The sequence below is a fragment of the Ictidomys tridecemlineatus genome, chromosome 15 (assembly GCF_052094955.1).
Source record: "Ictidomys tridecemlineatus isolate mIctTri1 chromosome 15, mIctTri1.hap1, whole genome shotgun sequence".
In the NCBI taxonomy this organism is placed as follows: Eukaryota; Metazoa; Chordata; class Mammalia; order Rodentia; family Sciuridae; genus Ictidomys; species Ictidomys tridecemlineatus.
Window position 1 is genome coordinate 16908664 of NC_135491.1, and position 111832 is coordinate 17020495.

Here is a 111832-nt window from a genome sequence, read left to right on the forward strand (position 1 = left end):
ATAATCCCAGCAGCTCAGGAGGCTGAGGCATAAGGAACGTGAGTTCAAAGCCAGCCTCAGCAATAGCGAGGCACTAAGTAATTCAGTAAGACCCTGTCTCTAAGTGAAATACAAATGGGCTTGGGATGTGGCTCAGTGGTTGAGTGCCCCTGAGTTCAATCCCCATATCAAAAAAAAAAAATTATCAGTATTATTATTGAGTACACTAGAGGAGGGCTTATAAATTTATCAAAAGCATTTATAATCACTTGTTTAGATAATTAATTCTGCAAAATTGTCATAAGAAAGTCTTCATTCAAAAGGTTAGAAAGTCAGAATAGCCAGGCAGGGTAGCTCACCTTTGTAAATCAAAGGACTCCAAAGGCTGAGGCAGGAGGATGCAAATTCAAAGCCAGCCTGGGCAATTGAGCAAGGCCTTGTCTCAAAAAGGGCTGCAGGTGTAGCTACGTGGTAGAGTACTTACCTGGCATGTGCCATGCTCTGGGTTCAATCCTAGTACTGCAAAATAAATAAATTAATTTTTCAAAAATAGAAAAAAAGGATTTCATATAAAGGTTGTTTATTTAATAATGTAATAAGAGATTATTTACAAGGGTGATGTAGGAAAAATAATGACTAGGCAGGGGATGAAGTCTTTTAAAATACTAAAAATACTAAGTGTGGGGGCCCAGGGTTGTGGCTCGGTGGTAGAGCACTTGCCTAACATGCATGAGGCACTGGATTTGAGCCCCAGCACCACATAAAAATAAATAAATAAAAATACTAAGTGTGAATATTTTAATTATTTGATAATATATTTGAATCCAATCTCTCAAGAGATTGTATTTTTACAATATAAGTTGGTTCAAGAAGATGTGGAACGCCTGAATAATAAGTAATTCTAGTACTGATGGGGGCAGACAGATCGGAGGTTAAGGGAATAATTCTATAAAAATGGGCCCACTGTGCCGACCCCCACTTGTACATGTTCTTTTCCAAGAAGCAATTTACTTGTAGCCCTGCCTGGCTTAAAGGGACAGGATATGTCACCTTCCTCAGCAAACTACCTGTTACCTGCAGGAGAAATTCAGGCCTGAAATAATGTCAAGAGGAACCCAAGTTACCCTGAATTGAGGAGACTTTTGTGACTCTTTTCACAGACTATATCTGGAAACTCAGGGAGATAAGGATAATTCCTCCTAATCATAAAATCTGTTAAGAATTACAGTTAAGTATCCAATTAGAACCAGTCAGCATGAGCCAAGGTAACCTTGAATTGTCATGGCAGTCGGGACTTGAAAGTCTGATGTCATTCCTGCTGTCAGTCAAGAAGTCTAGAGGTGGACCTGGGCAGGACTCTGGAAACTTAGCTCTGAGATCCCTAATAAAACTGGACTACAGGTGAGGCACAGTGTCCCTCTCCTCTCTGAGAGGACCCTCTCTCTCTCTCTCTCTCTCTCTCTCTCTCTTTCTCTCTCTCTCTTGTGAATGTCCCCTCATCCTTTTCCTATCCTTTCAATAAACTCATGCCTGTTACTGATCCGGAAACCCAGGGAGATAAGGATAATTCCTCCTACTCATAAAATCTAAGAATTTATGGTTAAGAATCCAATTAGAACCAGTCAGCATGGGCCAAGGTGACCTAGAGTTGTGATGGCAGTGGGGAAAAAGTCTGCTCACAGTAACACATGTTCAAGGATAGTCCCAGCAGCTTAGCAAAATCCTCAGTAATTCAGTGAAACCCTGTCTCAAAATAAAAAATAGAAAAAGACTGGAGGATGTAGCTTAGTGGTAAAGTGTCCCTGGGTTCATTCCCTAAACAAAAAAATTCTTCAAGGAACAGATAATCCCTAAGGAAAACCTCCCAATTCATTTTCAAAGCTAAATAAAGTTCCAACTAAGTGGGGGAGGATAATGGAATATCCTACATGTTAGTAATTCCATTTTAATTCTAGAACTACATCTTAACCCAAAACCAAAACTTATAAACTGCCAAGAAAAAGAAACTGAAGATACCCTGTTGCCATAATACCCCCTCCTCCAAGGTCCCTAAATATAAAATTCTGTTATCACCCAGCCACCTGCAATTCTAGGTCAATTCAAGGTCAATTCTAGTTGCTGCACTCAACGCCATTTCCAGCTTGCTCTTGTTCCTTGTTTAAAAAAAAAGAAAAAAAGCTACAAAGACCCTATTCAATAACTCTGGCTGCTGCACCACTGTACTGGGCAGCTTGGCAGGCTTCTCCTGTCAATAAACTTTGCTTTCTGAAAGACTCTATCTTGAGAGATTTCTTAGAGCGTTCTATTCTAACGGGGGACAACTTCATATACTACAGTTCCCAAAAAGCAATTATAGATCACTGTCATTTGTGAAAATAAATAAAATTTCTGTTTATCTAATCCCATACTCTATTAAAAATAAGGAGCTAGAGCCTGGCATGGTGGTGCATCCTATAATCTCAGTGGCTCGGGAGGCTGAAGCAAGAGGATCATGAGTAAAAGCCACCCTCAGCAATTTAGCAAGGTCCTAAGCAACTCATCGAGAGCCTGTCTCTAAATAAAATATATAAAAGGGCTGGGATGTGGCTGAGTTCAATCCCCAGTACTGAGGAAAAAAAAATCTTAAATGGAATGTCAGGAACTTCACCTGTTCTGTGTTAATTATGTTTTCAGAATTTTGACATTACAACCATAAGAAAAAGATCCTTGATTTAACCCCAATGACATCTGGATCAACGTGTGTGAGTGAACCTTAGGAAGGTCAAGAAACTCATTCTTTTAGCTCTGGAGCTTGCCCAGCAGTATCTGAGGCAAAATTCCTATTGTACTTTCTTGTTTTTTTTTTGGAGGGGACTACTAGGGATCGAATCCAGGGACACTTAACCACTGAGCCACATCCCCAGCTCTTTTTATATTTTATTTTGAGACAGGGTCTTGCTAAATTGCTTAGCACCTCCTTGTTGCTGAGGCTGGCTTTGAACCCATGATCCTCTTGCCTCAGCTTCCTGAGCTGCTGGGATTATAGGAATGCACCACTTCACCCCACTGCACCTGGAGTGATTATTTTTTTTAACATTTTTTAACACAATGCCTTTATTTTATTTTTTTATGTGGTGCTGAGGATAGAACCAGGGTCCCGCCTGTGCTAGGCGAGTGCTCTACCGCTGAGCCACAATCCCAGCCCTTAGTGATCATTTGATAAATGGTAACTGAGTGGGAAAGGGGTAAAGATACCCCTTTCCCACTCAATTACCATTTATCACATCAAATGATCACCCCTTTCCCACTCAGTTACTTTATCAAATGATCACTAAGAGCAAATTCTTGTATATATGTCCAGAATTTAAAATTTCATAAGCAGACATACACATAACATGCTCTATAAAAGTTTTTATACCTTGGTAGCAAATTTCTATACATGATTACATTTACTAAAATATTAGTTTTGCTTGGATTTTTTTTGTTTTGATTTGGTTTAGTATTGAAGATTGAGCCCAGGGGGGTGCTTTACCACTGAGCTACAACCCCAGCCTTTTTCATTTTTTATTTTGAGACAGGGTCTCACTAAATTGCTGAGGCTGGACTAGAACTCACTAACATCCTCCTGCTTTAGCCTCCCAAATAGCTGGGATATAACCTATAGATATGTGCCACCATATCAATACATACATAGCTATTGCTTCATTCTCTCTCTCTCTCTCTCTCTCTCTCTCTCTCTCTCTCTCTCTCTCTCTCTCTCTCTCTCTCTTTTGAGGCGGGGGTCAGATGCAGTGCTGGGGATGGAACCCAGGGCCTTGCATATGCCAAGTGCACACTGTAACACTGAGCTACATCCCATGCCCCACTTCATTCCTTTATATCAACTGCTTATTATTCCTCTATATGTGTTTTATAATTTAATATTTTTATGTGTGTTTCTCTTCTAAACAATCTTTTTTTTAATATTTATTTTTTAGTTGTAGTTGGACACAATACCTTTATTTCACTTATTTATTTTTATGTGGTGCTGAGGATCAAACCCAGGGTCCCACACATTCGAGGCGAGTGCTCTACCACTGAGCCACAACCCCAGCCCCCAAACAATCTTATAGCAAACATTTTCCTTGCACATAAAGAATTCGTACTAGTGGTATATCTTTAAGATAAATTTCTAAGACCTGCTATCTGCCACAAAATGTTCTAAATTCACCTTGCTGACTTCCTGCTTCCCATTGACGTAACCATTTTCTAAGGAATCCTCTTTCCTTTGGTACTTTACCAAATGATATTTGAAAAAAACATGTTGGAAGAGATGCTTTATGCCCCTTGTTGGCTTTTTTTTTTGCTTGGTTTTGAATACATATATAAAATTTGCCTGGAGATTACATAAGAAACAGCATAGGTTTCTTGGTTCTCTGGAAAGAAACTCAAAGGTTCATGTGAGAAAGAAGTCTCTTTTTTTCTTTTATGAATTTTCAACCATGTGAATGTGTGATCCATTCATCAACTGAATGACTAAAAATTTACCAAACACACTGGTGCATGCCTGTAATCCCAGAGACTTGGGAAACAGGCAGGAGGATCACAAATTCAAGGCCAGCCTCAGCACTTAGACTCTGCCTCAAAATAAAAATAAATAAAATTAAAAGGACTGGGCATGTCACTCAGTGGTAAGGCACTCTGGGTTCAAGCGCCAGTGCCACAAACAGAAAATTTAAAGAATTCAAAAAGCAAGTCTTCAAAAGGATTAGAGTTATGGGAAGGTCCAGTGGGCCAGGAAGTTGTTCTACGCATACCACAAGATGGCAGCAGAGAGACACCAAAGCTAGGTTCTGAGCTCTGGAAGGCTGCGTGGGGTCAACAGGCAACTTTCTGCTGGCTTCCCTCCATGGTCTTGTGTGACTGTGGCAGATCTAAATCATCCCTAGATTCCTGACTTACAGAAACTGTGAGATAATAAATATTGTTTTGAGCTGCTACATTTAGGGTTAATTTGTTACTGGGTAAAAGATAACTAATGTACATCATAACATTGCATCAAAAAATTTTTGAAACCAGGTGTGGTGGTGCACACCTGTAATCCTAGCGGCTCAGGAGGCTATAAAGCAGGAGAATCGAGAGTTCAAAGCCAGCCTCAGCAAAAGTGAGGCGCTAAGCAACTCAGACCCTGTCTCCAAATAAAATACAAAATAGGGCTGGGAATGTGGCTTAGTGCTTTAAGCGCCCCTGGGTTCAATCCCATTATTTTTTTTAAATATGTATTTTTAAAATATAACGCAGTGGAGCATACCTGTAATTAGCAACTAGGGAGGTTGAGACAGGAAGATCTCAAGTTCAAACCAGCCTAAGCAATTTAGTGAGGCCCTAAGCAACTCAGTGAGATCCTGTATCAAAAAATAAAAAGTGTTGAATATGTCACTCAGTAGCTAAATACCTCTGGGTTCTATCCCTGGTACCAAAAAAATGAGCATAAAGTAAAACAAATGATTCTTTTAAAAAACAACAAAAATTGCAATATCACATATAAAAATTGAGGGTTATTGAATTTTTTCCAATATTCAGGCAGTTTAATTATTGACACATGCTGAAGTACTTGGGGAAGAATACTGTTATCTCTGATTTACTTTGAAATGCATCAAAAAAAGTAGAGATTAATGGGAAAAAAAACAGAGGCATTCATGGCTCGATATAATGATAAAACAAATTTAGCAAAATATTGTAGAGTCCAGGTGGTGAGTATGAGTGCTTATGATTCCTTTACCTTTTCTGTGTCTTTGAAATATTTCATAGTAAAATATTGAGGAAAAAAATCAATCATGGTTCACATTCCACTTGCCTGAAAAGCGTCATAATTTTATAAACCGTTCATATCAAGATTCAAATAAGATTCACATGTTGAGTTTAGCTGGAATACAGGTACTGTGTCCTTTAAACCATAGTATTTTGTGCCTTTTGGTTTTGGCAACTGAATCTATTATGACTATACTGCACTTGAGCCCATTTGTCCCAGAAGTTGGCAAAAACCATTCTTACATGAGACCTGTACAATGGTTGCGGCAGCACCTTGATTTGAGCTCCCTGACTTTATAAGGATGTGTTTTCTACTTTATTCCTCCAGGGCACCATCATAATAACAGCTTTCCTCCAAGTAGGTCAGTTTTTAGATGTTCTGAGAGTCAATCTGGAAGACCAGCCCAGAAGCAGGAAGGGCCCCACACCCAGGGCATTAAGCAGTTGCCATCTTGAGATTACTTATTTATTTGTTTATTTATTTATTTATTTACCTACCTACCAGTGATTGAACCCAGAGGCCTTAACCACTTAGTTATATCCCCAGCCCTTTTTCATATTTTATTTAGAGACAGGGTCTTGCTGAGTTGTTTAGGGCCTCGCTAAATTTCTGAGGCTGGCTTTGAACTCGTGATCCTCCTGCTTCAGTCTCCCGAGCCACTGGGGTTGCTATCTTGAAATTTTTTTTAAAAACATATATATATTTTTAGCTGTAGATGGCCACAATACTGTTATTTTATTTAGTTATTTTTATGTGGTGCCTCACACCTGCTTGTCAATCGCTCTACCACTGAGCTACAACCCCAGCCCCATCTTGAGGTTTTCATGTTATCTTTGCATTTGTGGGTTTTTTTAAAATATTTTTTTAGTTGTAGGTGGACACACCAACTTTATTTTTTATTTATTAATATGTGGTGCTGAGGATCGAACGAAGCACCTCACACGCACTAGGCTGGCACTCTACCGCTGAGCCACAACCCTAGTCCCACGAGTTTGTGTTTTGTAACTGAAGTCTGGTGGGACGATGGAGCATCGCCAGGGCCTGGGAGCCTGACCCTTGTGCAATCTCATCTCCCACCACCCTGAGATGGGTTCTTGGCTGCTATTCTTCTACCTCCTGAAGGCCTGGGTGTGGATGTGGAGAGGTTTGGTATTGAGCACATGCTCCATGGCCTCTCAGGGCGGGTGGTAACTTCCCCCTCCCTGGGTTGGTACATCATGACACAGTCTTGCCTAGTTAGATCCAAGTCCCCAGCTCTTCTCAGCACAGAGGTTCCAGTACCCAGGACAGCAAGTCCATGGGGAAAGGAGATCCCTGGTTTGACTTCCCCTCTGGCCAGGGCATAAGTTGGTCCAGTGCAGGTGTGGAGGTGTATAGACAGTTACAGTGCTGGTGAGGGTTAGTACTCACTCTGTGAATGTCCTTTGCCTTTGGATAGACTTAGTTAAATAGGTTGAGAGAGCTTGTGGAAGAAAGTTTACATTTTAGTTTTGTTTTTTCCCCCTGGTCTTGGGATTAAACCCAGGGTGCTCTACCATTGAGCCACAACCCCAGCCCTGTTTTGTATTTAATTAGAGACAGGGTCTCACTGAGTTGCTTAGTGCCTCACTTTTGCTGAGGCTGGTTTTGAATTTGCAATCCTCCTGTCTCAACCTCCCAAGCTGCTGGGATTACAGGTGTGCGCCATCATGCCAGGCCATCCCTAGTCCTTTTAATTTTTATTTTGAGACAGACTCATTAAGTTTCCTAGGCTGCCCTGAACTTGTGAGCCTCCTGCCTCAGCCTCTCCAATTGCTAGGATTAAAAGTAAATGCCACTGTACATGGCAAATTTTATTTTGTTTTAATTTTTTATGTCATTCATTTCTTTATTTTACATGTTTACCAGGGATTGATCCTGTGGGTATTTAATCACTGAGCTACATCCGTAGCCCTTTTTATTTTTTGAGTCAGGGTCTTATAAGTTGCTTAGGGCCTCATTAAATTGCTGAGGTTAGCCTCAAATTTGTGATCATCCTGCCTCATACTCCTGACTTGCTGGGATTTAGACATATTATAGGCATGTGCCACCACACCTGGAACCTGGCACATTTTATTTTATTTATGTATTCAATTTGCAGTGCTAGATATTGGATGCAGGGCCTCATGCATGCTAAGCAGGAGCTCTACCACTGAGCCATTTCCCAGCACATATTTTAATGGTTTTGTTTTTTAATTTTGGTACTGGAAATTTAACCCAGGGGTGCTTTACTTCTGAGCCACATTCCCAGTCCTTTATTTTTATTTTGAGACAGCATTTTGCTAAGTTTCTTAGGGCTTTGTTAAGTTGCTAAGGCTGGCCTTGAACTTGCAATCCACCTGTCTCAGCCTCCTGAGTAGTGAGGTTAAGGCATGTGCCACTATGCCTGGCATATTTTAATACTTTTTTATTTTATATTTATTTTTATCAGTTGTAGTTGGACACAATACCTTTTTGATTTATTTATTTTTATGTGGTACTGACTATCAAATCCAGAGCCTTGCACATGCTAGACGAGTGCTCTACCATTGAGCCACAAACTCAGCCCCATTTTAATATTTAAAGAAATTTTTTTATTTAATTGTTAATTGGCAGATACCTTTTATTTTATTTGTTTTATATGTGGTGCTTAGGATCGAACCCATGTCCTCCCACGTGCTAGGCATGCACTCTACTGCTGAGCCATAACCTCAGCCCCCCATTTTAATATTTTTAAAAATATTTTTTAGTCGTAATTGGACACACTACCTTTATTTTTATTTGTTTATTTTTATGTGGTGCTAAGAATTGAACCCAGCGCCTTGCACATGCTAGGCAAGCGCCCTACCGCTGAGCCACAACCTCAGCCCCGCCATTTTAATACTTTTAATAGCACTTTTCCCCTGCTATTTGAACGAGGGTCTCCATTTTGTATGGACTCCACCAAATGTGTAGTTGCTGTGGTTCAAATATGGCTTGTCCTCTCCAAAATTCATGTTGAAATTTGGTCGTTTTGGTGGTAGTGTAAAGATGATCTTTACACTTTGATCTTAAAGTGTAAAGATCATCTTAAAGTGATCTTTACACTTTAAGATCAAATCTTAAGTGTAAAGAGGGATTAATAGCCTGGTGTGGGAGTACACATGTTAATCCCAGCTTCTCAGGGGCTCAGGCAGTAGGATCACAAGTTCAAGGCCAGTTTAGGCAATTTAGTGAGACCCTGTTTCAAAATAAAAATAAAATTGAAAGGGCTGAGGATATAGCTCAGTGATAAAACACTTCTCTAGCATGCATAAATTCTTGGGTTTCATCTCCAGCACCACGAAAAAAAGAAAAAATGAATTTGAGCCAGGTTTGGCAGCGCACACCTATAATCCCAGTGGCTCAGGAGGCTGAGGCAGGACGATTGCAGTTCAAAGCCAGGCTCAGCAACAGTGAGACACTAAGCAACTCAGTGAGACCCTGTCTCTAAATAAAATACAAAATAGGCTAGGGATGTGGCTCAGTGACCGAGTGCTCCAGAGTTGAATTCTCAGTACCAAAAAAAAAAAAAAAGAAAGAAAGAAAAGAAAAAGAAAAAGGAATTAATGTCTTTGTCCCAGGAGTGGGTTAGTCATTTTGAGAAAGGATTGTTATAAAGCAAAGCTGCCCTTGTGCTTTCTCTTTCCTGTGTGCTCACCTCCTCTTCTACCCTTCTGCCACGTTATGACACAGCACAAGGCCTCATCGGAAGTCAAGCAGTTAGCTGGCACCATGTTCTTGGACTTCCCATCCTCTTGGTCCATGAGCCAAATAAAATTATGTTCTTTATAAATTACCTTGTTTTAGGTATTTTGTTACAACAACAAAAAATGGACTAAGTCACCAAACTTTAGATTTTGTCCTTCTTTTTTTTTTTAAAGAGAGAGTGAGAGAGGATTTTAATATTTATTTTTTAGTTATTGGCAGACACAACATCTTTGCTTGTATGTGGTGCTGAGAATCGAACCCGGGCCGCACATATGCCAGGCAAGCGCGCTACCGCTTGAGCCACATCCCCAGCCCAGATTTTGTCCTTCTTTTGGTACTAAGGATTGAACTCAGAGCACTTAACCACTGAACCACATCCCCAGCCCTTTTTTGTGTTTTATTTAGAGACAGGGTCTCACTGAGTTGCTTAGGACCTTGCTAAATTGCTTAAACTGGTTTTGAACTCAGGATCCTCCTGCCTTATCCTCCCAAGCTGCTGGGATTATAGGTAATGAGGGGGCCCCTCGCCACCTTGAGGGAGGGGGGATCCCCCTCTAGGGTGTATACCACCATGTTCTAGATAGATTTCTATTTTCTTCCCCAAATGTTGACGCTACAGGAGCAGATTATAAGGAACAGATGGGTGAGTGGGCCCATGCCCAGAAATATCTTCAAGATGGATAGAAGCTAAGAGAAGCACTGAGATCTTACTTATTTACTTAATATACTTATTTAGTACTGGAGATTGAACCCAGGGGCACTCTACCACTGAGCCACATCGCCAGTCCTTTTTATTTTGAGACTGAGTCTTGTCAAGTGATGTGCAATGTGAGTGAGTCATCTGCTTCCTTTACAGCTACACTCTCCTGAGGCAGGAGGAACACAAGTTCAAAGCCAGCCTCAACAATTTAGCAAGTCCCTAAGCAACTTAACCAGGCCCTGTCTCAAAATAAAAAATAAGAAGGTCTGGGGATTCTGGGCATGGTGGTGCATGACTGTAATCCCAGCAGCTCAGGAGGCTGAGGCAGGAGAATCATGAGTTCAAAGCCAGCCTCAGCAAAAGCAAGGTGCTAAGCAACTCAGTGAGTCCGTGTCTCTAGATAAAATACAAAATAGAGCTGGGGATGTGGCTCGGTGGTTGAGTGCCCCTGGGTTCAGTCCCTAGTAAACAACCCCCTAAAAAAGTGTGATCCGGGGGCTGAGGTTGTGGCTCAGTGGTAGAGTGCTCGCCTAGCTCCTGCGAGGCCCTGGGTTCGATCCCCAGCACCACATAAAAATAAATAAATAAATAAATAAAGATATTGTGTCCAACTAAAAATAAATATTAAAAAAGAAAAAGTGTGATCCTTCTGCTTCGGCCTCAGCCCCCTGAGTAGCTGGAATTATAGTTGTGCATCTCTCCACCCAGTTACGTCCTATCAAGTCAAAGAACATTTGGAGTATATTTCCTTTAACAAATATTTATCAAGTCCACCCATATGCCATGTGCTGTGGGCACAATGGAGTCTAAAGTCACCATATAGATAGGGCTATTCATAGCGTTCAGTGGTAAAGTGTGTGCTTAGCATGCTCAATCCCCAGCACCTAAATAAATAAACAACAAAATAAAGTCAACATATAGATACATAGAGCAACCACACTACCTTCCAGGGTGAAGAACTTAGTTCTTGGGGGTGGAGGCTAGGTAGGTGGAGGATGTCACTTGTCAGGGCCTATTTGTTCAGATTCTTGCCTCTGTGTATAGGCAGGACAACTCTGAAATGAGGATTATGGACCTACTTTCAGGCAAGATAAGTCAGAGATTTCTTTTATGACCAAGCTTCATACAGAAAGAGGCTGGGGTCAGGGTGGGGAGTAGGTCAGAGTGAACTTTCTGCTTCTGCAATTTTCTCAGGGTACCTTATTGTAGGGTATTCTGAACCATTTTCATTTAATAAGTTCTCTATACTGAAACCTAACACTGATCTTTAGACAAAGCCACAGTGAGGTGTTTCAGCCTGGGGAAAGGGCTGTGTTTGACATAATAAAAGATGATGTCCTAGTTTCCAAAATGGCTCCATTATAAGGTGTTTTCAAGGGAAATATTTGCTTTTTTATTGTTTATGGTACTGGGAACCCAGCCCTTTTATTTTGAGACAGAGTCTGGCTAAATTGCAGAGGCTGGCGTGGAACTGAAATAGGAATTTGAGAATAAAGGCAAAGATACTGAGTCTCAAAGGAAGTGCCCATGAACCACGAATTCCTGAAAACACCCAGGAATAATTGCATCTCCTAAGCAACATGCCCTTTGTCCCTGCCCTGTAAGGTGCGGGCAATACACAGTGCAGAATAAAAGTGGCCCAAAACTATGTAGCTCCACCTCTAGTCCAGCCCCTAGCAACCATCTCTATAAACATTAACGCCCCATATCAATAGTTGCTGTTACTCTAGAGATAGCCTGCATACTCCCTTGAATTTGTATCTATTTTCCTAAATAAACCTCTAAAGACTGGTGCTGCTGAAATTCTTTTCCAATACATATGCCATGACCCTGATGGTCCAGACAGAGTCAAGTTCCCTCTTATCTCTGGGAATTCTGTCAACCTTTCTCCGGAGACATGTCTTCTCCCATGAAAGAATTTGCCGTGCTCTTGCCTCACCCTCCTGAGACACTGGATTTACAGGTATGCACCACCACACTTGGCTCAGGAAAAGTTTTAACAACACGTTATTTTCACCTTAGGCATTGACTTTTAGAATCTACCCCCTCACACACAGGTGCCAGATGTGGTGGCCCACGCCTGTAATCCCAGCAATTTGGTAGGCTGAGGATCGCAAATTCCAGGCCAGATTCAGCAATTCAACAAGAACCTGTCTCAAAATAAAAAATAAAAAAGGGCTGGGAATGTGGCTCATTGGTTAAGTGCCTCTGGGTTCGAGCCCTTGTACAAAAAAAAAAAAAAAAAAAGTTAATAGTAACAATAAAGAGGAATTTGTCGCCTCCCTCCTGGAAAGGCTGGCACTCCAGTCCTTGGTATGTAAACAAACCACTCCAAGTTTGTGTACAAAACCTTAGAGATTCCTCCAAGATTTGGGACTTCATTGCTTTTTACATGAAGATATTGTTCCACACATCCTGGCACCTGTGGGTTAATCCTTGTCCAGCCTGTAACCATGGTCCTCTTGGTGAGATAAGGAAAGTTTTATTACTGAACATGGTGGCACATGTCAGTAATACCAGGAGGGAGGCCGAAGCAGTGACTTAGAGAGGCTAAGTGCAAGTTTGAGGCCAGCACTTGGCAATTTAGTGGAACCCTTAAGAATAAAATGGCTGGGGTAAAGCACCCCTGGGCTCAATCCCCAGTACTGGGGAAAAAATGTATTACCCTTTGGGTCACCTATGATCCAGAAGGTCATACATGGATCAATTCGTTTCTTCTGCAAACTCCCAGTGATCCTGTGACTCAGATGGTAGGAAACCTTTTGCCCTGAAGTACCCAGACTCCCACCACACACCCACCCTTCCAATTGCCAATTGTCTGCTCCTCTGCCTGCACTCTGTAGGGTAACATTTAAATATGAGATATGATATTGGCATTTGCTTTAAAATACATTGGTTAGTGTGGTACAGTGGCCACTTGGGAGACTGAGGCAGGAGGACCGCAAGTTCTAGGCCAGCCTTGGTAACTCAAAATAAAAAGAAGTAGGGATGTAGCTCCATGGGAGAGTGCACCTGGATTCAATCCTCAGTACAAAAAAGAAAAAAAAAATCCTTGATAAAACAAAAATCAAGTATAAACACATTTAGACACCCACCTGTAACCCCAGCTACTGGGGAGGCTGAGGCAGGAGGATCGGGACAGGCAGTTCAATTTAAGAAGACTCTGTCTTCTTAAAAACATAAAATATAAAAGGACTGGGGATATAGTTTGGTGGTAGAGAGCTTGACTGCTTGACTGGTATATGTGATCTCCTGGGTTCAATTACAAGTAAGAATTTTTTTTTTTTTTTTTTTTTTTGGAGGGGCAGGCAATGAGGCTGGGAGCATGTAGCTCAGTCAGTGGTGGAGCAGCTGCCCAGCCTTATGCACTAGACCCTGGACTCCAACGGAGGAGGAGGAGTGGGGGCGGGGAGGAAAGAAAAAGAAAGTGTGTGTGTGGGGGGGGGTAGGAATACATATACACACATATGCATACATACACACATATATACTTTACCGCTAAAAATAATGGCCATGGTTTTTTCTCTGCAATTACTGTGTAGGCTCAGTTATGCTCTCGTCTCTCATATGAGCTCAGTTACTGCTTTCAACAAACTCTGAGGAAGATCCCGACTTGCCCTCGTATTACGAATGAGGAAACTAAATCTCTGAGGTGCAGTCACTGCCCTTACTCGTTCTTCCGTAACCAAACCCGTAGGCAGAGATTGGGGGGCGGGGGAGGACTGCCCTGGCCCCGCAAACCACCCAAACGTGCATTCCCGGGCACGGCTTTCCTCTCCTGTTGGACCCACAGAAATCCCGAGAAAGCAGATGGGTGCTTCCTTCACGGCGCGGGCTGGGCTCCCTGCCCCCAGCGAAGCCCGGGCGGAGGTCACATCCTCAGCTGTCAAGAGCTGGGCGAAGCCAAGTCCCCAGCCAGCTGCCCTGCCGCGTACGCAGGGGGCGTGGCTTGGATTCCCCGGGAGGGGGAGGGCACCAGGGGGAGGACACCGTGTGTCCTTGGGCGGAGAGGGGAGGTGACTCCAGCCGAAGAGGAGGACGCAGAATGAGGGCCTTGCGGGTGAGGGCCCCCACGGACTGGGCAGGAGCCCCCAACCCAGAAGCCCTTGCCATAACCCGCGACTCCTTAAACATTCCAAGATCTGGGGTCTTGGGACGTGAGCCCCCTTCAGGGTTTGGGACCCTCCTCCAAAACCCAATCTTCTGAGACAGCCAGGACCTCTAACATGGCCCAGATCCCCGGATTTAAACCTCCTTCATTCAGGATTCCCTTTGCATCACTGAGACCCCTACCCCTACTTGGGACTTCTTAGGCAACCTAGAAACGCCCGAGGGACCTAGTCTTGATATTCCAGGGACCCGTTTTCCTCCCATGAATCTAGGAACCCTCACCCCTCAGGACTTGGATTGCCAGAACAGGAGACCCTTTTTATGTCCTCTTGCCTTCCAGGACCTTCCAGCCAGCCTTCTAACCTCAAGCCGTCCTCTCAAGGCACTAAGACTCTTCGTCCAGGCCTTTCTTGATAGGCCCCTCCTTCCCTGCCCTCACTGGCAGTTGAATCTTATTTTTAGGTCGCTTTAGGGATAGACTGGTCCCCAAGTACAGGCCTCACCAGCCTCATTTAGGGATGACCCTCCAGCTGCCTCCAACCCATCCACCTGCTGTACCCTCAGGTCTCCCAGGCGTTGATTCGCTCCTTCAGCTCAACCACCAGGCACCACTTTCAGAACCGAGTGCCCGAAAAACAGAAACTCTTCCAGGTAGGCGGGATGGGGAAGAGCCAGGGCTGCAGGCCTGGTCTCTGAGCAGGGCCTGGGGTTGAGGTGAGTGAGGCAGCCAGCATCCCTTCTCACTCCTCACTCCCACACTCAGGCGGACAATGACCTCCCAGTGCACTTGAAGGGCGGGGGAACGGACAACATCCTGTACCGACTGACTATGACGCTGACTCTGGGGGGTGAGTGCCGGGCTTGCTGGTCCTGAGCTACCTGTGGAAAAGGGGGCTGGTTCCTGTTGGCATTTGGGCGGGGCCTTTGCTAAGTGTCTAGGCTGGGGATTAGCAATCTGGGAAGGGGTTGAGTCCTCAGCTGGCCAGGTTTGGTGGATGGGACTGGAGTCAAGGCTGGCTACTTGGGAGTTGGGTTTGTCTCGGCAAGGGAGCTGGACTGGTGATGGGTCTGGGGCCCAGGGAGAAGCTGAGGACTAAGCCCCTTCTCTGGTCCTGATCAAGGCCTTCAGGGTGGGACTGATCAAGGCCTTCAGGGTGGGAGGTGGGGAGTGGGGTGGGGTTCCACCTGTTTGGAAAGGGAGCTGACATCTGAACTGGGGCTGGGATTCTGGATGGTATTGGGGAACCTGTAGGGGGGCTTAAAAGTGGGAGATGAGGTCTGGAGGGGAGATTAGGGTCTCACTCTGTATCCCCCACTCTCCCATCCCAGGCAGTGTCTACAGCTTGTACTGCCTTGGCTGGGCCTCCTTCCCCCACAAGAAGTGAGACCAAGAAGTTTGGAGGACCTAAGGGACTTGGATAAACATCAATAAATTGGCTTCTTGGGAACCCAACGCAGCTCTGGCCTCTTGTGTGTGTGTCCCTGCCCATCCTCCCACCAGCCAGGAATGTCTGCCCTGTGGACAGTCCATTACCCTGGCCCTTGATCCCCTATGCGGAACCAGGATGTTGCTGCTTCCCAGCCGTCTGCTGAAGGCTTCAGACAGCACACCTGGACTGCTTTTCGGGGTTTGGAGACCTGGAATGGTATCCAGGGGCTTTGTAACCCAGATGGCAGCCCCTCGCCCTACAGAGACCCACTGAGGGAGGAAGCCACTGAGCACAGCCCATGACATAGTAAGAGGCAGAGGGAAGTGATGACAGAGACTGGCTCAAAGAACAAAGCTGAAAGAGGAGCAAACATGACCCTGGGGGACAGAATCCAGAGGGCACTGACACCTCCTACAAGCTCAGGCTCTGGAAGGAGAAGCAGAGACTACTTGGGCTTTTGGGTCCCAGCCTCAGGCTCCATAGGGCCTGTGTGGGATTCTCTGCAAGAACCAGGCTCTGAGCGATATGCAGATCTTGAGGATAAGGCATGGAGATAGACAAAACCACCCTACCCCACCTATCCTACTCCCAAGACTTTCTCTTCCCCAGAGCCCAAGCCACCCCTGGACTCCCAGAACAGGAGGCAGATCGAATAGGGAGCAGCAACTGAGATACATTTATTTCCTCCTGGGCCTAGCAGGCTGTAAGCAGAGTACAGGCAAAGGCACTGGGGTGTGCAGGCCTGCAATGGCCTGGAGTTTATTTGGCTGCTTGGGTGGTAATTTGAATGAGTGTGCCAGGGTGTGTGGGAATTGGAGTGATCTTCTCAGAACTGAGACAGGGCCTTGGGGCATGGAAGCCACTTGAGTATTTGGCTTGGCACAGATATAGGAAAGAGGTAATGGAGAGTGTGTGAGATGGGTGTGGTAGGGGTGGGGCGACCCTTGGGCAGAACATACTAGAATGTCTTAGAGCTGGGGTAACACTCAGGGTATGGCATGTTGGGGCATGATGGGCCCTGGTTATTGCCTAAGAAACTGGGTTTCAAGGACTGGGTGAAGGAAAGGTCTGTGGGTAGCAGGACCTATGAAGAAGTGACTGCAAACAGGCTGGGCCTTGGGAGAAACCCAGGATCTGTGGTGGCTCCGATGGCGAGGCAGTGAGGGGACAGGTCTGGGATTGCCATTCAGGAATACATAGTCAGCTGTAGCCACTGGAGAGAGAAAGGCACAGAGTGAGGAGCAGGGAACCCCAGAATACCAGACCCTCTTCTCTGCCTACACTCAGGGATTGTCGGGAAAATAGGATGGGGGGGGGCAGAGTTCTGAGCTGGTATACAGGGGTGAGGGACAGAGTCTCTCTAAGTACCCACACCTAAGGAAGGGGGTTCTTACCTCCTGGATGTTCACCTGGATTTGTCCAGTGCCATCTCTGTCAAGAGATTTGAAGGCACCTGGAGGAGAAAGAAAGGATACTTTTATATGGGGGATGGGGAGATTAGGATAATGATATACTACTCAATGGGATGATAAAAAAGTCATAGCTGACTCATTTACTCTGTGCCAAACATTGTGCAAAGTGTTTCTCATATGTTAACTCATTGAATCCAATTCTGTGAGATAAGTGGTTAGTATTGGAGATTGAGCAGGGCCACTCTATCACTGAGCTACTTCCCGAATCCTTTCTTTTTTTTTTTAGGCAGGGACTCCCTATGTTGCCCATGCTGGCCTCCTTCTTGCAATCCTCCTTCTTTAGTCTCCCCAGTCACGTACCATCAAGCCCAGTGATTGTCATTTAAAAATGAAGTACAGAGAAGTGAAGTGACATGCTCTGTGTCACAAAATAAGAAAGGGAAGAGGGCTGGGGATGTGGCTCAAGTGGTAGCGCGCTCGCCTGGCATGCGTGCGGCCCGGGTTCGATCCTCAGCACCACATACCAACAAAGATGTTGTGTCCGCCGAGAACTAAAACATAAATATTAAAAAATTCTCTCTCTCTCTCTCTTAAAAGAAAAAGAAAAAAAGAAAAAGAAAGGAAAGAAATTGGGACTGGAACCCCAAGCCTCCCACTAACATCTATGCTCCATTCTCTCCAGTCTCCACCAACAGGATATTGGGGAGGCTCTGCAGACTCCAATTCCTACCCCAAAAAACTGGTGTGATCCCCACTGCTGAAACTGACTCTAGGTTCCTACCTACAGTTAAACTGATGCAAACAGGGGCCACATTGTCTCTTCCCCCACACACTCACATCACTCACAGTGTCACCAGGCAGGCATCTACACACATGGTGTCCTGGACACTGCACTCATCACAGTTACTACTTGGTCTTCTTGCTAGAAAATCCAAGGGCCATTTCTCTCTCTCTCTCTCTCTCTCTCTCTCTCTTTCTCTCTCGATAGTACTGAGGACTGAATCCAGGGGCTCTCTACCACTGAGATAAATTATACTTTCAGCCTTTTATATTTCATTTTGAGACAAGGCCTTGCTAAGTTGACCAGGATGGTGTCAACTTAAGATCTTCCTGCCTCAGCCTTCTGGTAGCTGGATTACAGGTGTGTACCACTGTGCCTGGTTTGGGCCTTCTCATGTGTAACTTGGGACATTATATGCCCTATTGTCCACTCCCTCTATCTTCTACTTTTTCTCTTTCAATCTTTTTTTTGGTACCAGGAATTCAACCCAGGGGCACTTAACCACTGAGCCACATCCCGAGCGAACCCTTTTATTTTATTTTTTGAAAAGGTCTTCACTAAGTTGCTTAGGGCTTGACTAAATTGCTGAGATTAGCTTTGAGTTCATGATCCTCCTGCCCTGGCCTCCCGCATCACTGGGATTGCAGGCATGCACCACTGCACCTAGCCTCTTTCAATTCTTAATGCACTGTCTACCCCGGGCTCTTGGGAGGCCAAAGCATCTTCCAAAAGCCAAACCCGAGCCTGTCTCTCTCCTGCCTAAAACTTGTTAAAGCTCTCCAATGCCACTGGTAGAGTCTGGGCACCCCTGGACTTGGTATTCACAGCCCTGCATGGCCTGACCGGCTGCCCATTGCTCATACCTCCTCTCACTCTATTCAGTTCAGATCTCAGACAGACCCAAGTTCAAATTCTGATTTTCCGACTTCCTAGCTGAGTGGCCGCAGTTACACAATTTTGCTTCCCTGAATCCTAGGTTCCTCCTCCATAAAATAAGGATAGTAGGGCTGGGGTTTTAGCTCAGTGGTAGAATACTTGCATAGCATATGTGAGGCACTGGGTTTGATCCTCAGCACCATATAAAAAATAAATAAATAAATAAATAAATAAAAGAATGATTTTCTTAAAAAAAAAATAAAGTCAATTAAACAACTAAAAATATTTACCAAAAAAAAAATAAGGATAATAATTTCTACTTCTCCAGGATGTCATAAGGATTCAATACATTAATGCTCATAAAAGGTTGGGTGTCATTGGGTGCAGTGGCACATAACTGTAATCCCAGTGGCTTGGGAGGCTGAGACAGGAGGATAGCGAGTTCAAAGTCAGCCTTAGCAAAAAACGAGGTGCTAAGCAACTCAGTGAGACCCTGTCTCTAAATAAAATCCAAAAAAAAAAAACAAAAACAGGGCTGGAGTTGTGGCTCAGTGGTCAAGTGCCCCTAAATTAAATCCCCAGTACCCGCCCTCCCCCCAAGAAAGGCTTGGTATAGCTCAGTGGTAAAGCATGTACTTAGCATGTGCAAGGTCCCAGGTTTGACTTCCAGCACCCAAAAAATAAAGAAAAAAAAGCAAGCCCTCATGACCTAGTCCCTACTTCCTACCGATCCTCCTATTCCCATGCCCCCCAACTTCCCATTCTTCAACATGCTTTGAACTACCAAAAAAGCACCCAAAGCACCATTTCCTCTTTCCCTTCAAAGCCTTTACACAGACTGTTTCCTTGGCTTGCAACACTGGTCCCTGCGCTCTCACTACATTCATTTTTCCTCATCCCTCCCTCATATGTGCCCTCCCCTCCAGGGCGGTCTCCCTGACCCCTGGGCTGTCTCAGGTACCTCCTCATTGTGAAAGGCACTCCCTGGGGCTTCCCCAAGCACAGTCAGATCACTCTCTCCCCTGAGCTTCCCCTCATAATCCTGATCACTCTGAAAAGGTGCCCCATCCCAGCAGTACCAGTCTCAACTGTCATGCTTGTGGCTTACTAGTGGAATATAAGCTCTGTAAGGACAGGAACTGGGGCTGTTTCCATCACTGCTCTGCCCTTAGCACTGCACAGCTCAAAGTCAGGCTTAGAGGCAACTTTGGAGAACAGACCTTAAACAAATCCCTGCCCGGGAAGAGAGCTGGAGTGTTACTCACGGAACATGGCATCCAGCCTGACCAAGCAGCTGATGAAGTTGTCAAAATCCATGTTTCCTTCCTCATCAGAGTAGCGCCGGATGATCATGTTGTAGAGATGATCATTCAGGCGGAATCCTGAAAATGGTTCAGTCTCTTAGGTGTGAAGGCCAAGTGGCCCAACCTACTCTAATTCCCAGGATTCAACTACCTCATCAATCCCACCCCCAACACCACCATGTCCCTGGCAGCCCTACCTGCTGCCTCAAAGGCCCCTGGGAGTTCAGAGCTGCAGATGGTCCCTGATCTGTCAAAGTCAAACTGTTTGTATATGGCCTGTAGAGATAGGACAGGGTCTGATTGAGCATCATGGGACATGGTGCTTCCATGGATTGGGGGTCTTGGGTGCTAGGAAATTTCAAAAGACTGCCACTCACCTGCCACTTTTTTATGTTGTTCCACAGATACTTAAATTCCTCGAAGCCCAGCTTGCCTGTGGTGTCACTCTGGCAAGAGGTTGTTAAGAACACCATGACAGCTGTACACGGATATGCATACTATATGCACTAGACACATGACAATATTATAAATTCAGGAACCTGGACTAAAATGCCAGCTCCCATTCAAAAATCCATCATGTCACATGGGGTGTGGTTTTATTTTTCATTTTATCTACATATCTTTCTCTTTTTCCTTTGGTGACTCTGTGTGTGTGTGTGTGTGTGTGTGTGTGTGTGTGTGTGCGCACGCACGCGCGCGCACATGCATGATACTAGGGATTAGACCCAAGGGCACTTTACCATTGAGCTATATTCCCAAGACACTCTTTTAACATAACTATGGGATATTATATATTATATTGTGCTTCTTCAAACCACAAATTCTTCACCTAAAAAGAATTATGTCCTCATTTATATATATGATGGACATCGTGCTATGGCATGTCAATGCCAAAACCATCAGTTTTCAGATTAGGGTCTGTGGGGGAACAGGTTGAAGATCAGAGGCCAGAGATCACAGCCACTCTATGCCCTCATGTATGGCAGGCAAACACTAGACCGAACACTGATGTATATCCCTAGCACTCTCTGCCCCATTTCCCCCCAGTACTAAGATCAAACCCAGGGCCTCATGCAAGCCAGGCAAATGCTCTACCATTGAGCCACATCCCCAGCCTTTTACATTTTATTTTGAGACAGGGTCTCCCTAAAATGCCCAGGCTAGCCTGAACTTGGGATCTCCTGCCTGTCTACCTCCTGAGTCATTGGGATTATAGGTGTGTGCCACTGTGCCTGGTTTATAAAATTTTAGATAGTACCTTGATTTAATATGTGTTAGGACATGTAAAAAACAGGCATGGTGGCGCATGCCTGTAATCCCAGAAACTCAGGAGGCTGAGGCACGAGGATCATGAGTTCAAGCCAACTTTAGCAATTTAGCGAGGCACTCAGTAACTTAGCAAGACCCTGTCTCAAAATATTAAAAAAGGGGTGGGGAAACAGCCCAGTGGTAAAATACCCCCGGGCTCAATCCCTAGAACCAAAAAACAGAAATAAGAAAACCCTAGTATCTTAAAATTTTAAGGAAATAAGGTTATAACAAGTATCTCTTAGGAATGTAGCTCAACTGTAGAGCACTTGCCAAGCATGTGTGAGGCCCTGGGTTCACTCCCCAGTCTCTCTCTCTCTCTCTCACACACACACACATACACACACACACACCCAAAAACTGAATGAGATATTAATATAAAGCCCTTAGCTTAGGGCCTGGCATTTAATAAATTCTCAAATAACAACAATGGTTAAGACTTATTAAGTTACTTAGTATATTGCAGATATTGTGGTAAGCTATTCAGGAACATCACTTTTCTCACTAAGTCCTCAAAACCCCAGCCCTACCTGGATTACTTCCAGAGAAGAAAATAGATTCAAAACTGAAAAGTCAGAGTCAGATCATAGTAACAGCTGATGTGTATAGACCACTTATGCTATACACTGTGCTGAATCAATCTCTTGCATATAACTCCAGTGGCAGTCATCATTTTCTTTTCTTCTTCTTCTTCTTTTTTTTTTTTTTTTGGTACTAGGGATTGAACCCAGAAGGGCTTTACCATTGAACTTTGTCCCCAATCCTTTATTTTGAGTCAGTGTCTCACTAAATTGCTGAAGCTGGCCTTAAATTTATAATCCTCCTGCCTCAGCCTCTGGTGTAGCTGGGTTTACAGATATGCACTACTGTGCCCATTTTGCAGGCAAGAAAACTAAGGCACAGAGAGGGTCAGGAACTTGCTAAGAAGTAGAGTTGGTATTGTTTCACCCTATGGAATATATGTATGATCATGATGTGAATTCATATTTCTATATTGCTCTACGTTCTAGGTGTGCCTGTACCCAAGATTAGTGACTGGCCCATGTGTGGTTACATATTTTTTTGTTGGTTTGTTTTTGTAGTGCTGGAGATTGAATCCAGGGACTCATGTATGGTAAGAAAGCACTGTACCACTGAGTTACATCACTAGCCCACATGCACTTCTGTGTATATGCCTTCATATACCACATGATATGTGGTATATGGCATGTGTTGTGAATTTCTGTACATGTAAGTGTTATCAGCTTGGATTCTCAAGCTCAAAAGTCCTGTGTCCAAATTCCTATTCTCTCATTTACTCTTCTTTATAACTTCAGACAAATGTTTGCTTCTCTTTGAGCCTCAGTTTCCTTACTTATAAAATGTAGTATAATAATTTTCCCAACCATCAGGGTGTCTGTGAGGTGCAGACAATTAACCTAAGTAAAGTGCCAGGTGATGTTATTTATTGCTACGTGTCTCTGGGGTATTTTCTGATATATGCAAGTTCATGTCACTGGGTATGAAAGCAGTCCCAAACATACTCTCAGAAAATTCCCCTTAAGCCAGGCCTGGTGATGCACACCTGTAATTTCAGCAACTCAGGAGGCTGAGGCAAGAGGATTATAAGTTCAAGGCCAGTCTCAGCAACTTAGTGAAGCTCAAAGCAGCTTAGCAAGACCCTGTCTCAAAAAATGCAAAAGGTTGGATGTAGCTCAGTGGTAAAGCATCCCTGGGTTCAAGAAAGAAAGAAAGAAAGGGTAGGGAGGAGAAGGAGAGAGAAAAAAAAAAAAAGGAAAGAAAGAGAAAAGAAATTCCCTCTTTATCCATGTCCTTCCCTAGTCTGAGCCCAAAAGGATACATCCATCACAGCCACCATGCTTCGACATGTGTCAATGCCAAAACCATCAGTTTTCAAATCAGGGTCTGTGGGGAACATGTTGAAGATCAGAGGCCACAGATCACAGCCACCCCAGCACCTAGGCCTCTAAACCTGCCCCATGCATTGACCCTGGACACTCACGGCGGGTCACGATCTTGTTGAGAATGTTCATGAGTTCCGTGGCACTGACCTCCATATCCTGAGGGCAGAAATTAGGGGCACGTCAGGGGAAGACTGAAAGGGGTCTGGATGGGTTATGAAGAAGAACAAGAACTTTGGGATTGTCGGTCAAATATATGTGTACAAGAATAGTCCAAGGAAAGACATAGAAGGATTAGGACAGAGCCAGGGTCCCCAGGTTACTTACATCTCCAGCCAGTTGGGCAAAGAGTTTCCGGAACTGCCGGACCTCCTCACTCTCGTTGGCCTCAATGTTGGAGTAATGGGTGCGCGGGGGCTGCAGAGGGAGAAGATCTCAGAGGAGATATGGGGAAGGGTACCTTGGCTCCCCATACCCAAGCACTGCTGGTGAGAAAGTGAGTGGGCCAGGCAGCCTAAAGATCAGAGGACAAGCGGTGGTTAGTGAACAGGAAGTATATGTGGCACGGCTGAAACCCATGGCTAGTTTGGGGACTTGGCAAGGGAGAGACTTAATGACAGAGAAATTTCATAAGAGGGGGAGGGGAGGCTTATTTATAGGAGCAGGGATGGAAAAAGCCCAGAAGAAGCGGGGTCTCTGGTTGTGGAGGGCCGCTTACCGGAGGCTCGGGGTTGTACTGTGCAGCCGCCTCGCTAAGAGGAGACAAGGAGGAGTTAGTACGGGGGGGCGGGGCCTCCAACGGGCAAAGCCCTCAGAATCTCCAGCGCCAACCCCCGAAATCCCAACCTCCCACCCGCCTTACCTGGTCCCTTCATCTTCATCTGTCCCTGTCTTCATCTATCCCAATCCACAGATCCCTAGTTCTGCCTCTCCTCTCACTCCATCAGGCCAGCCACATCCCACAGTCCCACCCCCCATGGTGGAATCCATTCCTGCCAAGGCACATCCATCCAATAGCAGATGTCAGAATCATCTTGGTCCCACTCAATTATCAACCTGAGATCCTGCCCACTTCATTCACAACAGCCCTTCAAAGACTCTTTTCACAAAGGCTCCGCCCCAGCTTCCCAGGGCTTAATCCTCCTCAGGTCCTATCTTCCCAGGACCCTTCTCCATCACTTCTGAATGTCTGTTTTCCCAGCATCCTAACCCAGATCCGTTAGGCTCTGTCGCTTTGAGGGTTCACTGCTTGTTGATGAAGGCTAATTAGGCATCAACAGACAACCTGCCCCACCCTGCCAGGGCATTTTTCTCTGTGAATGCAACCAGTTCTCTAACAGGCCCAGTTCCTTCTTGGCCATTTCCCCTATTCCATTAGATCCTGACCTCTCCTGGGCCCACTAACTCACCTAGGACAGCAGATTTTACCTATGTCAAGTACCACCCCTACTAAGTGTCATCTAGACTCATTGGTTTTCCTCCAGAACTTTAATTTCAAGATTAGCTAATAAAAGCTGCACTGTCCATTAAGTCCCCCCTCCCCCACCAGCAACAGACCGGCCCCCTTAGAGCCCACACGTATTGACCCGCATAAGGGGACTACACCCATGACAAGCCCCGCCCCCACAAGGTAACATCAGCCTCATTAGGGCCCTCTTCTTAAGGCCACCTTTCTGCCCAGGCCAGCCCCCCCCCCATTCAAGCGCCCCGACCACTCTCCACGTTTATCCCATTCTATTCGTGTTGGACCACGCCCCTCCAGACCCCGCCTCACCTGATAGCACTAATGACTCCGCCCAAGATGCGCATGGCAGTTCCACCGCCTCCACCTCCTCCTCCACCTCCTCCTCCGCCGCCGCCGCCCCCTGCGCCGCTGATCAGGCCTCCGAGCACATTCCCCAGGCCCCCACCTAGGCCCCCGCCTCCTCCTCCGCCGCCTCCGCCTTTCAAGAACGAGTTAACCAGGAACATGACTGCGACTGGCTCCTGAAAGGGAGAAGGGGGTCAGGTAGCTGCCTCGCCCCTGAGTCCTCCCTCTCCCACAAAAATACGCATTTCCGGCTGCAGTTCCTGGGAGAAGAATCTGAGGCCTCGGGGTGGAGGCCGATCCTACGGCGAGGGGTCTGGGCTTCTGATAGAGGGTGGTTTTCCTTTGGGTGGGGTAGGGAGGAAGAAGGCTCAGGTTTGAAGCCCCGGGTCTAAAAGGTACCTGTCGAGCTTGAGGGACTTTGGGTTGAGTGCGTGTATAGACATCGCTAAGGGGATGGGCACAGGTCTGCCGCGGGATCTCCAGATGGCGTCCCCTTGTGGTGGCAGTGGTGCCCGGTGTGTCTGGGCGCTCGAATCTGAGATCCAGAGCCCCGGAATTGAACCTGGGGGTCTTCGGCGAGTCGAGCTCGCGGATCGGGGACCCTTGGCCCGGAGGCCACCGGGGGCGAGGGTTTAGGAAATTCCGAAAGTGGCTTGGTGCAATTGGGTACTCTCGGCAACGGGACTACAAAGTCACCCTGGGTCTGAGGGTTCGAGTCCCAAGTCAGAGGCCCGGGATATCAAGATCTGCACTAGAACTGGGGGCATGGATCCTAGACCGTGGTTCTGGACGCCCCAAGGGAGAATTTAAGGGGCGCACCTCAAATCTATGGGCTTGTATTTTAGATCATGAGACCGAGAATGGGGAGGAGTCCGCTGGATAGGAAAATGAGGATAGATCAGGCCTAGGGGTTGGAATCCGAGATAATGGGTTCTCGGACCCCTGAAGCCGGGGCTTTAGGGTCTCGCTGGGTCTGGGGAGAGGGGCTGCTGGACTCAGGATTGCGGTATGCAGGGGGTGGGGGGTCTGGGCCCGGCGGTCACCGCCTCACTTACACGTCCGGCGGTCGGGTTGTCTGTGGTCTGCTACTCCCGGGCCTCCCGCTGCGTCCGGCTCCAGAGGGCGGGGCCCGTGACTCAGGCCGCAGCTTTCTCCGTAGACAGTGCAAGGCGCCAGGGCGTCATCCGCGCGGTCCTAGAGCCGGCATTGAAAAGTGCGCCTGCGCGCGGCGGCCTCGCCCCGGCGTAACGGGCTGCCCTGTTGTAGCTCAGCCCGGCAGGTTTCCGGTGCTGAGGTTCGAACCTCGCCCAGGCAGGTGCTGAGCCTTCTCACAGCTCAGCGTGAACGAACTGGAGCTCCAAGGTAACCTTCCCCGCGTCCTGTGAATTTTCGCCCCGAGACCTGACTTCAATCGTTCAGTCTGTTCCAAAAGAGACTCAACAAGTAGCCCTTATCCTGACTTTTTTGCGACAAACAGCACCTAGAGGCCCCCAGTTTTGTTTGGCTTACAAGCTGGGGACAGACACTTGCAACTGTGGCAAGGGCTAAGGCAGACTGGATTTTGCTGGCCCCTGCCGCATCCCAGATGTTGGTCACCCCGTGCCTTCTGCAGCCGAGTCTGTGGATCTCTCTCTCTTTTTTTTTTTTTTTTTTTAAGAGAGAGTGAGAGAGTGAGAGAGGAGAGAGAATTTTTAATATTTATTCTTTAGTTCTCGGCGGACACAACATCTTTGTTGGTATGTGGTGCTGAGGATCGAACCTGGGCCGCACACATGCCAGGCGAGCGCGCTACCGCCTGAGCCACATCCCCAGCCCATAGTCTGTGGATCTCTATTATTTTTTTTTCGTGGACGACACTAAAGTGTCACCTTCAGTCTAACAGTCTCTAAAGAAAGCCTCGGATACAGGAAGTCCTTTGGCCTTGGCCAGTTTTCTGAGTTCATATGTTCCAAGGACCCCTTTGAGACTACAGCTGATGCTTTTTTTTTTTTTTAAGCTGGGAATTGAAAGGGGGGGGCGCTCTACTACTGAGCTATATCCCCACCCACTCCTTTGTTTTATTTATTTATTTAATTTTTTTTGTACCGGAGATTGAACTGAGGTGCACTCCACCACTGAGCACATCCCCAGTCTTATTTTATATTTTATTTAGAGACAGAGTCTCGCTCAGTTGCTCAGCGCCTCGCCCTTTCTGAGACTAGCTTTGAACACAGGATCCTCCTGTCTCAGTTTCCAGAGCCGCTGGGATTACAGGTGTGTGCCACAGCTCCCAGCCCTTTTTACTTTTTATTTTGAGTAGGGTCTCGCTAGATTGCTTAGGGCCTCCGTATATTACAGAGGCTGGCTTTGAACTTGGATCCTCCTGCCTAAGCTTCCTGAGTTTCTGGGATTACTGGCATGGGAAAGTGCTACTGGCTGATATCCTCTTTAGAGGCCTTTTTGCCCTACAATTTGGACCTCCAATTTATGTGTGCCCAGTTATTTTTCTGGGTTCCTCAGCAGTCTATCTGGCACTTAGACTCTCTCCTGAAGGTTGGGTAGGTTTCAATTTGAATTTTGGCTCAACTCTATAATAACTGCAACCCAAAAACTGACTTGATGCCTCTGAACAATCAATTCATCTGTGAAATGGGAGCATGAGTTGCTACTTCCACCCTAGTAGGCCTCTATCAGAATTAAGTGATAAACATAGAAAATGACAGCTGTTAGCCTGTATGTGCCCATGTTCCTGTAACCTAGAGCCCAGTTGGACTCCAGCTGGTTGACTCTTGCTCATCCTTAAATAATACTGACAAAAACAAATAACTGGCCAGGTGCAGTGGTGCAAGCCTGTAATCCCAGTGGCTGAGGAGGCTGAAACAGGAGGATCACAACAAGTTCAAAGCCAGCCTCAGCAACAGTGAGATGCTGAGCAACTCAGTGAGACCCTGTCTCTAAATAATACAAAATAGTGCTGGGGATGTGACTCAGTGGCTGAGTGCCCCTCAATTCAATCCCTGATACCCCCCCAAAACAAACACAAAGAATTGATAAGCACTCTTCTAAGCACTTCATGAATATTAGCTTGTTTATCCTCATAGTAGTCCTATAGGATGGGTGCTATTTATTATCCCCATTTTACAGATAAGTATACTGAGGTTAAACCCAAATAGCTAGGCTCCATAGCCTGTATCTTTAACCACTACCTTTATGCAATGACTCTTCAATAATATAATTAATATAATAATAGTTCAAATAACAAGATCACAGAACACAGACTGCAGTTGCAGCTAATGCTTCCTGAGGGCTTGCTGGGGCTAGGCCAAGGCAACTGCTATGCAAGCTTTTTGTATGAGTCAAGATGTAACAGGAGAGAAAATGGAGGCTCTGACAGGCAGGGTCACAGAGGGTGGCAGGACCAGGTCTAAACCAGGGCTTGGTTGATGATAAATCTTTTGGTGATGACTAATCTGGATTTCCTTCTCACCACACCCCTCCCTGGCAGACAGAGCAGCTTTAGTCCTCTGTCTTGTCCTTAGGCTCTGTTACTTCTTACTGCCAGGCCTTTGCACTACTGTGCCCACTGCCTGGAGCCCTCCTTTTGTCTCTGTGCCCCTCCTTAAGACTAGATGAGGCTGTCAGTTTTATGATCTCAGAACTAATTGCACTTTCTTATAGCAGTCACTATCCAGGACAGTCACGTTCTCTAGTTCTGTCTTCCTGATTTTTTCCAATTTTTTTTTTTGGTGCATTATATTTGTATGTCTCCTTGATTTCTTAATCCTGGGCATCCCCAAGCCTTAGGTGTTGGTCTTCCTGTCTGTCCCACTCAAGCCATAAATTACTCTGTCTCGAGGCTGTCAACATCCAAATTTCCATCTTCAGCCCAAACACAGCCCCTGAACTCCAGACTCCTACATCCTGCATCCTGGGTCAGTGTAGGTTCTCAAGCTTCACACATCCTCAACTGAGCTCCTGACCTTTCTCCCAAACCCACTCTTCCCTAAATCAACAGTATCTCTTCCAGTTACTGAGGCCAAACATCACTGGGTCTCCTTCGACTTCTTTATACCCACTAATCTACATTCTGTCTCAGCCATTCTGCCTTTCCAAAACCCACAGAAGCACACCTGTCACACCTGTAATTCCAGTGGCTCAGGAAGTGAGACTGGAGGATCGAGAGTTCAAAGCCAACCTCAGCAAAGCGAGGCGCTAAGCAACTCAGTGATACCCTGTCTCTAAATAAAATACAAAATAGGGCTGGGGATGTAGCTTAGTGTAGAGTGCCCCTGAGTTCAATCCCTGGTGCCCCCCCCAAAAAAAAAAAACCTACTGAAGCATTAAATGGTGGAAGAACCAAGGTGTAGGGTCGGTAGAGATATGCACATTTATGTTTAGTCAGGCTTGAGGGCCAAAGTTATGCGGTAAATCTGGTTCTTCAGGTTCATTGGCATCCTCATGGCACCAGGGACCAGAGCTTTGGGGAACAGTTTCCCTTTGGCTTCTGTTCTAAGCATAATTGCCTGTAGTAAGCTAAGATAAAGAAATAAAAAAACTAGTTAGCAGGGCAATAACTAAGTCTCCTTCACATTTTTCGATTTTAGCTGGGCTGTAATCCCAACAGCTCAGGAGGCTGAGGCAGGAGGATAGCAAGCTCAAGCCAGTCTCAGCAATTTAGCAAGATCCTGTATTAAAATAAATTAAAAATGGTTTGGGGATGTGACTCAGTGGTTAAATGCCTGTAGGTTCAATCCCTGGTGAAAAAAAATACGTATAAAATCTTGTTGAGCTATTATGTTGCCTGAGATTTGATTTAAATAATGGGGTTAGGAGGAATAAACAAAATAAGATTGGCCATATGTTGACAATTACTGAAACTGGGTTATGGGTTTTGGAAAGACCCATTTTTGCTGGGCCAGGTGGTCCAAGTTTGTAATTCCAGCAACTCTCAAGCTGGGGTAGGAGGATCTCAAGTTAGTTTAAAGCCAGTCTCAACAATTTAGTGGGACCCTGTCTTCAAAATAAAAAAGGGCCGGACATGATGGCTTGGCCTATAATCCCAGAGAGGCTGAGATAGGAGGATCCCGAGTTCAAATCCAGCCTCAACAATGGCAAGACATTAAGCAACTCATTGAGACTCTGTCTGTAAAAAAATAAAAATAAAAAATAAAATAAAAAAATAGGGCTGGGGATGCAGCTCAGTGGTTGAGTGCTCCTGAGTTCAATCCTGGTGCCACACACACACAAAAGGGGCAGGGATGGGGATGTATGTAAAGTGGTTAAAGTGCCCCTGGGTTCAATCCCCAGTACCAAGATAAATATAACTTGTTCTAAAAAGTCTCCACTGTGAAGGAGAATCAAGAGGGAAATGGGGCCTGTGTGGAGGGCCCTGATTTCCCAGCCGCGACGCGACGTGGCCGATATGTCCATCCTCACCCAACCAACCAGATCTTTCTGACCTACGTGGTGGTAGTTCGCTTCAAGCGCTAAGGTAAGTGCTTTGAGATCGCCTGCTTCGAGAACAAGGTTTAGGCACAGCGGCATGGAAAAAGACCTTGGATGGAATTCTGCAAACCCACTGAGTGTTTGTAAATGTTTCTAAAGGTCAGGTTGCAAAGAAGGAAGATCTCATTAGTGCATTTGGAACATATGACCCAAACTGAAATCTGTAAGCAGATTTTGACTAACAGAGAGGTTCAGAGGCACACACAGCTGGAGCAGATGTTTAGGGATACTGTGGCAGCCATTGTGGCAGACAAATGTGTCAACCCAGAAACAAAGAAGCCATACACTGTTATCCTTGTTGAGAGAGGTATGAAGGACATCTAGTATTCAGTCAAACTCAGCAAGAGTACGGAATAACAGGCTTTGTAAGTGATAAAGTAGCTGAAGGGGGAAATGAAGATCAAATGTGTGGACAGGAGGCTTTGGTTCATTCCAGTGAATGAAAGGAAGAAGCTGAAGGAAAAGCTCAAGTCGTTGATCAAGGTTATAGAAAGCAAGACTAGAGCTAGCGGCTAGAAATTGTGTCTTATTGACCCAGGCTGCTTCTGAGAAATTGGTGAGCTAATAAAAAAGGAAAGAAATGGGAAAGGTTCTTTGGAAGTACTCAATTTGACATTTCTGTCTTGTGTTAATGTGTACATAAAAAGACTTCCTACATGAGGATAATGTGGGAATCATTTTGTTTTAATTTTAAATTGGTATTCTAAGCAAAAATGAAAACTCAAAAGTAGCAAGTCCAGGGGCTGGGGTTGTGGCTCAGGGGTAGAACGCTGGCCTAGCCGGCAAGGCTCTGGATTCCATCCTCAGCACCACATAAAAATAAATAAAGGTATTGTGTCCAACTACAACTAAAAAGTAAATATTTTTTTAAAAAGTACCAAGTCCAGAGGATCATTTTGCTGCTGTCTGCGGCCTTTATTACTTTCCAAAATGAAAGCTACTTGAGACAACTCTTAAGGCTAAAAAAATTACAATTTTGTACATTATATAAGTAAGATTATTTGGGGGGATGTATGACAAAAAGCAGTATTTACTGGAAAAGAAAACGTGTCTTATTTTTATGTCATACAACCTGAGCCCGTAGGGGTGGGTCAAGCTTGGATGATGACTTCCTGATTACCTGAAATAGGCATGTGGTGGCTGCAGGATTAAATGATTGTCACTGAACATGCTGCCGCAACTGGGATTGTTCTTGGTAAAATAAAATGTCATTCACTTCTGATTCTTAATATATTAATACAGCTAATATTATAAGTAATCATATAATAAAACTAGTATTTAAAAAAAAAAAGGAAATGGGATTTTTTTTTCCCTCTCTAAAACGGTTTCTCTTGCGCACTGACCAGCTTGAGGGTCGAGCAAAAGCCGGAGAAAGCTACTGAGATGCAAGAAAAGTAGGGGGACAGGAAAGCGGCCCAGCAAGCTCAAGGCCGCAAGTTGAGGTCATCTGCCGCCTTTCACTGCGGCCAGAAAGTCAGTTGTAGCGCCGCCTCCAGGACGTTGGTGCCTCCGTACTCAGCTCCACAGGGTTCCGTGGGCCCTCCGCGCCTGCGCCGTCCGGCACGCAGCCGAATCTCTCCACCCGCCACCCACCCCTAGCGTCTCTGAAAGTTGGGGGAGACTTCTCTTTCCGCTAGAAGAGGCTGAGATGTCGCATGGCTCTCTGGGAATGAAGTTCGCTCGCTAAACTGGAGTCCCGGCCCAGGCCCCCGGAAAGACTGCGGGCCCTACCATGTGCACGGCTCACGGGCAGCGGCTGCCCCCTCGTGGTGACTGAGCGTTTGGGGCTGAAGCTAAGGACACCCCCCCCTTGCAGGCACTTGGGAGGCAAGGGCCATCCTGGTAACCCGTGGGAATCCTTTCCAAAGTGGACCCATCAGGAGGGTGGGAAAGGTAAATGTGAAGAAACTGGGGCAGGCCGCTGTGAAGATGAAATCAGCACGTTTACTATGCACTATGATATGTTACCACGTTGCCATACATATAAGTACAGCTGATACTTCATCGTAAGCATTTACCTAGGGGCCAGGCACTTATACTTAGTTCTTACAACAGGGACCACCACAGGGACAAAGGGGCGGATAAACTCACAAGTTTAATTCATAATCTGTTATCTGCTGATATCTTCCCATACCCCTCCCCACTAAATCTGTGGTTCGTCCCTCCATACCCCACCTTTTGTGTATGTGTGTGTTAGTAGGGATTGAACCTAGGAGTTCTCTACCTCTAAGCTACATTCCAGCCCTTTTATTTTAGGACAGGGTCTTTTGCCCAGTCTGCGCCTACACTAAATCAAATCGACCAGTGAGTGAGTGCAGACCTCATTTTTCACATGGAAGAAATTCCTTTCAAAAATTATCATATTCCTGACTAGTGGAAAAATTATATTTATGGACTGGGGTAGTGGTTCAGTGGTAGAGCACTTGCCTAGCATGTGTGAGGCACTGGAGTTCGATTCTTAGCACCACATATAAATAAAGGTCTATCAACATCCAAAAAAGATTATACTTGTGACAGTGGAAAAATATGAGAAAAGGCTGGCCTCCTCCATTGTTTGGGCCTGGGGAGGCAGCCCGAACATTTTTCTCATCCCATTTAAAGCCTTGCCTGATTTCTTTTCTGTTGTCATTGTGTCAAAAGTTCCTGTCTCCTGTATCAAGTGCTATTATTGGTCATGCAGGAGGAATACATACATATTCATTCACTCACCTGGGGTTTGAACCTGGGTAGTTGGTGTCAGACTAAGGTGAACTCTTCCTCACTAAAGCTATTACCACCTCTCTTCAGCAACTCAGTTATCCCAGGTTTGTAAATGGCAGAAATCAACTCAAGGACTATTGTTAGCATGTGAATCCTTAAATTTAACTCAGCTACCAAACAAAAGCAGCTTTCACTATTACTTTATCACAGGGATCAGGTTTCTGATCAGCATGAATAACCAAAAGGATTACTACAGACCTAAAATGATCAATATTTTTATTGAAATGCATCCCCCCACACTACCTAGCAGATTTGGTGATTTTATTCCTCTTTGCTCCATGCCCACAACCTTATTAATATAGAATTTACTACAAAACAAAAATGGTCAGTAATTATCTGTTTTTTTAAACTACCAGGCAAAGGCTGTGTTCAAGGTGTGTTTCCAGCATCAGACCTAATATACTGGGGGGTCTCAAAACTGTGATTAAAAAAAATGTGGGGAAATTATGTTGATGTTCAGTCTTCCATCTGCACTGGGTTTATGCTCAGGGTTTATGAAATCAAGCAAGGTTCACTTTGCTCTCAAAGAGGGGAGGGTGGGCAAGCATGGGCAACTGTTGCAGGAGGAAGAGTTAGTGGATCTGGTGGAAGAAAATCCACAACTCCTTTCTGCTGCTTCCCCTTGAGGTTTTGGATCTAGTGACCCTAGACCATAGTTGAGGGATAAAGTCCATGGTCTTTTTTTTTTTTTTAGGTATTGGGGATTGAACTCAGGGCCTTGCACATGCTAGGCAAGCACTAAGCTATATACCCAGCCTTTTACTTTTTTAAAATTTTTTATATTTTTGGTACTGGTGATTGAACACTCAGCCACTGAGCCACATCCCCAGCCCTCTTTTGTATTTTATTTAGAGACAGGGTCTCACTGACTTGCTTAGTGCCTTGCTTTTGCTGAGGCTGGATTTGAACTCTCAATCATCCCTCAGCCTCCCAAGCCACTGGGATTACAGGCGTGCATCATTTAAAAAGCCTGTCCTTTTAAAAAAAATTTTTAATAAAAGTGAATGAAAGGAGGCTGCCTAGCACAGGAATATGTTCCAAGGCACACTTTTCATATGTGGGATCTGCTGGATTGATGAATGCTCATCGATATGAGAAGTTAAAATGTGTAGATCATTTCTAGGGCAGGTTTATTTTTTTTTTAAGAATATGGTAAAACTTCACACTGTCTTCTCCCATTTGCCAGCACAAAGTTGACAATTTTGAAAATCCCCAGAAATTGTGAAGCCATTGATAGGTCCTGGAAGTGTGGATAATGACATGGAAGTTACTAGCAATCACTGAGAACACCTGCATTGGACTGAGCACATAGAGGTTATTTGTTGTAGCATCCAGTGTCATGCCAATACTTTTTTGTGGTATTAGAGATGGAACTTGGGGCCTTGCACATGCTAGGCAAGTGTTTACTACTGAACTACACACCCCAGCCCTTATGCCTACACATTGATCACCATTCCCCCTCCTCTGTGGGCACCCTAATATCAGTAAATCGTAAGCATCAGGTCATTCTGTAAATTGAGTCTCTAATCTCTAATTATGATCCAAGCTTTCATAAGCATGTCTAGGTTTCCAATTTGGAAATTATCTGCATGATCCCATCCACTGTCAGTTTACCATGTTGAAAACTGGAAGGTGTTAAAGCACACCTTGGAAGATTGTCTAGATCTTCCACCTCAGTTTGGCAGATCTTCATGCTTGTGAACCTTACCTGGAGCTCAGAGGTATGATTTTGGGTGGTCAGTGCAGTTATGGGGAGCACATGATTCTCTTGCCCCCCTTACTTGTCTTGCCCACGTCCTGCACAGGCAACTGAATTGGGGTCCCTCTTGGTGCAGTGAGCTGGCTGTGAAATAAAAGCTAAGAAAGAGAAAATGGCAAAGAAACCACAGGACACAGGAAGTAACTTTAGAAAGCAGGGGTAGGACTGCTCTCCGATATTAGTGATCCAGCTTCCACACTGGACAGAGAGAGAGCTGGAGCCCGCACTTGCTTTACTTATGTGGGGGAACATCAAAGGTATTTGCCAAATAAGGTAGGAGATGGGCTGTCCAGATCCAATGCCCAATTATGGAGGAGCTAGGAGAGCTATCCTACTACTAGAACAGGGACAGAGATCTCACGCCTTGGGCAGTCTACACATGGGAAAACTGGGATCATTCTCAAGGAAGGACATAAGTCCCCCATGGCTTGGTACCGAGTAAAGGACCACTCAAGTAGCTTCATGGATGGCTTTTCACACTTCTGGCTTCATCATCTGGAGATGTACTCTGACACCCAGTTTTTAAAAAATATTTATTTTTTAGTTGTAGTTGGACACAATATCTTTATTTTATTTATTTTTATGTGGTGCTGAGGATTGAACCCAGGCTTCCCATGTGCTAGGCGAGTGCTCCACCACTGAGCCACAACCCCAGCCCCTGATACCCAATTTTAAAGTGAGTCTCAGATCCTCAGTGCTGATTCTTATTCTGCTGGACATACTAGCTGAACTTGCTTGTGGTGCTGGTTGAGAAGCTGGGGTTACCTTCTCCAATGCTTTGACAATTCCTTGACAGGAAAGGGTTCTAAGTCTTGGAGTCCTTTTCTAAAGTAACTTTGTTTTTTGTAGATGGATAACTTTATTGGTCTCTCTGTGTGGGTGCAAGTATAGATATGTATGTCTGTCTGTCCCTTGCAAGTATTTGATGTCAATCTCTTGAGTGTTTTCTGTGTGCATGTGTGTGGCTCCATAGTGTGTGTGGAAATTTGTATACACTGTTTTGCACGTGAACTCTGTTGTCTACTCGTAGTCTATAGGCTGTCCTGTGTTTGAGGAAGCGTCCAGGTATTTGGGGTGTCCTCTATCTTACTGTGACAGGCATCAGAGTAACAATCAGGCTTTATGTGAGATGTGAACAGCTTCTCAAGGATCCCCTCAGATTGCAGGCAGTTCAACTTTATTCTTTTTAACTGTAGTTGTCCCTGCTGCTGCTTTCCCTTTCTCCAGAAGTTATAATTAAGTAATTGCAATAAATAAGCAGCCTAATTAATAGTCATCCTATGAAGGATCCCTCCCAGAAACTAATGAAGGGTTATCACTGCACCTGCAGACACGTGCATAGTGCAATTCAGGCTCCCCAGAACACACTAATTGCACATGCATGTCACATGCCTACGGCCAGGATCTGTAATGCTATGAGGATAGGCTTCATGTCACTTCTAGTCTGTGGATTCTTTTCTTTAAAATATTAAGTGAACAGGTAAAGCTTCCACCCACAGGGACTGTGACAAGACTATTTGTTGGCCCTCATTGTCCTTTCTGTCTCCCTGTTTTGTTTTTTTTTGGGGGGGGGGGACCTTGGATTTAACTCTGGCACTTGACCACTGAGCCACATCCCCAGCCCTATTTTGTATTTTTATTTAGAGACAGGGTCTCATTGAGTTGATCAGTGTTTCCCTGTGGCTTTGAACTCCTGCCTTAGCCTCTCAAGGTGCTGGGATTACAGCTATGTACCACAGCACCCTCTCCCTGCTTTTTTAAAAATATCCTTTTAGTTGAACATAATACCTCTGTTTTATTTATTTGTTTTTATGTGATGCTGAAGATTGAGCTTGGGGCCTCTACTGCTAGGCGAGCACTCTACCACTGAGCCACAACCCCAGCCCTCCCTGCTTCTTTATACAGGAACTTTTGATAGCTGGCTAGAAACATGGATGCCCTGAACAAGGACTACACTTCCCAGACTCCTTTGCAGTGTCACATGTAGTAATGTAGAAAAATTCTGATCAATGAACTAGGGATAGTTTGTAGTTGTACATCTTCCTTAAAGGCAAAGATCTCCCCTCCCCTTCTATTCTTCCTCCTGGTTGGAGCAGATGAGGTAGGAATCATGAGTAGATGGGAGAGCAAGACACAAGGAGATGGAAACCAGCCCTGAAGTGGTGTAGGGAGATTAATATATAAACTCTTGATTTCATGAGACTTTTTTTTTTTCTGTGGGGGAGGGACAGGGGACTGAACCCAGGGGGCTCTACTGCTGAGCTACATCCCCACAACTTTTTTTTTTTTGTACAGGGGATTGAACTCAGGGGCACTTGACCACGAAGCCACAGACTCAGCCCTATTTTGTACTTTAACGTCAGGATCTCAGCGAGTTGCTTAGTGCCTCGATTTTGCTGAGGCTGGCTTTGAACTTGCTATCCTCCTGCCTCAGCCTCCTGAGCCTCTGGGATTATAGGTGTGGGCTGCACCCACCTCCCAGAACTTTTCATTTTTTATTTTGAGATAGGTTTTCACTAAGTTGCTTAGGGCCTTGCTAAATTCTGAGACTGGCTTTGAACTGCAATCTTCCTGCCATGTATGGCTGCATGAGACTTTATATGAAAAATAATTAAACTCTCATCCTGTTTAAGCTACTATTATTTGAAGACTCTGTTAAAATTGTAGAACATTATATTGAATAGCAAAGGACAAAGAGCAATCATTTCACAGGCCTTTAGCTATTACTTGAAGGATAAAGACTTGCTGGGTGCCAATGTGTGCCCGAAATCTGAGTGACCAGGGAGGCTGAGGCAGGAGGATCACAAGTTACAAGGCTAGCCTCAGCAATTTAGCAAGGCCCTAAGCAACTTAGTGAGAACCTGTGTCTCAGATAAAAAAATAAGGTCTGTGGATGTAGCTCAGTGGTAGAGCACTCCAGTAAAGAAATAAATAAATAAAGTCTCACCCTACTCAAACTCTGCTTTGCCTAGGTCCTTATTTAATCCTTATTTACCCAGCTTCTTCATGCCACTTCCACATACTTCCCAGGTTTCTGATGCATTTAATGTACAAATCTCTAAAATCAAAGGGAGGGAAAAAGGTGAATAAAATTAAAACGAGGTCAGGAGCAGAGGGCCAGGGGTACACATGTAGAGAAGGGCAATGAGTGGCTGAGACAGGAGCTGGAACAGGGAGATGCCCTTCCCTGGGTGTCACATCTCGTCCAACCCATAGTCTTCCTCTGGGAAATCCCCCACTGTCACAACCGATGGCTTGACGAAGGCTCCATACTTGGGCTGGCATTCGAAGTAGCGTTTCCCATTCACACTGCAGAACATGATGGGGAAGCAGTGGTCAAAGGATCCCATGTGGCTCCCACTCAAAATGCAGTATGACATTATAACAGGCTCACTCAGCAGCATGCATGGAATTACACATACATGTTCACATATGCATTCCCAGACACACATACACAGATGTCTCAATGGAACACTTGTTACCTGCCATCGTTTTTCCCTAATGGCTCATCATAGCGGACACCAATCCAGTAGCCAGGCTTGAAATCTGTGAGTCCTGCCCAGAAGAGAAATTCTGATGAAACCTCTGGACACATCTCACCTGGAATCTGTGCTTGCTCATCAAGGAAAGCCTGTCCTGATGAAAATCACTCCTTGCTACTTTGATTGCTTCCACCCAGGATCACCTTTATCTCCTGTCAGACCAAGATGGTAGCAGCTTTGCTGATCTCCTAGCTCCCACCCTGCCCCCTATTCACTTATCCAAGAGGTTTTGGGTTTTTTTTTTTTTGGTACCAGGATTGAACCCAGGGGTGCTTAACCACTGAGCCACATCCCCGGCTCCTTTTTTTAAAATTTCATTTAGAGACAGGGTTTTACTAAGTTCTTAGGGCCTCACTAAGTTGCTGAGGCTGGCTTTGAACTGGTGATCCTCTTGCTTCAGCCTCCCAAGCTGCTGGAATTACAAGTGTGCACCATGGTACCAGGCACGAAGAGGTCTTTGTAAAACCTAAGGGGGCTGGGTTTGGTGGTACACATCTTTGATCTCAGTGGCTCGAGAGGCTGAGGCAGAACTTCAAGTTCAAGGGGGGCCCCAGCAAGACTTTTTCTCAAAACAAACTAAAAAGGATTGGGGATGTGGCTCAGTAGCAGAGTGCCCTTAGTTCAATCTCCATTCCCCCAGACACACAAAACTTAAGATGGGATGGCACTGCCACAGCTCTGAGAGGCCTCAGAATAAACATTGACATTTGACCTTGGGTTGCTACGCTCCAGAACTCTTAAGAAATCAACTTCTGCTGTTTTAACCACTCTATGTGTGGTAGCTGGTTAGGGAAATCCTAGCAAATTATGCACAATCAACAACAAAAAACAACAGAACCCAATTAAAAATTGGGCAAAGGATCTGAGTAGACATTTCTTCAAAGAAAATACACTAATGGCCAAGAAGACATGAAATGATGCTCAACATTATTAGCTATCAAAAAGATACAAATCAAAAACATAATGTTCTACTTCACTCCCACTAGAATACCTAGAATAAAAATGACAGATAACAATTGTGTGGGTGAAGATGTGAAGAAATTGGAACCTTGCTGGTGGAAATGTAAAATGGTGCAGCTGCTTTGGGAAACAGGCTGGCAATTCCTCCAAAGGTTAAGCAAAGAATTACATGTGAGAAAAAAAAAAAAAAAAAAAGAATTACATGTGAGGCGAATTCTCCTCTTAGGTATAGAGAAATGAGAACATGTCCTTGCAAAAGCTTACTATATGAGAATGTTCATACAGCATTATTCATAATAGCCAAAGAGTGGAAATGACCCAAATGTCCATCAACTGATGAATGAACAAATAAAACATGGTATATCTATATAATGCAAAATACTGATACATGCACAATACGGAAGAACCTTGAAAACAATATGTGAATATAGCCAAGGACTGCATATTTAGGATTCCTTTCATAGGAAACAACCAGAATAGACAAATCTACAGAGACAGAATGTAGATAGGGCTGGGGAAGTAAGACTTCATAAATGGGGAAAGACTGATAATAGATTTAGGATATCCTGTGAGGGTAACAGAAATATTCTAAAATTGACAACTAGTGATGTGGCACAATTCTCTGAACATACTAAAAACTAGTGAACTATATACTTAATGAGCGAGTTGTACGATCCATGAATTTTATCTGCGCCTCTCACTTTTCCACCATCAACGCTGGGTTGTCACTGTCAGCTGGAATTGGAATTTCCTTGAATGCCAAGGCCCTGGCATCGCCAACCTCAGAACAAAGCATAAGGTCTCAGAGACTCAACTGAATGAATGAATGGTATCTTGGGATCCAGGAATCCTGTGAGCCACATACCTACATACATGACAGTGCCCCGGCGACTGGCCTGTCCAGGTGCCCGCACCTCACAGCGGCTGCCCACAGAAATGGTGCTGGCTTGGGCCTTCTCCTCTTCGAGGCGCTGGTTGGTCTCGGCTTCTTGCTGTGCTCGCTCCTCTTCACTGTATCGGCCTACCTTGCTGCGCTTCAGGAAGGAGCGAACTGTGTCTGTGGGCAGGGTGGGGGACAGGGTCAGACCTGATCTCTGGGGATGTCTCTGACCTCTTCAGATAACATCCAGCCAAAAGGGGCTAGAATATTCCATATTCACGGAGTATTTCTTCTAGGTGTCAGAGAGCTGTGCCCAAGCTCCATAAGTCTCCCACCATAGCTTTGATTTTTTTCCCGTGACTCCTGGGGTCTCCCTACAATCTAGAAACTAAAGGGATACAGCCAGCCTCCAGTCCTTCACATGACCCCATCTTTTTTTTTTTTTTTTGTACTGAGGAAGTAACCCATGGGCACTGCTTTACCACTGAGCCACATCCCAGCCTTTTTTATTTTTTGAGACAGGTTCTGACTAAGTTGCTGAGATTGTCCTCAAACTTGCAATCCTGACTCAGTCTCCCGGGTCACCGGGATTACAGGTGTGTGCCCTGTAACATGACCCCATCTTCTTACATATCCCTCCAGTCTTAGGTTCACCTTCAGCCAGTCGCTGCAAGCCCCCTTCCTTCCCACCACACATTCTGACCCATCAGCAGAAGCCTGAACTGATTGCCATTCTATCCTTTCCATAGCCCACTAGACTCTGTCCTTATACCCCATCTGCCCCACCCCATGCCTCCATCTGGCCCTGAATGCTCCCCACAAACCATTCTCCTGCATTCCCCAAAGGCCCCCTTCATCTTCCTAGGCCCTCATTTGCTTCCCCTCACATACTTAGGAGTCCCCATTCCTACCCCAAGCCCTGTTCACCTTAATCATGTACCCACAGTCCCATGCCCTCATATGTACCCACAATGAACCTCACCTCTTCCTCCATCTTCCCAAGCCCTCTGCCTGATTTCTGACCTCCCTGTGATGGTCCTCTCTTACCACAAATCCTCATCCATCCCATCCCATGTGTTCTGTACCTTGCCTCTGGTCATAGGCTTCTTGAGAGAGTTCAAATTTTTCCACTTTGGACACGTCCTCATACTCTCCAAGGCGGGCACCACTGTGGTCAATGACCTGTGGTGAGGAGAGGAAGGTCAGCAGGAATCAGTCTAGCCAGGAAGGCCTGGGATGCTAGGGTACAGCTGCATGCTAGAGCACTCTACACACTCAAGCCTTTCCTGATTTGAAAAATACACCTTCACCTTTATCTCAGCTATCTCCCCTCTCCTGAGCCCAGCAGAAGGGACAAAAGTAGATATCTACACTGGCCATCTCTCCTTTCTCCTCGCCATCCAAAACCCTGGAGGCAGGATCTGCCCCGAGATGTACCCTACACACTAGCACCCATATCACTGATAGCCCTGAAGTCAATGAATCTAACTGGCAGAGATCAGACCCAGCTCATAGCCCTCTAGGCAGTACATCTATCCTCTCTGGGACTCTGGGACCCTCGCAGGATGGCCCCCATCTCCAGAACACCTCTTCTTGAACTATTCCAAATGTTCTCCCACTCATTGCTTATGGAGCTCCTCCAAAGGTACCCAGGAGGTCCTGAGCTGGGCACTGAGAACATGGTATAAAAAGAGACAACCCATGCCCGTAGGCAGTGCTTATTCTGCTGTGCTGGGGGACCCAGCGGTAAACAAACAAATAGAGACATGGACTAAACACTACTTGATGGCCAGGGCGAAAGACAAAAATACAACAAAGAAGATAAGGAGCATGGGAAGGTGGCCAGGGCAGGCTTTCAAAAGGAGGGGATGTCTGAGCCAAAGCCTGAAGGATGAGAAGGAACAGCAGGTGTGAAAACCAGAAGCAGATACATCCTTGACCTTCTGGAGGAGGAGAAGTTGTTGTGGGTGCGGTGAAGGGAGCTAGTGGGAGAATGGGAAAGACAACAGATCACTGTAGACTTTGGATTTTACCTGCATTGTGGTGCAGAGATGGCTCTCATATGGATCAGAGGTTCAAAGGCTCTCTCTGCTGCAGACTGTTGGGGTAGGGATGGGAGCAATGAGGCCAGGGGAGGGGTTGGGATGTCCAGGAGGGAGGGGTGAAGGCTGAACCAGGGTGGGTGCAGTGGGAATAGGGGAAGAATTTAGATTAGGGATGATTTTGTAGGTGGAGCCAACATGGTTTGTGACAGATTGGGAGTGGGGAAAAGAGTGGGGAAAGAGAGGGATCAAGGACAATCCTAAAGTGTTTAGTCTGAACCACTAGGCTAACACGGCAAAATAAAAATGGTCCTTACCTCCGAGTCTGGGATCGCTAAGAATTTCTATTCCCTAGGTCATGAATTTTTTTAAAGTTTGAAAAACTGTCATTTTAAGCAGTGCATGTAGCTGATATTTACCAACAGAAAAGGAATTTTAGGAAAAAAACAAAATTCCCAGAGGTTCCAACCCTGGGACACTGTCCTTGAATAGCCTGGGATGTACCACATGGGTGTGAAGCCCTCTTGATTGAGGGTGCTGCTACCCATGACTGACCCCACTTGCATCCCTCAGCTGTAGCTGCCGGACCGCCCCAAGTCTCAGTTCTGTGGGCCCAGCAGAGTCCTGACTCACAACTGCTAGTCCTGCCCATCACTTCATCTGGACTCTTACAGTATCCCCCTCCTGGTGTCCCTGCCCCTCCTGTCCCCCAGTCTGTTCCTCACCTGCAGCCCAAGGAGCTCGTGAAAACCTGAGTCAGAGCAGAGCCCTTAGGCTGACTCCTTCCCAGTTCCCACTTTCTTCACTCACAGTCCAGCACCCACTGTGCTCCCTCCCACCTCAGGGTGTTTGCATGTGCTATGTCCTCCTGCCAGAGCACCTTTTCCCTTTTGGTTAACTCTCCCTTTTCTGTAGGTCTCTGATCAAAAACAGCACTCGCTCCAGGAATCCTCCCAGACCTCACTGATAGGTCAGATACCCCAGTATAGGGTCTCCCAGCTCCATGATCTCCTGCAAGGCCCTCAGTTAAAACTTACCTTTCATATTTGCTCCTGTGATCATTTGGCTAACATCTACCTCACACACTAGACACAGCTAAAACAGGGACCTCCTCAGATATGACTCACAGCTATACTCCTGGCACAATATAAATGTTCAATGAACGATTATTGAATAACAAAGGACAGAAAATAAAGAACCAGTACTCTGGGCACATGAACTTCTAGAGTCGTGCAGACAAAATGAAAAATTCTATCAGTATTTCATGCTTAAGAAAGTATATTTCATCCTGAAGTTGAGTTTTGTCCTCTGCAAAATGAGGATAATTATACCATCTTCTTGGTCTTTTTTTTTTTTTTTGTCTTTTTTTGGGGGGGTGTACTGGTAAAGCACTCCTGCTTTACCAGTTCTTATTTTTTATTTTGGGGGAGGGCCTTACTAAGTTTCCAAGGGTCTTGCTAAGTTGCTGAGGTTGGCCTTGAACTTGCAATCCTCCTGCCTCAGCCTACCAAGTTTCTGGGATATAGGTATGCATCCTGCACTTGACCTCTTGGTCTTATTTTGTAGAGTCAACTCATCATCCAACAGTGATTCACTGAGTATCCTCTGTGCCAGGCATTGTTCCAGATGCTGAGGACACAGCAGTGAAACAGAGTGATGAAAATTTCCACTCTCCTGGACACTCAAATCAGGGAGACACAAAATAAACCAGACCAATGAGAAAAATCCAGAGTATGTCAGAGAGTGATAAGAGCTATGAGCAAAAATTTAAAATATACTCAGATGCAATGACAATATATCTGTAATCCAAGTAAACTTGGAAGGCTGAGAGAGGAGGATTCCAAGTTCAAAGCCAGACAGTAAGCCCCTGTGTTGAAATAAACAAATAAAAAAATCTAAAAAACAGAACAAAAAGGGGGGAAGGGATGAAATTATAATTTTATATTTAGACACGTGAAGGTGTCACTTGAAATGTGACTTTTTTTTTTGGTACTGGGTTTTGAACCCAGGGGCACTTTACCACTGAGCTAACCCCTAGCCCCTTTTTATTTTTTAATTTTGAGACAGGGCCTCACTAAGTTGCTTAGGGACCTCACTAAATTGCTGAGGCTGTCTTCAAATTTGTGATCCTCCTGCTTCAGCAACCAGAGTTGCTGGGATTATAGGCACATGCCACTTTGCCCAGCAAAAGATGACATTTTAAGTAAACATAAGAAGAAAGGGGGAAGCCATGTGGACATATAGAGAATTATTCATGAAGAAAATATAATAAATATAATACAGCACATGCAAAGGCCCTAAAGTGGAGTTCACCTGGGATGTCTAAGGAACAATGTGCCAGGTAAAGACTGAGGTGGGAGAGGGGAATGCTAAGCAGAGAAAGAACAATGTAGGCACAAAGAGGTCCTCTGCATTCTACCTTCTCCCAACCTGTCTAGCCTCATTGCTCAGAGGCTCACCTCCTGCTCTAGAACTCTGTACACTTTTTTCCATCTACTTGGGGATGCCCCTTCTACCTCTTTGCTCATCCTTTAGGTCTCAGCTCAAATGTCCCTTCTTCCAGAAAGCTCTTTCTGAAACCTCCAGGTGGAGTCAAGTAACACTTCTGGGTACCCCCAGTTCCCTAAGCTTTTACTATCCTAGCACAGACTACTCTGGGTTGTCACTATCTATTGGTGTCTATCTGTGCTGGACTGGGGATGCCATGAGGGCAGGGCTTATATGGGTTATTACACAGGGCAAGCACAGCAAATATTTGTTGAGTAAATGAATTAATGAGGTATGAGATCCCAGCTGGGTGGCCTCACATGGATGCGGCAGCCGTCATCTACAGGATAGGAGCCCAGCAATGCATCCTCCTGATCCAACTTGCTGTAGAATTTGTCATCAACTCCATACAGCTCCAGTTCCATGCAGGAAGCAGGGCTGCCCACCACCAGCTCCAGTTTACACTGCGGGGATGAGGAGAAAGGGTATCAGTGACCCCATCATCTGCCCTGAGGCTCCACCTATTATTAGCAACCATCACCCTATCCCTGCTTCTCTAAAAGACCATCCAGGGCCTAGGAGGTTCTGAGGGGCCTTCCCGGCCCCACCTCTTCTACTCTAGCTCCTGCCTTCTAGAGCACCGGGTTTTTCTCTGGACTCGCCCCTACTCTCTGCAATCTCAGATTCTCTCTGGCCCCATCTGCGTAGGCCAGGTCTCCAGGCTCCGCAACCCCAGAAATCTCTAGCCCCGCCCCCTACATTCAGGCCCCTCCCCACCTTCGGGAAACCCCGCATTTTTTGCCCCACCCCTCTAGACCCCGCCCCCCAGTCACACCTTAAACTCAGCGATGGTGAGACTCCGACTGTACCGCTTCTCAGAGCGGAAACTGTTGAGGGAGCTGCTAATGAAAATGGTCACTGTGGGCGCCGATATTCCCGCCACCTCCATTTCGCCGCGCCTTGCAGTGGCCTGCAGCCCGATACAGCCGTCTCACACCGGCTCCGCCGCCGCTGCTTCTGGGATACCAGCCCCGCCCCCACTCCTGGACCAGACCAATCCACGGGCTCTCACTTTTAGGATCCACCAATCGCCGCCGTCCTTTCTCCACTGCCGGGAAAAGGACTCGCCCTCTTCTTAGACCCAGCCAATCCCGAGAGGTCTTTTATAGTTCACAATTCTTCCAATAGCCACACCGGAAACGGCCGGGTCGGGCCGAAGCTGAAGCTGGGAGGAAGAACTGGCAGGAGTTATCCCGGTTCGCGAAGGGTAAGCGTGGCGCGTGTGCACTGGCGTGGATCCAAACAGAGAGTAATGGCTTCTTCTATTTATGTCCAGCACCTAGGGGGTCACTTTGTGCATCATATTCCCGGATTTTGCACTATATCCATCCCATTCTGTAAAATGGGGAGGCGAAGTCCCGAAATTGGAAGCAATTACCATAAATATTTTTAAAAAATTAAATCAAGGGAAGCAATCAGCCAAACCTAAGCGTGGAGAGAGCCGAGCACAGGGCTACCGTCAGCTTATACACGTGCGCGGCTCCGGCCCTCTTTGGCGCCGCTGCTTGGCCTGACCCTTCCCGCGACCTGTAGCGCGGCGGAGCAAGTGCGGAAGGCTTGACAGGCAGTTCGTCGCTATGGAGCCAGATGGGACCTACGAACCAGGCTTCGTGGGCATTCGATTCTGCCAGGAATGGTGAGAAGGGAAGCAGGTGCGGAAGGGGAGCAAGGACTTGCTCAAGGGCTGACCTCTGACTTCCTCCTCCCTACAGTAACAACATGTTGTACCCCAAGGAAGACAAGGAGAACCGCATTCTGCTTTATGCGGTGAGTGCGAGCTTGCAGGCCTCCACGCTGGATCCCCTCGTGGCAGCGTGCTACTCTGTATAACACACACTTCCTATTCGCTCCCGAATGTATTGGCCTCACCTCCTATCACTTTCTTGTCCATCCGGCCCGTAGTCGTCCCCTCCGGGAATCTCCCTGCCCTCCCATTCCTATTCGTGACCCCTAGTCTCTGGTGACCCGCCACACTCGCCCTTTCACAGTGCCGGAATTGTGATTATCAGCAGGAAGCCGATAACAGCTGCATCTACGTCAACAAAATCACGCACGAAGTGGAGTGAGTGTCGTGACCAGGGGTTGGGGGCAAAGGTGTTGTCTTGGGAGTCCGGGACTTAGCTTATTTATTCACCTCCCCATTCCTGCAGCGAACTGACCCAGATCATTGCTGATGTGTCCCAGGACCCCACGTTACCACGGACCGAGGACCATCCATGCCAGAAGTGAGTTCGAAGCTAGCAAAGGGGCGGGAGCATGGCTTGTCCTACTGGGTGGTGGAGAGAGGTGGGAAAGGTGTATTAAACTGGGTGACTGGGCCTTCCCTTCAGGTGCGGCCACAAGGAGGCAGTGTTCTTCCAGTCACATAGTGCCCGAGCTGAAGTGAGTTGGTGGGGGGAAGTTTCCTGGGAACCTGGGGCCTGGTCTTTCCCTGTGGGTGGAGATATAAATATTGGGGTGATACTGCCCTTCCCTGAATCCTGGATTGGATCATTAACATTGGGAAAGTTTCCTTGGCTGTTCTTTTGGGATGAGGCCCTGCTGGGTGGAGGGTCCTATGCTGTGCTCTGGAGGCTCCAGACCCTTCTAACCAATTATCCTTTCTACCAGGATGCCATGCGCCTGTATTATGTATGTACTGCCCCACACTGTGGCCACCGCTGGACAGAGTGACCCCCCTCTCTCTTTCTCCTAATAAATGCCAGGTTTTATTTGTTTGTTTGTTTCCTGTGTTTATTTGCTTCATGGGTAGGATGCTGGTACAGTCTCAGGTGGCCCCATGTAGGGTGCAGTGCTGTGCATAGGCATCGGGCCTTGAACTGGTGAAGCCACAGTCCTCACACACATGCAGCTTCTCCCTGCGCTCACGGTAAGCATAGCTGGCCGGCTGCCCATGCACCTTGGCGAGGTGTGCTTCCAGGGAGCATCGCTGGGTAAATGCTTTACCACAAGCTCCACAACGGAATGGCCGGATTCCTGTGAAGAAGGGGTGCAGAGTTGGGCAGGGAAATGGCCTTCTGGCTAAAGGTTTGCCACCTTCCTCTCCAAAATTGAGCATTTCCTGCCCCTATCCCAAACTCATCAAACTTCTATTTATGACCCATTTGCTACCCACCACCCAGTACAAACATGGGCCAAATCCCTGTGACCACTGTCCCTCACTAGAAAATTCCTTCCCCTGGGGAAGATGGTGGGAGATGTTCCTTTGCACCCTGCAATTTGGGACCTGAGTTCTGTAGCCAGCATCCGTCTTGTCTCCACTAACATGGCATCACCTTATACCACTTGCTGGGGTCTGAGGTGCATCAAGTCTCAGGCCTCTTGTGTCCCTGCCCTATGTACATAGATACATCCAGGGCATCTGCCTTCATTCCATCACCATCCCACCTGGCCCAGAAGCCCCTCACAGTCCTTGCCACTACTCACCAGTGTGAGTCCTCATGTGGCGCTTGAGATCGAAGGCATCGTGAAAGCCTTTGCCACAGCAGCGGCACACATGGCGGCGAGCTGGACTGTGGCACTTGAGGTGTCGTGTCAGCATGCGCTGCAGTGGGAAGGCCTTGGGGCAGAGAGGGCAGCCAAGTGTCCCAGGGCTCCTGGGAGCAGAGGCCAGGGTTCCCTGCATGGGCTGCCAAGGAGATGCAGAAGTTAGCCCCTCCACCTGGACCCTGCCTATACCTGGCATAAAAATACTTACAAAGTACTCAGAATGTAGGATGAGGAAGGCTGGAGTCTGATCAGTGCAAACACATGCCATCTTCTTCCCAGGGCCTTTCCTAACCAAACCCCATCATGCTTGCCTTGCTTGACACTTCTCCATAGCAAGTATCATCCTCCAACATACTAACACATGTTTTTCTAGTTTTATTCTGTCCTCAGCACCAATCAGAAATAAAAATTGGGGCTGGGGATGTGGCTCAAGCGGTAGCGCGCTTGCCTGGCATGCGTGCGGCCTGGGTTCGATTCCCAGCACCACATACAAAACAAAGATGTTGTATCCGCCGATAACTAAAAAATAAATATTAAAATTAAAAAAAAAAAGAAATAAAAATTGATTACAGTGTGGATTTTTGTCTTACTACTGTTAAGTGCTTAGCACCTGGCTCAGAATAAATAGTGAACTAACCTTGATCACATTTGCATTCTGGCTAGTGCTTTCCTTCTCCCCTTGCATGCACAGCTGAAATACCCCTTCTGAGAGGGCCCAGTAACCCTTAGCCCCCATCCTGCTCTTATCACCTTGTTCCATGTTCTGGCATAAAAATTAATCACCATCCACTCGTTTGCTGGGATCCTTCTCTGCCCCACTGGACGTAGAGATATCTGGAGCACATCTGCGGCTGTCTACCCGAGGAATATGGGGCTTCATTGAGACCTAACTGAACTCATTCTAGGACAGGAATGGCATTCCCAGCAGGGAAAACAGGTCTTGAGGCTGAGGGGCATGTGTAAACAGGCCCAGGAGTAAGGGGCTATCAGCTTTCGGAAGGGGCAAAACAGCTGGGGCCTGAGGGTCAGCTGCAGACTCACCGCTGCCCAGGGGTCCCCAAGGCGGGAAGACTGATGTGCCGGTGGCCCGGCCAGGCTGCTGCAGTCTGAAGAGAGAAAGCTGGTGGTGATGCCTTGCCTCTTCCCCTGCCCCTTGTCCCCAGGCTCAGTGAGGGGCCCACCTGGAATATAGGCATCTCCTCGGAGCTGGTCAGGCAGGTGGCCCCAGTTAGGTGGTTGTGGACGCCGACTCCTGACCAGGAAGACACGAGGCATCACTTCAGGAATGGAGAGGTGGTTGCTCACAAGCAGAGTTTCCTCCTCCACCTGCTGTCAGACCTCAGCCCAGGACCACTATCCCAGGTGGGAAGGGAGGGATGTGGGGGAGGAACCTCTTTTTTATGCAAATTTTGAGACAAGTCCCGGGAGCAGACTTTGCTGGCTTTACTAATCTCGACCCTAGGCCTGTCATTCATCCCCCTTCTTTTAGACCAAGTTCCTGAGGGTACTCTGCAGCCTCTGGGGACAGACAAAACTCCCAGAGGGTCAAGCAAGGGGAAAAGAGCCTAGGCATCTCTAGGGGATGGTGAGAGGAGAGAAACATGGCTCCAGGACTGGCAGGAAGAAGGACTTGAGCATTGTTTGTCAGGCAAATCAGTCACCCCCGGACATCCAACAGCGTGCTTGGTTATTCAAATCACAGCAGCTGTCTGAGGAAGCAGGGGAAGGGGTGGCTGTGATTGTCCTGCTCTGGAGGGTGTAGGGAAGACAGCAGAGTCAATAGGTAAGGACAAAATAAAGGTCTAGGCTGTGCATCCTCAGGCAGGAAGAAGGCTCTACCTCTCTGATCTTCAGAGACCCAAAGCTGATATAGTCAGAAGCTCTATTCAGGTGTATCAGGCATTAAAACACCTTAAAAAAAAATATATATATATATAAATCATTTCCTGTGACTTCCCTTTCCCGCTGTCTGGAAACTAAAGGGGGTCACCTAATATAGCCAGGGGCTCACTTGTAAGGGTCCAGCGAAGCGTCAGAGAAAGAGACCACTCATGCAATTGGCAGAAGGGGATTTATTGAACCAGCATGCTGGGGCTCCGTGCCCACTCAAGAAAGGAAAGCAGCCCAGAGCCCCGGGCAGGGGTTGAGCAGTGCTTAAGTACACTTTTTGGGGAGAGCGTGGGCTTTGCATACATCAGTCTCTTTTAACAAATCACCATACACTGAGGGAAAATCAAACAATAATTTTTAGACTTGATTAGTACATTCATTGGCGGGAACAGGCTGGGCAGGGGTGATTGGTCACTTCTAAGCGGGGTACACATTCAAACTGATTGGTTTTGGGCCTTGAATGCCTACGTGCCAAGTTACACAGGATCCTAAGTTATTAAACAACCAGGGGACCAGGAGAAATATTTACTGGGCAGTTCAGGTATTGTCCTACAGAAATTTCAGGTTTTAGAGGTAGCAGAGGAATTTAACGATACCTGGTCCTTTACTTTTTTATTTTATTTATTTATTTATTTTTTTAATTGGTTGTTCACAACATACAAAGCTCTTGACATATCATATTTCATACATTAGATTGAAGTGGGTTATGAACTCCCAATTTTACCCCAAATGCAGATTGCAGAATCACTGGTCCTTTACTTTTTTTTTTTTTTTTTTTTTTTTTGAGAGAGAATTTTAACATTTATTTATTTTTTCTTAGTTCTCGGTGGACACAACATCTTTGTTGGTATGTGGTGCTGAGGATCGAACCCGGGCCGCACACATGCCAGGCGAGCGCGCTACCGCTTGAGCCACATCCCCAGCCCAGGTCCTTTACTTTTTAACTCAGGCCTTGCAGCTTAGAAACTTTACAATGCCCGGTCTTTTACACTTTAACTTTTACACTTTAACTTCAATTTCTTTTACTCTTACACCCTGTACCTTACCAGAAGTGCAGACTCTGTTCTACATTAGTTCTTATCTAACTTCTGAACTGGGATTGAGGATTTTGAACACTCCTCGTGAAATTATTTTCTCTCATTTATTTACCAACAATTTTCTAAGTTCTAACTAGAGACAGAACCTAGCTCAGCACTGAAAATGAACATATAAGTCCAAGGAAGATAAAGCATTGACAGCTCAGGATGCTCAAGGCTGTGAAGGGGACCCAGATGTGTGCTCACACCTGTAATCCCAGCTACTCAGGAGGCTGAGGCAGGGGGATTGTTAAATTCTAAGTCAGTCTGGGCAATTTAACCAGACTGTCTCAAATGAAAAAGGCTGGGGTGGAGCTCAGTATTATCAATATTATTATTATTATTATTATTTTATATATTTTAGCATTTCTAGCAGGTCCTGGGTTCAACAAATAAATAAAAATAAATGTAAAATAAGTAAATAAACTGAAGAGAGTGAACAGGCAGAACCATCCAAGCTGTGACAGAAAAATCCTGGAGGACTTTGGGGTTCCCAGAAGAGACTCCTAATCAAGTGTAGGGATTCAGGAATGGCTTCCTGGATGTGATCTCTGAAAGTAGATGTTTCTGGTGAAAGGGAGAGGGCGTTCCAGGCAGAGGGAGCCTTCTACCAAGACTTGGCAGTGTGAGAAGGAATATCTGAAGGATATGGAGAATAAGTCCAAGGACATCTCTCCTATCTGCAGCTGTCTTCCCTACTGGCTTGGTCTGGGGTAAAATTGAAGCTTTTGTCATTTAAAATCCCAGGCCTCAGCCGGAAGGAAGGGACACAAAAGGACTGAACAGGCATCTGACCCCTCATCCTATGGGTCAGCTGAACCCCAATACAATAAGCCCCAGGAAATTCCCTATTCACACTCCTGTCCTACCCTAATGGATCAGCTGACCCTAATATTGTGAACCCCAGGAACTACCCTCCTGTCCCACCCTAAATGAAGCCCATAAAACCCAGACCCGTGTTTTAGCCTGCTGCCATTTTCTGTCCCCAAAATGAGCCACATGGAAAGTTTGACCCATTGACTCTGCTGCTGAATAAAGGGCTTCCCGCCTCCTGCACTCTGTCATTCGTGCTAACAACATGCCCTGAGAGTCAGCCTTCCTGATTCATTTCTGTGGCTCTGTGCATCAAGCTTTACCATTTAATCTCCTGAACCTGGGCTTTCTCACTTTCAGTTTCTTCATTCTGAATATGGGACTAAGGAGTCTCCCTGATGTGATTTGTGTTGAAGATTCCCCATAGATCACAGGTAGATCACATTCAGAGAGTGTTTAGCATGGGGTCTGGCAGAGGCTGATGTGTTAGTGGGGGTGGTTAAGAAGCCTTGAGGGGTTAAGTGGCCAGGAAGGCTGTGGGTCCGTTGATGCTGGTTTTTTGTTTTGGGGGTACTGGGGATTGAACTCAAGGGCATTCGACCACTGAGCCACACCCCCAGCCCTTTTTTGTATTTTATTTAGAGATAAGGTCTCACTGAGTTGCTTACTGCCTCACCATTGCTGAGACTGGTTTTGAACTCGCGATCCTCCTGTCTCAGCCTCCTGAGCCGCTGGGGTTACAGGCGTGCGCCCAGCCAGTTGATGCTGTTTTAAGTGGCACTTCCACATCACAGTTGCTGGATTTTATACAACCATGACTGGTGTGCCTTTTGCAGGTCTGACAGCTCAGTACATAGGAGCTGGAGTTTTCCTGGCCTTTCAGTTACTGGGGAGGCCAAGGGTAGATGTGCGACACTGGTGAGTTGCAACAAAGGGTGGCTAGCAGATGGGGAAGAGCTACTTTCTGTTTTCAGTACTGTGGATTGAACCTAGTGGGCTTTACCACTGAGCTACATCCTTTGCTCCCTACTTTTTAAAATTTTGAGGAAGGGTCTCACTAAATTACCTAGGCTAGCCTAGAACTTGCAATCTTTTTGCCTAAGGCTCCTGAGTCAGTGGGATTGCCGTCACCGCAGCTCCTGGCTGCTTTGTTTCTTCTCAGGTGCTCAGTTCTCTATGCCCACCACCAAGTCTCCTGGGGCAACTGGTTCCTGTGTTACTTCTGAAAATGGATTTGGGAAGAAAATGATTCCAGGCATCATTTTTCCCATGCCCTTCTCTAACCTGCTCAGCCCTGCTCCATGCCCTGGGGTACTGATCCTGTTGCCCCCTGTCCCATGCTCTCTGGCTTCCAGTAGGATTGAAGCAAGAATTAAAGACAGGCAGTTAGTGTAGCTGGGTGATCAGGTCAGATGGAGAAAATGAAGGCCAGTTTGGGAGAGACCTGCCCCCTGGGAGATTGGAATGTTAATGCCTCCAGAGCCCTTTGATTACCAAGATTACTTGCCTATATTGCCCCTTTGTTTTTTCAAGGGGGTATGAACTCAGCGGTACTCAACCACTGAACCACATCCCTAACCCTATATTGTGTTTTATTTAGAGACAGGGTCTCACTGAATTGCTTAGCGCTTTGCCTTTGCTGAGGCCGGCTTTGAACTTGCAATCCTCTTTCTCAGCCTCCCTCTAGCCACTGGGATTATAAGTGTGTGCCCCTGAGCCCAACCAGAAGAAGATTGTTAATGAAGCAACTCCTGAGCAGATAGGGAGCTGCTAATTAAAGTCCCCTGGGCTGCTGCTCCCTACCTACATGGCACTCCACCTTGGCTCTTCCAGCCCACCTGCATCTCCCAGGATGCAGGATCCGGGAAAGGAACAAGATGGGGGAGAAGAGCACAGGAGAACAAAGAAAACTTAAGATATATAAAAGGGACAGCACTTCGTTCTCGCATGGATTCCAACTCTGGTCCCCTTCTTCCTACCGGGAGAAGTCTGTGTTACTATTCTTAATAAAATTTCTTGCTTTCTACACTTGCTTCAGCTCTTCTCTGATGTTAAACGTCAACATTTGGGGAAGCAGATGGTAAGGGCAGTATCAGGATTTAGACAAAGGGTGTCCCCCAGGAGATGGGGAGGAGAGTAAGATCAGGAGGTTGATTTCCCCAGCTCCCTCCATGCAGTTGCTAGGGCCACAGCTCCCCTCAGGGCAGCCCTCACCCTGAAATTTGCTCTTCTGGGTTCTCCTTCCCTCCTTTTGTGCCTCCTGCCTACAGGTGACACAAACTCCCCTCTGGCACCAGTACTGGATGCTGTATCAGCCTTGGCAGTTTCCCTGGTCCCTGCCCACATCTTTGCAAATGGCTCCTTTGTTTAACTCTTTGGAATATCCCCCAAGAGTGTGAGCATCTTCCTGCTGGGGCCCTGTTGGTTCACAAACCTCCTGCCTTTGAACACTCCACCACCAGCAGGGATTTCTTTCTTTTTTTTAAAAAAATTTTTAGTTGTAGATGGACACAATATCTTTGTTTTATTTATTTTTTTTAATGTGGTGTAAGGATGGAATCCAGTGCCTCATGCATGTGAGGCAAGTGCTCAACCACTGAGCTACAATCCCACTTCCCAGCAGGGGTTTCTTCTTCTTCTTCTTCATATTTGTATTTAGTTGTAGATGGACACAATACCTTTATTTTGTTTATTTGTTTTTATGTGGTGCTGAGGAACGAACCTAGTGCCTCACACGTGTGAGGCAAGCGTTCCATCACGGAGCCACAATTCCAGCCCCCGCATCAGGGGTTTCTTAACCCTATGGTTTGTCCAGAGAGCAACTCTGATTTTTCCAGGGATTAAAAACTTGGCATTTGGGCTGGGCATGGTAGTGCATGCCTGTAATCCTAGCTACTTAGGAGGCTGAGACAGGAGGATCATAAGTTGGAGGCCAGCCTAGGCAATTTAGCAAGACCCTGTCTCAAAATAAAACTTTATCTAATCTAAACTTTATCTAACTTTGTCTAATCTGGTGAACCTCCCCATGACCCCGTGTCTGTGCTGAGTCAGCATTCATATATTGAGAGAACATTTGGCCTTTGGTTTTTTGGGACTGGCTTACTTCACTTAGCATGATAGTCTCCAGTTCCATAGATTTACTAGCAAATGCCATAATTTCATTCTTCTTTATGGCCGAATAACATTTAATTTTGTGTATATACCACTCAAAAAAATAGTTTTTTTAAAAGGGTAGTATTAGCACAAAAAGACTGGGCCAGATGCAAACTTCACAGATCAGCCAAATGCTTTGTTCAGGAATGGAGAGTCATGGTTCTGGTGGAAAATGAGCCACTGAACAAAGGGGGGCTGGGCTTATGTAAGTTATGGGTGATTTAGTGAGTGTGTCAGTTTGGGCATTCAGGAATTTGGGTTTTTGTGTTGGGAGTCAGTGGTTAGCACCTGGAGAGGATTTATCTTGGAAGAGATTAGTGTTTCCTAAAGACTATCATTCTAGGTTTGATGAAACACTTTCTCCCCACCAGTGGCCAGCATCTGAAAAGGATTTGTCTTGAAAGAGATGAAAGCTGTCAGTGTATGGCTTTCTATTTCATTCACTCCCTTTCCCAGGCCACACTATCTTGGGGTTTTTCATTTTCCATATCCAATAGGTGACGATGTAGCTCATTGGTAGAGTGAACCTGTGTTCAATATTCAGTACCTCCTACCCCCCCAAAAAGCTTTGCATTTGAAAGAGGGGATCTGGATCCTCTCTAACTACCAGCCCACCCTCCTTTCTTGCTGAGAACCCAATTCTGTGTCAGCAGCAAAATGCCCAGAAGAGGAGGGATGGCCCAAGCAAAAGCAAATTGAAGAAATCTCCATTCCTGTTGCCTGTGATGAAGGGGAGGACTCTGAGAAGGATTTGCATTTCTTTCCTGCCACATTGGCTCTGCTCTGCTTCATGCCTTTGCTTCTGATTGAATGAGGTTGTACTGCTGGGTGCCACAGCAGCCACGTTGCAAGTGTGAGGCCCTGAGCTGGAAGGTGAAACTGACTCAGGCTGACAGAGGAGAGGAAGAGGCCAGTCTCACGATGACATAATCAAGAGTAACAAATGTCCCTAAGCTTGGGTCCCTATAAGCCTAGTGTTTGCTATGACACAGTTTATGATGATGCAGAGTGAAAAGAGGGGTAATTGTGTGGAGAACTGAATACCATACCAAAATTTGCCTCGGGAATCTCTGGCAGCAGTGTGGCCAAAAAAGGAAGGAGGGTCACAGTCCTATGAGGGTTATCTGTGTTAGGGTTTCCTAGATTATCATCCTAGGTTTGATGAAACACTTTCTCCCCTGGAGGGCCTGGACTGAGCCCTGGGGCAGAGGTCAAATCTGTCTAGAAGTTCTGGGCCACCTCCCTGAGGCAGAGGGAGGGAGGTTTGACAATACTGGACATCTCCCCAAATATCAACAGGGACTTTAGAAAAAAGCAGCTGTTTCTTGGACTTAAATGTTATAAAGCCACGAGGCCCCATTGCTCCTCTCCATTCATCTCCCCCTCTCTCCCTGGCTTACTCCCTCCCTTCCAGCCACCGGAGTTTGGCTGCTGTTCCTTACACATTCTGGGTCTGATCCTCCCACAGGGTGTTTCCGTCTGCCTTAGTATGTTCTTGAAATGTCCTCTATCAAGCCTCAGCTCAAATGTCACCTAGGAAAGTCCTTCCCTGGCCCTTCAATCAGCACAGTGAACCTCTTGGCCTATCTAGCTTCACGGCTATTGTTCTAATTTCAGTGTGCTGCTTTCTAGAGGGTGAGTGCCACCAGGCGGATGCTTTGCCTGACCTGTTCCTCACTCTTCCCTGAGGAGTTGAACAGTGACAGGCACCTGGAGGGACTGGCAGGTGTTCCTGAACAACAGCACGATTGGTCCTGAGGTGTGGCACGTTATGGCAGCAGAGGGCTGTGTCCCCATGTTAAGGGGTCCAGCTCTGCCACCAGACAAACTTAGGTTCCTGTCTCAGCTCAGGGGCCTGGGTGAGGAACTGAATCCCTCTGATCCGTTGCTGGTGGGCCATGAGAACCAATAGACGGGAAGAACTCACAGGCCACAGTAGGCCACGAGGTAGGACTGCCGCGGCCCGTCTGGTTTCCTTTACATAGAAGTTTGGGGCTTGGGGGCATCTGTGGTCATGAGTGGCCTTCTTGGCAGATACACCATGTGGCCAGATGCCAGATGCTTGCTGGCAGCTCACGGGTTGAAGTTGGACCCAGTTTTGCTGGAGAAGGAATTACTGATCCCAGCTGCTGGGTAGCCTGGGCCTGCTGCCAGGAGTGTCCAGTGAGCCAGTCTATTTGTCTCTCCTACTTTCACTATTGCAGATGGAACAATAGCAGCCTGGACCTTAAAGGACCAGTGGTGTGGCAATACATGTACTAGTGGGCAAGGCTGATCGTGGTGATCCGCTCAGAAGTTCTGTGGGTTTGCAGGCTCTCAGCAGTGGGCAGGGATGGGGGGCCAGCCCCTTTTTGGAGTACAGCTGGGCCCCAATGGGGAAGGACCACAAGTGAACGATCCCTCTGTAGGAGCTCAATGGTCTGGGTACAGGAGATGTGGGAGGCCAGGCCCTGAGGCTGTCAGAAGCCGTCCAGGGGTTGCATGTGGGTCACCACGCATGGAAGCCTTGTGGATAGAGACATCTGGTGTCTGGGAATGACCAGTAGACATTTCCTCTGTTCAACTGCCCAGAGACAAAGTGAATTTATTTCCTGCTCTGCCATGGCCCACACAGCACCTGCCAAGACTCCCTTGAAACCTTATATACCCCCTTTGATGTACCCCCTTAAATCAACCACCAGAGCCATCTCAGAACAGGACGGATGTGAGTTCCCGGCAGATCTATCTGAGGATGGCCCTCTTCCCCTCTCCCTGCATCCACCTGACGGTGGCTTTGTGGATGGGTCAAGACACACACCAAGAACTATTGCTCCAAGCTGTCAGTTTATTTCCTTAAAATAGCAATTTCTTCAGGACAGGGCGGGTTGCTAGCCTCAGTCCCCCCGTGCCTTCCTGCGCACAGCCTGCACCAGCAGCTCTGAGTAGTGTTCCAGCAGGGCTTGCAAGTCTGGACTGGCCAGGGGGCATAGCATAGGTGGGAATGGGGGACCTGGGCTGGCCAGGGGGCATAGTGTGGGTGGGGAAGGGGGATCTGGGCTGGGTAGGGTTGGGGCTGGGGTCGTATCAGTCCCAACTAGCCAGTCGCTGGCTTCCAGCTGGCTGTGGATCCAAAGGAAGGTGGAGGCCAGCTCAGCCTGTGCTTGCTGCCGTTCAGTGCCCACCTGGTTGCTGGAGACCAACTGTAAGGGATGTCAACTATGTCAGGGGCCAGCCAGCCCAGACAGTCCCAAGGAGCTTCCTCAGCCCTTTCCCTCAATCATGGCTTACCATGTGGTAAAGGTCCAGGGCTTCTTGGAAGGCAGCCTGCAGTCTGTGCACGATGCTCCCCACATTGCTCAGCTCAGGGGGAGCTGAAGGAAGGACCTCAGTTGGCAGCCCGTGTTCCCTCCAGTGTCCAGGGCTGCTCCGGATCAGACTGGGTGCATCTGAGGGTGGACAGGAGGGAATGAGCAAGACACTTTGGCTTTCTACCTGCTCTGGGAAGAATCCAGATGGTTGGGCTGATTTCAAATGTTGTCCTGTCTAGAACACTTCCCTCAGTCCCCAACATCCCTCCCCTTCTCTCTGCAGGTCTTTGCTAAATGTAACCTCTTCCCTGTGGCCTTTTCTCATCCTCCTGTTTAAAGTGGCCACTGGTGCTCGCCTTCTCACTGCCCAGCCCCTTCTCTTAGTTCTCTTTAGCACACAGCACTCTGATAAATTTGACAATTTCCTTATAGATTTTGTCTGGCTATCTCCCCCAAGAAAGATGTCAATTTTCTGTTACTTTGTTTGCCACCATGTCCCATGTCCCCAGGACCTAGAACAAGGTTCAACACATATATTGATGTGTTCATTAAACATTTATGCAAATAAATGAACAAATGAAAGATTTGCAGAGTCCCTTTGGTTAGTCAAGTGCCCAGATTAGAAGCTGAGCCAACTAGCACAGGGGATGATCTTAGGGGTCTGTCCCTTGTCCTCAGGGTAACACTCACCAGGGGTGGGCTCCAGGAGGGATGTTGTGCCACCAATGGCCCCAGGCCTGGTGTCTGCAAGCTGGGGGCTGTTGGGGTGGGCAGGAGGGGTAAGGGCCTCAGGGGCTGGGAGCTTTGGAAGAAAGACAGAGTTGTGGAGCCTCATGGTGCTCACATCAACAGGGCTGGGGGCTAGGAAGCTGCCTGTTATACCCGCTACACCAGGTTGGGTGCCTGTGAACTCCTGGGACCAGACACACGTGGTAGGTGGCTCCAGCGGGGGTGGAGGCAGGAGGAGCCTATCATAGACACTTGACAGGGTCAGTCTCAAGCTGGCTCGGGCCTCATGGTTGCCCCAGGAGGGCAGGACAGGTTCTTGGCCTTCATTGTCAGAACTGGGTATCACTCTGGTGGTCATGGCCTTGAGCTCCTGGCCCAAGGAGGCCAGTTCCCCCATGGATGAGGGCCTGTGGAGGGGCCTGGTCAGCTCAGCCACAACTGGGCTCTCACTGTCCCCAAGGGAGATGCTGCGTGATATCCTGGCATGGGAGCTAGCAGTGGTCTTCATGTATGAACAGGGTGAAGGGAAGACACCCTGAGCCAGGCCTGGGGCAGGTATCGATGTGGGTGTCGGCTTCCTGTCTGTGGTTGGCACTGAGGAGGCAGGGACACAGGGCACCAGGCCTGGGAGGCAGGGACCTGTAAAGGAAGCAGATGGCTCACTCTCAACACATCAGTCACAGAGGGTACAGGGTCTGAATGGATACTTCCCACAGTTAAGCTGGGCACCCAGGGCTGTTTGTCTAGATGAGAAACCCAGGGCTTTTGTCTAGAATTGGGAACACTTACTCAGTGGGCACCAGGCCTCCAGGGTCTCGAGGGATTCCTCAGCCTTCCCCCCAGAGAGGACCTGCAAGCACAGCTGAGGTGAGGACAAGGCCTCCTAGTTCTCAGCCCTGTGCCCTGAGGGAGGTGACTCCAATACTCACGTTGATCTTGTCTGGGGAGGCGTAGCCAGTACCTGCTCTCAGGAGCTCTGTTTTGGGCTGGCTTCCCCCTCGGCCTGTGGACTTGACCTCTGGAGACTTCAAAAGGTGCAGGGGCAGTCGGGAAGGGAAGGCATGGGTGCACCTGAGGAAGCCAGATGGGAGAGAGACCCTCACACAGCCTGCTCTGTGGTGCCTGTAGGGGCGGGGGAATGGAGGGAGTTACTAGCTTCTACCTGGATTTCTTTTGGAGGCGTGAGAGAAACTGGGCTGAGATGCTTAGGCGAGGATTGAAGAAGTAGTCCTCAGAGTCAGAGACCTTTGTGTCTCCCAGGGACCCATGAAAAAGCTCTAAGAGAAGATGAAGACAGGGCCCTCAGATTCCTCCTGGCCAATCAGTCCTGGATGCAGGCAGACCCACAGGCCAGCCAGTAGATTCCCCGAAGCCCCATCAGCAGACACAACACATGCACTTTAGAAGCCAGCAGAGCAGGGAGAGGAACTGTGCAGCTCAGTCCTTAAGAGGTCGTCTGCTCTCCTGCTCTGCCAGGAAAAGACCTATCCCAGGGACACCCACACTGTGCTCAGCACTAGACAGACAGCCCAGGCAGGACTGGTGCTGGGTCGGGCCCTACCTTCAGGGTGGACATCAGTAAGCGTCTCAAAGTGGTGGCGGAGATACTTCTCCTGCTCGGGGGTCTGAGGCAGGGAGCTGTTGGCCAAGCCTGGTCCTTCAGGTCGGGACAACTCTTCTGCTGTACCTGGGCATTCTGGAAAGAGGTGCCAGGAAGGAGGGACAGGGAAGAGAAAAGCTGTCAATACCATGAGTCATGGCAGGTGTCACCTGACAATGGAGAAAGCCGGACTAACCTGTCACACACCCTATTGCCATTGGGCTGATAGAAAAGGATCTCATCTTCCAGGCAAGGAAGCTGAGGTTCAGGCCTAACATGGGGCCAGGGGGTTTTATGTATTGTGACTATCTCTTAGACCCATGCACGGCCCTTATCCAGGTGTCTGGCTCACCTGGCATGTGGGGCTTCATCATAGCACACTGAGGGTCTGGGTCAGGTTGTGGAGGAGTGGAATCAATGGTGGCAAAACTACACTCCAAGTCGACTTCCGACTCCCCTGAGTCTGCAGGAACAAAGCACAGGTCAGAAGTCCACTGCTGGGGCCCTTCCTGGGCAAGCCAGCCAGGACATGTGGCTCAGCTGCTCTTGGGCTTTGGTTTCCGCATCTGAAGAATGGAGGTTATGATAGCCCACCTCCCATTTTTATGAATCAGCAAGTTACAATCAAGGAGGTGGCAGAGTTGGGCTCTCAGCTAGGGGGCTGCTGGGTTCCAGAATGTTCAGGTAATAGCAGGGACTATGTCTGACTTCTGTGACAGTGAGCTCCAGGAGGATTGGGTCAAGGTCACCATCAGTGCCCAGAAAGGGGCCTAGCTGAATGAACAGATTTTCATAGGGCCTTTGTCTGCCCTTCACTCACCCTCAGGTTGGCTCTGATCCTTGGAGCTGATGGAAGAGACTCTGAGATAGGAGTCTCCTTGCTGGTCTCCAGGCCCTGACTCCACCTCCTTCTCACTGAAATGCCAACAGGGGGGATTGTACTGGTAACAACGGGCCCCCACCCTGAGCTCCTAGGCACCTACGCCCTGCTCCTCCTGGGAGCACTTCTGCAGCCTCTCTTGCTTCCTTTGAGTGCTCCCTTCCACATTTCAGCTGGGGCCAAGGAAACTGAGGCTGTAGCTGAGGCGACAGGCCTGGGCACTTGACCCACCTGGGACTCATCCCTCTGCCTCACCCATCCTTATTCCCACAGGCCCACTGGGGGAGCAGAGTTCTTCCAGAGTGTGCCTATCAAAAGGGGGTTTCCTCTCTCCGACTAAGGCTGCCCTTGGTGCAAGGGGACCCACCTGTCTGTCCCTGTGATTGTCATTCCTGCCTCCAGGGAGTAGATGATGAGCTCTCTGGCCTCAGGTGACTCCCTCTGTAGGGGCAGGAAGGAGGAATGCCCACAGCCATCTTCCTGGGGACTCTCTGACTAGGGAGGGAAAAGCATAGCTCTTCTGAGGCAGCAGTGGCACCCAGGCTCTCAGATGCTAGTTGTTACATAAGTGACGGAGCAGGAATAATGGCAGCAGCCCACTGCTGGACACAGAGCTAGAGCTTCTGCCAAGTGCTCTGCTACCCCCGCCCCGAGTTCCTTCTGTGCTCCCTCTGCACTACTGGTCCCTTTACAGGTGGGGAATAGGCATGTCTTCAAAAGGATAAGAGGCCCAAGCCTTCAAGAGTCCATTTATACGATGCTTAAGAATAGGCACACCACTGGGTGCAGTGGCGCATGGCTATAATCCCAGTTACTCAGGAGGCCGAGGCAGGAAAAATCACAAGTTTGAGACCAGCCTCAGCAATTTAGTGAGGCCCTAAGCAACTTAGTGAGACTCTGTCTCACAACAAAAATAAAAAGGGCTGTGGATGTGGCTCAGTGATAAAGAACCCCTGGTTTCAATTCTGAGTACCCCCCCAAAAAAAAGAAGAAAAAAAAGCCATCAAGCTGTATACCTATATCTATGCACGTTACTGGATATATAACATGTATTAGAAGAAAATTTATAATATTATGTATTAGAATAAGAAAGAATGATCTTTTATAAACTAATAGGGTAAGAGCTAAAGTTGCTTGGTTACCTCTCTCTAGGGGCCCAGGCCTTGTCCTTAGCACTGCCTTTCTACAAAAGTCCTCAGAGGTAGAGGAGATTGCTTTATTTATTTTGGGTATTAATTTATTCAGAGATGGTTTTGGCCATTTTTTTTTTTTTTTAAATGGAGGCCTAGAGAGGTAAGCCTCTTACTTCAAGTCACAGAGCTCTGTCTATTTGAATGGCCCCCACTCAGGAATAGGCCTATACCAGGGCCCAATTTCCTTCCTTCCTTCCTTCATTCCTCCCTCCCTCCCTCCCTCCCTCCTTCCTTCTTTCTTTTTTTAAACCAGGGATTGAACTCACGGACACTCAGCCACTGAGCCACATCCCCAACTATTTTGTATTTTCTTTAGAGACAGGGTCTTATCGAGTTGCTTAGTGCTTCCCTATTGCTGAGGCTGGCTTTGAACTTGCAATCCTCCTGCCTCTGCCTCCTGAGCTGCTAGGATTACAGCAGCTGTGCCTGGCTTCAAGGCCCCATGTCTTAACCTCAAGTGACCCACTTCCCAAAGAACCCCAAGGTTCATCCTTCTGTCCCCCACTATCTCCCATAATCTTCTCCATACCCCTGGAATCAGACACTCGGCACTATTTTCAAAATGAAAGTATGGAAACCCCAAGTCCTGGGTGGGAAGCCATGGGGCAGGGGCTGTAGGCTGGGCTAGGACGTACCTCGCTTAGCAGGCCTGCCAGGTTCTGTGGCTCCACTGTGTCTAGAATGGAGTCCTCTAGACTTTCAGGCTTCATGGGGGTAAAGTAGCAATCCAGGTCTCGGGCATCCAGAATGGTCTTGAGGGGCTCCTGGTCAGCCCGCTCTGCCCAGCGGCCATGTGGCTGGTAGCTGCGTTTGGTGTGGAAGGCTGAGCCATCTGCCACATCATCATCTCCTAGCTTGAGGGACAGTGGATGGTCAAGCAGCTAGCCAAGTGCTCACCAACTGCAGTGTGAGCCATGGACACTGCATGGACCTCACCCAGTCTTTTGGCTTTAAATACTTTTCAGAAACAACTTTCAGAAACATATCTCCAGCCTTTCTCTACATCTCTGCGTGGATGTATAGTAGACATTCCTGAGTTAACCTGTTAAAACTCTACTCCTGATCTCCCCAAACCTGTTCCTCCTAAAACCTTCCCTGCCTTTGTTATTCTTTCCAGTTGTTCAGGCCCTAAATCTTGGCCTCATCCTTTCTTCCTCTCCCTCAGTCTGTCCCTTATGCTCCACATTGTGTGTCATCTGCAGATTCTGCTAGCTCTTCCATCCATACATCCAAAATATGGCTACCTCTCCTTACTCCCACCCTAGTTCTACTTAACACTGCTTCCTGACAAAACCACTGCTGGAGAGACAGTGGAGGGTGCTATTTGAGAACACAGGGTGTGAAGCTGGCCTGCACAGGGCCAACCTCACATCTAATGCCTAGCAGTGTGACACCTGGCTAATTACTTATACCTTTCTGGGCTTCATTTTCCCTATCATGGAGCTTATCTTATAAGCTTTTCTTATTCTTAAAAGCCCCTACCTCAATGAGGATCCAATGAGAAAATATGTATAAAAGGCTTAAAACAGGGCTAGGGCTGTGGCTCAGTAGTAGAGCACTTGCCTAGCACATGTGAGGCACTGGGTCTGATCCTCAGCACCACATTAAAAAAAAAAAAAAACAGGTATTGTGTCCACATACAACTAAAAAAGTACTTTAAAAAAAGAGGCTTAAAACAGAGAAAGCATGCTATGAATATTTGTTGAATGTCATTCTAACTGTAATATGTGTTCAAAGAAGCTGGGTGGGGGGCTGAGTGAGCATGGCTAGGTGCCCTGACCTGGTCTGCAGAAAAGGATGCTCTCTGAGGAGCTGGCATTTATGCCTAGACCTGAGGTATGACATGTTCCTGAAATACTCCCCAACCTAGATGTTAGGATTCTGCTGTTGGCTTCTAACCTACAAGCCCCCAGCCAAGTCAACATTCATTCCATCTTGTTATTGTTGTTCATTCCATCTTTTTTTAGTACTAGGTATTGAATCCACATGCACTCCACCACTGAGCCACATCCCCAGCCCTATTTTGTATTTTATGTAGAGACAGGGTCTCACTGAGTTGCTCAGCACCTTGCTGTTACTGAGGCTGGCTTTGAACTCACGATCCTCCTGCCTCAGCCTCCGGAGCTGCTGGGATTATAGGCCATGTGTCACCATGACTGACCTTATTTTCCTTCTTAATATCTTTTTCTCCATAGCACTTATTAGCTCTCAACATACTACATAATTTACTTATTTAATATGGTTACTGTCCCTCTCCCACACTAGCAAGTGAGACTGAGAAGGGTGAGCTTTTTATGTGTCTCGATCACTGCTTATCTCCAACAGCCAGTACAATGCCGGAGCTGAAACTGGAAGGACAATGAGGTTCTCCAAGCAAAGGAAAGACCTGGGAAGGGTTCTTAGAAGGAAGAGGAAGATGGGGAGGCCCCTCCTTGCAGCCCCTAGGCATTCGACTCTCCCAGAAGACTCACCAGCCGCTTGGCCCAGAGTGGCAGCTTGCCATTGGTTAGTAGGCACTGAGGATCTGGAAGGACATATGGAATCCATGAAAAGAGAACAAACAGCTCTAGTGACAAGTATGGTAGTGGGCCAGACCCCCCAGCAATGATTCCCTATGCTGACAATTCAAAATAGGCCCCTGCAGACAGGCCCTTTCCCCAACCTGGATCCAAGCTCTCTTTGGACGGTGTTTTCAGCAGCTCCTCTGGTTCACACTCCTCTTCCATCTCATCTTCTGTCTGCTCTCCAGGGCTTAAGGACAGAATCTCACTGGGCATGGATGCATATGTCTCCTGCCTAAAGCCAGGAAGAAGGATGAAAGGAGAGAAATATAAGCAAATGAGGCGAAGTGGGAGGACTTGCCTAGACCCGGGCCCTGTACTAAGCTCCACAGGGACATAGTTTTGGCTTCCAGCCAAGATGGTGCCAAGAGGTGTTAAACTTGACACATCCTCTCCACTAGAAACATATAATAAATGAGATATGATAAAGGCTGGGTTTGATGACAAGACTTTCTGAGAACACAGCAATGGGACACACAAAGCAGACAATGAGGCCACAGTCTTGTGTCACTGAGTTCCCTTCAGGTGGAAGCAATGAAGCTTTGCCAATTCTGAGTATGAGAGGCTCAATCATGCTGGACAAGGTGGGCCCCAGAGCTCCACGGTGGGGTGTGAGCCTCAAAACCAAGAGCCAAAGAAGATGCCCACTCCCTTGATGCCTAAGTCTGTGACACTCCAGTGCCATCTCAGGACCAGTGGCCCATGTCAAGGCTTGGGCCCCATGGGGCCTTGGGAGTCCACATGGAGGTAATGGCAAATCATCCAGGAGGAGAAGCACAGATAGAGATAGATCCAGAGGTACCAGAGAGGAAAACCAAAAAATCTTCCTGCTCAAAATAATTTTCCCACCATTGGGCTGCAGATGTCTCAGGGACAGAGTGACTGCCTCACTTACACATTGCCCTGGGTTTGATCCCCAGTGCCCCACACAAAAAAGAAAAAACAAAAACCAAATCAAAAAACTCTCCCACCCCAAACAAAAAGCTAGAGCCTGAGTTTGCTCTAAATAAAGTTGATTTGCAGCATAAAGATTTCAAAGAAATATGTTTGAGGGACTCAAAGAAGTAAGTGAAGGAATTTTTTTTTTTTTTGAGAGTAAGAGGACACTCAGCTCTGCTGTACTCTCCCCTGATTACCCGCTCCCCGTCATTGCTGGGTCAGGGACCCTCTGGTTTTCCCAGACCCTTGGGGCTCCTCCATTACAGTATCACAGTGCTCAGAGGATTGCCAAGCACACTGATTCTGTGCTTCAAAACTCTTCTCATATGTGTTTAGAACTTTGTTTTCAACGTTTGTCTCCTTGATCAGGCTGTGAGTGTGCTAGGGCAGGGCCTAGGGCTGTTTGGGCCCTGGTCATGTCCCCACATCTCTCCTCCAGGGATCCCTGGGGACTGGATGAGGCTGCCAGGACCTGGGGTGGCTGCCCCACTTCCTGTCCTTGGGTTGCTGTTGCCGCTGCTGCTCCTGGTGGTTGATCTCCAGCAAGTGCTGCTTCATGCAGGTGGTAATCTCTGGGCCCAGGTGCCAGATGAATACACAGCTGCACAGGCAAAGGAGAGATGTGGAAGGACTAGATGAACATGGGAGCCACTGCCACATCTGACCTCAAAGGTCACCAGAGTCACCAGAGTTAAGACCCCATTCCCCAGAGGCTCTGGATTATTGGATCTACACTCTGGTCTAGGTCTAGGACATCCCAGCAAATCAGTGCCTTCTCTGGGGGCCTCAAGACCTGAGGAAAGGGGCTCCGGGGAAGAAATGTAGTAAATTTAAGGGTGTGACAAAAGGGACTTCCTTGGGCACCAACCACATGCTACAAAATTTACATATAGAATCCCAGTCAATTCTTTTTTTTTTTTTTTGGGGGGAGGGGGGTATACCAGGGATTGAACTCTGGGGGCACTCGGCAACTGAGCCACATCCCCAGCCCTATTTTGTATTTTATTTAGATTTAGGATCTCACTGAGTTGCCTAGCAGCTCACTTTTGCTGAGGCTGGCTTTGAACTTGTGATCCTCTTGCCTCAGCCTCCCAAGCTACTGGGATTGTAGGTATGAGCCACTGGTGGTGCCTGGCTCCCAGTCAATTCTTATCATACAATTTTCAAGGCAGAAGTATCAACTCTTACAGAAGAGCAAAGCAAGGCTCAGAATGGAGAAATGACTAGGTTATAAGAAAATAAGTGACAGATCTAGAGTCTGAACTCAGGGCTGGGTGTGAAAACCAAAATGTACATTGTCCAAGATGGGAGTCAGTTGGAAAGCTTAGAAATGCTCTTTGTGAAGAGGCTGTGAACATAGTACTACTGGTCCCACCCTCTCCCCAATCAGAGGGATACAGCTAGGGATGGCCTCCAGGGTAGTCCTACCTATCTCCAGATACTGTGATCAAATGACGACAGTCATAAGTAAACTTCATGCCAGTAACAATTTCTGCAAGCAAAAAGAGAAGCCACCCATGTGTCTGAGTCATGGCTGTGGGTGGCAAGGGAGGTGGGCCAGGCAGTGAGGCACACTCACCTGAATGGCCAAACATCTTGGCAACGCACTCTCCTGAGTAAAAGTCTATCACTGAGATGCTTTTGTCAGAACAGCTCGTGGCCAGGAAGGTGCCTGAAGGGTCCACGTGGACCTACCAGGAAAAGTCCTCTCATGTCATTCAGGCTGCCTACTTCATCCCTCTGTAAGGCCTGGGCGAAACATCCCAGACCCCGCTGACTGACAATCCACTCTGCGTGGACTCTTGGCCCAGGGCATCATCATAAGGCAGCAGACAGGGGCCTCGGTGGGGGTGGAGGTGTGTGGCTCCCATCCCAGAGGCCCCCACTACTTACCTTCAGCAGAGATCCTTCATCGCCCTGAGAGCCCTTGTAGCACTTCTTCTGCTTCCCATTCACTGTGTTGTAGATCCTGGGGAGTGGGACGTGATGTGGGGACATAAGGAGGGCCCCGCCCTCATGCCAGTCCCATTTCCCCTCTGGCTCCTACTGCCTTCCTTTCCCCTGGCAGCTTCTTACTGCCTCTTGCCCCCTGTCTGCTGCCTGAACTGAAACCCTGCCTCAATCTGAGATTGTGGAGGCAATCTGCTGTTAGTGTCCATGGGCCCTCCATACAGAAAGCTTAGTGCCTGGCCCCCAATCTGAATAAGCCCATGAAGGAGATGGAGGACACATCTTCCCCAGCTCAGTTCTTATGTTCCCTTCCTCCAGGAAGCTCTGCTTGATCTCAGGTGGAGTTGGGTATCTCCCTAGGGCCCCCAAAGCCCCCTGGGCTCCCTTTGTCTTACTCCTAGCCATTCTGCACTGTTACTGCCTGATGATATGACTGTGTCCTCCAAGTAGATTGTGAGCTCTATGAAAAAGGGTCACTGCCATGACCCCAGCACTGTCTATCCCAGGAAAGGCTAAGGAAGGTGGGTGACTGAGTTTATGATCTCTCAGTCACTCCACACAGGCTCCCAGGAGAGTCTAAAGGAAGCCCTCGGTGGACCTACTGACTAAGCCTAGAAAAGCCTGGCTTCCAAAAAACACCTGCTGGGTTCCTTCCCCTCCCAGCTACTTAGGGGCCAGGTAGGGAGGAAAGGAGGCAGATAAGGAAAAGACAGAACTCAGTGAGGTCCCTTATAGGCCTGTTCAGAAACCAGCCCAGGTCAGGACAACAAAGGGTGCAGGGAAGCTTCTCACCTCACATTGCGGTCCTGGCAGGCCACAGCCACATACTTCTGTGTGATGTCAATGTCCATGTCATACAAGGTGGTTTTCTCTGCTACATGGTGGGTACGGACAAAGTGTAGTCCATCCGAGGACTGGCAGAGCAGGAAAGACCTTCAGTGGACACTCCCAACAAGCTCCCCCCACACCCCCAAGAGTTCACCCCACCCTACCCTCTTAGCACTGCGAAAATAGATGCTCTTGTCTGCCCCACAGCTGATCATCTGTATGTCTCTGTTGCCTGGGAGAGGAGAAGACAGAGAGTTAGCAAGGGCTGGGCCACATGGTAAAGGAGGGACTAGCTAGACAACTCTACAGCAAGGGCAATCAAGCAACTTTGGATCAAGGTGGGCTCCCTAGAGGTGAGGTGGGTGCTGAGCCTAGATGAAACTCTGTAAGACATGAGCTTTGTACATGAGGGGGCACAGATGAAGCTATGGGCAAGGTAGGTCACTGCAGAGCAAGGGCATACAGGGAAACAAACCAGGGACTCAGAAGCGATACCATCTCCAATACAGAATCTATCTTGTTTGATTCTATTCTTCATGGTACTGAAGATTGAACCCAGGGGTGCTCTACCACCAAGCTACACCCCCAGCCTATTTTTTGAAATAGAGTCTTGCTAAGTTGCTGAGGCTGCCCTTGAACTTGTGATCCTCATGCTTGAGTCTCCCAAGTTGCTGGGATTAAGGTGTGCACCACCACGCCCAGCTCCAATGTGTGATTCTGGTGAGTGACTACAACAGCAGAAAGGAGGTGAGAATGCATAACGGACAAGTGGAAGACAGGCCAGGAGGCTGGTGCCATCAAGATAAACAGGAGCAGTGTGCAGCAGCACACGCTTGTAATCCCAGCTACTGGGGATCTTGCAAGTTCAAGGTTAGCTTGGGAAACTTAATGAGACCCATCTCAAAATAAAACAAAAAAGGGCTTGAGATGTAGTTCAGTGGTAAAGCACCTGCCTAGCACATGTGAGGCCTTGGGTTCAATTCCCAGCACCTGAGGAGGAAAAAAACAAACAAACAAACAATCAGAACACCCACACTAACCTTAGGCTAGGCCTCATATATTTGTTTGATCGACCTGAATGAACACTCACCATCCACTCCACTGTACAAAGAATGGGGCTCAGAGACAAAGTCCTTGTCCCAAGGTACATAGACAACTAGGGCAGGGCCAGGAGTGAACACAGGCATCCTCTGGTGCTGGAGACAAGGCTGTTTGTGCTGTGCTTGGAACCCAGGCTTCCTCTTTGTGCCTTGGCTTCAATGGGCCTAATAACAGTTCCTCTCCTATAAAGCTATGTGAAGCCTTTGTAACAGGGCTGCCATGTGGTAAGCCTAATAAAGGTTCCTGTTTTTAGTATTCTCATATCTTTATAGAATAGAAGCTGTGGTAAGGTTGAGAACAAATAAAAACTACTTGGAGATCAGAATAGTCTCTGGCTATAAACAATGGTTGCAATCTGTAGCAGCTCAGATGTGTGGACGATGAACTTGAATGGGGATTTCTCAGTATTATGCTGTAAACTACATATATTTGTTCACTTCTTTAGACATATTTCACAGAAGACAGTGAAAAGGCTAAGCCTTCAGCACGGCAGCTTCTTACAGGTTTTGAGTAGCCAGGGCCCAGTTTATACTACTGATCAAGATTTTGAGCACTGCCCCTGGGGGAACCAGACCAGCCAAAGCAGGGCACTCAGGAGCCTAGTTTAGGGTCTGCATCCTTTTAGATTAGCTAGGGGTTCTAGTGAAGGGCCATGACCTTCATTAAATGGCCTTAAGGACTGACTCCTGGCTACCCCCTTAGCCAGTCAGTAATTCTCCTGGATCTAGACCATTATTTATTAAGGGCGGACCTAACAGCTGATCAAGCTGTTATATTTACTGATTTATTCTAACTACCTATATCCTATAGAATAGGATGGTTCAAATGTTTTCTAAAGATGTCTAAAAAAAAGGGGCTGGGATTGTGGCTCGGTGGTAGAGCGCTCACCTAGCACGTGCGAGGCCCCGAAGTCGAACCCCAGCACCACATAAATAAAATAAAGATATTGTGTCCAACTACAAATAAAAAATTAAAAAAAAAAGATGTCTAAAAACTTTCATCTGACCAAAGGCTTTTGTTAAGCCTTTGACAAAATCTATCAAACACTTTTAACTTATCTCAGCTAGAGAGGTAGGACAGGAAGTGGAGAAGACCAAAGGACATCAATACTTTTTCATTCACAAGATTATATGTGAATAATCTTCATAGTCAGGAAGGTATAGTCAGTTAATATATTCTCTCCATGAATAGATTCCTCTTGGATACAGATTTTCATGTTCTTTTTCCCTCCAGTACTGGGGACGGAGGGCCTTGCGCATGCTAGTCAAGTGCTTCATCACTGAGCTACACCCTCAGTGCCCTTGAATATAGTTTTAACATATTCTTGGGTTTTATCAATTAAACCCTACAGGGCCTGCTTCTTGTTCCCTGGGAATACTTTAGGGACAGGGATCTCCATACTGAATCTCTCCAGTCCTGTGAGAGTCCCTTTGATTTCCTGTTGAGTGTGGGCTTTGGCGAACAGTCTTAGGCAAAATCCTAGGCTCTGTACTTTCTGGCTATGTGGCTATCTCTATAAAATTCAGGAAGAAGAGGATAAATGCTGGGAGGAGTCAATGTCTATCTAGTTCACAGAATGCAAAAATCACTGCCTAGCACAGAAGTTACCTCTAGCAATCCTTAATATTATCTATTTTTCTGCCAAAGTTACAAGTGCCCATTCTTCCTTCTTGTGGATTAGCACTCTGATTTCCTTTTGGGTACCAGCATTCTCCTAATGCTGATCCTCTGGGATCAGAGGGTAGAAGCAGGTGGGGACAGGGGCCACAGGAGACAGACCTGGACCAAGAGAACAAGCCCTGACACCAATAATTGTTTCTGGGAAGGCAGTTGCTTCAAGTCAGGACAAGGAAATTCAGCCCACAATTTCTGCCAAAATTGAGAGGAAGAGGGGAAATCTCTTCCTGGGGTACAACAGCAACCAGCAAAGACATAGCAGAGAGACAAGACAGACCTGAAGGTGAGAAGAGAAATGACTGAACAAGATGTTGAAATGTTTAACATGACACAGCAGTAAAGAGCACACAACATGGGGTAACAATGGTCAGGTCATATGAACACAATAGTCCATATATGGCAGGGAGTGTGCAGCTTGTCTGTAACTCAGGGATATAAGTTGCAGACCAGTTTCACAGCATACAGGGGCTGGAAAGAGCTTTTTAAATTTTAGGATTTGAAAAAGTTCCCTTTTTATTCTACTTTGAGGATCTATATAATGCTTTGTATTTCATATCTATTGTGACATAAAACTAAAGTGAAATCATAATTTTTTTTGAAGAGTCAGAAAAAGAAAATATTCTTTTCTTTCTTTCTTTCTTTCTTTTTTTTTTTTTTTGAGATAGGGTCTGTGTTGTCCAGTAACATCTTAAACTCCTGGATTCAAAAGATTCTTCTGGAGGTCAGGGGTGGTGGTGCATGCCTATAATCCCAGTGACTTGTGAGGCTGAGACAGGAAGATCAAAAGTTCAAGGCCAGCCTCAGCAACTTAGCAAGACCCTCAGCAACTTAGTGAGACCCTGACTGAAAATAAAAAATAAAAAGGAGCCTGTAATTCCAGTGGCTCGGGAGGCTGAGACCGGAAGCTCATGAGTTCAAAGTCAGCCTCAGGAACGGTGAGGCGCTGAGCAACTCAATGAGACCCTGTCTCTAAATAAAAAAATACAAAATAGAGCTGGGGATGTAGCTTAGTGGTTAAGTTCAATCCCCAGTACCAAAAAAATAAAAAATAAATAAAAAGGACTGCAGATGTAGCTAATTGGTAAAGCATAATTTGGTTTAATCCCTAGTACAAAAAATAAAACAAACAAACAAAAAAACCCTCCTGATTTAGCCTCCATAGTAACTGGGACTATCACCATATACCACCACACCTGGACCAATTCACTTTGTAAATATAATCTGTGGGTATTAATTTTCATAAACAAACAAACAAAAACCTAAAAAATTCAGTCTTTGGATCCAGCTGTGCCCTGAATGCAAAGCTTGTCTCTCCTTCTCTGTTTAAGCTAGACAGAGTTCTTGCTGTTACTTGCATAGGGACCCATCTAATCAGGCACAGGAAGCAGGAAGGATGGGGCTCACCAGTAAACTTAATGGCTGTGATGGAGGAAGAATGGTCGTCCAGGGTCTGCTCCAGGTTGTAGTTTTTCTCCACATTCAGCACATGGATCAGTCGGTCTCGACTGGCAGAGGCCAGCAAGGTCAGCCCTGTGGGTAGAAGATGAACCTGGGTTCCCTAAGACTTACTGGATGCCTTGGCCTTCCAGAAGGGCAGTGTGACTGGATTGTCCAGTCTTTGGAGAAGGGTTTATTAACCCAGAGATGGAGCCAACTTGCCCCAAAGTCAGAAAGGCCTATGCCCTCTGCACTGGGTAGTCTTTCTCCAGAACACCCAAGCTTTTACCATCAGTTCAGGGAGTACCATGGATGCTCCCTCCCCACCAACAAATGTCCACAGTAGCCATTCTGACAGAGCCCAGAACCACCCCCACCAAGTCCAGTTCCTTGGCATCCATATGAAGACCTGGCACCCTTTCAGCCTCATCAGAAAATACCGCCCTCCCCGACACATTCTGGACTCTGACTGCAGATGTAGCTAATTGGTAAAGCATAATTAGGTTTAATCCCTAGTACCAAAAACAAAACAAAAAAAAGTGCTCATTAGGGCACTATTGACTGTCTGCTGCCATACTCCTTCTGCCTTCCCTACTGGACCTCCTCAGATAGTGCCTACCTGTCATAGTGTGGCTCAGGCCTAACAAAGATGCTATAAAGGACAATATTGGAACAACTGGCAAAATTCTAATACAACCTCAGGAAGGGAGCTCAGAAAAAGTGTAAGAGTCAATAGAGATGTAAAGAAAAATTGGTGGACAGAGGGTGTGGATTATGGAAGAATGAGAAAAGATGGTGGGAAAGATTATCAAGTAACATTAAAGGATATAACTATACCTATGCAGAATTCCTACCAAAAATGTATCATCTGAATCAAGTCGTGGGGAAAACAGAGAAACTAAATATGTGGGAAATTCTACAAAATGACAGGCCTGTACTCTGCAGAAAGCTGAGATAAAAAAGACATGTTCCAAAATAAAGGCAATAAAAAATCTGAGACAATTAAAATGTGAACCTGGATTAGAAAAACAAGGGGTGCTATAAAGGACAATATTAGAACAACTGGCAAAATATGAATAAGGACCACAGACAATGACAGCACAGTATCAAAGTGAAATCCCAGATTTGATAAGTGCACTGCAGTTATGTATATGCATGTCCTCCTTCCTAAGAAATGTTCCCAGCATCTGAGGGTGTGGGAGCATCATGCCTGTAACTTATTCTCAAATAGTCCACCAAAAGTGAGTGATAGGGGCTGTGGCTATAGCTCAGCAGTACAGTGCCTGCCTAGAATTTGTGAGGCACTGGGTTCTAACCTCAGCACCACATAAAAAAATAAATAAAGACATTCTATCCATTTACAACTACAAAAAAATTTCTTAAAAAAGTAGTGTAATAAGAATTGTAATGCATTCCACTGTCATATTTAAAAAAAAAAAGTGAATGATAGGCTGCGGTTGTAGCTCAGTGGTAAAACACTTGTTTAGCAAGTCTGAGGCACTGGGTTCAATCCTCAGCACCACATAAAAATTAATAAAATAAAGGTATAAAAAAAGAGAATGATACCTATATATATTATCATCTTACTTTATGCATAAATATGTGTATCTGTAAACACATGTATATATGAGAAGTACATACATGTATATACATACACAAGGAAGAAATGGAGAAAGGGAAAGCAGAAGAAGTTATATGATTAATGAGAGGGTTAGAATAAATTTAAAAGAAAAACACATGAATCTGGGTGAAGGGTATGTGTTTAATTATTATAATATTCTTGCAATTTTTTTTTTATGTGGGATTCAAGCTTTTTCAAAATAATGCCCAATAATCACTCTATCTTCTCCAGTAGAGGATGAGTTCATTCAGATGCTCACTCACTCATCTCTCCAGCTTGGGCATTGTTGGAGATGTTGGGACAACAGAAGCAGGTTGAGCTAAGCCCTGCATGTCTTGCTTTGTGGAAACCCAGCCACCCTGGTCCCAGGCTCCAGCAACCTGGGCCCTTACTAAACATAGGATTCCCAGATATCAGCCACAGTCCCACCAGATATCAATTACCCATTCCTGTTAGGGAGCTGCCCCTCTTTCTCCCATTAGCTGCTGTGAGCTCACCTGTCTCAGGCTTGGAGTACTCCAGGCACAGCACCTCAGCATCGTGGGCCTCCACTTTGACCAGCTCATCCATGAAGTGCAGCTCGTGGATCCTGGAAGACATAGACTGACCATGTACCCTGCCTGGAGCCCCTACCTCCAACCCCAGGTGCTCTGCTACTGCTGGAAAAGGTCAGAACAGCCAAGCAGGCAACGTTGGAGTCCTTTCATGCCAACTAGTATAACGATGCCCAACATGATCTCATCAAGAACCCAGCCATTGTAAAGGGAGCAGCATTGAGTCATTGAGACTTCAGCAGGCACCAGTCCCTTGTGATTCATGGGTCAAAATATACCCCCAGGGAACAAAGACAGTCCTCAGGGGGATAGGCATTTGTGCAGGACAGCATTAGAGGTGATCTCTGATGGGACTTGGGGACATTATCAAGACTTTCATTCTTTTGCTGAGGCTGGTCTCAAACTTTCGATCTTTTTGCCTCAGCCTCCTGAGTTACTGGGATTACAGGCTGTATCACAATGCCCAGACTCATTCTTTTTTTTTTTTTTTTTTTGGTACTGGGGATTGAACTTAGGGGCACTGGGCCACTGAGCCACATCCCAGCCCTATTTTGTATTTTTTATATATATATTTTTTTAGTTGTAGATGGACATAATACCTTTCTTTTATTTATTTATTTTTATGTGGTGCTGAGGATAAAATCCAGAGCCTCACACATGCTAGGAAAGTGTTCCACCACTGAGCCCCAGCCCCTGCCCCCCATTTTGTATTTTATTTGGAGATAGAGTCTCACTGAGTTGCTTAACACCTCGCTTTTTGCTGAGGCTGGCTGTGAACTCATGATCCTCCTGCCTCAGCCTCCTGAGTTGCTGGGATTATAGGCATGCGCCACCGCGCCTGGCTCTAGACTCATTTTAAATTTTTTTTTGTAGTTACAGATGGACAGAATGCCTTTATTTTATTTATTTATTTTTATGTGGTGCTGAGGATCGAACCCAGTACCTCATGCAAGTGCTCTACCACTGAGCCACAGCCACAGCCACAGCCCTAGACTCATTTTAAATCAAGACTTTTTTCATTTTCTCCAAGTGGAATCAGTCAGCAGGTCATTCTGGCTCTTCCACTGTCATTCTGTGTGATTTTAGCCTAGCCACTTGACCTCTCTGGTTTCAGTTCACTCATTTGAAAAACAGTTAAAAGAGCACTTATATGGTGGGGCAGGGGATGGGGGGGTTCAGTGAGAGGATTAAGCAAGTTGATACACACAGTGCTCAGGCACTGGCACAGGACAACAGTGCTGGTCCTGTGTTGGCTCTTGTTACTGTTCTGCCATTCATAGCAGAGCCACATTCCTTCCTCACACAGTGCATGATATCACAACAGTTATCAGTGTTTAAAAATCACAGAATTTAACAGAAAAAAATTTTCACTTTCCACTCTTGTTGGTGAGAAGACAGGACAACTTTTAGCCTGCCCTCCAGGTGCTTCATGGTAGCTACCTCTATGGGGCACAAGCTCTCCAGTTCTCCCAAGTCTCTTTCATCCTCCAGTAATTCAAACACCCAGATGGTCACAACTGTCCTTTGTCATTTTAAACCTGGTCTGCCAGCATCTATTAAAATACTTCGGCAGGTCGGTAAACAGGCTGAGCCCTCACATGCCCCACCCTCTTAGTTCCTCTCTCAGGGCCACCAGCAGCCCCCTAACATTTCATCATTGGTGTCACATGGCTGGTGAAAGTGTCAATTTGCCCTAGAGTCACATGAATTTGCCTATCACTGTGTAGACAAAGTACATGGCTCACTGCTGAGGTCCTGGTAGTTGTTTTGATCTCCATCCTTCTGGAAGCCCCCTCCCAGCTTAAGTTCTCAGGAGTGGCTGATTACTACTCACAGTCCCTCATTTCCAATGGGCAGCTGGAGATGCCAAGATCAGGGCTCCTCCCTACTGCCCTGAGAACCCAAGCTGGAGCTGGGAGGTGCACACCAGAGACTGCCAAGGCCCACTTGCCTCAGATTTCCACTTCGGTCGCCTGAAGCCAAGTGCTGGCCATCAGGACTGACCTGCATGACTCGCACCCCCGCTTTCACATCCATGGGTGTCCCATTCTCGCTGCCCCGTTCTGGGAAGTGTGATGTGTCCTGCAGGTGCTGGATGTCATTCTCCACGTATACTACCTTCAGCAGGGTCTGCAGGAAGGAGAGGGCTGAGGTTAGTGCTATAAGGAGCATAGAAGCACCTCTGGAATTGAAGGTCTCCCCAGAGCCCAGTTATTCCTTCCTCATTAGGACTACAGGTTTTGAGCCGAGTGCTGAATTCACCACTCAGAATAATAACTGTTTTCCAGTTTCCCTTGCTACTAAATGAGGCCATGTGAATGAATACATTTTGGGCAATGAGATAAAAAAACAAGTGAGAACTCTTCTGCTGCTTTTCTTCTATCTTGCTTGCCTGGAACTCAGACATGATGGCTGAAGCTCCAGCAATTATACTGGATCATGAGGATGAGAGCCACTCCTTCAAATGACAGAGTAGAGAAGTGGAAGACTTGAGTCTCTATAGGCATCTTAGAGCTACCAACACAGCAGAGTTACTTCCAGTCTCCTTTTATGAGTCAGACAATCAAACTTTTACTTCTTGAGTTTTTCTGTTGTTTATGGCCAAATGTAATGTGTCCATCACAGGTGGGCAGCAGTAAAGGAGCATCTGCAACATGCAACCTGCATTAAGGGCCTTTTTGTTTCAGTCGCACTGACCTCTTTCAGTTTTCCAAATTCTTTCCTACCTTGGGGCCTTTCCATGGGTTATTCCCGAGGTGTAACTCTCTTCTTTCTGCTTCTCCTAATCCTCCATATTACAGTTCAGCTGTCCCTTCTAGAGGAAGCTGCTCTTGATGGCCCAGATGAGAAAAATCCCATGATACTGCTAAATACCCTACTAGTACCCTACGTTTTCTTTCATGGTGCTTATCATACTTGTGATTATACATGATTTGTACAGTTATCATTGATTCACTGTCTGCCTCTCCTAACTAGAATTGTGGGTGCCACAAGGCAAAAGCAGGGACTGTCTTAGTCATTACTGTGTCTTCAGCATGTAATCAAGTCCCTGGCATATACCTTAATAAGTATCGCAGAATAATTGAATGCATGATTTAAGGTCCAGCTCCCCAGAAAAGCTCCCTCATTGGCCTAGCAATACTAATTAAATATCTTCAGAAAATGATTTTTCTCCAGTTTCTGTCAAAGCTCTCTCCAGGATCCACCAGAGCCCCTACTTGAACCCTCCCAGTGTGGAGGTCAATTAGAGAGGGAAAGCCCTTACCTGGTTTGGCCTAACAGGGAGTTTTGACTCAAGATTCAGGGAGTAATTTCATTTCTGTTAAGTGTGCCAAGCTGCCTGGATTGGCCATGTTCAAAAAAACCTGGCAAGCAGGAGCTGGGGTGGGACAGAGAAAATCAGAGAGGACAGACCATACCACCACAGAAGAGAGAGAGAAAAAGGAGGAAGGGACAAAGAGATTGACTTGCTTTTGTTCCTGGTTCTTGCCCCTAGTAAAACCTAACATTTAGGTTCCTTCTATGAGACTCCTTCTAGCTCCTGTACCTGGCTTAAAGTGGGTCTTCGTTCCTCCTAAAAGACAGATCATGCTGGAGCTACTCACGTTGCTGAAGATGTTTTTCTGCCAGTGAGAGTCAGGATTGCCATCCATGTTCCAGAAGCGGATGGTGTTGTCTGAGGAACAAGTTAGAAAAGATCCTGATGGCAAACAAGCTCTCTGATCTTCAAATTCAGGATACACCTAGAGTTCCCAGAGAACAAGGCAAAAATTCATGATGACCATCTTGATGATAGTATGATGATATACTGTTACATTTTGGTGAAAAGAAAAAAAAAGCTGAAGACAAACAGGCAGAGTGCAATACCTTCTATGGTAAAAACAAGCAAGAAAAAAGGACATAACATGCTCCCATGTATCATCCACGTACCACCTTCAGTCCATGTCTTAAAACATCCCTATGAGCCGGGCACAGTGGTGCACACCTATAATCCCAGTGACACACCTGTAATCCCAGTGATTTGGAAGGCTGAGGTAGGAGGATCGCAAGTTTGAGGCCAGCCTCAGCAACTTAGCGAGATCCTGTCTCAAAATAAAAAAAATATCAAGGTCTGGGGATGTAGCTCAGTATAAGGCATCCCTGGGTTCAATCTCCAGTATCAACAACAACAGCAACTACAAAAACAAACAAACTAACTAACAAAACAAAACAACTACTCCCTCCAAACCCTCTAATTTTTATAAAGAAATTTCCAAGGAAATGGGCAGCTCAGTCAAAAATCATTAAGCACAAAAAGAAACAAGGTCTCATGAGCAAGAAGCAGCAAAAATATCAGAGTCTAGCAAACATGTCCAATACTGGGAATTTTCAGATAAAATATAAAACCATTAGGTTCAATATACTTAAAGAAATAAATAAGGGCTAGGGGTGTAGCTCAGTGGTACAGCACTTGCCTAGCATTCACAAAGCCCTGGGTTTGATCCCCAGTACCAAAGAAAGAAAGAACAAACATTGACATGATTAAAAGTATGAGTAGTCAAGCTAGGCACAGACAGTGCTGCACACCTATAATCTCAGCTACTCAGGAGGCTAATGAATTAGGAGGGTCATAAATTCAAGGCCAGACCAGGCAACTTAGTGAGATCTCTCTCAAAAAAAATGTGAAAAGCCAACCAGAAATTATAAAATCATTGAAGTATGGCTAAAAAAGAACAAAACTATTCCTAGAAATGAAAAATAAAACATATATTTTTATTTTTTGGCGCTGGGGCTCAAATGCAGGGTCTACCACTGAGCTGGGCCCCCTCACTCAAAAAGTAAAAGGTCTTAAAATACCAAATATAAGACACAGATGAAAGAAAAGTAAGTGAATTGCAAGATAGAGCTAAAAATGATTTAGAAGGAAGCTCAGAGAGACAGAGACAACATGTAATTTCAAAATATGGAAGAATTAGGTTCTGAGAATATGATGATAGTAGCAGCATAGATTTCTGGTCTCCCACAATTCCCACATAAGAAAAAGAGAATTCTCTCTCATGCAGACACTAAAGAGAAAAAAAAAAGGAATAAAAAAGATGGATGTTTTGAAAACAGAAGGAAGACCAGTAGAGTAGAAAGAGGAACCAAGGAGGAGGGGGGAGGAGGCAAAGGAGAAGAACTGGGGAATAAAATGGACCAAATTATACCAGGTGCATATACCACAATGCATTCCAAATTCTATATACAACTATAATGCATCACTTAAAAAGTAAATAAATAGAAGGAATAAGAGTACCTACCAAAAGAGTAGGGGAATGGGGTCACAGGGAAGGAGGAGGGTAGTACTTGGGACTGAAGTGGAGAAAATTGTTATTTGTATTAATGACATTTATGGGAGGATCAAAATGAACCAATCCCACTATTATGTATAACTGTAATACACTAAAAAAAAGAAAAAGAGAAATCAAGTTAAACTAAAACAAAAACAAACAAAAAAAAGCACACACATACACCATATTCACAAAGGCAGGTAGAGTCAAAGGGCTAAATAATGCCTATTCAAAAGGACAAAGTTTTATTTTTTTGGTACCAGGGATTGAACCCAGTGGCGCCCCAGTGGCACTTAACTACTGAGCCACATCCCCAGCCTTTTTTTTTTTAAAACACCTTTATTTATTTACTTATTTATTTATTTTGTGGTGCTGAGGATTGAACCCAGGGCCCCGCACATGCTAGGTAGAGTGCTCTACCACTAAGGCACAACTCCAGCCCCTCCCCAGCCCTTTTTATCTTTTATTTAGAGACAGGGTCTTGCTAAGTTGCTTAGGGCCTCACTAATTACTGAGGCTGGCTTTGAACCTGCAATCCTTCTGCCTCAGCCTCCTAAGCCACTGGAATTACAGATGTGCGCTACTACACCTGGCAACAAAGTTTTTTCTTATAATCCATAACTTGGCTACTGAAAATAAATTTCTATCAGGTGGGGTGGAGCATAATATATATTATGCCTATAATCTCAGTGACTCTGGGGGCTGAGGCAAGAGAATTGCAAGTTTGAGACCAGCAATTTAGAGAGACCCTGTTTTAAAATAAAAAAATAAAATAAAAAGGGTTCGGGATGTGGCTCAGTGGTAAAGCACCTCTAGGTTAAATCCCAGTATTGGGGAAGAAAAAAAGAGGGTTTGGCATGAGGGTCAATGACTATCTTTGAAGAAATGGTTGAATGGGTTCTCTAAACTCTATGAAAGTTTCTACTCCTTGAGTTCCCAAATGAGAGTTGAGTAGAGGTAGAGAGAAGAAGAGTGGGCTTACCTCCACATTCCAGACATAGGAGCTATGGAAGAGTTCTGACCACATCTTGCCCACTTTATTGATGTCCTTGATGTCCCAGACGTAGATGCTGTGGTCTCTATACACACAGGACAGCCACTGGTGGATGGGGTCGAAGGTCAGTGCCACTGTATCTGGGTAGACTGCTTCCGCCTTCTTGCAGAAGAGGAAGCTAACAAGGCCACATGGATCATGAATTACCATTATGTCACAGTTGAGTAGTGACAGTCATCTCTGGAACGCAGGAGCCGCCCCCTACCTGGCAATGCCATCCTTTCAAGTGTTTTGGCCTTGTATCTCTCCTATTCTAACTTTACGTCTCCCTTCTCCCTCTTCCTTTACTTCACTTTGGCTTCTCATAGAGGTTACAAACTGCAATGGGCCTCTGAGAAAATTTTGAGTTTTTGATTCCTATTGACACTTTTTGCCCTTTGTTCATTCTAGTCTACCCAAACTCCCATTTTCTTTTCTTTGGAGCATGGAAGGAAAATGAACATGCACTTCAGGACGCCTTTCTTCTCTCCTAGGCCTCACCAACACATGATTCAAATACCTCTGTGAGGAGGCTGGGGAGCTGTCCCTTGGTTTGGGGCTTCCTTACAAAGGCTAGAGTTTACTGAGCACTTACTACATGCTAGGCTGGAAAGTTTATGTGCCCTGAATTCTCACAACCACTAAAACAGGTACTCTGTTTTACAGATGAAGAAACAGGCACAGGGAGGTGCACTGACCTGCCTAAGGCCCAGAGCACACGACAGAAGGTGGCAGAGGCTACTTCAACATGCCATGGCCTGTGGGTAGCTACCCACCCTTTCTTTCCTTCAAGACAACACCCAGTTAGTACTTCCAGGCTCTTTCTTAGAAAAGGAACCCAAGAGTTAGGGCTAGAAATGCACAAAGAGGTAGCCCCAGGCCCCCAGCACTCCTTGGTTGGGCATCGCCCACCCCTACTCCATAGATCAGACTTGCAGCCAAGGGATCTAACATGTAAGGCCTGCTCATGTAACTCTAGTGGCTGCCCCCTGACCTCAAATAGACTCTGCCCACTGGCCTCTCCCAGTGCTCAACCTCATGTCTTACCACCCTGTCCCAGCACACTAGGCTCCAGTCACACAGCCCCTCCCTATTCCTGCAACAAAGCATGCCAGTGTGTTGTCCCCTTTAGTCCTTTACATTTGGGACCCTGCTCTCCACACAGCTGGCTCCTCCTCACCAGACATCCAATCGACACAGCTCTCCCCCTCCAGGGCACTCTCCTTCCCATGTCCTGCTCTTTCACCAGAGCATTGTGATTATGTGACATGATCTGAGTACTTCTTTATCATAGAGCTCCCTTACCACACTATAGGCTTCATGGTAGCAGAGATTTTGCTGTCTTATTTTCCTGCTTCCAGCCTAAGGATGGCAATTAATAAATGTTATTTATTAAATGACTGCTTAATAAATGTTAGCAACATGGAGGAACATATTCCCTTATATTCATGCCTGCCCTGGGTTTTTCTTTTTCGTAGCACTTAACTACTACCTAAAGTTATTTTGTTTACTCCTTCCCCAACTCAGCTTCCTTTCTCTCCTTGGAGCTTGTCTCCAGAGGCAGAACTTTTCTGTTTTATTCATGGCAGTAATGCCCAGGACTAAGAGTAATAACTAGTATTTGCAGGATGGACACCTGGGCAGACAGATCCAGAAGTGCGATGGATGCCTACAACAGGATCTGAGTGGGTCCTCCGTCTCCCCCTGCTGAACAGTACCTGGGCTCCAGGCCCTGTGCCACATCCACCCCAAGGCAGTGTGGCTTGGGCAGGTTGGTGAGGTAGTGAAGGCTGTGGGCTTGGAAAATGCGGACTATCCCATCTGTGCAGCCGCAGAAGATGAGATCCTCACTGACACAGAGGCAAGAAGACATGGAGACCTTTGAGGACAGAGCGAGTGGACCTAATTAGATCTAGTGCATTATGTATTCTGACCCAGGAAAACACAGGGACTGAGAAAGCAGTCATGGGCCTCAGGAGAAGACTTATAATTCCTTGGATCTAAGAACCTATTTGGACACATTTTAAGATTTTTGAAATCAGGATACAGTTTATAGTCACTATTGAAGGAAATGTGCCAGCAGGTGGACAGAGGCACAAGTTGGGACAGAGCTGTCATTGCTGTCTATAGAGGAACTTAGCTGTGGAAAGTATCTCTTCAGCAGACTACAACTTCAGACAGGCCACCTGCAGTAACCAGGTTAAAATTTAGGCTTAAGCCTTTTTTTTTTTTTTTTAATAAAACAATATCATAAGAACCCACAGCTTAGGCTTAAATCTTATTCCCAATTACTTAGAAACATTTTCATAAAGATTAAAGGAGTCCAGAAAAAACTTAGTCTATAGGAAGGACTGTCTATCCTACCAGGACATGTAGATAAGAAGGGGTAGCAAGCGCCAGCCAGACTTCTAGATACAGGTTAAAGAAGCTTTTCCATATCAAGAGGAACTTCATGAGTCTTTTGGTGCTCAAGCACTAAACTCTATTGGCCAGAAGATTTTGACCTAGTTGGGAGTAGTGGCAATGTCTGTAATCCCAGCATCTTGGGAGGCTGAAGCAAGAGGATTACAAATTTGAGGCCAACCTCAGCAACTTGCAAGGCCCCAAGCAACTTAGCGAGACCCTATTTCAAAATAAAAGATAAAAAGGTCTGGGGATGTAGCTCAGTGGTTAAGTTCAATTCCCAGTAATGAAACAAAAACAAAAACCAACTAACTAACTAAACAAACAAAAAAACCCAGATGATTTTTGGCTTGAAATCTGCTTATGTTTTAGCAAGGATTGAAATGGGGAAAACAAAAACAAAATCCAAAATGCTGTTGTGTTACCTAGGACAGATAAAGCCTGTAATTCTTTACATTCCATTAATCCTAAACTAGAGGCGAGTCACAAGAGCAGGCTAGGAGGAGCGGAAACTGAGTTGTTCCTTCAAACAGCCAAATAGGCAACCAAGGTTGGGGTGGGAAGATAGCTTGGACTCAAACCTTCAGATACTTAAGAAAAGAAAATCTGCAGTTTATTGAGTAATTGTTGTTTAGTTTAAGATTTTATGTATTTTGCATAGTCTTTTTTGATTGAAAAATAAATAAGTTGGGCTGGGGCTATAGCACAGTGGTAAAGTGCTTGCCTTGCAAGTGTGGGCACTGGGTTTGATCCTCAGCACCACATACAAATAAATAAAGGTATTGTGTCCATATACAAGTAAAAAATAATAATAATAATTAAGTCAATATCATTTTAGTTTTTTTAATAAATTTGATTTTTAAAAAAACTTGAGCCAAGAGTGTTCAGTAAAGAAGAGAAACGTGAAACAGATCTAACAGTGATGAGAAAACAACTGTGACCTTGACCCCCTTTCAGGCAAGTCCTTTACACATATTCTCTTCCCTATCAATTGTGAAGGAGGCAGCAGAATTCCTATTTAACACATAAGGAAACTGGGGCTTAGAGAGGGGAGCCACACATCCTGAACTTACGTGGTCAGTCACCAGCAGGGATGATGCTAAGCACCCCTGGAGACACACTGTATGGGAAAAGAACAGTTTCCCCACTGCTGGCCGAGAGGGCTTGGGGGTACCTTCAGGTTGATCCATTTCTCCAGCACCCTCTTCTCGTTGAACTGGCAGAGGAGGCCCGAGTAGGACACACAGAAGGTATTGCCTGCCATCTGGCCTCGACCACAGGCCACACCACAGAAGATGTTGTTGTGAAGCTCACCCAAGATCCCTGAACGTCCCACCAAGGGCACTGTGCCTGTCACCTGGAGGCAGAGCAGAGCACAGTGAGGTGCTGTATATATGTTCTAGCCCCTGACAGGGCCATAATGCGTCCCGTATCTATATAGTTAAACAGGGGGACTCTAAGAAACTCCTTAAAGTGGAGAAGAAAAGAAAAACAGAACCACGCTTCTGGGTAGAAGGGTAGAAAAGTATTGGTCCAAGAATGAGATTTGGCCTCAGAGTCGTGAGGTCTCTGCAGGGCCTGCCAGTCAGCACCTGGAACCCTGAGAGGATTGACGACCTGAGACCACTGCCCGCCCAATCTCAGATAGAAATCAGAGCCTCATGCTGCTGATGGTGACTCTGCTAGGGCCTGGCTAAGGTGGCAAAGACCCAAAACTCACCTTTGCTTCAGTAGAGACTTCCAAGAACCAGAACCTCACATGTCGGTTCCCCACAGTGACAAAATAACTGCTGTCCTCAGAGAAGGAGAGGGCAATGACCCTGCACGATACCTTGTTGGAGGCCACTACAATGTCTTTCTGGGAAAACAACAACAACAACAAAACAGTGCAGGGAGAAGCTCGTGACAGCACCCACCCCATGGGATTCTTTGTGCCTTGGCCCTCAGCCCTGGGTCTCCCTGCTCTGTTTTCCTTGGATCCTGAAATGAGGTGCTCTCTAAGGAAATCTATGTGTGACTCTTGTAATTTCTAGTAACTAAGGGAAGAGACTGAGACTTGGAAAGGTCCCCAGAAGAGAGCAAGTTCCAGAGCTTTCCTCGAGGGTCCAAGCTCTGCAGCTTACACATAATATTAGAGAAGACACAGCTGGGGGTAAGGACAATGCACCTCTGGTTGTCACAAATGGGGCTCCATTCTGAGCCTTCCCTGAGCCTCTACAGGATAATTTATACAATCCACTCAAAGTGCCTCCTATGAGGGAGGCAGGTCTCCTCCATCCTACCAGGCTTGTGGGGTAGTAGAGGGGAATGTCATGTGTTCAAAGTCACACAGTAGGTTATGGGCATAGCCAGATCTTGGTATCCACTTTTGCTGACACCAAGCCCTTTTCCAGCTATTCTAAAGGCCAGACTTCCAGTATGTGGCAACTCAACGAAGTCTCACAACCTAACAAAGCAGGTACTATTATAGATATTTCAGAAATGAGGTAACCCTTGCAGATTAAGGTGACAGCTGATCAATATAAAAATAATTCTAATAATTCCACTAGATGAGATGCTGTCATGAGCCCTACAAAAAGGGTGTCCTGTTCCCCTCCTGAAATAAGGACAAGGCAACAGGAACTCCATTTGGGGCCATAAAGTGATCTCAGAACGACACAATAAGTGCCACAGAACAAAAAAGACAGGAGATAGTAGGAGCTAGTTGATATTTGCTGGCTGAATGAGCATTTATCAAGTTATCTCATTCAGTTCCTCCAATGCCTAAGATTCAGGATGATCTGGCAACTGGCTGCCCGCCCATATGCCCATTGTCAACTCTTACCTTCCAGTCCCAGACGTTGAGGACCATGTCATGCTGATAGCCCATTGACACGATGTGCTTCATATTGGGCGAGAAGGCCACACAGGCCACACCATACTTGTGGCCCAACATCTCCGCCACCTGGCTTTTCTCCTCCACATCCCAGATGCGCACGGCTGGCCTGTGCCCGTTCTGGGGAAGGTGAGGCCATTACTGCTGCTGGGCTGTGTACCAGGCAAGGCTAGAGGGACTGTCAGGGCTGAGGTTGGCTTTGCCACAGGGTGTACTGAAAAAGCTCCCTCCCTCCCCCATCTGCCACTGAGCTTTTCTGGCCCAGGCAGGTGTCATTCCAGGGACTCCCAGGCCTGCTAGGAGCACAAGGAATGACCCCCTAGACCCTCCCCACCTGCTCAGTTGTGATCATGACTCACCTCCCCCGTCACTATGAACTTCCCATCAGGGGAGAAGGCCAAGGCACTCAGAGACTTCCTGGGGACAAGGAAAGGAATTGATAACTGGTTCCACTGAGATGGCTGTGCTTTCAGCAATCTGCCCACTCCTGGCTCCCCAGTCTAGGATGAGGCCAGGAGAGTTGAGTGTGAGAATCTCCCGCACACCAGTGCCACTGTGTGCCCAACACAGCAGTCAGAGAAATGGATGTTAAAAACAAGGCCTCTTCCTCCTTGAACACCCAACCCAAATAGGATGGACACTGTACAGGGACCCTGCTTTCTTGTTTTTATGCAGAGGTGAGCTTCCCAAGAACCTATCACCCAGTAACTTTGAGAAACTCAGATGCAGGAAATGGTACAGACCTGGCCTAAATAAAGAAGTGATGCTGATGGGAGGACACTGGCAGCCATCACCCCAAGACAGCCTGCAGCATGTGCTCCACTGCTCAATGCTCAAGGTGTTCTGGAAAACCCATAAATGGCCGACATGTTTTTCTCTGATTCTCATAGATAGTCTTCCCAGAACTGAATGACCAGACAAGTTGGTACATTTTGTGGTAGCAATATTTACTGTTCCCACATTGTATCATTTTCTTCTTCTTCTCTCTTTTAATCTTGTTTTACCTTTGTTCCTTAACAGTCTCCCTCAATCAGTTAGTAAATGAGTATACAGATAACTAAGTAAATGCCTAGACTTGAACTCATGGACTCAATCAATCCTGCCTCAGTCTCCCAAATAGCTGCGGTTACAGGTGTGCACCACATCTAGTTTTCTGGGTTAGTCTTTGACAACCTCAGAGAACATCTATTTTTGAGTCCACCCTCAGGTAACTTTCCATCAATTCTTATAGCAGAGAATAGGGTGAGCTATTTAATCCATTGTCCCCTCGATCCTCCTTCTTACTGATATAGCCCTAGTTTTAATTGGGATGTTGATGTTCCTGACTAGAGTACATTTCCTCACTTTTTTTTTTTTTTTTTGTACCAGGGATTGAACTCAGGGACACTCAACTACTGATCTATATCCCCAACTCTATTTTGTATCTTTTATTTAGAGACAGGGTCTCATTGAGTTGCTAGCACCTCACGTTTGCTGAGGCTGGCTTTGAACTCGTGGGTCCTCTTAGCTCAGCCTCCCCACCCATTGCAATTACAAGCATATGCCACCGTGTCCAGCTTCCTCACTTCTCTTGAAGCTACTCAAGGATGGCTACATGACAGTCTGGCCAATGAGAAGGAAATTGACATGCTATTTACGACTTCCAGAAAGGTTTCTCAAGTGAACCTTTTGCCCTAATCACCACCTGCTTCCCTCCTGAAATAAGGACATGATAGCCAGAACTCCAGCACAGGTCATGAGGTGACTTCAGGAAGAGAAGCCTCAAAATAAGTGTGGTAAAATAGAAAAACCAAAGGACTGGGGTCTCTGATGCTTACAGAAACAACATCCCACCCTCAGAATTCTTATATGTAGAAAGAACATCTTTGTGTTTTAAGCCATGCATGATAGGGAGGTTTCTGTTGTCTGTAGCCACCTCTAACCACTTGCATGCCCTGACCCCGTGCCTGGCCCTCTGGCAAACTCTGTATGGGCATCACTGCAGATTCCTTCAGCATATACCAGGGAGTATGGACTCTCATTAGCCAATTTTTGCAAATGATACTTCAACAAAGGGAAGTCCCCTGCCCAAGGTCATTCAACCAGACAAGGCAATGTTCTATCCTCTAGGCTGCACATCAGAATTCCCAAGGGAGCTTTTAAAAAATGGTCAGGTTATGCTAAGACCAGTTAAGTGGAAACGTGGTGAGAAAATGGAAAAATATATGCCCACTCTCATAGAAGACTCCTCCAAGATAATTTATAATCACAAAGAGGAAAAAAAGAGGCTTTGCAGTAGGGAAGTCTGGCAGACACCACCTTAACCTAGAGCGCCACATGAACACCACCAGTCACGGGAGACTTCTTGACAGGGCTCCAGGTACACAGCTCTCCTGTGGTGTTCCTGCCAAAGATGCAGGACCTGAATCTACATATGAGGAAACATCGAACAAGTCCAAGTGTTGATAGTCTACAAAATATCTGATCTGCAATCCTTAAAAATGTCAAGGTGTTGAGAATTAAGAAAAGATGGAAGAGATACTTCAGGCTGAAGGAGACTGAAAGCACAACTCAATGTGTATAGAATCTTTTGGCTATAAAGGACAGCCTTGGAATAAGTGGTGAAACTTGGAGTCATATGAGAAGTAGATGGTAGTGATGTACCTTGCCATCCTCCTGCCTAGGGATTTATTGTGTTTTTGAAGGATTATATCATAATTGTTTTGTAGAAAATAAACACTGAGGTATATAGAGACAGAGGCGTCATTTTTGCAACTTACTCTCAAATACTTTAGAAAGAATGTGTATTGATAAAGAATGAGAGGCCCTCTTTGTACTATTCTTGTAAGTCTGAACCTATTTCAATATAAAGTTTAAATATTGCCAATGCTCAGGTCTCATACGACCAGTAAATTCAGATTTCTCTGGGGGTGAGGCCCAGGGATCAGGTGACTCTGAAATGTAGTCAGAGGGAAAAAAAAAATCCTTCACTGGCCACACCACTTCCTAAGATAGACCCACTGAAGGCTAAGAGTAGGCACATTCGTGGCCTCCACTTCAGGTCAGGGTCACCTACTTCACCGCCTACAGGGAACATAGATGAGAGAAACTTATTAAGAGAGGTCTGGCACTGCTGTAATAGCCAATGTGTACTCGGGGTCCTTCGGCTGAGGCCTTGCAGTGCAAGAGAGCTAGCTGTGCTACAGTTGTAATAGGTGGGACAGAGGAAGCTGGTCAGTGGGAAACTAAGCTATTTATGTTAGGTAGCTTAAAATAAGGTAGTTCTTAAATCCCTAATGTTCCTAAGGCACACTTTTCTAGCTACCCTCTGGCGCATCTGGCACCTACATCCTTGAGATTGTTCTTTTTGATCCATTCTGGATTTTTTAAAAAATAAATATGAAAAAACATCTTGGAAAAAAAAAAAAAAAAGAGAGGTCTGACAAATGCCGTCAAGATCCAGCCCAACCACTGCTACAAGTGAACTATGGACCTCAGGCCAGAATTTCTCATTTTTTTCCAAAATGAGAGGGATATTTATTTTTATATAAACAACTTTAGGTGTTGTTGACTAATTCCAATCTTTAGAACACTGTTGGGCAAGTCTGTGGGCACCTGATTTATGATTATTTTCTTAAGGATGCTCTCACAAATGGAGGCAGCTATTTTACTTGCAGAGTAGGCCAAAGCCCAGAAAGAAGTTTCTCACCTAAGATCACACAGTGAACAAACTATGGCTGCTTCTCACATTGCCAGACCCTTCACCATTGCAGAGTCCTTGCCCTGGCCATCTCTCCTGCCTAGGTGTTTTCCCTTTGTTGTCATGAGTCACCCTCTCACTTCCTTCAAGTCTCAGACCCTGGGAGGACTTCCCTGAGTCCTCAGAAGTGGATTTCTCACATTCTCTGTCCTAGCACATCCCCCATCATTTCCTCCATGTCACCAATCTTGATGAGCTAGTAATTTGCCAACTGGTTTTCAGACTCTCCTGTATTGGGCTGTTAGCTCTAGAAAGCGGAGATTCTCATCACTTTCGTTCATTGCTGTTATCACCAGCACCTGGAACAGTACCTAGTACAGAGTAGACACTTGGTGAATGAGGCTGAACTAATGGTTGAGTGCATGAGTGAGTCACCTACCCATGAGCACTTCAGGCTCTGTGGAGGACAGGTCCCAAGACCCTGATTCCCTCCACCCCATGCCTAGGCCCCAGCCTACCTGGCAGTATTAAAGATGTGCTGCTGCTTGTTTTCCTTGGGGTCCAAAATCACCACCACACAGCTGTGGAGAAAGAGGAAAACATGCTTATTAAAATAGTGTGTATGAGCGGGGCACTGGTATCCAGTATGATTCTATCCCAACAGGAAAAACAAACAAAAAAAAAAACACATCAATAGGGTTCCTCTGAACAGAAGATTTTTTTTCTGGTCTTCTCTAGATTTTTTTTTTTGGATAGACACAATACCTTTATTTTGTTTATTTACTTTTTTAATGTGATGCTGAGGATTAAATCCAGTGCCTCATACATGCTAGGTAAGTGCTCTACCACTGAGCTACAGCCCCAACCCCTTCTCTAGATTTTAATGCTGAGAATTCTGGGGTACTTAACATTATTAATAAATTCTTAAATAGAAACCAACACTGCCTATATGGAAACTATTTTTTTTATGTCTATAATGTTTTTAAATCCTCCAAACTTCCAGGTAAGGTCAGGACTCCTTAGACCCATTTCATAGATGAGGAAACTGAAGCCCAAGGACAGGAAGTCCTTTGCCCACTCAGCAGATCAGGAACAGAATAGGGATGTGAAATCTTCCCCATTAGATTTAAAAGCCCACCCTTGTCCTCTATCCTGAACTGCTCCCCTCAAATTCAACAACAGAAACTGTTCATCAGGTATTACCTTGGATCTTCCCTGCCCTACCTTGCTGGGGTGGTCCCTTTGGTGCCTAGATCAGTGCCATGTTAGATCAGTATTTATGGGATACACAGCTGTCTGATCCTCAGTCCTCTCAACTACCCAAGTGGAGGTATCATTAGTTCAGTCTTATAAAGACAGACGCAGAATACATATGTGGGGTTAAAACCCCATTTTCCCAGAATCTCTGCCATCTCCCACTTGTAGTCATAATTAAGACTTTTATAATGTCTACTATATGCTGAGTACTGTTCTAGACCCAGATGGGTTCATGGAATCCTCTCCACAGCCCTTAGAGAAAAGCAGTATTATCCACATTCTACAAATAGGAAATCTTAGCTCTAGAGAAATCACCAATGACTTCAGATTTCAAATTCCCTTGCAATGATGAGATGTCAAGCCCATCATGTACTTACCCTGCAAGGTAGGCCACATGGCCTGTGCCAGGGTCACAGGTTAGACCACTGCTATTCTGGGCTGTGATGCCAAGCACCTTCTCAAGTGACACCTGCAAAGAAAAGGCCCAAGTCAGAAGCACCTGCCCCAGCAAGCCCTCATGGCGCAGCTGTCTTGGCTACTGATAAAATTCCTGCTATATTCAACAAACACTCAGAGTTTCTGCAGTCATGCTACCCACAGCAACTACCACTTGCTCTTTTTAAATATATTTTAGTTGTAGATGGGCACAACACCCTTATTTTATTTATTTATTTTTATGTGGTGCCGAGGATCAAACCCAATGCCTCTTATGTGCCAGGTGAGCACTCTAACACTGAGCCACAACCCCAGCCCACAACTTATTCTTTTCAACACTCTTCTTTTAAAAAATATTTTTTTAGACGATGGACCTTTATTTTACTGATTTATATGCAGTGCTGAGAATCGAACCCAGCGCCTCACACATGCTAAGCAAGCGCTCTGCCACTGAGCCACAACTCCAGCCCTTAACACTCTTTTAACAAAAACATAATGCTAGGTGAAGGGCACAGAGTAGTGGGGCAGACAGACAAAAATCCCTAACTTCCTGGAGTTCACACATTGATGGTGATGTAGATGGAGGACATAGAAAAGGAACAGAACATATATGCAGAATAGATGTGAGGTGATGATAGAAGCAACAGAGAAAAACACAGGGAAGGACACTGAGAATGCAGGGGGAGGGGAAGGAGAATGCCATAGTGGGAAGATGACATTTGAATAAGTTTCTAAGTACTTTCTCTCTGTTGGAGTTTCGCTGTTGCCCTGGCTGGCATCAAACTTGAAATCTTCCTGCCTCAGCCTCCCAGGTAGCTGGGATTGTAGGTATTTGTCATCATGGATGTAAGACTTGAATCCTCAGAACAAACCAGGGAAGAAGGTATTATGACCACTCTTATTTATAGCCAATGATACTGAGGTCCAAGATTCTGCATCTGGGGAGTAGCAAGATTGGGACATAAACCTAGGCACTTTGGGCCTTGCAGGGGAAACAGAGCAGTGAACAAAAATAGACACTTTCCCTCATCAAAGTCTAGCCTGGTGTGGTGGAACCTGGGTAGCTGAAGCTGAGGAAGGAGAATCACAACTTCAAAGTCAGCCTGAACAACTTAGTAAGACTCTAGCAAAAAGTATCAAAAGAGCTGGGTGTGGTGGCATGCACGCTTGTGACCCAGCAGCTTGGGAGGCTGAGGCAGTAGGATTGTGAGTTCAAAGCCACCTTCAGCAACTTAGCAAGGTGCTAAGCAACTCAGTGAGACCCTGACTCTAAATAAAATACAAAAAAGGGCTGGGGATGTGGCTCAGTGGTCCAGTGCCCCTGAGTTCAATCCCTGGTACCCTTCCCCCAACCCCCGCTGCCAAAAAAAAGTACTGAAGATAAAGCTCAGTAGTAGAGATCCCTGGGGTTTGATCCCCAGTACTAAAGAAAAAAATTCAATGTCTGGAGGTTCTAGAAGTTTCAATAAGCAAAGAAACAAGAGGATGGTCACATTTTAAAAAAGTAAAACTCAAAGGGCACGATTTCACATGCTTTTAATTGCAGTTACTTGGGAGGCTGAGGCAGGAGGATCACAAGTTTGAGGTCAACCTTGACAACTTAGTGAAACCCTGTCTCAAAATTTTAAGAATAAATAAATAAAAGGGCAGGGGATAAAGCTCAGTTGTAGAGGGCCCCTGAGTTCAATCCTCAGTACCACAATAGATATAAAGAAATTTTTTAAAAAGTTAAAAAAATGTTTTTTAAATTTTCAAAGATAAGTTAAATGGGTCAGACTCAATCATAATTGACTGAACAATTTATATAAGTATGGTACTTTCATATTTTAATCGATTATTTTTTTCTTATAGTCAGTGATCCTTAACCAAGTCACTGGCTTCAGAATTGAAAAGCAAATATAGAGTAGCTAACATTTACTGGGCATTTCCCGGTAGCCAGGTGCTATTCCAATCCCTATAAGCTGTATTAACTTATTTAATACTCATAATAACCCTATGATATAATTACTATCATTGTTATTCCTGTCTTACAGATAAAATAGGGGCCCAGAGGGGTTATCCATCCAGAAAGGAGTGCCAGGATTCTAACACAGCCATGACACTTATGCTGGATTTTGTTTGTTTTGTTTTGTTGGTACTGGGGATTGAAACCAGGGGTATTCTACCACTGAGCTTTTTATTTTGAGATAGGGACTCACTAAGTTGCTCAGGCTGGCCTTGACCTTGTGATCTTCTTGCCTCAGCCTCCTGAGTTGCTGGGATTACAGGTGTGTGCCATGGCACCCAGCTAATGTTTTATGTGTCTGCAAAAGAAGAAAAATAAGTGACACTACCCAAGTACAGTAATAACAGCATTAGTTAACACTAATAAGAGTATATGCAAATATGCCAGGTGTTATTCTAAATGCTTAAGGACTGTGAACTCCTATAATCCTTACAAATACCCTAGGAGGGATTTCCACATCATTATTCTCATTTTACAGGTGAGGAAAATTAAAAAAAAAAAAAGTTCCAAACTTGTTAAGAAGAGCAGAATTAATGTTCAAGCTCACGCAGTCTGAGTCTAGAGATTGTGCACTTAATTACCTTGTTATACTGCCTCTTTGTATTTACTACTGTTATTCTCCCATACAAGTTTAAGAGCTCACAAAACACTTTCATGAACACATATGATAAGGGCAATGAAGTATAGGGCACTTAATAAGAGATCAAGGCAGGTGTCTGCTTTAGACTGAGACTGGAGAAGGTCTCTCTGAGTAGGAATACTCAAGGATGAGACTGAGAGAAGAGAAGCCAGGCAGGCAGGCAGACTGTAGCAAAAAGCCCAGGTAGAGGATTCACCCACCACAAGTGCTAGGAGGCAGAAAGGAACTTGGAGCTCCAGAAAAACAGAAAGCAGGCAGTATATTGTTATGGTCTGAGCTTAATCAATAAAGATTATAAATTATATATTATAGGTTATGAAATATTAAATAATAGGATTATGTGATGTGTTATATAATAAATAATGTTAAGCTATTTCTAAGATGATAAAAAATTGTCTTTCTGCAGTTTGTGCACCCACCTATACTTTGTGTGCCCACAAATGTAAAGTCCCCAGGATATGGTGGTCTGTATTTGCTCTGCTAACTGCCTTCTCAGCCCCTGTACTATGCTGGCTTGCAATTTGCAAAATTCCATGGGATGTGGTTTTCTTCCTTAAATATTTCGACCACAAACAGTTTGAGGTGCTTCTTTCAGAGAGCCACTCGGACTCTGTCAGAAGTGTCCCTGGTCAGGAAAAGAGAGATAAAATTCTTTTATTTGTTTCAAATTCGTACTTAGTGTGTTTTCTGAGCAGTATGTTTTCTGAGCAGTCACCTCATAACAATATGGGACTGAAGTCGTAGTTCAATGGTAGAACGCCTGCCTCACACGTTGATCTTCAGCACATAAAAATACATAAAACAAATTACAAAATAAATAAAATATAGAAAGCAATCAGGAAGTTTGACAGGACTTTGGGGAGACGGAGGACATGGGAGGTAGAGACAGAAAGGTGGGCAAGGGCCACCTGCCCACAATCATGCAGCCAGGAGTAGGCAGTACAAAGACAGCAGAAACCCACAAAGCAGCAATAATATACACCAGCAGCTGCCACATATTCACCTATTATCTAGGCTCTGTGTCAAGAAGGTCACAGTTACAATTTCATCTTCCTTCAACATTGTGATATGGTTGTTATCTCCATTTTATTTTCTTAATTTTTTAAAAATATTTTTTTAATGTCAATGAACCTTTATTTTATTTCTTTATATGCGGTGCTGAGAATCAAACCCAGTGCTTCACACATGCTAGGCAAGCACTTTACCACTGAGCCACCACCCCAGCCCCATGTTATCTCCATTTTATAAAAACAGATTTTTGTGCCTAAGGAGTTAAAGAGCACTTTTTTTTTTCCTTAAATTGCTGGTGTGCTAAGGGAATTCCTTCTACCTACTCTAAAGTAATTCCTTTCTGTGTTTCTGTGTCTCAGAATTTAGGAGACTAAAATCCTGTACGCCCTCCTCCCCAAGCCGCACTGCTGACATTTTAGAAATAATTATTCACTTCCTTGCCATAGTTTTGAGGGGGAATATGGAATAAGAATCCCACCTTAGTTAGGGAAAAGGAAGCAGAAGGCAAGATATGAGAGAATGCAGAGTAGAACCAAGTTGAGATGGGGCAGGTGACTGGACGAGAAGTGTTTAAAGGTGATTGAATGGGGGCTTATCCAGGAAGGTGGGTCTAGGCAGTGATTTGTAGAAACAAAATGCTTTTCCAGGAGTTGGAATCCGAAGAAACCCCAAGAACGCTCCAATATTGAGGGTAGAGCCAAGAACCAAGAGCAGCACCCAAGAGAGGAGGCAGCGGAAAGTGGGAAGAGCCTTATGCTCAAAGGGGGCGGAACTTCCGTGATGAGGCGGGGCTAGGGAGCAACCTGAGGGGACCAATAGGCGGGAACTGATGGGCGGGGCCAAAGAGCTTAGGGATGAACAGGGTGCGGCCCAAAGAAGGCTGAAATTGGAGTGGACAGGGCGAGCAGCTTCTCACCCGGTTCTGCACGGTGTCCTCGGGCGCCGTCAAGAGTCGTGTCCGCCGCCGGAGGCAGAGTGGTGGGGCAGGGGGCGGGGGGGACTGGGTTCTTCGCGCTGGAATTCCCCCCATGATAGATGGCAGCTTCTCGACTGCATCGTTCCGCGCGTAGCCTCCCGGCCCTAAGGCAGCCATCGTCGCATCGGAGACCAGCGACCGTTATGCTCTTTAACCGCCGCGGCCGCCACGACCCACTTGAAATAGTGAATAGCCGCGGGAAAGCCGGCGGCGCTGCCCATTGGACGCGGCAGCTTCCCTTCTGGCCAATCTCGGGGCGGCCGGACGGCGATCAGGACCAATAGGAGCTAAGAGGCGGAGCCAGAGTACCAGGCAGGGCGGGTCTGCAGCCAATCTATTCGGTTCTGATCAAGCATTTTGGGGCTTCTCGTTCAAACTGTTTTTCTCATTCTTTGGAATGTACAGTGATTAACTTGTACTAGGCTAAGGCCACAGCCCTCTCCTTTGCTTTTTGCTGCCACCGGGACGACTATCCGGTCTATGGCAGTCGCCCGATGTTGGTTTAGGGTGGAGCGGAAAGAGCCTGCCGGCCCAGAGGACTTGGTGGGCGCAGGCTCAGAAACCCTAGGACGCCGCCTTTCCCTAAACATGTGATGAAGGTTAGAGTGGCGTAGAACCGGCTTTGCGTAGATATACTTGCGTTTCCTCACCAACCATGTGACCAGGGTGTAGCAGTGGTAACGCGGAGGGACACCTGGTATGCAAGCCGGCTCAGCACACCCCTGTCACATGACACCGAGGATGTCACGTGAGGCAGGAGGAGAGTGCTCGGGAGGGGCGGAAATCGGCTGCTCCCGGCGAGGAGTAAAGTGCGGACTCTGACCGAGCAAAAAGCAACCGGGTTGGACAGCCATGCCCAAATACTGCAGGGCTCCGAACTGCTCTAACACTGCGGGCCAACTGGGATCAGACAACCGCCCAGTGAGCTTCTACAAGTGAGCGCAAGCGCGGGGCGGGGCTTTAGGGGGCGGGGCCTGGAAGGGGCGGGGCCCAAGGAGAAATGCAGCTGTTTTTGGCATCTGGTCTTGCAGGAGGGGTGTAGGAAGGTGAAAATGGGCGAAACAGCAGAGGTAGACACAAGTAATGAACTGAACGAGTAGAAAAGGGAGAGTAAGGAAAGGTGAGGTTCTATAACTTAAAATGTCCATTCTTCATTTCCACTCTATTAGAGGCATCTCAACCTCAATATATCTGAAGCTGAGCTTCTTATATTATCTCCCTAAACCTTTCACAGTCTTTCCTATCTTAATAGCTAACTCTGGAGGAGCTAAGTCATCTCCAACACAGAAAAATAGCAGGGAGAACTGGAGATTGTAGCTCAGGGCCCTGGGTTGGATCCCCAACACCCAGGGGGAGGGGGAATGGAGAAAAGCGGTCTCAATTTATAGCCCAGGTTTAAAGCTTCAGAAAAGGGATATCCAGACCAAATATTCCACAGCTATCTAAATTTTAGTGCTTCCAAGGAGACGGGACCTAGTCCCACTTTGCAATCCAGACCTAATATTGATCCCTTTGCACAGAGTTCTGATTTGCTTTGAACCTATCTAAACACTGCTTCATTTATATTTCACCTGAATTTAACTCTTCCTCCAAACCCAGATGTTATGTTTTCCTTTGTTTGGCAAGACTCTCTGGTATGCAAACTCCCTCTTTGCTATGGTAAATGAGTACAGGTTTGTCTGGTCATCTTAGCCTAAGTAGGCTGGAACATATTCTTCATCCTATCCATATGCAAATCCTGTTGGCTCTCCCTTAAGAATCTATCCAGAATCTGATCTTGTCTAACTCCCTCCTTCAACTTAACTCTATTAATAGTCTCTTCACTGGTCTCCCTACTCTCACCCCTGCTGGCACCAAGTCTCTTCCATCTACAGCCAGAGGGAACCTAGACCTAAATCATTCAGGGCCCTCTTTTTTTTTTTAATATTTGTTTTTTAGTTGTAGTTGGACACAATACCTTCATTTTATTTATTCATTTTTATGTGGTGCTGAGGATCGAACCCAGAGCCACACATGTGCAAGGCAAGTGCTATACCGCTGAGCCACAACCCCAGCCCAGTTCAGGGCCCTCTTCTACTTTGATCCCTCCCCTGGCCCACACCTTACTCTAAAAAACAAGATGAGATCTGATGGAGTAAAAAAGCAGGCTTACAAAATCCTACAAGAGCTGGTTCCCCACTACCTGAATAACCTCATCTCCTCCTTCCTGCCTCTCTGCTTCAGTGACAACTGCCTACTCCATGTTCATTTAGCATGCCAGGGCTCCATTACTGCTCCAGGGCCTTTGCCTATGCCAGTTATTCCCTCTGAAAAGTTCTTGCCTTTATGACCACCACCCTATGTAAAATTGTGATTGCCTTCCAATACACATAACCCTCCCTGTCTGCTTCCTACCTTAATTTCCCTTTAAATACATCATTATCTATCATATCACATATTTTAGCTATTTATTCATTGTCTTTCTCACTAAAATGTCACTAAGCTCTTTAAAGCCAGGGAATTTTGTCTCCCTTGTTTATGTTGTGTCCCCAGCCTCTAGAACTGTTTCTGACACATAGTGGATGTCCAGTAGATATTTATTTGATGGGTTTTGATTATTGAATTTCAAATGGAGTCTCCAGGAAACCAGCAGTCCATGTCCCAGCTTTCCTCTGAGGGACTTCGGTATAGAGTAGAGGAGAGCAGAGGATTCTTCAAACTTAAATCATCCAGATTTGCTTTTTAAAATATGTCACTCTGGCACTGCTTATTAATTCAGTAACTGTTTTGAGTGTCTTGTGGAGAAGCAAGCAAGACCCTGTTGTATCCAATCTATGACCCCAACTAATCTGTTCCTGCCATGACAGATTCATAGAAGGGGAGGGATCAAACATTAAAGAACTGCATATACAACCCAGAAGTTATTCATGATCCTTTTCTCTCTTTTTCTTTCTTTCTTTCTTTCTTTCTTTCTTTCTTTCTTTCTTTCTTTCTTTCTTTCTTTCTTTCTTTCTTTCTCTCTTTCTCTCTTCCCCCTCTTTCTTTCTTTCTTTCTTTCTTCCTCTCTTTCTTTCTCTCTTCTTTCTCTCTTTTCTCTTTCTTTCTCTTTTTCTCTCTCCTTCTCTTTCTTTCTCTCTTTCTCTCTTTCTTTCTCTCTTTCTTTCTTTCTTTCTCTCTCTCTCTTTCTCTCCTCTCTCTTTCTCTTTCTTTCTCTCTTTCTTTCTCTCTCTCTCTTTCTTTCTCTCTTTCTTCCTCCCTCCCTCCCTCCCTCCCTTCCTTCCTTCCTTCCTTCCTTCCTTCCTTCCTTCCTTCCTTCCTTCCACTGGGGATTGAGACCAGCCCTTTTTTGTTTGTATTTTGAGACAGGGTCTCACTGTTATCCCGGCTGGCCTTGAACTTGTGGTCTTCCTGCCTCAGCTTTCTAAATTGCTGAGATTGTGGGATGTGCCACCATACTTGGCCCATTCATCTTTTCTCTTAATGAGAGACTGAGATAGCTGCTTGCTGGTCTTCCTGTTTCCACTGTGGCCTTCCTTACAACAACAACGGCAGCAAATTTGGGTAGCACCCCATACGCCAGGCACTGTTCTAAGTGTTTCATAAGTAATAATAATATTAATGAGAATAAGGATGACAACTGTTCATAGCAGCAAGTTGCTATAAAAATTAGTTCATGTCTTCATTGGTACCCACCAATGACTTTCAGGCTGTTTTTCACAGTCTGGTCCATATCCACCTTAGGCCCAACCTAAGTTAGTCTCACAGAAGCCATTTAGCTAAAAGTTAAGAGAAGGAGCATTTCCTGATGAGATTCAGGAGAGGGATGAGTACCAGGTGGGAAACAAGGTGAAACATATTGAGGGAAGTGGCTACCAGAAAACTTGAAAGCCTGCCTGGCAACCAAAGAGAACATTCATTAGCTCCTATTTAGGCCCTTTCATAGACAAGTGACAGTCATCACTAATGGGGGGCTATCAGTTAGGAATTGCATCTGACTGGTAGTAACAAAATCCTGAAATAATAGTGGCTTAAACAAATTATGAAGGCCATAGGAATTGGCATGGTAGTTACGCTGCATAGCAAACTCCCCATCTCCACAGCTTACTATAACAAAGATTTATTCTTTGCTCATGCTATGTTCTTTGCAGGTCATTTGTGGGCCTGCTCTATAGTGCCTTAATTGAAGATTCAGATGGAGGGAACTGTCCCTACTTGGAATATTGCTGGTTTGTAGGAGAAAGAAAAGAGAAAGTATAGTGGCATCTGGTAAATTTTGTATTTAGAAGTGGTTTGTGTCATTTTCACTTACATTCTTTTGGCCAAAGCAAGTATATGGGAAGCCACCTGTCCATGGAGCTGAGATGTATAATCTTCTTGTGGGGAGAGGCAGCAAAATTTTGAACAATATGTTTCCTCACATAAAACAAGTATGGAGGTTGGAAGACCAGCCCTGGGATGGCAGCCCCACAGTCATCAAGAGATGAGGGTCTTCTTTGTTCTCTCGTTCTTAACATGTGGCTTCTATCCAAAATGGCTGCCAATGCTTCAGCCATATGCCCTACCATTCTTGGAAGGAAGAAAAGGGAAAGGAAGAAGAGCAAAAACTAAACTGAGTCATCCCCCTTTACAAGGTCTTCCCAGAAACCCCATCCAATGGTGGTTTCTTCATCATTGGGCACCCCCAACTACAAAAAGAGGCTGGGAAATGTAGCATATTAATTATTCATTTAACCACCCTGCAGAAATCTTGAGTTAAGAAGAAAAGATCTGGCAGCATATGCCACCCTACGCTCTAGACAAGATAACCAGCAAAACCAAAATAGTCAATAAAAAGGCAAACACTTGCTATCTGCTTAGCATTAGTTATTTTTGTGTGTGTGTGTCTGGGGCCTCTCACATTTATACATACTAAGCAAGCACTCCACCACTGAGCCACATCCCCAGCCCTTCAGTAGGTTTTTAGAGATGAATAATACTCAATATAAATGTTGCTCTCCATGAAGCTGGGATGGTAGAGTACTTGCCTAGCATGTATGAGGCACTGGATTCGATTCTCAACATCACATATAAATAAATTTTAAAAAAATGTTGCTATCCAGAGGAACAAGAGAGAATAAAAACCAGACCAAATTAGGGAAAGGCTTCCTGAGATAATTCGCTTTCCTTCTTTGCCCAGTGAGCTACTCTTATTTTATTTGAGAATCCCTTTTCTGTGTTAGGCATCTGGAAGATGTCCCACACCACATGATCCCCCCACCCCATTGCAGATTTGTCAGGGAAGTGCAGTCTTTTAGCAGGACAGGTTATAGCCTCAAAGTTGGAGTTTTGTTTTTAAGGAAAAAGAAGAGAATGGATATTACAGTAGTCAGTTGCCAGTCCCTGCTGGGGAGCGGGTAGGGATGGAAGTGCTGCTACATTAGGTCTCATGCAGTGTCCAGGAAGAACAGGCTGATGGGTGTATGTGGATCCCAGAAGAGGCTGAAGGGATCCATACTCCCTGGCTATGTGCCCTGGGTTCTGCCCTTTGGGAGCCACAGCTCTTCTCTCAGTGGTTTTATCCAGCTGTTCTCCCTTCTCTGCGTTTTGTCTAAGAAGTCTTGCACCCCTCTATCTCTATCGATTCCATCCATCCACTCCCTAAAGGTAACCTCCCTCCCTCCTTCCATTCCTCCCTTCCCTCCTTCTTTTTCTTTAAAAAGCAACTTACTTTTTTTTATAACTTTTTTTTAATTTATATTTTTATGTCGTGCTGAAGATGGAACCCAGTGCCCCACACGTGCTAGGCAAGCGCTCTACCACTGAGCCACAACCCCAGCCCCTAAAGCACAATTTTTCAAGACGCTTGTTGTACACTCTGATGTTTTTTATGGCTAGCTTCTGTTTATGTTTTTTTTTAAACATTTTCTTTTAAATTTTTTTTTGTAGTTGTAGATGGACAGCATGTCTTTATTTTTGTGGTGCAAAGGATTGAACCCAGTACCTCACATATGCCAGGCAAGTACTCTGCCACCGAGCTACAGACCCAGCCTCTATTTATGTTATTGATACTGATTTTCCATTTTCAATTGTAGTGTATTGTGGTATCTTTTAAGTATATTTAATACTAATGTTAGTTAATTATTCTTTTTTTTTTTAACCAAGGATTAAATCCAGGGTTTGTTAATCACTGAGCCACCTCCCAAGACCTTTTTTATTTTGAGACAGGGTCTTACTTACGGACTTACTGAGTTGCTGAGGCAGGCTTTGAACTTGCGATTCTCCTGCCTCAGCCTCCTGAGCCACTGGGATTACAGGTGTATGCCACTGCACCCAGCTAATGTTGGTTAATCTTAAGATTAACTTATCTTAACTATTAAGTAATGTCATAGATATGAAAAACATTGTGCAGATTCATGTACATGAATGAACATTTTAGTTATCTAATGCTATATAACAAAACATCCACAAATTCAGCAGCTTAAGATAAACATTTAATGTCTCACAGTTCCTGGCAGCTACTATACAACAGACTAGCCAGAGCTTAGTCATGTGGCCTCCTTGGCTGCAAATGGGGCTGGAAAATGAGGTCTTTATTGTGGATAGCCTTGAGCCCAGGTCTGACTAGAGAGTGTATTACTATCTTAAGAGGGCAAGAACAGATGTTGGGGACAAATAGCACCAGGAAACAGGAGCAGTGGGGTCCCTTTAGATGGTGTCTGATCAGATAATCTTCACCCACTGAGAAAGCTCTTATTTAGTTCATTTTTAAAAACATTTCTTTTAATTAAAAATGAATTTAGAAGCATTCAGAATGTCAACAAAATAGCTGTAACTTTCTTTTGGCAATTATAGAGCAGTACTCATTTAACAGAATAATTATTTGGCTGCATTAGTGCATTAGACCTAATTGAAGATGGAAAAACTACTCTCTGCATGTATAACTAATTTGTTCAGTGCACTACAAGAACCTGCTTTAAGTTTCCATGCCGGTCTACAACCCACACTGTACTAGTCTGGGTGAGTAGCTATTGAAAAATACCACAAGGGGCTGGGGTTGTTGCTCAGTGGTAGAGCGCTTGCCTAGCATGTGTCAGGCCCTGGGTTTGATCCTCAGCACCACGTACAGACAAATAAATAAAATAAAGGTATATATAAAAAAATACCCCAAGGACAAAACTTTCTAAAGGCATATTTGTTTGTGTGTTAATTATACCAAAAGACACCGAATACTTTTTAAAAACAAATCTTACAGAGACTTGCAGTTTAACTTTTTTCTTTAAAAGGAGTGAGTTGTATACAGGGGGAATTCAATGATTTATAGACAAGAAAAAAATTGCACTAGAATCATCTTCCTCCTCCTACTCTTTTACTCTTCATTTCCCTCCTCTTCCTTTTTCTTATTTTTTCCAGCTTTGACAATGCTGTTTTTTGCTATATCAGGTTTTCCTTTAACTTGATAGGCAGTAATAAATTTTTTTCCATATTTTTTCTCTGTTGTCATCTGCAGCAGCGTTAAGTCCACATCTCTCCCAGTTTCTTTGCAACATCACTAATGGTCAGGCTGGGATGTTTTCTTTTGATTTTTGGGTGATACTCAGAATAGAACAAGAAGATGGAAGGAGGCCTCTGGGATGAATTGGGATCCTTGGACTTCTTTTTTATTTTCCCTTTAGGAGGGAGGGAGGTTTTCATTTGCCTTTCATAATGGTCCTTGTAGCCTTTGCCATGACTTCAGATTTCATTTTCTCTTTAGCAGACATTGTCTTCTACTTTCCTGAGCACTCTTAGAATAACACTCTGGGGGCTTCTTCTGTTCCTCCTATCAAGTTCAAGTTCACACAAAGAGTGCATGTGAGGCTGTTTTGCTCTTGGCCTCTTAGGATCTCCTTTGCCCATGTTTAGTATTTTTTCTCAGCAAGGTACAGAGTTACCTAGTGCATGTCTGGCTCTCATATGCCCTGGTGCTGTCTCTGTGGAGCTCAATATACTGCAGCAGCTATTTAAAATGTTTTGTTTTTGTTTCATGGTGCTAGGTCTTGAACCCAGAGCCTCATGCATACTAAGCAAGTACTCTACCACTAAGCATACCCCTGGCCCTTGCTAAAATGTTTTTAACCTTTTATTTATTTATTTGGTACCAGGGATTGAATCCAGGAGTTCTTAACCACTGAGCTCCATCCCCAGCTCTTTTTATTTTTTATTTTTGAGACAAGGTCTCGCTAAGTTGCTTAGGGCCTGGCTAAGTTGCTAAGGATGGCTTTGAACTTGTGATCCTCCTACGTCAACCTCCTGAGCTACTGAGATTATAGGTGTGTGCCACTGTGCTCGGCTAAAATTTTATTTTTAATTGTAGTAAAATGCACATTATATAAGATAGACCATCTTAGTCATTTTTAATATTTATTTTTTAGTTTTAGGTGGACACAATATCTTTATTTTATTTTTATGTGGTACTGAGACTCGAACCCAGTGCCTCACGCATGCTAGGCAAGCGCACTACCACTTGAGCCATATCCCCAGCCCCTTAACCATTTTTAAGTGTACAGTTCAGCAATGTTAAGTATATTCCTATTGTTGTATAACCAATCTCCAGAACTTTTTGGTTGGTAAATTAGAAAAAAAAAAAGAATTTCTCTATTCCCACTATGCAATACCCTATTTCCCCCTTCTCTCAGCCCCTGGTGACCACCGATTTACTGTCTGTCTCTGTGAACTGACCACTCTAAAGACCTCATAAAAGTGAAAGCATCAGTATTCTTCTTTGTGACTAGCTTATTTTATTTCCTCTAATGGTCCCAGAGTTCATCCATGTTGCACCATATGTCAGAATTTCTTTCCTTTTTGAGGCTAAATAATATCCCATTGTATAATATGTGCCACATTTGTTTATCCATTCACCTGTCAGTTGACATGTTCACCTTTTGGCTTTGTGAATTAAGTTGCTTTGGACATGGTGTGCAAGACCCTGCTTTCACTTGTTTTGGGTATAACCCAGAAGTGGATTGCTGAATCATAAGGTGATTCTATTTTTAATTTTTTGAGAAACTGCCATATTGTTTTCCATAATGGCTATTCCATTTTGTGTTTCCAACAGTGTACAGGGATCTAATTTCTCCGCATCCTCTGTCATTTTCTGTTTGTATTTGTTTATTTATTTATTTATTTATTGTTTTTGCGGTAGCCATTCCAATAGTTGGGGGTAACATTCATCATAGTTTTGATTTGCATTTCCCTAATCATTAGTGATATTGGGCATCTTTTCATATGCTTGTTGTCCATTTGTATATCTTCTTTGGAGAAATGTCTGCTCAAGTCCTTTGCCCATTTTTAGTTAAGTTGTGTTTTTATTATTGTTGAGTTGCTTATAAATCTTTAAAGGTTATTTTCAAACATACACACACAAAAAATAGAGTACATTTTGCTGGTCTTTTTTTACTTCCCTGCCCCACACACCTCAAAGTTTTTTGCCTCACATTTTAAAGTAAATCCTAGGGCTGGGAATGTAGCTAATTGTAGAGTACTTTTCTAGCACACAGGGCATCCTGGGTTTGATCCCTAGGACCTAAAAAAAGAAGCAACAATAACAACAACAACAACAAAAAAAAAAAAAAAACCCTAAAGTAAATCCCAAACATCAGGTCTTCTACTTGTAAAAATTTCAGAATGTTTTTCTAACAGAAGACTTTTATTTTGTATTTATTTGTTTATTGCAGTGCTGGGAGTGGAAAGCAGGGATGTTAAGTGAGTATGTCCCACGGACCTATATCACCAGCCCCTTTTATTTATTTATTTAATTAAAAAAATTTTTTTAATATTTACTTTTTAGTTATCGGCAGACACAACATCTTTGTTTGTATGTGGTGCTGAGGATCCAACCCAGCCGCACGCATGCCAGGCGAGTGTGCTACCGCTTGAGCCACATCCCCAGCCCTCACCAGCCCCTTTTAAAATTAAAAAAAAAAATATTGGGGGGTGGCAGTACCAGGATTGAACTCAGGGGCACTTGACCACTGAGCCATATCTCTAGCCCTTTTTTGTATTTTATTTAGAGACAGGGTCTTACTGAGTTGCTTAGCACTTTACTTTTGCTGAGGCTGGCTTTGAACTTGCAATCTTCCTATCTCAGCCTCCCAAGCCATTGGGGTTATAGGCATTTGCTACCAAGCCTGGCTAAAATTTTTAAATTTTGAGACAGGGTCTTACTGAGTTGCTGAGACTGGGCTTGTATTGTGATTCTCCTGCCTCAGCCTCCTCAAAAGCTATGATCTCAGAGTAACTGGGGTCACAGGTGTGTACCACCAAGTCTGGCCAGAATCCTGTTTTAGAAGGATACATTATCACACCTAGCAAATTTAATTTCTTACAATTACCAAATACCCAATTTCTGTTTTATTTTCTCCAGGTGTCTTGAAATGGCTTTTTACTGATTTTTTTTTTTTTTTTTTTTTGTGAACAAGGTCCACATCCTGCATTCGGGTGGTGTTTCTTAAATCTCTCAGCCTGTAACCCCCACTCACATGCCATATGGTTGTGGAAGAATCATTTTCACTTGACAGCAGGATCTCTCTTACTCTAGATGTTTGCTTTTATAGACCACTCCTTTAGGTTCAAGTGAAGTAACCTGAGTGTAGGGAGTGGAGGTGGGCAGGGAAACCGGGAAGAAGGCTGTTGCCACAACCCAGCCAGGAGAACTGGGAGATTCCGTGAAGGAGAGAGAGGGAGTTTCTGGATGTGGAGCCCACATATGGGAAGCGAGTGAGGTAGAGAAAGCGTGGATGGAAGACAGAGACTTCCAGGGATCTCAGGTATAGTAGGTACCTCAGAGAGGGGTGGGTGGGGACCTGTAGCGCTGACCCTCCTATCCCACGGCTCTGCAGGTTCCCGCTGAAGGACCGCCCCAGGCTAGAGGCTTGGTTGCGATGCATGGGCCGGGAGCACTGGGTGCCCAGCTGCCACCAGCACTTGTGCAGTGAGCACTTCACACCTTCCTGCTTCCAGTGGCGCTGGGGCGTGCGCTACCTGCGGCCAGACGCGGTGCCCTCCATCTTCTCCCGGGTGCCGCCAGCCAAGGTGAGTGCGGGATGTCCAATGAGTGGAGTCTGATCCCCAGCCTTCTCTACTTGGGACGCAATTCCTAGAGTCTGGTACCTGGCCTTCCCTTTCAAAGCGAAGTCCTTCCCCAGGTCTGCCCCTCTGCCCTTCTCTCCTTAGGAAGTTCCTGGCTGAAGTCATCTTACCCCAGGGAAGTCCCCCTTGGAGACTGACCTAACCTCTCCACGAAATGCCTCTTGCCCTGAAGGGCCATCCCCACCCTATGCCTTGTCTTCCAGAGCCCGCGGAGGACCCGAAGTACCCAGAAGCCAGTCGCGCCTCCTCTTCCTCCTCCCCCGCCACAGGAGGCAGGACTCCCCCGGGAGCCCACGGTTGCGGCCTCTGGCCCAGTGCACGTAGTGGTGCTGGGGCCTGCATCTGACAGCGCCAAGGCTGCGTCCACCGTGCTCCTGACCCCCCTGCCCCTTCCCTCCGCTCCTGCAGGGCGGAGGACTGGAGTTTCTACCCAGCACCCACGGGCGGGACTGGGAGCGGTGCTGGGAGCACTGCAGCGGCGGGTGCGGAGGCTGCAGCGGCGCCACCTGCGGCACCAGGCTCAGCTCCAGGCTCTGGAACAGCTGGCGCTGCAGCTGCGCACGGAGAACCTGCAGGCTCGGGCGCACCAGGGCCAGCTTCGCGTGGTGAGTGGCGCAGGGGCTTGGGACTGGCGTCCAGGGCGTCTTGCCTGCCCTGCACATCTATGTTTAAGAATCCCAATATTTCATTCAGGTTTCCAAATTGCTCGTTTTTCTAGGCGGTGGGGGAAAGAATCTGGGGCTGGGGATGAGGCTCAGTGTTTACAGAGCTTGCCTAGCATGCGGGAAGCCCTGGGTTCCATCCCCAGCTCAGCAAAAAAGAAACATAAATTCAATCTGGCAACTATTGGTTGGAGCTGAGTAATGGCTGCTCCATTTATGAATAATATTTAGTAAGTTCTCACTTCCTGCCAGACACATACTTAATAACTTATTGAAAACTCACTACCATCTTGGTTCTCTTGTTGTTCCCCATTTGCCAGATGAAAAAGCTGCAGCATAGAACAGTCTAGTAACTTGCCCAAAGTCAAGCAGCCAGGACTCAAAAGCACCAGAAGAAGCCCTGCTGTCCTGTTGGAAAGCTCTCTTCTCAGCCCCTGTCTAGCTTAAATTCACAACCCTTTTACTATGGTCTCCCCCACTCTCTCTAAAGCTCTTTATCCATACATTTTTTTGTTTTGGTTGAGGGAAGGGTGAAAAATCAGAGCTTGACCATGTCCGTCCCCTGCTTAAAAATTAGGGCTTAGCTTGAGGGCCTTAACCTATCACCCACACACTCAGAATCCTACCTAGATGGGACAAGCATCCAGGCAGAGCTGTGGAGACAAGAGGAGGGGGGCTCAGAAAGGAGCTGAAGTGTCTCAGGTAGACAGCTAATGGATTGGACATGACCTCTAGGTATAATTTGTTTGGCCTCAACAGTGCTTTAAAATCACTTTTAATCTTTCCTGAAGGCTCAGTAGATCTTGCAGTGCAGGGTTCATATTCTCAGGTAATAGCAGTCAGCTGGAATTGCAGTGTGACTGCCCCTGGGGGCTTTGAGGCTATGGCCTGGAACCCAGAGGGACAATGGGGCTGGGTCAGGACTGGAGCTCTCCATGGAGCCTGCCCTGGGCTGACTCACTCTCTCTGCCTTCCCTGTCCCCATTCAATCCCTGTTTCCTACTCATTCATCCTGTGTCCCTATCTGCCCATGTCTCTCTGCATCTGCATCTTTCTTTGCCTTCCATATCAATGTCTTTGTCCACACTCACATCCATCTCCCCATGTCCCTGTCCTTCCACATCTCTCTCCTATTTCCCCACACTTCTTTTCTCTCCCATGAATGTCTCTGGCTTCACATCTGCTTCCCTGTCTTTCATCACATTTCACTCTGTTTTCTGACACCCCCTTCTTCTCTGATGTCCGTTGGTCCTCACCATTTCTGTCTGTTCCTCAATCTCCTCCTCCTTGCTCCCCTTTGTTCCCCATCTCTACTGCTTCTTTGCCTGGAATGGCTCAGCTGCCTGGATCTGAGGAATCCCAAACCTTCACCATCATCTGTGGAGGGCCTGACATAGCTGTGGTCCTTGCCCAAGACCCTGCACCTGCCACACTGGATGCCAAGCCTGAGCTGGACACCCAGTCACCCAGTGCCTAAGGGTCAGGACGGACAATGTCAAGGGACAGAAGATGCAAGATGGAAGAAGAGAGCCCATCACACATGTGCTTGGCCCAGCCCTATCATCCATGCCTGGGGAGGAGCAGTGCTTTCCCCAAGTACCTAGATTCTTCTCCCCACTTCTAGGGATCCCTTGAATCTTGCAGGTGACTGGGCCCCAAACCCTTATCCCCCTGGATACCCGGCCCCTGCCACCCCCAGCTCAAATCTCTGCAGTCAGTAAAACAACATCAGCAGAAAAGGAGTCATTTGGAGAGTTCTGTAGCGGTTCCAAAGAGCCCTTGGCACCTTGTGCCAAGCCTGCTGCTGAATTGGGGACATGGCAGTGGACACAGCTAAAAACCATCCCTGCCCTCATGGTGCTCACATTTTGCTTGAGTTGAAGGTGAACTAGTGTACCAATAAACTGGATCACTTCTGACTGATATGTGCCATGAAAACTGAATTAAAATATGATTGAGGGGCTGGGGCTATAGCTCAGTGGCAGAGCGCTTGCCTAGCAAGTGTGAGGCACTGGGTTTGATCCTCAGCACCACATAAAAATAAATAAAAGCATTCTATCCATCTACAACTACAAAAAAAATGTAAAAAAAATATGATTGAGAGGAAGTTGGGGGGAGAGGGCTCTCTAAGAAGTCCGCATTTGAACACAAACCTGGGTGGGAGGAATCAACCTGTAAGATATGTGGGCAGGTGTTCCAGGGCAAGAACAGATCTGCAGAGGACCTAATGTCTAGGCATTGGAGGGAGGAGGGCACTGTTGCTCTGAAGAAAACTAAAGTGGGGAAGGGGCTGGCCGGGACAGGGTGCAATTTTAGATAGAGCAGAGGTGTCACTGAAAAGGCAAACAATATCCCAAATGAGAGGAGAGAAGGAACCACGCAAGGGCCTGGGGGAAGCCTTCCAGGAAGAACAGCCAATGCAAAGGTCCTGGTGTGCAGAAAAGCAAGGAGGCCAGTATGATTGGAGTGGAGTGGGCAGAGTGAGAGGAGGAGAGATTGGAAACATGGTGGGCAAGTGTACCTAGGGCCTTATGGGCTATGACTGGGAGCATTGGCTTTTACCTGGAATGAGGTGCAGCCAGATGTTTCTGAGTCAAGGAGTA

The 111832-nt window shown here is 46.0% G+C and overlaps 7 protein-coding genes and 1 pseudogene across 10 annotated transcripts; 4 read left to right on the forward strand and 4 right to left on the reverse strand.

Moving 5' to 3' along the window:
* The first annotated feature begins 14091 nt into the window (after positions 1-14091).
* Cox7a1 (cytochrome c oxidase subunit 7A1) lies at positions 14092-15738 on the forward strand. The gene is made up of 4 exons (XM_005341950.4): positions 14092-14235; positions 14850-14936; positions 15049-15133; positions 15615-15738. The coding sequence occupies exons 1-4, from the start codon at positions 14221-14223 to the stop codon at positions 15668-15670; spliced, it is 243 nt and encodes an 80-aa protein (XP_005342007.1). The 5' UTR covers positions 14092-14220; the 3' UTR covers positions 15671-15738.
* A 630-nt stretch (positions 15739-16368) lies between these two features.
* On the reverse strand, positions 16369-26311 carry Capns1 (calpain small subunit 1). Its single transcript, XM_005341949.5, has 11 exons — positions 26163-26311; positions 25072-25283; positions 24016-24049; positions 23625-23714; positions 23399-23456; positions 23237-23301; positions 20466-20534; positions 20286-20364; positions 20050-20166; positions 17110-17168; positions 16369-16928 (listed from the first exon to the last, which is right to left on the reverse strand). Exons 2-11 carry the CDS (start codon positions 25266-25268, stop codon positions 16902-16904), a joined length of 795 nt encoding a protein of 264 aa, XP_005342006.2. The 5' UTR covers positions 25269-25283; positions 26163-26311; the 3' UTR covers positions 16369-16901.
* LOC101968996 (ribosome maturation protein SBDS pseudogene) lies at positions 26116-33786 on the forward strand (annotated as a pseudogene).
* Positions 33787-38133: 4347 nt separating this feature from the next.
* On the reverse strand, positions 38134-46061 carry Tbcb (tubulin folding cofactor B). The gene is made up of 6 exons (XM_005341948.5): positions 45857-46061; positions 45342-45485; positions 41578-41674; positions 40478-40669; positions 38593-38665; positions 38134-38419 (listed from the first exon to the last, which is right to left on the reverse strand). Exons 1-6 carry the CDS (start codon positions 45968-45970, stop codon positions 38305-38307), a joined length of 735 nt encoding a protein of 244 aa, XP_005342005.1. The 5' UTR covers positions 45971-46061; the 3' UTR covers positions 38134-38304.
* A 96-nt stretch (positions 46062-46157) lies between these two features.
* Polr2i (RNA polymerase II subunit I) lies at positions 46158-47798 on the forward strand. 2 transcript variants are annotated; one of them, XM_005341947.4, is made up of 7 exons: positions 46158-46288; positions 46615-46717; positions 46794-46848; positions 47070-47143; positions 47232-47306; positions 47412-47463; positions 47692-47798. In XM_005341947.4, the coding sequence occupies exons 2-7, from the start codon at positions 46659-46661 to the stop codon at positions 47752-47754; spliced, it is 378 nt and encodes a 125-aa protein (XP_005342004.1). In that variant the 5' UTR covers positions 46158-46288; positions 46615-46658; the 3' UTR covers positions 47755-47798. The 2 variants fall into 2 exon arrangements, with proteins under 2 accessions (XP_005342004.1, XP_005342003.1); XM_005341946.4 differs by having other exon boundaries at positions 46193-46288; positions 46489-46717.
* Positions 46726-49884, reverse strand: Ovol3 (ovo like zinc finger 3). The gene is made up of 4 exons (XM_013366013.3): positions 49752-49884; positions 49612-49676; positions 48508-48709; positions 46726-48057 (listed from the first exon to the last, which is right to left on the reverse strand). Exons 1-4 carry the CDS (start codon positions 49843-49845, stop codon positions 47849-47851), a joined length of 570 nt encoding a protein of 189 aa, XP_013221467.2. The 5' UTR covers positions 49846-49884; the 3' UTR covers positions 46726-47848.
* An 8422-nt stretch (positions 49885-58306) lies between these two features.
* On the reverse strand, positions 58307-97981 carry Wdr62 (WD repeat domain 62). The gene is made up of 32 exons (XM_021721208.3): positions 97423-97981; positions 92793-92884; positions 91677-91739; positions 87839-87896; positions 87429-87599; positions 86325-86462; positions 85779-85961; positions 83920-84080; positions 82151-82340; positions 79465-79602; positions 77811-77989; positions 75803-75894; positions 73652-73777; positions 69634-69701; positions 69434-69555; positions 68585-68660; positions 68271-68382; positions 68120-68183; positions 67164-67292; positions 65854-65987; positions 65663-65715; positions 63827-64045; positions 62366-62493; positions 61939-62033; positions 61471-61581; positions 61080-61214; positions 60681-60795; positions 60448-60589; positions 60308-60368; positions 59480-60157; positions 58770-58927; positions 58307-58681 (listed from the first exon to the last, which is right to left on the reverse strand). The coding sequence occupies exons 1-32, from the start codon at positions 97597-97599 to the stop codon at positions 58376-58378; spliced, it is 4674 nt and encodes a 1557-aa protein (XP_021576883.2). The 5' UTR covers positions 97600-97981; the 3' UTR covers positions 58307-58375.
* A 170-nt stretch (positions 97982-98151) lies between these two features.
* On the forward strand, positions 98152-111152 carry Thap8 (THAP domain containing 8). Of its 3 annotated transcripts, none has more exons than XM_040279516.2 (4): positions 98152-98417; positions 108318-108510; positions 108771-109172; positions 109550-110708. In XM_040279516.2, exons 1-4 carry the CDS (start codon positions 98335-98337, stop codon positions 109577-109579), a joined length of 708 nt encoding a protein of 235 aa, XP_040135450.2. In that variant the 5' UTR covers positions 98152-98334; the 3' UTR covers positions 109580-110708. The 3 variants fall into 3 exon arrangements, with proteins under 3 accessions (XP_040135450.2, XP_013221462.2, XP_040135451.2); XM_013366008.4 differs by having other exon boundaries at positions 98176-98417; positions 110569-111152; XM_040279517.2 differs by lacking the exon at positions 98152-98417 and adding an exon at positions 98460-98562 and having other exon boundaries at positions 110569-111152.
* The last annotated feature ends 680 nt before the right edge of the window (positions 111153-111832 follow it).

What these genes read in the sequence shown, in the direction of transcription:
- Thap8 (XM_013366008.4), top strand. Translation starts at nt 98,335, where the DNA reads ATGCCCAAATACTGCAGGGCTCCGAACTGCTCTAACACTGCGGGCCAA. An exon ending in CCCGGGTGCCGCCAGCCAAG is followed by an intron (nt 108,511 to 108,770) that starts GTGAGTGCGGGA and finishes CTTGTCTTCCAG; the next exon opens with AGCCCGCGGAGGACCCGAAG. An exon ending in ACCAGGGCCAGCTTCGCGTG is followed by an intron (nt 109,173 to 110,568) that starts GTGAGTGGCGCA and finishes GGAATGGCTCAG; the next exon opens with CTGCCTGGATCTGAGGAATC.
- Ovol3 (XM_013366013.3), bottom strand. Translation starts at nt 49,845, where the DNA reads ATGCCTCGTGTCTTCCTGGTCAGGAGTCGGCGTCCACAACCACCTAAC. An exon ending in AGGAGATGCCTATATTCCAG is followed by an intron (nt 49,677 to 49,751) that starts GTGGGCCCCTCA and finishes TTCTCTCTTCAG; the next exon opens with ACTGCAGCAGCCTGGCCGGG. An exon ending in TTGGGGACCCCTGGGCAGCG is followed by an intron (nt 48,710 to 49,611) that starts GTGAGTCTGCAG and finishes TCTCCTTGGCAG; the next exon opens with CCCATGCAGGGAACCCTGGC.
- Capns1 (XM_005341949.5), bottom strand. Translation starts at nt 25,268, where the DNA reads ATGTTCCTGGTTAACTCGTTCTTGAAAGGCGGAGGCGGCGGAGGAGGA. An exon ending in AGTACAACCCCGAGCCTCCG is followed by an intron (nt 23,715 to 24,015) that starts GTAAGCGGCCCT and finishes CTCCCTCTGCAG; the next exon opens with CCCCCGCGCACCCATTACTC. An exon ending in GCATGGTGGCTGTGATGGAT is followed by an intron (nt 20,535 to 23,236) that starts GTATCCTTTTGG and finishes ACCTCTTGCCAG; the next exon opens with AGTGACACCACAGGCAAGCT.
- Polr2i (XM_005341947.4), top strand. Translation starts at nt 46,659, where the DNA reads ATGGAGCCAGATGGGACCTACGAACCAGGCTTCGTGGGCATTCGATTC. An exon ending in GAGGACCATCCATGCCAGAA is followed by an intron (nt 47,307 to 47,411) that starts GTGAGTTCGAAG and finishes CCTTCCCTTCAG; the next exon opens with GTGCGGCCACAAGGAGGCAG. An exon ending in CACATAGTGCCCGAGCTGAA is followed by an intron (nt 47,464 to 47,691) that starts GTGAGTTGGTGG and finishes CCTTTCTACCAG; the next exon opens with GATGCCATGCGCCTGTATTA.
- Tbcb (XM_005341948.5), bottom strand. Translation starts at nt 45,970, where the DNA reads ATGGAGGTGGCGGGAATATCGGCGCCCACAGTGACCATTTTCATTAGC. An exon ending in ATGACGGCTGCCGCATCCAT is followed by an intron (nt 41,675 to 45,341) that starts GTGAGGCCACCC and finishes TCCTCACCACAG; the next exon opens with GTCATTGACCACAGTGGTGC. An exon ending in AGCCTATGACCAGAGGCAAG is followed by an intron (nt 40,670 to 41,577) that starts GTACAGAACACA and finishes CCCTGCCCACAG; the next exon opens with ACACAGTTCGCTCCTTCCTG.
- Cox7a1 (XM_005341950.4), top strand. An exon ending in AAAAACAGAAACTCTTCCAG is followed by an intron (nt 14,937 to 15,048) that starts GTAGGCGGGATG and finishes TCCCACACTCAG; the next exon opens with GCGGACAATGACCTCCCAGT. An exon ending in TATGACGCTGACTCTGGGGG is followed by an intron (nt 15,134 to 15,614) that starts GTGAGTGCCGGG and finishes CTCCCATCCCAG; the next exon opens with GCAGTGTCTACAGCTTGTAC.
- Wdr62 (XM_021721208.3), bottom strand. Translation starts at nt 97,599, where the DNA reads ATGGCTGCCTTAGGGCCGGGAGGCTACGCGCGGAACGATGCAGTCGAG. An exon ending in CCTATGTCTGGAATGTGGAG is followed by an intron (nt 79,603 to 82,150) that starts GTAAGCCCACTC and finishes TGGGAACTCTAG; the next exon opens with GTGTATCCTGAATTTGAAGA. An exon ending in ACAATCACAGGGACAGACAG is followed by an intron (nt 62,034 to 62,365) that starts GTGGGTCCCCTT and finishes TTGGCATTTCAG; the next exon opens with TGAGAAGGAGGTGGAGTCAG.